The sequence below is a fragment of the Aythya ferina genome (assembly GCF_964211825.1).
Source record: "Aythya ferina genome assembly, chromosome: 1".
In the NCBI taxonomy this organism is placed as follows: domain Eukaryota; kingdom Metazoa; phylum Chordata; class Aves; order Anseriformes; family Anatidae; genus Aythya; species Aythya ferina.
Genome location: NC_140296.1, coordinates 17,117,978 through 17,262,156, shown reverse-complemented (window position 1 = coordinate 17,262,156; position 144,179 = coordinate 17,117,978). Strand labels below are relative to the sequence as shown.

General features: G+C 41.6%; 3 protein-coding genes across 21 annotated transcripts; 2 read left to right on the top strand and 1 right to left on the bottom strand.

The window, feature by feature from the left end:
- The first annotated feature begins 5,883 nt into the window (after positions 1 to 5,883).
- On the top strand, positions 5,884 to 8,889 carry SLN (sarcolipin). 5 transcript variants are annotated; one of them, XR_014694712.1, is made up of 3 exons: positions 5,884 to 6,282; positions 6,844 to 7,021; positions 8,244 to 8,889. XR_014694712.1 is itself a non-coding variant. In XM_084525045.1 (2 exons), the coding sequence occupies exon 2, from the start codon at positions 8,350 to 8,352 to the stop codon at positions 8,443 to 8,445; it is 96 nt and encodes a 31-aa protein (XP_084381171.1). In that variant the 5' UTR covers positions 5,986 to 6,282; positions 8,244 to 8,349; the 3' UTR covers positions 8,446 to 8,889. The 5 variants fall into 5 exon arrangements, 3 of the variants coding, with proteins under 3 accessions (XP_084381171.1, XP_084381169.1, XP_084381170.1); XR_014694713.1 differs by having other exon boundaries at positions 5,946 to 6,282; positions 6,844 to 6,977; XM_084525045.1 differs by lacking the exon at positions 6,844 to 7,021 and having other exon boundaries at positions 5,986 to 6,282.
- Positions 8,890 to 28,811: 19,922 nt separating this feature from the next.
- On the bottom strand, positions 28,812 to 71,786 carry ELMOD1 (ELMO domain containing 1). 7 transcript variants are annotated; one of them, XM_084507048.1, is made up of 12 exons: positions 71,679 to 71,786; positions 54,453 to 54,547; positions 45,640 to 45,785; positions 45,465 to 45,493; positions 44,142 to 44,239; positions 40,541 to 40,670; positions 37,808 to 37,941; positions 36,502 to 36,570; positions 36,192 to 36,215; positions 33,634 to 33,684; positions 32,277 to 32,410; positions 28,812 to 30,165 (listed from the first exon to the last, which is right to left on the bottom strand). In XM_084507048.1, the coding sequence occupies exons 2-12, from the start codon at positions 54,467 to 54,469 to the stop codon at positions 29,993 to 29,995; spliced, it is 1,005 nt and encodes a 334-aa protein (XP_084363174.1). In that variant the 5' UTR covers positions 54,470 to 54,547; positions 71,679 to 71,786; the 3' UTR covers positions 28,812 to 29,992. The 7 variants fall into 7 exon arrangements, with proteins under 7 accessions (XP_084363174.1, XP_084363175.1, XP_084363173.1 ...); XM_084507049.1 differs by lacking the exon at positions 71,679 to 71,786 and adding an exon at positions 69,478 to 69,689; XM_084507047.1 differs by lacking the exon at positions 71,679 to 71,786 and adding an exon at positions 69,139 to 69,293.
- A 66-nt stretch (positions 71,787 to 71,852) lies between these two features.
- Positions 71,853 to 129,777, top strand: ALKBH8 (alkB homolog 8, tRNA methyltransferase). 9 transcript variants are annotated; one of them, XM_084507045.1, is made up of 12 exons: positions 71,853 to 71,914; positions 85,120 to 85,200; positions 90,368 to 90,608; positions 91,706 to 91,837; positions 92,676 to 92,771; positions 94,232 to 94,336; positions 96,552 to 96,622; positions 114,359 to 114,465; positions 118,196 to 118,350; positions 119,185 to 119,450; positions 127,888 to 128,037; positions 129,103 to 129,777. In XM_084507045.1, the coding sequence occupies exons 2-12, from the start codon at positions 85,129 to 85,131 to the stop codon at positions 129,670 to 129,672; spliced, it is 1,965 nt and encodes a 654-aa protein (XP_084363171.1). In that variant the 5' UTR covers positions 71,853 to 71,914; positions 85,120 to 85,128; the 3' UTR covers positions 129,673 to 129,777. The 9 variants fall into 9 exon arrangements, with proteins under 9 accessions (XP_084363171.1, XP_084363167.1, XP_084363170.1 ...); XM_084507041.1 differs by having other exon boundaries at positions 85,120 to 85,263; XM_084507044.1 differs by lacking the exon at positions 71,853 to 71,914 and adding an exon at positions 80,705 to 80,822.
- The last annotated feature ends 14,402 nt before the right edge of the window (positions 129,778 to 144,179 follow it).

Here is a 144,179-nt window from a genome sequence, read left to right as displayed (position 1 = left end):
CAGCTCGAGCTGAGAGCTTTTCACATAGCAGTAGTGCTGATATGGTTGTTCACAGAGATAAACAATATATTTCTATGCAGTGCCAGGACATAGTTTATTAAAGACTCACTTCTTTTCATGTAAGAGAACTAAATCAAGCTGTGGGCACACAGACACCTCACTCTGGGGTAGGGTGAAGGGAGAACCTGCTGGACATCGGCAGTACCTCATATCCTACTCAGAAATAAGCTCACAGTAACCTGCCCTGCTGTCACTGAGATAAGCACCCTGCCTGTGCTTATACAGCACAGCCTCCCTTTCTGCCTTGTGTCCATTCCTGTGCCAGGGTGGCTGGACCTGTTGCTGGAGACTTTCACTACTTTAATACCAACAGAGGCATCAGTCAGTCTTGATATAAGAGCACTGTAAAGTTTCACTCAAAGTATTCCCTTAATGTGATACCATAAGCAAACATGAGTTATAGGGAAGTACTTCTTTACTTTATCAGTGTATCAGTGTATCATACTCGTCCCAAGGAAGCATCCTGGTGTAAAGTTCTCATGCAAGGCCCACTGACAAGAGTAGACAGATGTCCATTAACCTCAAAGAGCTTTTCGTGAAGACCAAAAGATGTTGGCTACCAGCTCCAAAAGATGTTTGTGAAACCCTACGATGTGTTAGGTTAGCAGGTCAGGAAAGGCTGACATTAAGGGTGTCTTCACACTGCTTGCCACTAGCAATACTATAGACCTCCCAGACTGAACGCTATACGCTGTGCAGCTGGGAAGACCTGCTGATTTTCTTAGTCTGAGACTGCAGTAACCACTCCGGTCTTCTCTCTGCCAGGCATGTGAAGTTTGTTCAAGCCTCAAAGTCTGCGTACAGAAAGCTGCTCTTCTCTGCCTGTGCCTCTGACCCTGCTGCACCGAAGATTTTCCTTCACCACCTGTGAGCAGAAATCAGTTCAGAAAACAAAACTGATTATATTTTCACACATTCTCCTTCCAGTACAGATTCTGATATCAATGCCTCTCATGCATTCATCTGCTACATTTCAGGTTGTTTTTCCTCAGAACAAATGCCGACTAGATTATTTTTCTGCTCCCCTAGTGCTCTGTATTTGTGGGTGGAAGTCTGCCAGTTCAAACATACAACCTGGAGATTGCATCCATTGCAGTAAGAAACTTTTACTGAACTGGCAGTTACCAGAACCATTCTGCCCCTGAAGATGTTGCTGGTGTGGGGCCTGCAGCCACAGGGATTGATCCTGCACCTGCCTGTTGGGGCTTCAGCTCCAGCCAGCAGCATGTTTTAAGCTCTAACACTGTGGAGGAGAGTGGCCACGGTAACCTACTTCGCTGTGACCTTGACCCTGGTTGCTGGAATTAGCTTTGCAGAAAGTTAAGCTCAAAAGCCTCTCCATAGCTTCAGCCAATGCTGGCTGGGCAAGGGAGTGCAGTGAGAGCATGTCCCAGAGCACAGTCCTGAATCCCCTGAAAGCTTTCAGTTACCTTCCAGGAGAAATTCATTATCTGCAAGGTCTGATGCTTAGCATCACAGGAGAAGTTGCCTTTCAACATTTTTCTTTAAAACCTAGTGAAAAACAAAGGCTGTGTCCTACAACATGGCTCTATTCTGAGCAAGTGTGAGTGTATTCAAGCTGAGAGGTAAAATACAACCATTTTGGCTAAGCTTTCTACAGCATTTCCACATTATTTCACCTCTGATATTCACTAAATGTTATTCACTGTCCTGATTGTCCTAGAGGTGACTAGGTCATTGCTATTGCAGGTGAACTGGAGTTTTCATCACTCTTGGCCTGACATTTAAAGCAGCTTGAAGACAGCAAGCTATAACAGACTAAAACTGAGGCCTCCCACTCTTTCATCCTTCTTGCCTTACCTTTCTTTGGTGTTGCCTTAGAAGCAATTTTAAGTCGTCCTCTTTCCCCATTGTGTTCAGGGCTGCCTGTGACTTTCTGTGGGTCCAAACCACCGACCTGGTCTCACTGTGTTACCGTGTGGGTTTGTAACTTGGCTCATAGTACTGCAGCTTCTATCCAGTTGGAAATGTTGGATTGAAATAACAAAGGAATGTTTTCTGTCTCATGGCTTATTGTGAAAAGAAGTCTAGAAATAATAAAGCTCAAAATGAAAACATTAAACTTAATGAAATATAATAACAAGTCTAAAAATAAATAAAATCTGACAGAGAACAAGAGACTGTGATCTGGCAGCAATTATAAATGTGTATGTGAAGTGACCCACACTTTGGCTATTTCAATCTTCTCTAAAACATTTTGCCTTGTTATCTTGGACTTCTCAGTTCATATTCTTCCCACGTAACTGTGGAGATATAACAGCTAAATACCTTGCACGCCACTGTAAATATCTATATTATGTGAAATGAATTGCCAATTGGAGTACTGTTTCTCCCCGCTGACTGCAGTGTGATATTTCAACTTAGAAGCGGTTAATCCCACTCACCAGACACCAAAAAATTGTGATGATTCCCTGTTGTGTTCCCATTGAGGTTCGGCCTTGCTAACTAGCCTGCATGAAGCAAAGCTCAACATGAATGAATGACTGTGAGAGAGAGTGTTGTGATCATTAAAATGTGAAAGTTCTATGGACATTTTCAGTGATTTCCAGAAGGACAAGATTGGTGAGCTGCAAACATCAACAATATGGAGCACTTACTCTCACCATGCCCAAAACATAAATTCTGATGGTCTCACAGGGCTGACATCTCATCCTGGAGACACTGTCCGGATGGACTTATATTTTTCATCAGTGAAGTTCCCTAGGAACTGAATGACCTGCAGTGGCAGTTAGCTCTCTGCATCCTGCTCACAGGGCTGTGCAGTCTTTTGCCCATCTGCCTGTAGGGAGAAAAGAAATGCATCCAGATTTCTACCTCCCATATGTGCCTGTGACTGAGATGGATGCAAAGGTAGTTGGTAATCCTTTTGTGACTGGGTACTCCAGACATCTAATGATTTCCCCTTTCTTTCTGCTGATCTGATGTTCCTGCCCAATTTAGGATCTGTTTTATGCTTCAGCAATCTGAAAAAGGCACACTGGTGATAATGTACATGTCACACAGACACAGTAATGTCTGTCAGACTCTCCTCATCTGCGGGATAGGCAACTCTAGATATGAATAATATGTGGGATCTCAGGACAGGAACATGGTGTGCCATTGGCTTTGGAGGATGTAAAGTCTTACTCCTTGCATTGAGGAAGGAGCTCAACAATGTCAATGCATTCAATTTTTAGACCTCTGCCTTTTAGCTAGGTTCATGCTTCCTGTTCTCCCAAAGCTCCCTTCAGAGGTAGTCAGTGCTATCTGTGGAATTCAGGGATGCTCACCCTATGGCAGACTTCTACAGAACGCAGACAGCCTGCACCTACATAGTGTGTGTTTTTCCTTCACTGACTCTATTAAGGGAGCCTCTGGTGACCACTTCTGCAGGAGTCTCTGCTGTGGGTCCTGCACCTGCCCAGCACTGTGGCAGGACGCTGTGGTGGGTGTTGTGAATTCAGCCAGGACCCTAAAAGTGAGATGTGGCAATATCCAGACTCCTTCGTATGTCTTCTGCCCAGTAGCTTTTTGCATTGGTGGTGCCCAGTTAGAAGTACTGTAAATCAGCAGATTTAAGATATGTATGTGGGCTATCTGCTGACCAGACTTAAGTGATGCGTATTCTCAGGTCCCATGAAAGTTACATAAATAACATGATAGTTATGTATGAAATACATGCTGTGATTACAAGTGCAGTATGCTGCTGCAAACTCAGTTTCATACAGAGTCAGATATCAGTGTTTTGAGTGGGTCTTCTAAGAAAATGCTCATGATTACAAGAAAGAGTAGGTGCCAATTTAAAAGTGAACTGATTATTAGTAGATTTAATATATACACATGTTGCATGTAGTGAAAAAGGTAATGATGAGAACCAAAATGAACACAATCTGCTCTGATTATATAAGAATGGTTTTGAAAGATTATGTGCTACTTGATTAGTGGGCTAGGAAGAACTTGAGATAGTCACAGCAACTTTAAATATAGACCAGAGCCTTAAGTTTGAGTATGTGAGGCATGAAGAGGGAGCTTTGGCACAGGGCATGTGAAAGTTGAGAACCAGATCTGTCAGAAAAAGAAGGAAAATAAAAGTGACAAGAAAAATATTTAGCACGGTATCTAAACCTCTAGGGTAGCATTTAAAGTAAAGCCATTTAATTCGTTCTCTCTCTTTTTTTTTTTTTTTTTTTTTTTTTTTTTTTTTTTCCCTGCTTTCTGCTTTCCTTATCAGTATTACATAACTTTACTAAATAAAACATCCTTTTAAAGATATGACCATTAAAGCTTTTGGGCTCTTTGTTTGTAAATAGCAAGGTTATGGATTTGGGGATGGTTCAGAAGAGTCAGCCTCTGGCAACTACAGAGTCTAATCCACAGCGTATTGGAGTCAGATGTTCCAGGCACTGGCTGGGTTTACAGACAACATCCAGGCAGGCCCCACAGCTCAGGTGTGTTTATTGGTAACCCTTATTCAGTGTCATGCTTTTTTCTCACAAGTCTTTGCGAAATACATATGTATGCGTGTATATCTGTATGTATATAGGAGCATTCTGTCTGATGGCTTCAAAAGTATGTGTAACATACTAGTCTGGCTCTTCTAAAGCTGCTAGGGACTAGCTTTGTCCATCAGAAAGTATTTCCTAGCTAGTAGGGTCTCAGTTTTAGCAAATGAGCTGCCTCCAAGTTGCTGATAGGTTGAAGAAAGTTAATTTCTCAGCTATATGGAATATTTGAGCTTGCCATTTCATTTTTGCAATGTTAGAAATATTGAGGATGTTGTGTAGAGAAACTTGACTATGAACAAGTTCTCTGGTCTAGGACTATTCACCCAATGAACTATCACAGCAGCAGGGACAGGCCCTCGTATTGAAGGGACACCCTTCACACAGTATGAGCAGTGAGGGAGCTATAAACCCAACCCTGTCTGTAGAGCCAGTCTGGAAGTCCTAATAAGCCAAATCCTAAACATTTGAAGATATTCAGTCAAAGACATTATCTGAAGATATTCAGGCAAAGACCGTTTTATATTTGCTTTGCTACATTTCATATCTAGCTATTGTGGATGAAGTCTGAGATGAAGGGAGTGCTGGGAGAACATGCGGAGACCAGATGTTCCTGCTTACTTTGGGCATTTTGAACCTGGATTTCCCAAATCCCATCCCACAGGACACCAGCAAAATGAGGAAATCAAATTTGCTCAAGCCTTCCCTAAGAAATCAGGATGTGGTGGCTCAGCCCAGCCCAGCACATATCACTATAGGGCCTTGCAAACCTACATAGAAATCTAAGACCTGAACAAAGAATGGGTTAAGCTCCTTCCTCTGCATATTTTAGCATAGGACTCCCACTCAGCGTGTTGGCTTTTACAGCCCTGCTGCTTGGATGTCTAAGAGGGCAGTAGAAAGGCAGCCAAGCCAACAAGAGGGAAGGTTTCCATGGTACTTGTCCACCTCCTGCCTCCAGTGATCATGTGGAGATGCTATTTAGGGAGCTCACCCAGCAAACACCAAGCCACCCTCCCCTCCACTCCCCCCAGCCACCCACAACTATTTGTTTTGGTTTATTTTTCTTGGGATTGGTTTCCAGCCAGCCAGGCTCCCTCACTGGGGCATCACGGTGACGTGCAAGGTGCAAGGGGATGGGTGAACCCAGGCAATGGGACCCTCCCAGCCAGCCTTGATACTCCCATGCGTAAACACACAAAAGGCATCAGAATCAGGAGATAATCTCCATACTGTATACCGGGGGGGGGGGGGGGGGGCTTGGCAATGAGGATGAGGGCCAACTTTGAGGCTAGCTTTACACACTTTGACTTGACCGGGATCCTCCTGCCCAGCCAGCAGCAGAAGCTGACCCCTCTCTGGAGGTACTCGTGTTATTTATCTGAGAGAAAGGCTCCGAGCACTCGGCCCAGGGAGACCTGTGGCAGCACAAGGCTGCACTCTGCTCCTGACTCAGTCTAGCCCACCCTGGTGAGATACCCTGTCATCTGTATTGGTTTAAAGGGAACAAATTGCCATTTCCTTTTGTTTGCATCTACTACAAGCTCTAGCGGTGCCGTGGGCAAAGATAAGGTTATGTGGGGATTCCAGCTATCTGGGCTGCAAAGTGGTGTGCCTTCTGGGAAGAAATGCTGCAGGGCAGCAGAAATACTTCTCTGTCTGCTCCAGAATCTGGAGCATTAATACCAGCATGGGAAATGGATGAGGGAGGAGCATGCAGGTGAGTGCGGATTCTAAAGCAAAGGACATTGTTATTCAAACTTCCTTGTACCAAACTTTTCTATTCAGCAAATGCTCATGGATTTCCTTACACTGCATTTAAATGCAAAGCATGTTTTGTCCTTCTTCACCTTATTTTAAAAGTGTATGCATATGAGAAGCTGTTGGACGATAAGGATAGTATGCAGTTGTAAGCAGGAGAGCAGCATCCGTACAGTACGTAAGAAGTTAACTGTGTGGGCAATTGGAAATGATCTTTAGAGAAGCTGAAATCAACACACAGGTTTCTGCGAGTGGATCCTTCTTTCCTTCTCTTTTCCCCACGTTGGGTGTGAAGACACCAACGGGCCCCAAGAATCACCCTGTAAAGTCGCATTGCCTCCGAAGGGTTGCCCATAGCCCTGCTCTCTCCAGGAGAACTAACGCGAGTAAATCAGCCCGTGGACCCCAGAGCAGAAAAAGCCTTAACCAAGTCCTGCAGCCCAGCTTAGCCCTTTCAAAATATTTTGGGGGTGATGTCAGCACCTTGGTTGCCAATGCACTTGTTGCTCTCCTCCCTCAGACTACTTTAGTTCCCACAGAGGGACGGGGCATCCAGACCGAGTTGGAGATAGGCAGAAGCTGAGAGGAAAATTATATCTGCAGTGACCCAAAGCCCCAGAGGCAGAACCGCTGGGCTCCATTTACCTTCTTAAGGTAAAAAACAACAACAACAACAACAACCTTGGCTTACTTATTAGGTCAGATTTTTCTCTTTCCCAAGGACACGGGAGGCTGGCAAAACAGCCTGGGAATGGAGGAATTTTGTTAACTGCATGCACTAGGCTTTTAATATTTAATCTGCAAACTAAAGCAGTTTCTATTTAAACCCTCTGTCTTCACTCTGGTATGGTCCCAAGGCTTCTCTTGTTTGCTCTGTAGATGTTACAGCCCAGTCTAGCTTCTCTTCTAAGATTTTGGTTGTGTGGCTGAAATTCTTGGTTTGTCTAGAGATTATGTCTCATTTGTTTAAAGGTTTTTATTTTATTTACCTGGCGTAACGATGGGATTAGTGTATGTCATTCCTGATGAAGTATTCTAATTTCTCTGAATGAACTTCAAGAACATACAAAAATCAAAACTTGCTGTGATGAAGTAATTGAAAAGAATAACCAACAAAAGAGTTTTTGAATATGACTTTGACTGGGATTTTTGGAAGTAGGATTTCTGGAAGTAAGAGACAGGATTTCTGGAAGTAAAATACCTATAACAGCTTGAAAGTGCAGGAAATTCAGAAGATGCTTGCAAAAATCCTATTTCATCCATAGGATTTACTTATAAAATCTAAGAAGTTCTTTAGAAATGAGAACATTTAACCTTAGGTTCTCCTTGTACTTTTAGTGATACTGTAAATAATTCATTGCTTTTTCTTCTAACTTTTACAGAAGAGGCTAAAATTCATTTTTCTCAAGCTGTAGTATTTCTGTGCAAAATTTTATTTACAGCAAAGATTACTTGAGAAATGTTGGAAAAGTGACTGGGGTAAAAATCCTAGAGATTTATTACCCTTTCTTTATAGGAGAACAGTTTCAATTATTTTCTTAAAAAAAATAAAATATGCAAACAAATATAGGAATTTAGAGAATGTTAAACAGTACTATATTTATAGTGTATATCAGTTCAAATAATAAATGGGGTTTTGGCATTATTCATTACAAAATGCACAAAGCAGAGTGACTTTCCAGGGGCTGCTCACCCCTGTGAGATGTGTTTTGGGGTAGCACTGAGAGACTTTCTTGTCGAATGCTGGAAATCAAAGAAGGTGATAAGCTTCTCGAGATAGCTTGTACTTCATAGCATTCACAGTGCTTACTAACTTCTAGGCACAGGAACATTTATTCATACCAATATATACAGCTCTGCTGAGCTTCCTGCCTTCATACATCTGTTCTTCACATATATACATGTTTTTTTCCTTAAAAGAGCCTGTGACCTGAAGGCTGAGCTCAAGGACACTCCCAGATAAGTCCCCGAAGGCTTCCCTTTGCTCTGCCTGCTGACCTCTGCCCACCCCTGAACATCCCTGAAAATGGAGAGATCCACACAAGAACTTTTCCTCAACTTCATGATCGTCCTCATTACTGTGTTGCTCATGTGGCTCCTGGTGAAGTCTTATCAGGAGTAAAAGACAATCAGAAACTCTCAGGGCTGGTCTAAGCCTGTGTCTGCAGACACCAGTGACACCCACCACACACCTCTGTGATCAGCTTTTGGTCAGTTTGGGATGCCGTGAATATTTTTTTACTCTCTCATCTCTGTTGCCTGTGCTAATGTTTGTAATGGGTCTATGATGGTGTAATTATTTTATTCTGCAGTGATCCAACTGTAAAATGCACGATCCTTAGGAAATGTCCTATGTGGCTCTCCCCCAGTGGCCATGTGAATGCTGTACCCCTCTGCCCACGGTGCTGGCTTCTTTGGCGTCAGGGTAGGGTATAAACCTGCAGCATGCAATGGATCCGTCTGTGTTAGCCGGTATAAAAGGCACAGGCTTGCTTAGCAGACAGGAATGTGAAACTTCTGTTTTCGCTTGCTCTTGTTTCACTTAAATAAAGAACATGTAAACCCATTATTTTGTAGCTTTCCTGGTCTGACAGCTGTTCACTGGAAAACCTGATAGGTGCAGCATGGTACATCACGAGGTCTGGCAGTTCGCTTGTTCCTCCCACCCAGATTTTTATTTGTACTTTATCAAAAATGTCTGTAGAGTAACAGTGCCAGTGCTGCAGGTTAACTGACGTTTAGCCACATGAATGAGCTGATTCCAGCTGTTCCAGCAACTTTTATGTCCAGAGTGACTTACACAACCTATGCTGTGGATGTCAACTTCAAAGAGACTCTCTGTCTCATGGGGACATTTTCAGATAATTGCATTTTCTGAAGCTGGGTTTTGGATGGGGATTCCCAGGGTCCTATTTTTGGCCAAGCTATGCTTGGAGCCGTGCCTGTGGAGAGGAGCTGATGCCGCGGTGCTGCTGCAAGGGAGTGGCGGTCCCTGGGGGCCACCGCGCCATGCCAGGCATGGGGGCACAGCCTGCCTGCTGCCTGCCTGCCGAGCTGTTGGCGCCTGCTAAAAAATCTGCAGCCAGCTTGAAGAGCCCAATGTCCTGCAGTCCCTGCGAAATCAGTGGTTAAAATCGGTGGCTAAAATCAGTTGTAAACAGCTAAAGTCATTGACTGAAATCAGTGGTTAAGCTCCCCTTATGCAATCCCCCTTGTTGTTTTAATGGCTTCAGAGACTGAGCTTCTTCTACAAGCAGATGCTTCTTCACCTTCTGACCAGCTGGTCAAAAGAGGTGATTCTTCACTTTATTTACTGTTTGTGTGGCCTCACCTTGAACACTGTGTGCAGTTCTGGGCCCCACAACAACAAAAAAAACCTGTTTATTCTATTCTATTCTATTCTATTCTATTCTATTCTATTCTATTCTATTCTATTCTATTCTATTCTATTCTATTCTATTCTATTCTATTCTATTCTATTCTATTCTATTCTATTCTTCTACTCTACTCTACTCTACTCTACTCTACTCTACTCTACTCTACTCTACTCTACTCTACTCTACTCTACTCTACTCTACTCTACTCTACTCTACTCTACTCTACCCTACCCTACCCTACTCTATTCTGTTCTACCCTACTCTATTCTTTCTACTCATTGCTGGTGCAATGAGAAAAATCAACCCTTGTTTCCTCCTGGCTGTGGCTATGGTTTAACAAACCTCCTTCCAACATTTCTTGGGATGACAAATTTTCTGTGAGAAAACTGAGACATTGAAATGAATTCACAGCCTGTCTCTGTGACCCACCTTGCACCAGATCCTGCTATAATTTCTCTAATTTACACGGTCTGCTTGTGTGCATAGGCTTGGTTGTGGCACGCAGCAGTGGCTGGCGAAGGACATGGAAAAATCTATTTTTAAATATGGTGAATACTTGATAATTCAATATCAAAGACTCTCATCTTTCACAGGCTGTGACTCCTTACTTCAGCTGAATGCTGCATCTTCAGCCAGCATTATCAGACCTTCCTTGAGGTTTAAAAATAGATCTTCAGGTTCTCCCATGCGTCACAGCTTTCAATAGGGGCCTCACCACTGCGCCCATGTCCCACCTGGAGGACTGAGGCTTTTTAGCCAGTACATGGTCATTTGCCAAGGAGAGTGATGTTGTGAGCACATTTGGGCTCATCACAGACTAGCAATGAAGAAATTGAAGTGTTTGGTTCCCTGGCTGAAACAACAGTGGCTGGGACAGTCACAGCTCAGGGTGAACCTGGCCATTTTCAGGTAGGAAGAAAGTCCTTGAGAGTTTGGGGCAGTCACAACTTTTAGTCATCAGTCTCTACCTTTAACAAGAATAAAGTTAAACACTCCAAACCACATGTTGGAAAGGCGAATACTAGTCCAACTATTTCTGTTTTCAGGCATTTCTAGTTTTAAAGCAAATTTTCAATGAGAAAAGGTCATTTCCCTACATTAAGTTCTGTCATTGGCCTAAAACTGAAGAAAATGTAAATTCGATCATCAGTAACAGAGCTGGATGCCCTGATGTTACGGCACTGTGCTGGTCCCTAGGCACATGAGACCAGGGCAAATTCCCCAGTTTGAGGGACCCTAATGTGGGTGCTTGGTGTGCCACTGGAGTCTCAAACTCCCTCCATTATCTTCCTGCTTGCCAAAGATGCCTGAGAGGAGAGAGGTGGCTCTGTGTCCCCCTGGTTTCTGTTACCAGCTCTTTGCAGCCTAAGGGAGATTGAGAACACTGGGGCACTTCTGGACTAATGCTGATTTGCCTTTAGTTTGTTGGTGTAATTATTTCAGGCAAAACACATACTTAAATTATACTTAGGAGTTGCTCTCTGAGCAGCCTATTCCAGTGCTCATCCACCCCAACTGTAAAAAAGTGTTCTCTTAAGCCCAGATGTAGTATCTCCAGTGTTCCAGTTTGTGCCCACTGCCTCTTTTCCTGCCACTGGGCACCACCAAAGAGAGCCTGACTCTGTCCCCTTTACACACCCCTTCAGGTATTTATAGATGTTGATAGGATCCCCCTGACCCGTCTCGTTTACAGGCTGAACAGTCCCAGCTCTCTCAGCCTCTCCTTGTATGACAGATGCTCTGAGCCTGAATCACCTTCTTGGCCCTTAGCTGGACTCTCTCCAGTACATCCAGGTCTCTCTTGTACTGGGGAGCCCAGCACCGGGCACAGCACTCCAGATGAGTCTCACCAGATCTGAGCAGAGGGAAGGATCACCTCTCTGGGACCTGCTGGCAGTGCCCTTCCTGATGCAGCCTAGGAGGCTGCAGGCCTTCTGCTGCAAGGGCTCAGTGCTGGCTCATGGTCAGCCTGGTGCCCACCAGAACAGTAAGGACCTTCTCTGCAGGACTGAGTGGCCTCAGCTTGTCCTCACATGTGGGGTTGTTCCCCTTCAGGACGTGGCATTTCCCTGGGTTGAACTACATGAGGTTCCTGCCCGCCAGTTTCTCCAACCAGCCCAGACCTCTCTGAATGACAGCACACCCGTCTGGCGTGCCAGCCACTCCTCCCCTTCTGTATCATTACTTTACATCTTTATGTACATAAATTCTTTACATACATACATTTGCATACTATAAATCATTTTAATGAACCCATAACTATTTTAAGCCGCAGACTTCCTTCCCTTCTTTACAGTCAATCACACGGTATGAATGATGTACCATGAAAAGTACTTATTATGCAAGCATAATAAGTATGCATGCTTGCATAATATGCATGCTCTTGGAGTTTATATCTATATTATATATATAAATACACGTAAATGTTTGACATGCTCTAAGATTTATGTACTGTGTATAGGACATGAACACAGCACAGTAGTTCCTCCTGGGGAGGACTGTGAAGGCAACACTATACTCAACCTGCTTCCTCTCCCACCCCACCTACTTTGAAAGAGGGCACTCTCTCTGCCACCTCAGAAACTTCCAAATTCAGGCAAAACTGTGCCTGCTCATGAACTTGAACTGACCTGAATACGGCACTTTTTTATTGTGGTATTTAAGTACACACAAATTAGCCTCGCCCAGAACCAGAAGTTCAGTAGTGGCATTTCCATTCACTTTACTGGGCTTTGGACCAGACCTTAGCTCTCTAATTTTAGATGTTCAGACTTCAGAAGTCTGGCTATGAGCCTGGTAATTCAGAATTGCTAAGCTCTCAGCACTTCACTCCACAGCAACTAGAGGCACGGGATGTTCAATGTGCTCTTGGGAAAAATCAGACCACCAGTTTGGGTGCCTGGATAACAACTTGGGAACCAAATGTTGGGCACCAAGATGTTAAACTTTGGCCAGGTATTTAAAAATTGTTCGATAGGGTTTACCAAAATGCTTCTGTCAAAAGTGATTTTAGCCAAAACAGGTTCCTCTGTGTTGTTTACAAGACTGTTTTTCTCAAGGAAAATTAAATTCCAGCAAAAACATATCAAAAATCCAGCAAATGCTCCCCAGATTCTTCTCAGCCAGATTGCCTGTTGTTCTCTATCCTTAGTGAAAGTAGTTAGACATTTAGCCCACATGCATTCAAATTTTGTGGTTCCAAGACAGTAATGACTCCAGAGTACATCACAGTCTATCCTCTGCTGCCCTACAAGTTGTAATTATGAATTTCAAAGTCCTCCTTGTAAGACTTACTCCAACCTAGTTGTAAGGACTGCTAGTTTCAACCAATGCCGTGCTTGAAAACCAGCTGTGTCCATATCGCATTGGCTGTAGGCTGTGCAGCTTGTGCCCCTTTTCTCCTCTGTTGCCCAGGCTCCGGGTCAGGCAATGTCTGTCCTGGGTGAATTGACCAGCAACTCTCACGGTGCACCACCTCTGAGTCACAGGGCAGGAGACTGAAGAGAAAGTCTCCTTTCTCTTCATCTTCATCTTCAAGTGATGCTGAGGAACAATACTTGCTTCTAAATTGTTTGACTACAAACCATTGTTTTCTTGCTGACATGTTTTAGTTTGCAAACACTCACTCAAAAGTGAATTACCCATGGAAAAAAATGCACACTGTGTAAAATCTACATGTGTGTGTTCAGCAGATGAAATAAAAAGAAGGGAAAGAGAAAGAAAAGCAAAACCAAGATTCTCATCTGTGTCAAGACAGCATTCCTCTGCATGCATATAATTTTCCTCTGGACCAAACCAAGAAAAAGTTGAGCATATATAACTTCCTTGCTACATTGCAAGTCCAGCACTGTTCTATTTATACAACCGCATTTGGCAGTGTCCCAGAGGCAATAGGGGCTCTTGCAATTCAAGAAGCACTTTGCACAGTAATTATCTATATTTTACTGGTGCAAGAAGCTAGGAAGGATCAAGAAGACTGACAGCTGCTGACACTTTGGGATTCCATTGCGGGGGCTCCTAAATCATTCTTCACTTCCACAGCTGAGCTGGCTTGCCCCTTGGGCTTAGAGCTTGCCCACAGATCAGCCTCTCACAGGTCAGGGCTGGAAATGCCTTTGGCATCCTTCCCTGCCATATACAGCTGGTGCTCGAGCCAATCAACTCTGACCTCTTAGCTTAACAGTTCAGCTGTCAGCTTCTAAAGAGAGATGACAGCATTTTCAAGCAGGCTCCATTATGCTTATCAGCTAATGCTAATCTCTGCTTGCGCTCGCTGGGCTGTTTGGTGAGAGAGGGTAAGGAAGCATCAGTTCAAGCAGAATGAATGGCGCTGGTCAGTTTGTGCCTGTGTGCTTTCTGTACTGCACCAGCACTTGCCAGCCCTTCACTGCTACGGGTGGATGAGGGTGATGAGTAATAATAATTCAGCTTTGGCAGCCGTTAGCTAAATGAACACATATGCTTCCTTTTACTGCAGCCTGCACTGAAGGGTCCTGAAGGATGTTTACTCAGTGCAGAGATGAGACTTTGTGGAATTATAGAATCTTTTTGGTTGGAAAAGACCCTTAAGATCACCAAGATCAGCCATCACCCAACATTACCAAGTCCACCACTAACCATTACCATGTCCCTAACCACCACATCCACACATCTCTTGAATACCTCTCAGGATAGGGACTCCACCTTCCCCAGGCAGCCGGTTCCAATGTCTGAACACACTTTCTGTGAAGAAATTTTCTCCTAAGACCCAATCTAAACCTCCCCTGGTGCTACTTAAGTCCATTCATCTATTGGCTTTTTATACATCCCCTTTTGTGTCCCCAGAAGAGAAACCAGAGCTGCATTTCTCTTTCAAATGGCTGTTTAACTTGTCTTCCACTTCTCCCTGCTTGGGAGCCAGGCAGTGGCTTTTATCTTTTGTCCTTATGGCAGTGGTACATGCTCAACAGCACTATTACACCCCTCAACTTCTCTGTCCATGGCTTACAAAGTCCTCGAATGTGTGTGATTGAGATGACATGAAGGTCAAGTTGGTTGGTCAGGATGTTCACACAGACTCAGATATCTAATGGTGCTCTCACTTTCTTAGAAGGGACTTAATTTCTCTCAAAGATGTGCACTGGAAGAAGGGCTCCTGGAGAGGATCCTGCCTAGTGCTTATTGAAATCTGCACTTTCCTACATGCACTTGGCACAGCTCTGCTCTTGCACATTGCTGTGACAGACTGGCCTAGATGCACGCAGCAAAGCATCTAGTGGGAATGACCTAATTCTTTAATTAGGACTATGGAACATGCTGAGCAATAAATAATCTGGAATGGATTTCACATGTACCTCTTTTCCCTGCAGTGTTTGACCATTCTGCTCTTCAGCTTCTTGTCCACTGAAATCTGTTGGCATATCTGAAAGCAGAGGACATCATTTTTTAAATACCTGCAACACAGTTTCGCATGTGACTGCTGGTTTCACTAGGGTCGTTTTGCTGGCCATTTTCCCAGAGGATTTTGGTGGAGCTGAACCTGTTTACATCAGACAGGGACCAGCCCATTTGTGTTTTTCCAGTTCTGATCTGCTCTCTTGCCCAAAGAAGCTGTGGATGCCCCATTCCTGAAGCGCTGAAGGCCAGGTTGTATGGGACTTTGAGCAACCTGGTCTGGTGGAAGGTGTCCCTGCCAATGGCAGGGGGCTTGGAACTAAATTATATCCAAGGTCCCTTCCAACCCAAGCCATTCATTGATTCTCTGCAAAAGTCTGTTTTAGCATCACCTAGAAGGGATATATCAGACTTAGTTTTAGTTCTTCCACTCAGAATCACAGAATCACAGAATCACAGAATTTCTAGGTTGGAAGAGACCTCAAGATCATCGAGTCCAACCTCTGACCTAACGCTAGCAGTCCCCACTAAACCATATCCCTAAGCTCTACATCTAAACGTCTTTTGAAGACTTCCAGCTCTACATCTAAACGTCTTTTGAAGACTTCCAGGGATGGTGACTCCACCACTTCCCTGGGCAGCCTGTTCCAATGCCTCACAACCCTTTCAGTAAAGAAGTTCTTCCTAACATCTAACCTAAAACTCCCCTGGCTCAACTTAAGCCCATTCCCCCTCGTCCTGTCACCAGGCACGTGGGAGAACAGGCCAAGCCCCACCTCTCTACAGCCTCCCTTGAGGTACCCATAGAGAGCAATAAGGTCACCCCTGAGCCTCCTCTTCTCCAGGCTGAACAAGCCCAGCTCCCTCAGCCGCTCCTCGTAGGACTTGTTCTCCAGGCCCCTCACCAGCTTCGTCGCCCTTCTCTGCACCCGCTCAAGTACCTCGATGTCCTTCTTGTAGCGAGGGGCCCAAAACTGAACACAGTACTCAAATGCATGTTTGAACAGAAGAATTTTGCTATATGAAATCTTATATCCTAAATTTATTAAACTATATTAACAAATGTAATGAACATAAAAATTGGAAACAATAATCCAAGAGAGTGTCTTATATATAAATGTGAGATAATAGGTTCTAAAAAGTATTAGCCTATGAACAGAATAAGTAATAACAAATATTATTATTTTTTTCAGTAATGAATTAAATTCTATAGTCCTAGTAGGACTTTAAATCTAGCTCAGTTTTTTTGATTTTTTTTTTTTTTTATGGTATAAATATAAGTGAGCTCAGAAGCTAATAAGCACTGGAAGCACGAAGTCTTAGGTTTTTCTCTTCATCTTAGGATTCTTCCCTACTTAACCTTACCTCTGGGTATGTCAGCTGTATTTTCAGTTATGGACCAGCATAAAGATTAAACTGAAACTATGCAATGAGGTTTAGTCAGCTCTATGTCATGATGAAGCTAAATAAATTCTCTCATGAGAACAGTAAGCAGGAACCTGTCACACATGCTCCCTTTTACTGCTGTGGTTGTGAATTTTGGCTCTTTCTTTGTTGAGGCTGTACTCACCTAAGTACAGAAAATACTGAAGAATCCCCTACTGGCTTGGGGAAAGCTTGTCTGCATAAAAAGCCAGCCCCAAAGATACACTGCTCATATTCTGGAAGCAAAGTCATGTCACACTGTGTCCTCTGATGAAGAACAGGATGGACATCAATGAATTTCTGGTGGGAAACACAGCAAACAGCCATTTCAACAAATGAAGGACTATTTAACAAAAAACGTTTCTATAAATACATCAACACAAAAAGGAGGACTAAGGAGAATCTCCATCCTTTACTGGATGCGGGGGGAAACTTAGTTACAAGAGATGAGGAAAAGGCGGAGGTGCTCAATGCCTTCTTTGCCTCAGACTTTAGCGGCAATACCGGATGTTCTCTGGATACCCAGTACCCTGAGCTGGTGGAAGGGGATGGGGAGCAGGATGTGGCCCTCATTATCCATGAAGAACTGGTTGGTGACCTACTACGGCACTTAGATGTGCACAAGTCGATGGGGCCAGATGGGATCCACCCAAGGGTACTGAGGGAACTGGCAGAGGAGCTGGCCAAGCCACTGTCCATCATTTATCAACAGTCCTGGCTATCGGGGGAGGTCCCAATCGACTGGCGGCTAGCAAACGTGACGCCCATCTACAAGAAGGGCCGGAGGGCAGACCCAGGAAACTACAGGCCTGTCAGTTTGACCTCAGTGCCAGGAAAGCTCATGGAGCAGATCCTCCTGAGAGTCATCATGCAGCACTTGAAGGGGAAGCAGGCGATCAGGCCCAGTCAGCATGGCTTTATGAAAGGCAGGTCATGCCTGACGAACCTGATCTCCTTCTATGACAGAGTGACGCGCTGGGTGGATGAGGGAAAGGCTGTGGATGTGGTCTACCTTGACTTCAGCAAGGCTTTTGACACCGTCTCCCACAGCATTCTCCTCAAGAAACTGGCTGCTCTTGGCTTGGACTGGCGCACGCTTCGTTGGGTTAGAAACTGGCTGGATAGCCGGGCCCAAAGAGTCGTGGTGAATGGAGCCAAGTCCAGTTGGAGGCCAGTCACTAGTGGCGTCCCCCAGGGCTCGGTGCTGGGGCCGGTCCTCTTTAATATCTTCATCGATGATCTGGACGAGGGCATCGAGTGCACCCTCAGTAAGTTCGCAGATGACACCAAGTTAGGTGCGTGTGTCGATCTGCTTGAGGGTAGGAAAGCTCTGCAGGAGGATCTGGATAGGTTGGACCGATGGGCTGAGGTCAACTGCATGAAGTTTAACAAGGCCAAGTGCCGGGTCCTGCACCTGGGGCGCAATAACCCCAAGCAGAGCTACAGGCTGGGAGAGGAATGGTTGGAGAGCTGCCAGGCAGAGAAGGACCTGGGAGTGATGGTGGACAGTCGGCTGAATATGAGCCAGCAGTGTGCTCAGGTGGCCAAGAAGGCCAACGGCATCCTGGCTTGTATTAGGAACAGCGTGACCAGCAGGGCTAGGGAGGTGATCGTCCCCCTGTACTCAGCTCTGGTGAGGCCGCACCTCGAGTACTGTGTTCAGTTTTGGGCCCCTCGCTACAAGAAGGACATCGAGGTGCTTGAGCGGGTGCAGAGAAGGGCGACGAAGCTGGTGAGGGGCCTGGAGAACAAGTCCTACGAGGAGCGGCTGAGGGAGCTGGGCTTGTTCAGCCTGGAGAAGAGGAGGCTCAGGGGTGACCTTATCGCTCTTTACAGATACCTTAAAGGAGGCTGTAGAGAGGTGGGGGTTGGCCTGTTCTCCCACGTGCCTGGTGACAGGACGAGGGGGAATGGGCTTAAGTTGAGCCAGGGGAGTTTTAGGTTAGATGTTAGGAAGAACTTCTTTACAGAAAGGGTTGTGAGGCATTGGAACAGGCTGCCCAGGGAAGTGGTGGAGTCACCATCCCTGGAAGTCTTCAAAAGACGCTTAGATGTACAGCTTAGGGATATGGTTTAGTGGAGGGCTGTTAGCGTTAGGTTGGAGGTTGGACTCGATGACCTTGAGGTCTCTTCCAACCTAGAAATTCTGTGATTCTGTGATTTAGCCAGTATCAGATCAAGCCAAAAGGTAAACACACTTTTGCTTCTTTTTTTTTTTTTTTTTCTGGAAATATTACCAATTACAAAATGAAGTTGGGTAGACTGGAACATCTGGATTAAAATTGGACCCAGCCTGTAAGAGACATGGTAACCAGAAGGCAACCAGTCAGACACTGTAATAACACAAATAACAGAGGGACAAAGATGATGTCAGTAAGGAAGTGGCAGCGTACATTAAAGAAAGATTTTGGTAAATAAACTAACTGTCCCCAAAAATAATATAGTACTCCACTCTAGTCTAACATTTCTAATCTAAACAGAAAAAGTGCAATTATTCCTGTGTTCTCAACCAGAATATGGCATGCTAAAGGAGACCAGCAGGGCTGTAATGCAGAAAGAGCAGAGGTCATGGAGATCTTTGGTGGGGAGGCATCATATTGGGCTCTGAGTCAAGCTACATTTTTAAACAACATAAATTGTTGTTTCTTGGGCAGTCATGACCAGCACATGGGACCAGGATCAAAATGTTACTTTTGAACAATGACGGTTTGAGAGTGACCAAAGTCCATGAGTAAAACATCCTTATGGGAATGGGAAGGCAAAAAACAAAGAGTCAACAAAGCACAGGAAGGAATTACAAAGAAAATACTGCTGTTCAAAACACAGAAACTGCATCAAGATTGGAAAGACTGAAAAGAAGAGAGGGAAATTAAATACAAAATCATAAGGAGGGCAAGAAATAGATGTTGAGAAATAATAGGCCAGGTGCATTAAAAGCTAATATTGAAAGATATCAGGAAGAGAAAACCTGCCACAGAGACTGCAGGGTCTGCAGAGGATAGATGTAGAATGATAGTGCTCAGAGAATATAGGTTTAATATAGGAAAGGTATATTAATTATCTGCAGTAGTTCTCACTGTGGAAGGGCTTGGGGGGGGGTTGCACACTATAACTTTTATCTGAAGGTGATGAGTTGGAGAAGTGGTCTCAACCAAAGGGCCAAAAATCAATAGAATAAGCAGTCATATATCACAAAGACCAGATGATGTTCATCTGTGATTTTCAAGAAACTCAGATATGAAATTGCCTGCCTAGTCACTGTGGAGTGTAATTTATTGCTCATGTCAGACTGGTAGCAGAGGAAGAAAAGGTGGCAGATGAGATATCAGTTTTTAAGAGGACTATAGAGGATGGGTGGGGAGTTACAGAATGGGAAGTTTCATTTCCTTGTTGGAAAACAAAACTAAATAAAACAAAACAAGCAAACAAAAACACAGAAAAACAAAGAAACTAGCAAAACAAAACAAAACAAAACAAAACAATCAAACAAAACAAATAGAACCCACAAACACAGAAAATGTATAGCATTTGTAGGTATATAAGTGAAAAAAAATCAGAAAGGCTTCTGTAAGGGAACATCATTCTTTCTGTATCTCTTAAACTCTGAAAGAGTCAGTGAACATGTCAGAAAAAGAGAAATGATCAATACATACATTAAAAACAAAAACAAAAACACAAAACTAAACTGTCATGGAGTAGAAAGGAAAGTTCTCCCTTTAACTGGTTGGAAGACAGAAAGAAGGTAGCAATGAAGAGTGAAATTGCATAATGGAAGGAGGTCCATAAGGGAATGCATTGTTTAACATGCTTACAAGTAAAGCAGATGAACAAGAAGATTGAAAAATTTGCTGTTGGCATAAATGTCATGTAGTGTTGTCTCAATACCAAATGACGAGTAACAAAATGGTAGATGACGTTCCAGATTGACAAACGTGAAGTAGGCCACCCAAGGAGAAAATCTCTTCAACACACAGATTTATGAGCATGGCAGATACTGGCACACAAGAAGGATCTAGGAATCATTGCAAAGAGCTCCCTGAACACATCAGCTCCATGCTCAGTGTTGGAAATACTGCAGAGAGGGGCAATAATAATGATAAAAAAACACTGTGACAACTTCAGTGAGAACAAATTAGGTAGACTAGGTCTCCTTAACCTGGGGGGGGAAAATGACTGAAAAAAAAAGGATGGTAGCAGTAACAAGTAAGGCCATATGGACCAGCTGTTTCTCAGTCCATCACATAAACAGCAAAAGAAATAGGGACATATAAAATGAAGAAAGGCATTTCTATGAGCAAAATTGAACTGTAAAACTTGTAAGTACAAGATGTTCTGAAAGAAAACAGTACAAATACATTTTAAAATGTTTAGACAAATCTGTGGAAGAAAAAAACCCACACAACTATAAAGAGCTATTAAATATAAGGATAGACTTACTGGCTCCACAAAAAGGTTAAGCCACAGATTGCTAACACTGAGAAGGTGTGCTGAAGAGATGCTGAAGAGTTATTTCTCCTGGTTTACCCATCATCAGAGATGGATGGGAGCTTCTCATTGCAGCAGGGTGAGGACTAGAAGCCAGAGGCCTTCTCACCACCCCAGCCACAGAGCAGGCCAGACTTGGGGCAGCCCCAGCACAGGGCACCAGGAACCTCACTGGGGACAGGGCCACACTACAAAGAGGAAATTGTTAAGAGGTACAACAGCCTTCAAATATGTACAACATAGCATCAAAGAAGAAAACGATGAACTCTTTTCCATGCACAAAAAAAATGATGGGCTTGAATGTTAGCAAAGGAGATTTCCAAGCAGTTTTCTTGAAGATTAACTGACAGAGGGTATAGTTGAGTACTGTGCTACACTGTTGAGAAATGTGGGGCTACCAATACCAAAAGGCACTATCAGAGGTTTTTAAGAATGTGTTGGCCAAACATCCACCTGAAATAGTTAGAGCTGTCCAAGCTTGGAAAGAGACACCATCTCTCACAGAGCTTCCACTAAAACACATAACAAAAGCTACTCTTCTTGAAGTGCTTGGAAGGTCACAGTTCCCCAGCCTGTCTCAGGAGGGTATTTTACAATGGGGATGAATGTTTGTAGAGTGTTGCTGCAATTTACCTATGTGAACTAAAAATGAGTGTGTGAATAGGCCAATGCACTTTTTAAAGTGGAATTTGGAAAGTGTTTATGTGACTAGAACAGCATTTCCCAGCATGGAAAATTCTTGCCCCAGGGAAGACAAGTGCTACAGAAGTTTTATTTCCTCCAGCCTGATGCAGCCTCTTCAGGCCTCAGTGTGTGGGAGTCTTTCTCCACGGTGAAGACAACATGGAAAATTGAATGCAAATCTCCCCAAACCATTCCAACCCCCTTAAGGGGCACAGTCCTGGCATGACTGCCAGAGTCTGATTTCCACCAGAAAACTCAAGTGTAAATAATTTGATGAATGGTGTTTTCTTGGAGGGAGTTAAGAAACACCCCAAATTCTTTTGTCCCAGCAGTCAACCATCAGGAAGGGGCTGCAACAAAGGTGTAGATGATGGGATGAGGGGTGGCAGGCAGTCGGGGTCCCGTAGGGTCCCGTAGGGTCCCGCAGCCTCAGCAGCACAGGGCGCTGATACCCGGCACTGTCCAGGGTGCTGAAAGGCGCAGACTGGGGATGTGGATTGGAGACATAGGTAGGAGAAATGTCCCCTCTGCTTGGGGATCCAACTTTTACACCAAGGCACTGCTTAATGGTCAGGTCCCAAGTGTTGCGGAATGGTGATGTAATAGCCTTACACAAGACAATGTCTTCTATGATGTATATATTGTCTATTGTCCAACATAAACTTCAGCTGTGGCAGAGAATTAGATGCTAGAGTAGATGTGTCAAGATAGAATCATAGAATCATTAAGGTTGGAAAAGACCTTCAAGATCATCTGGTCCAACCATCCCCCTACCACCAATGTCACCCACTAAACCACATCCCTAAGCACCACATCCAGACTTTCCTTAAACACTCCCAGTGACGGTGACTCCACCACCTCGTGTTCCAATCCTGAATGCTCTTTCTGAGAAGAAAGGTCTCCTAATTTCCAACCTAAACCTCCCTGGTGTAACTTGAGGCCGTTCCCTCTAGTCCTAGTAAAGATCCTAGCCAAAAGTTTTACTCACCAACCATAAATCACTGCATTCGTCTCTCAAAGAAAGTCCTACTTGGTTGCTGTTGTTTTGAGAAGGCTTTCTCATGAAAGCAAAGAAGGAGAAATTGGGAATTCAGTTCTCTCCCAGCTTCTAATGTAATTTAATCCTGGCTTATTTTCCATTGCAACTCATTTTTCCCCAAAGTGATAAGTAGGTGTTGTTTGTCCACCTATTGGGATTCAGTTAAACTGAATGCCTTCTGATGTGCAAAATATTGCTTGCCCTGGCAGGAACAAGGTTATTGGTAATCAGTCATACAACACCATCTTGCTGAAATACATTCATATTATGTGGGCTTGTTAACAAAAATTTACTCACTCTAAAACACAGAAATGTTTTCTACACGTCATTTAATATGAAGAAAATCAATTTATTACAGCTACTTTGATCCTAGGAGCAGTGAGCTGTGGTACGCTGGAATTAACCCCTGGCAGAATAGAAGTTCCACTGCCTATGCAGGTAATTCATCACTCCTGGTTTCCAGCTGCCTGTGGGTATTACAGGCTCCCTCCCCCCACTTTTTTTTTTTTTTTTTTTTTTTTTTTTTTTTTTTTTTTTAAGGCAGGGACATGGTCTTGTAAAAATTTCTGCTATGTGCTTATCAACCTCTCAGAATTTTAGGTATTTGATATTACTGTTAAATTATTGATTACAGTTTCAATAGCATCACAGATAACCTAACCAAAATGGCATGGGCTGCATTGCCTCCCACTGTGCTCTACCCCAAAGGCAAATCTCTCTCTGGGAGGAAGGGAGCCTCTAACTCCCATCATTCAAATGTCTAAGAGCTGTCATTGCTATACCTGAAAAATAATGGAATAGAACTCTGCATAGAAGTTAATTACCATTATGTATGAGACTCATAGGCAATGAGACATCCATAATAAATTTAAGAGAATCACAAAAGATACTGCTGATAGACAGTGATGTTTAATTTGCATTTATAGGTGCAAATTAAGAATATAGAATAAAACATTGAAGTGCCAGCATCTCTCTCTATTATTTGCTGTTCAGACAGCTCTAAAATGACTTGAACTGCTGCAGGTTCCCAAGTGCCTCTCTACAGCTTTTGGATCTCTACTGGAATTAGAAAGGAGTTTAGTGCTCCAACAGCACTGACATTTCTACGTGATAACAGAGTCACTGCCTGGTTTTTCGAATAGTCTCCCAGGATACGAATACTTAGTTTAGCTTTTAACACAAAGGCATTCACACCACTGATCAAGGGAGATGTTTTGACCCACTCAGTAGATAGCTGATGTTCACAGCTCCCTTAGATCTCTCTCTTCATCCAGAAAATAAGGGTAGAGCATCATGTTGGGAGTATAGCTTTGCTGGGGCTCAGGGTCCCCTACTCTTTGCTTGCTGGATTTACCTCTTCTGGCCAGATTTGGAGCCAACCTAAATCTGTGCAACTTCACAGCAGGCAGACATGACTTACACTGAGGCCTGTCTCAGGCATAAAGTAAAATTAAAATAAATAAAATAAAATAAAATAAAATAAAATAAAATAAAATAAAATAAAATAAAATAAAATAAAATAAAATAAAATAAATCTATTCTGTGAGCCAGAAGAAGCTGATTCTCCTCGGAGAGAACTTGGTGGGAGTCCGAATGTGCTTTAGGGGCAGAACAACCCTGTGAACCAAACTAGCAGCTCAGCTAGAGAAGCTCTGCTTTCCCAGTGCAGCCACATGCTTGTACCCCTTCCCATAGCCCTCATGAAAAGGGCAAGACAGTTGGAGGCAGCAGCCTTGAGATGGCCAAGCTAAGAGCAGCCCTCCTGCCTCTGGTGTCACGGTGGCACCCTGCAGGCTGGGGCAGGGCAGGATGTGAGGAGGGGTCTTGCCAGATTGGCTGATGTCTCCTCAGACGTCTACTCCTGTAGTTCTTTTTCTGCTTTTTGGCCACAGAGTTAGTGACACCCACATCCACCACAAAAACGTCTTTCTGCCAAAAGTGTGCAAGAAAGGGTGAAAGGAAGAGAGGCTGGAGGGGCAGTGGAGGTAGAGACATTAAAACCCGAAGCAAAGTGTAAGTCCCTTGGCTTCAGTTTAAACTAGTAAACCCATGTGAATAGAAAACTGGGGGAAAGCAAAGGGGCAGATGATGACTTGGTCAGATGGCTTGGTTCTTGTCAAGAGGATGCCTCGGTTGGACAAGGGCAGGTGACAAAGGTTAAGGAGCTGAGCTGATTTACTGCTGTTGAGGGCTTTTGTAATGATTTTATAGGATGTACTCACTACTGATTGGCCTGTGGTGAGATGGGAACTGCACAACCACTTTGATGATTGGACTGAAATGAATCTGCTCAGAACAGAGCACATCACCAGGGAAAAGATAGAGCAGAGCACTCAGCTGCCAAATGCCTTTGACACAAATCACCACAGCTGTTTTCTCAAATTTGGTCTGGCCTTAGTTTCTGAGACAGTCCTCTCCTGCCTCCCACCTTCCTGGGCATACTGCCTCAAGTCCAGTGGAGGATTCTTTCTTTCCATGGGACTCTTCATGGGGCTTTGCCAATGGCCTTTTTTTTTTTTCTTTTTTTCTTTTTTTTTTTTTTTTTCTTTTTCTCCTGTTTTTTCTCCCGTTTCAACATTTTCTCCTTGGTTAATATCATTTGCTCTGGCAATGAGTCACAGAGCTGTCTCTACGCCAGACTTTAATCCTGATGTCCATATTACAGTTCCAAGTTGTTCACAATTTCCTACCTCCCTCCCCTTCTTAAGCTTGGTGTGATGACAAAGCTCCTTCCTGCTGTGGAGAACATTACCGTCTTTTCTTTAGACCATGACCAAGGGCTCCAACTTTGCCTCTTATCCCTTTTCTTTACATCTGGGCTATATCTACATCTTGTTAATGCTTCCTGACTGGCTTCTCTAGAGAAGCACAGCCTTTCCTATCTATCCCCAGAAGTGAAACTTGCCCCCAAATTGTCCTTGTCTTCTCAGGCTCTGGAACTGGCAGTGTTGCCATGCTCAGTCCCATTCAGGATACTGGCAGGCAGCCCATGCAGATCTCTCTGTGTCAACCAGACCAGCCCCATGTTAATCAGACCTGTCTCCATATGAACCCCTCCTTCAACACACATTTCAGATTGCGTTTTCTGTCAGTGACCTCCCCAGCCAGGCTGTCCTCAATTCCAGCATGTTACAGGAGTGGGCTCTGTTGTCCATTGCTTGTTTTTCACAGTCATCTCCATGTCCCTTTCTAGTTGCCCTTGCAATTGAGAAAAAGAGGCCATATATATAGAGCAAGCTTCCTCGTGTCCCATTCTCCAGCTCTGCTTCGCTGAGCTCCCAGCTGTAGGTGTTAACCCCAAGCTCCCCTGTCTTGCTCACTTCCCTTGTTTCATACTGTAAGCATTTTGGGGCACAGACCACCTTTAGTTACATGGTTTTACAGTTCTTCAATACAACAGAGCTTAAGAGGCTCTGAGAGGTCTAAGAATATGGCCACACAGATAAATCCTCTGCCATTCTCTATAGTTCTTTATGATCTAAGCTGCTCTACCCAGTTCTTGCTCGGAGCTTTAAAGCTAAATCTCTTTTTCTAATTATAGCTCCATATAGGGAAGAACAGTTTCCTTTACTAGAATAAGTAACGACCTGATTTCTATGCATGCTGCTCACAGGGGAACGCACAAAGCCAGTCCTACTATATTTCTACATGATCATGTAGGAAGACTCCTGTCTAATCTTTGGCAAGTCTTATAGGAAGCCTGCACTGCTACAAACCAAGGAAAACAATGAATAATTCATTTTCTTATCTGTTTCAGGATTGTTTTCTGCACAACATCTATTTTAATAATTTATGTGATTTTTAGCTGCACCATGCTGTAGATGCAAGTGCATAGAGGCGATACATTTTGTTTTTCGCAGCATAGCCTGGAGGATTCATTAGTGCAAAACTCCAGGTCGTATTGGACTAAAATCCAGGGAAGGACTAAGAGGTGAAAGTCAGGTCCATTAGCAAGCTACAAAGACAATAGGACAGTTCTCTGAAAATCAAAGATTATCACCATCATTCTCAGAGACCTCTTCTTATGATGCCAAGGTGGTCATATGTTGACAATGTCAAGGTCATCAAGAGCCAACTGTAGGACAGAAGGAAATACAGAGTTCCCAGATGTCCCAACAGTGTTTGCCAAACACCTGAAGTTAGCATTTATAAAACTGCATGTGATTACTGTTACAGCCTGTAACTGACTCTGACCTCAGCCAGATCTGTCCAAGTGCAAAGCTGCAGACCAAGGTTTCCTCTAGAGCTCACACAGGAACGACTCTGATTTCCAAGACCCCAATGGATAACCCTGAAATGCTGACTGCACTCATGGATGGATCAAAACCACAGGGCACATTATGACAGAAATGCACAAGTTAACAAATGAGATGTTAAAGCTAACTCTAGCTCACGAAGGGCAGGATCAAGAAGGAACCTATAATACAACTGCAAAAAGGAAAGCTGCACTTTGCTACCGCTGGTTCCTTTGTTGAGTAGCAGCAGACCCGGGCTCATTAACCCGAGCATCAGCACTCTGTTCACACACCTCCTGCTCCACCTAAGAGCACTTCTTTCAGCTGCTGACATGAAACATGCTGACACTCTCTGCTTGCAGCAAAGTGCTTCAGCCAGCACTGCCGTGCAGAGCACCCAGCACAGACCACAAAGCAGGTACAGGTGTTTATAAAGATTGTTCTTCTTTTAATGAGGACAGTGAACTAATGCTCTTTACCCTCTACACCACAGGAAATTTTCCAGTCCAGCTTCCGTGCTGCTGCAGGAGACAGCCAGGAGAAACATTTCTCGAAGCCTCACTGCATGAATAACTGCATGAATACAAGGAACTTTCTCTACTGCTATAAACGTGCGTAGAAATACACCAGCTGCCTAAAAGCTACTCTGCTCTTAATTAAAGCAAAACCTGTGCCCTGCAGGGAGTATAAACACTAAGTCTACTTTACTGAAACAACTTTTTACACTTTTTTTGCCTCTTTTATTTTCTCCTCTCTAGAGAAAGCAGCAACCAGTTCCTCACAGGTCACAATTTGGAGATATATTGGTGGTAGAATAAGTTATGATTTTATTTATTTATTTCTAAAAGAACAGTGTTCAGCTTTTTTTTTTTTTTTTTTTTTTTTTATGCTTCAGCCTGGGGCACAGTCACCAAGAACACTCTTTGCCCCAGATTTGACAAGAGCCTTGAGAGCAAGGATGTCACAGGCCACAGCTAAAGCACAAGTGGGCAGTAAAATAAGCTCCACAGGGGAGCAAGCAAGAGCTCTACAGGAGAAAGAACTTCACACATAGCTTCATTAAATCCATCTCCCTGCAAGACAGGAAGAAAAAAATCACCCAAAGCAGCTAGATTATAGTGGCACAGTCTGACATGGAGCCAGATGACATTTGCTGATTTTATTTGAAGTTGACACCCTGGGAAAAGGCATAACAACTGAGAAGATCACACCAGTAAAAAGGTAGCAGGGGCCTTCATGCCAGCTCCATGAACTTCCACGCAGAAGATTAAAAATAAACCATTGCAGACTAATGTGTTGCAGAAAGAATTTAAGTCACAGAGATGGGGAAGGAAAGGTGAGAGGGTAAGATTCAAAACAATGAAAACTGTTGTTAGAAAATGTTATTAGCATCAGGAGCGATACCCAAACCTCCCGTTTTATGTATTACTACCATGTATTATTTACAAGCTAAACATACATGCTTTTTTATTCGTTATATTTTCATACAAAATATGCCATAGTTAATCTCTCCAACTCTATTTCTTAAGTCATTGAAGAAGACTAGTTATTGCAACAGCCCTAGAGTTCAGTTCTCAAAGAACACAACTTTTTAGCCCTGCAGAAAAAAAAAAAAGATCCCCATCTCCCATTTGAGCTAAGAAGTTTCCCAAGAAGTATAAACATTCCCCATTGCTTTATTTATTTAGTAAGCAATGCTCAAAGCTATAACCAGAAACACTAGAGTGAACACGACCCAGGTAAATTTAAACCACTCTTCAGACTCAGGAAATACCACAAAGCCATCACACCCCCTTTGAACTGATCTATTAAGAGTTGCTTACATCTGTATTACTGCCTATCTCCAAAATAAGACACGTAGTGCTTGAGATTAGAATGACATATAATTTATTCATATAACTCACAAGTAGTTGGACACTACTCAAAGTTTTTATCTCCATATGCAAGTGATTTACACAAACATAATACTAAAATTGCTTGCTTAGAAGGTAAAAAATACCATGGGTATGAAATGCCATGGTAGATGCTGTTCAATATACTACACATTCTTTGTGTCAGACACTTTCACTCATTCATGTTTTTAGAAAAAATGTGGTTTGCCATTTTTATTTTTTATTTTTTTTAAAGTAGTCTAGGAAACTTAGGTGGCTTTGCACTAAACCTTCTAGTCAATTACTTCTCCTAGTTCTTATGAACTGAATTGACAACCAAAGCTACAGTTTGAGTAGTTCAAAAAAAATATATATATATTCATTTCTGCTCCCCTGAATTCACCAAGCATGGTGTGATCAAATCACATTGCCTTCCAACATGTGACACAGAATAGTAACCCCGGTACAGCCAAAGGAACATGCAGGAATTTATGCTTCAGCATGGTGGTGTTGGTGCCGACAACCAGTAGCTGCGAGTGTGTTTGCACTTCACTAGGAATGTATTAGTATCATCAAATCATTTGGTATTCATGTAGCTGTGGAGTCTGATTGTAATTCTGCATAAATCTCTTACTGAAACTTGTATCTCATAAGCCTCATTAATTCTGCATTAAGCATATATGGCTGTGTGGAGAAAATTGGACTTTAATGTTTTTGTCTGCATCAGATTAAGTTACACACATTATCTTCTAGATGAGGTCCAAACATATATTTTGCTTGAAATGCCAATAGTTACCTTAAAACATACCAAGAAGTTAAAAAGCTTTCACAATACAAGATCCAGCTACTTATTCCACATATACAAAAACACAGCTAGAGAAATACATTTCAATTGTTCAATGCTGAAATATGAGGAAAGTCTAAAAAAATAGAAAAAACTCTGATACCTGGACATCTATTCAGAATGTAACACTGCATAATGCCGCAATATGAGCACCCATTTAAAATGAGAAATCCCCTAAGAAGCATAAGGGGATCTAGTACTTGTGACAAAAATAGATGAATACTGCACCAAAAACATGCATACAATCGCCATGGTCTTTCAGTATGCTAGTGATGGTCTAAACAGTGACCTAACACAAGAGTGAGACAGTGTTCCCAAATAAAATCAAGTGAGTAACTACATATTGATTAAACTTTCTGATGCAGCAAAATGAGGGCACAAAGCCATCTCAGGGTTCTGGAGCTGTTTCAAGATTCGCTTGTGAAATTTCTCTCTGACACGGTTGAACTCCATTATATCCAGTGGGTCCTCTTCAACCCAGAATTTGTGGAATTCATGCATTAAGTAGCCTACAAAAAGAATAATAAAAAACAGATAAGAAATACAGTAAAGATTACAAAATTAAAAAAAAATACACAATTAATAACTATGATGCACACAAAGAATTCTGGGCACTGAGGTCTGAGGCTTCATGAACCTATGGCAGGGATAAGATTAAACCCACCTGCAAGACACCTGCTCCAACACTATGTATGACATAGCTTATGAAACTAAAACATCTGGAAGTGCTTGCTGCCATAGCATTGGCATTACACATGCTGGACATTTAACAAAACAACTGAAGATTCATTTCTGGAAAAACATCTCATACTTATGTTTCCTTGATTTGGGAATATTTCCCCCTAAAAGAATTTTAGGGAAACTTTTTAGAAGTCTCACTCAGGGGCAAATTCAAGGCTTGATGAACACTGGCAGAACTTCTTCCAATGATTTCAAGAAATCACTAAGCATCCTGACATATGGATGATGAGCTATTCATGTATCATTTAACATGGCCAAATAACATTAACTAAAACATTAAACTAATGAGTAGGAGAAAATACTACTGATGATATTCCACTGGCCTTTTGTTTATATTGAAGTTCTGCCTCACTGATTTTTCCTCAATAGAAACAGTGCTTAAGTGCTTACTCTCCACTAAAAAACGCATATGGCTAAGTAACTAACAGTTACAGCTTCCTCATACGGTTTTACTTGTATGTGCATGACCCTGCAGGAAGGGTTATTTAACATTTATGCCCATGGTCCTGGAAAGACAAGCAAGGTGACACTAGCTTTGTTAAGATATCCTTGCCTCAGGAAAAAGCTTGGTGACAAAATTGTGTTTAACACACAAGCTTTTACTGAGGCCTTTACCCTCTTAAATTTTGTGCCACCCTTGGGCTTGAAGAGGAGCCACCACCAAGAAAAAGCTTACAGACAGTACTATCCAGTGAACTGGACACAACCTCTTGATCCCAGCATCCACAGCAGACAAGCCACTGAGGATGCATAACCTTTCATCCCAATACAGCAAAATTTGCAAGTTATCTGTGCTTTCAAGAAGCAATGGCATTTGTTGTAAAAGGGGCTTAATTGCTTTTATTCATTTATTTCATTATATCCTAATCTGAAACAAAAACCACACATAACTCTAACTTAAATTTCACTATTTGCAAAATCACATTTTTTTCCTTTCAACATTAAGTTGATAAACTTTATTCAAAAGGTATCTTAAGCACATCTTCAAATCTTAGCAGATATTTAGGTACTTATCTGTCCTTTATTTATCAGGCTGACCACTGACAAAGACAGTGTAACAGCTAAATTGCTGAAGTTTCTACCAGCCAGTGTATTTAGGGCAGCAACCCAGAAGCCATCACAAGAAGGGACTTCCCGCTGCAGTATGGAATCTGCCCATATAAGGTTTTGGGTGAATGAGTCTTGAATAGCAACCTCAAATGCCTGCATTTTTTTTAAACAGAAGATGTGCAGGTCACGAATATTCGCTATTTATACAGTCAATCAATAAAGAGTATTAAAACAGCAAAACAAAAAGGTCTGCTACCTAAATAGCCAACTTGAGAAGGTTTTGTTTTGTTTTTAATTAATAGGGAAAACAGTGCATCTTGACTTCTTGTTATCAGTTCCTTGCCTACATTTTGAAAAACATTAGAAATGTAGCACCTGGTGCAGTGCCCTTCTGGCAAGGATGCACAGTAGGTCTGTGCTGTAGAAGGGATGCTCAATTACAGGGGAAAGGGCTGGGAAAAAAAATTAATTCCAGCAGGACAAGTCTACTGAAGGGTGCAGTGAGGCACTTGAATGTAGATATCTTAATACAGATGGATTTATGGGGAAAATACCTTTAGTTTCTTATTATTTAAAAGCAGTTTAAGCAGGTAGGAAGGCATTAGTTCAGTCACTTTGTTTTGTTTTACTCCCTGGTTTGATGGTGACATGCATCACAACTCAGAAGTGGATCCAAGTACTCTAAAGTCAGGACAGTAAGACCAGCACAACACTGTTTGTGCAGTGTCAGACAATTTACAGTACTCTTATCTGCAAGGGCAGGAAAAAAAAAGCAGGAGTACAAAAGTAGGAGTACAAACTAGGTAGGTATCCCCCCCCCATCACTTACAGAAGGTCTGCTGAAAGTGGGTGAGTGTTGGTGCCTCTGGAGCAACATTGTAGAAGTGGGTCTTCAGAGCTCCACTCACGAGCAGGTTATATGCAAGGTCTGTTATGTTAATACCCACAATAGCAAAAGAGTAGCTGGAAGAAAGAGAAACATTTCTTGAGAGCTTGTCTTCTTTCCACAGGCTATAAGAAACTGTCACTGACATTGCAGATTAGGTCATACTGAGGTGTATTGATTCTCCCTCTTGTGAGCTTCCAAGTGTGATGGAAAACTACAAAAACATTTGTCCTATCTGCTTTCTACTCTCTAATGGCAGTGTTTCCCTAGTGAAACACATGGTCGAAGTGAAAACAGGAGTTTCGTCACCGTGCCAGTGTTCTCAGTGGAGCAGCACAGATTCATTCCTATAAAATGAAAACAAGCCCCGGAGTCCCTGGACTCACTTCTGATACAGGGTAAGCACTCCACACGGTGGCTGTGCCTGCAAGGTGACCTGACACTTGCTATTTTAACCCATCTGCCCAACTGGAATTCAGTATGCACAGTTAGGAAAATAAAGGTTTATGCAATTGATCCTATGATGATATTCATATGGCTAAGAAGCCTGTGAAAGAGATTTAGCTGAATCACCTCCAATTTCTTCCCAACAGAGAACTAGATACACAAGCAAAATCCTAAATCAGGGCATGGTAGGAACAGAAAAAAGGGTATCTAACCTATGAACCAACACCCTGTCCTGCTAAGACAAATGAGCAAGGAAAGTATATTTAGGCACAGCAGAACTCAGAAATTAGAAGTTCTTTCTTAATTTGTAGACCTGTTGCATAAAAAGCTCAAGATTTCTGGCAATGACAATTTCCCAAGAAAACACAGTAAAGCAAACTTGTTTAGTTTTTGAATATTTCTTGAGGAAAAGAGTCCTTAACATAAGGCTTAACAGCAGGTTTCACAGAACAATGAAGTCCTGGCATTAAAATACTGCATTACAGATTCTCAGTTACTCTCAGTTATACTTTCTTGAAAGCAGATCAGAAACTGCCTCTGACAGAGAGACAGGTGAGACTTGATCATATTATGCTTTAAGAAGAATTAAACAGATATTTATAACTGCACTATTCATAGCATGCACAAAAAAAACCAACAAACTTATTTGCTACAAGATTCCACCCCCCTACTCCCAATTTTTACTTCAAAGTAGGTTTATCCTGTAATCTTTGATCAAAATGAAGATATGGTTAAGATAATGCATGTTAGCATGTACACTGAAAAAATTCTTAAAGAAGTAACCAAGCAATACCCTGCTCCCTTCAAATATGCAGCATCAGTGTTAACTGTTGTGTTCCTGGCTAAAACTTACCCAATTGCCTTATCAAACTTTTTCTTCTCCCATTCAGCTTTGCTGAACTGGCTGGAAAAAAAATAAAATCCAGATATTAACATGAATTGCTAGTTCCAAGATCTCCCTCCAATTTCTTTGTTATTACAACATTAAACACACACAGACTATGTGTTTTACTTCTGTTGATAGGGCTAATCCTCTTTAACTCTGCTTCTGAGTGAATCGATTCGTATAGGGAGACCGGACATAGCTAGAAATAGATGCTTGATTTATGGCATCACTAGTAAACTTGGTAATGATGACAAAAGCCTACATCACTGCTCTCAGTAAAAGCCAGTTATTTTCTATATTGGCCATAAAAATAATCCACCTCAATTAATTTTGAGCTGAAAAAAAAAAAAACAAAAACAGTATACCAAATTTCTTTCAACAAATGGATGATGATTTTAGCTTTCATGTTCTCAAAGATGTGCATGACATTCATCACTGGAGATGCAATCCACTTGAGGAGGCAAACATGAGCTTTCTATCGCAGGAGTATTTTTCATGTCCCACCAAAATAGAAGTCATTCAACAGCCAAAATTAAGGAATTTTTTGTTGTTTAGCACAATAATGCAAATGTTTTCAAGAATACAGAAGATCCCCTCCCATAAAACAGTCCTGGAGAGGGAAGAATTAATTTAAATTTGTTGTTCAACATTAAAAAAAGAAAGCTGCATGGTGCAGCAGCTGATATTCCACTAGCCAGGTTTTACCTGTATCTACTCAGAGTAAATTTAGAAGAAATCATTGCCTGCATTTATCACCAGCTACAAGCAAGCAAGGGACTGACCCTCACCAGTGGGCTAAGGCTTAGAGTCTGGTGGGAGTTTTGTCTTTATAAGGCAGCTCTGAGATTGCAGGCTTTAGATCCCAAATTATACATGTAGGCAGTTGTGTGCAAGTGTCCTTCTTGGACTATACTTGAATTACAGTAAGCTTATATTATAGTAAGAACCATGCCCTGAACTCCGGGCAAGTAAAATATTTAAGAATTGTTGCCTTTAAGTATTAAAGATGCTGAGAGGTTCACACCCATCCTGACCTGTTACCAGGTGATGCATGTTGGAACAAAATTTTGCATCTTACATGGCTTGGTGTACAGGATTACACCAGTCTATGCTTATTCTCTAAAAATTTTGTCATTTTTGTAGGTTGTGGCATAACATCTATAAAAAAAACCCCAAGCAAGTGTTGAATAATAAAAGGTGGCACACTTAGGATGTGGACAAGCAATGCAGTTCAACAAAAATAGAAACTACATTGATCATTATCACATCAGAAACCAGCACTGCTGCTAAGCAACCACACCAGGAAAACACCACAGGCACCACGAGCAGCATCTATCTTCTAACGAATGCTCTTTCAAGGGGTAAAAATTGCACATGCTCACACAGAACTGCAAGATGGTCCTTGGAAATCTCACATAGGAGTGGAGAACACTGATGGGATTCTCAGCCCTGACAGCAAATATTCAGCACCTGTGTAGTATTGTTTTATTTCCCATGTAAATCTTGTGTTCAGTTAAACAAAAATCTTGGCTATTTTCTATAATGCTTTTTAAGCATTGTGAAAACTCCTATTCATCAGGGCGCATTAATTAGAAGCATCCATTAGCAGCGCAATACATAAAGAGAAGACCAAACCTGGAGGGGGGAGCTTGCAGTGAGAAAATAAATGTGAAAATATAAAAGGAAATGCCAGACAAACTAAATTTGAGGATTTAAGTCAAAGACCAACGTCTATTGCACTTCCATTCCCCTCAACCCTCCAAGCACTTTTTGTCACAGAATTACCATTGGTAACTCAACCACAAAACGCAGGGGATATCAAAAGCTATACAGGATTCAGATGTAAACACCCTACTATGGAGGTATTTAGCACTACTGGCAGAAGAAGAGAGGAAAAAAAAAAAAAAAAAGTATTTTGAGACAACTGACAACCGTGGAACTGGCTAAGAGGCACCCATTCCCCCAGCAATTATGGAATAAGTCTTCTCACAAATTGTTGTTCACAATACCAGCTTTTTGGCACCTGAAAGTACCAGAAAGCAGGACATTGGACTAGCCAGATTAGACCAGTCATTAGTCAAGGTAGCCAAAGTATGTGAATAGTAAATAAAGTGGATTTTCAGCTGTGCTAATAAACTCTTGGCATAGAGTGCTTTTGATTATAAAGTCAGTCACAGCTGCTGTGACCATATTTGCACAGCTGAAACACCTCCCCAAAAGTTACCCCAAATCTGTTGGATTTGTTGGTTAAATTTTATTACTAAATAGCTCTTAAAAAAAATAGTGTCTTGGCTACAACAAGCAAGGTTGATTTTATTCTTTATATATATTAGCATAGTCAGATGTACCCAGCCTTGAACCATTAGCCAAAGTTGGAATTAACTCTGCAGTGTTTAGAGAAAGGAATGGGAATCTCTGTGTTGCATTAAAGCTGTTCAGTTCATAACACACTAAATTGCAGCATGGTTTGATTATTTACACGTAGATTCTTACAAAACTAAGAGGAAAAAAAAAGAAAAAAATACCTTAGTTCCTTCTTAGAGACTTCCCTTCATTATGAAAAGACAAAAGAATTAAAACAAAGGTAAATAAAAACATAAAATCAATTGAAATCAGAAATTAAGCGAAAACATTTAATGCTAAGTTTCACTATTTCTAGTATTCAGTATACAAGTTTTCCTCTTGAATTTGATCAGTTTTCAAGATCAGCACTTGAAAACAGATAGCACGTGGCAATACTCACATGTCCAACAAAAGGAAAACACAGCCCCCTTCCCAGAACAACAGCCAGTACAGTACTCTCTCAGATTATTCTTTTCTAGGCTAAAGCATTACCTGTATTTAGGCTGAAGAGAATCAGAAAGAACTTGCTGGGCTACCTCAGTGTCCCATTCGGCAAAATACCTGAAGAGAGATGTTTCAGTTAAATTGTTAAACTTTGCCTTTTTGTTTAAGTCATAAGCTGTCCATACATGCCAGTGCCAGACCCTTTAAATATCACTACATGCACTACGCAGAATTAGTAACTTTAACATGTTAAATTAATTCAACTACCACTCAGACCCCCAAAGAGAAAGATAAAAGCAGCCTGAAATGACAAGTGCAATCCCATAAGCTGCTAGTGAGTGTGGGTTATCAGACTCACCTTTGTGTCCATCCTACAGAAGATCTATTGCTTATTACTAGTGTGTGTTGACTGCAGAACTCAAGATAAAGCAGATCAGGCTCTTTGATCTGGCAGATTCACTAAGCAAGATAGAAGTCAACACAGCAGACTGAAATACGTGGTAGGGAGTCACATACAGTGGAAGTTCAAATCAGGCTCTAGAGTCCAGATCCTTCATTGGTCTTGGCTAGAGAATGACAGTAATTTTTTAAATTTTTTATTTATTTATTTTATTTTTTTTTAATAGTGTCCCTCAACATAGAAAAACAGAAAATATTTATTCCCTTGACCTGCCATACCAGGGAGAGGTTATTCTTAGCAAAATAAATCTTGCGTCTGTTATCTGCAGCAGATACAAGGGCTGGAGGAAATAACAGGGACCAATCAATTCTTAAATTGCTAGCCCCAGATGACACCAAACACCTGGCCTGCATGAGGCAGAGGGAATATTTATGTAAACCTCACTGCTTAATATTGGGTATAGAAAAAATTTAAAAAGCAGTCCAGCTATAGAAGTTTGCCATCAGTGGCCAGACTTCAAGTATTTTACTTAAGAATTCAGTATAAAAGTTCCAAATCAAGAAAGATGAGCAGTGACATAACCCTCCCACCTACTCACTTCCAGGGCATTTTGTTTAAAGAGATCCTCCAGATATTGGTGAAAATATATTTTACAGTTTCTCTCCTGTGGGAAGAGTGTTAACTTACTGTGTTAGAGGGAGGGGGAAAAAAAAGACTTAACGAGCAGTATAACCTTGTTCAATGAGAAATACTAAAAGAAAAGGGAGACCCTCCAGAAGAGAGGCCCCCCCCTCAAAAAAAAAAAAAAAGAAAGAAAAGTTCTTTCAGTTTTTGATATGGAGTCCCTAATGCTTTTCAAAGTTATTCCTACAGACTTGCTAAAAAACCTGCATATAATGCTGCTTTTCACAACTGCAGATGCACATAAATACATCTCTAAAGGAGCATACTTACACCAAGTTATATAATCCCAGCAGACCCATCCCTCTGAAGTCTGTTTTAGGATCATCACCTTGGAAACCAATTTCACACCACTGCTTCGAAATCCGAGCTTTCAGTGGTGAATTGGGCTTCAAGCATTTCCACAACTAGGAAGATCACAGGTAGAATATAATTAAGCCTCAACACATTGGCATGACTTTCTTCTCTTTAAAGCAAGGTAAATTCTTGTGTAACTGATCTGTATTGCTATTCCAGCAACCAGAGCAGCAAAACAAATGAAATTCCTGGGGGTGAGGAAGGTTGCAGGGGGAAGCCTAAACACTCAAGTTTTGCAGCCATTTCAGCCCTAGAAGGTCCTTCTGACTTTATCTGCAAGCACAGCAACATCTCACACAAGGACTTATTTTGGTTGTGCTTTGTGTATCAAACTAGAGCCTGCCTCCATAAGCACTGAGATAGGAACGGGCTGGAAGTTGGTTGTAAATCACTGGCAGAGAGGCAGGCAATCAGCCCTCAGGTCCCTAAGGCTCTGCAGCAATCTTTTCTCCAGCATCTTTTGCAAGTCTCCAGAAGGGTAATAAATAGAGGGTGCTGGCTTGGCTACCACAGAGCTAAAAAGCAAATTAGAGAACATCAAAAGAAGAAAAGACATACAAGAACAGCACTTTCCACCTTCGTATTTAACTAAGGGGTGAATCATTCATTGATTTCACATTAAAAATAAATAAATAAAAAGGAGAAAGTGATTTAACAAGCTAGATCCTCAGCTAGAATAAATCTACTTAGCTGCACTGGGCCAGTGACTTAGTGCCTAAATATGTTGCTAGGCACCTAAAAGCAGCCTAAATTGACACCCAACAAACACATACCTTTCTGCACATCTTATGTGCCATATTGCAAACCGATGCTTTCCAGAGTGTATTGAGAAATCAGGTGTTACCAATAAGCTGGTGAACAGGGCCTCGGGACACTTAGATAAAAGATAAAGCCTACCCAATGGAAAGAGCAGTATGCACATTTCTCAAGTAATCCACACAGCAGTTGTATTAATTTTAGCAATTCAGACTGCATTTAAAGTTCAGTACCTTTGGAAAGTTAAAACTTTCAATGATTTCACTTTGTTGTGACTGCATAAAGCATCATGCAGTGTTTAAATCATATTTAGTGTCTTCCCTGTTCATCCATTGACACTAAACATAGTATTATTTATTAGTTCAATCACATTATGTTAATCTTCCTCTCATTCATAAATTGCCCTCCTGGTAAACATGAATAAATGATAGGCATTAGGAACTTGAATTACCCATTGCAGAGATCACTTCACAAAATACCTAGAAGCAAAGAAAATCTACTGGCTTATTCTTCCCCAGTGTGGACTGGAAGCTGAATTAAACCACTGAACATCTTTCTATTTGACATGACAATTAATTTACAGCAGGCTTTTCACTTTTGCAAGTGCTATTGCACAGGTTACACTGAAGACAGATGGAGACACTGATACTTCTTTCAGCATTAGGAATTTTACAATGTAAGCTGAACTGTTTAGCTTCCCTTCTGACAAATGCTCAGGTTTTACTCTGCTTTTGTCTTTAAATGTTACGTGACTACACATCACAGCGACAATTTTCAGGAGCAACTAAGAACCAGGTCCCCAAATGCCCCAAATGCCAGGTGGAAAAAAAAAGAGCCAGCTCCTCAGTGCTCCTTACCCATGATCACCTCACACCCTACTTCTTGCACGCTGGGCAGTGCAGGTGCACAATGTGTTTAGGAATATTTTCCTGGAGCAGGGGCAGAGTCAAAGGAACTGCTTGAAGTTTTCAGTACTTAAACTTGCTTTATTTAAAAACAGTAAAAACAGATTTCAGTACTTTTATTTAAGAACAAAACCTGATTTTATGACCTCTGACAGTTATGTAAAAAAACGTTTTTTCTGTACAAGTTAATGTATTCACTATTCTTGCAATTTCTCTGAAGCATCTTGCACTAGTTATGATCAGAAGTAGGATCAGAAGAATAAGAAGAAATACTGGGACTTGTTATTCGACTATATTCCATCCTCTTTATTCTCTCCTCAGTTTCTTTCCAATATAAACAAGCTCTCTAGCTCTCTCCCTGAAGCTTACAGCTTCAAGTCCTTCTTTCTCAAAAAAACCCTTATCTGGTGCTGTGCCAGGCTTTCCTTAAAGCATGAAGTAAAACCCAATTGGTATGGTTTTCATTGTTGTTCACATATTACCTAAAGAATGGTCTAATTTTCTTTTCATTTGAAAACACTTTTGTTAAATGTAAATGTGCACATTATTTCCCACCCTGCCATCGTACACTGTGAAAGCTAGTGGCTTATCAATGGGATATATGAACAACGTCTTCAAAAAACACAAGAAACTGAGGAGAAAAAAGTTTATTCTCATTATGGGAACTTGAGGAAAGGTGAACTGAAGCAGGACATGCTGCTGTTTTATCCAGAGCTCAGCACTGAGCTGTTGCCTGCAGTAAGAGCTGTATATCCAGCACCTAGACACAATTCAGCCAAGTGACACGTGTTCATCAACAGGGAACAGGCTGCTTGCCTGCCAGGTGTTACATCCAGACTAGATGAGCATGCTGTACGGTCTGATCTCAAAGCAGGTACATGATGGAGGGAGGTGATATTATCTCCTGATGTTTTAAGAGGTTTACAAACTAGCCCTTTGGAGCTGGCATGAATAAAGGACACCTTATCAGTGTCTCTTAAGCACCTACCTTCAGGAGCATTTCCTCATGTTGCGGGTTCTCTGAATCGTACGGCTCTCGGCGCAGCTTTTCAACCTCTACAACCAGATTCCTGTACCCAACGATCTGCAGCAGGCAGGCCTGAAGAGATACTCCCAGCCTGGGAGTGGGAGAAAAAAAAATATAATCCAACTAAGTCATTTGCAACCAAGCCACAGCACTACAGCATACGTACCTGTTTAATTCACGAGTAATGTTACATCAATGAATTAATAATCCAGTATTTTATTTACTGCCAAAGACTTTCCAGGAGATTAGTATTATATTAAATGAGGCCTTGTGAAAATTATAGTCTTATTTAGTGCCCTACTTTGATCAAAAAAATATGGATTTTTAAACTTGAAATGGTGAATTTCTACGTAGGGAAGTCTCATAAGTATACACAGCAGCTTTCAAAGCCTATTACAATCACATCACTGAATCTTCACCCCCATTCAAATGGCAGCTTCCCAAACAATGCCCTGAGACCAGAGAAGTGAACTTAAAAAGGAAAGGAGAAAACTCCGCAAAAAGCTAAAAACATGCATTTTATTTCCATGCCGCCTTAGCCTGCATAAAGAATATTAAAAAAAAAAAAAAGAAGTAACAGTTCAAAGATCTGCCTCTAGGTAGACTTGTTTTTTGTTGGACTCATGTTAAGAATCACAATAACGGCTCTTCTCATTATTATGCAGATCAACCTGATGCATCCTTATAAAAAGGCCGAACTTGGCTTTGAAGACTTTAAATTACAATTTGTTCAGTTTTAGTGTTTTTTTTTCCTAATAAAATACAAGTTATAAGCATGTCAGTTTTATATTACATTTGAACATTCACATGTATATGAACATGTATAGGAATATGGCATCAATTTTTTCTTTTTTATATATTTTAAATAAAGGCTAAAATGATCCAAATGCCTCGTATAAATTTGGAGAACACAGATCTATATCCTCACTGCTCGTTGGAACACAGGCTGTGCTGATATCAAGCTGCACAGATTCCTTATTTGCCCTATTTGGTACTCTGAAATACTTTGTTTATTCCATAACACTGTTAAATTTTCCTTAGCAGAAGAATTTTGACTGCTTATCTTCTGAGATTAATCTCCAGAATAAGAGAGATGTCATCATTAGGCCATTTCTCTTGCCAGAACTGCGTGCTATTTCTGTCTGTAACCCTTTTTGAATAACCTAAACAGCATTTCCCCCCTTTGGTGTTTAGTTTTTGCATGCTTCACTTGCTATACCCTACAGTTTTATCGAAAGGCTGCATTTCAAAGGAAGCTGAGAAGCCTGACAGAATTGCCGTAGTGCATCACTAAGCCATGGCCATCATGTTTTTAACTACTCAACCTCATGGTAGTTCAGAGAAAAACATCATAAGCAGTGGAAAAGCAGAGCAATTTTATATATTAAAATGTTGTGTTTAAGTTCCAAGCTGAACACTATATACTAAGCAAGCAGTATTTGAACTTGCTATTTAAAGCCAGTCAAGTACTCAGTGCAACGCTGTTCATGGAGGAAAGGGAATTTCTTCATGGAGGAAGAATTTCTTTGTTTTGTTCATGAGCTCTCCTCCTTCCCCAGCAGCACTGAGCAGAGGATGCAGATGAACTGCTGATGCCTCACACCACCTCCTGTTGTCCCTGTGCTGGCAGTGGTGGTTCTCAGAGTGCAGGAGCAGCCTGCTCACACCCCCACCCCACGTGGAGCCTCAAACTAGGAGCATTTCACAGGCTGCTCCTGTAGTTGGTGCAAATTGCATGGGTCACCACCTGGTTATTCAACCTACTCGCTCCCACCACCAGATACACACTTAGCTTAAATGCGCTGACAGAGGGAAACTACTCTGGGCCTCCTTTCCTTCAGATCACGGCAGCCCATTGCTGTCAAGAACAGCTCGGAGCAAACTTGCCTGGGATGCTAGCTCAGCTCTGCAAAGATGCTACATGAACAAAACTGACTGCACACAGATTTGTGCAAACACATAGCATGACACGTCCTCACGTCCTTTCCCCAAGGAGATTTTAAGTCTGTGCTATGCAAGGGAAGGCCAGAGCTTCCCAACAAGACAGCTTGGATGCAGGTTTTTTGATGTTTGAGAGCAGGCAAACCAATGGATTTTCCTTAATCCTGCCTAGAGAAATAGCTGACCTGCTTTTGCTGAAGTTTCTCCAGAAGAGTTTTGTATAAAGTAAGTGCCTCACATGTAAAGATGCAGTCCAGATGACTGCAATTTAGTAGAACTATAAAAAATGTAAAGGAAGGAGCAATTTAGTGGCAGGGTTTGTTTCCATGCATGCAGGACTACCTTGCACATCCCAGGCTCACATTCCTCACTGTTTTGAAGAGATCAGAGAACTAAGAGGGGAAGATGCCATGGAAGCAGGCATGGGAATGAAAGACTCAGTCCTGTAAAAACACTGAGCACATAATTTCTTGTCCAAAAAAAAAAAAAAAAATTAAGCATTTGTTCTGTGCTTGGCATATGAACAACACCTGGATTAAATGAAAAATATTAAGTTTTGCTTTCTTATACAAGGACCAGAGCACTCAAATGTAACCTAGTTCAGGGGCAAGATTCAAGCAAGCACCATTCATCTGTATCTCTGCTCTCCCTCTCTTGAAAGACAGCTTTTACTCAGAGGCCAAAGGCAAAGCCACAGAAAGATCTGATGATCTCTGGTGCCACACAATATTATTTTAATGAATTTCCTGTTTCTTCTTGGCATTGTTCCACCCTGTTACCCAAGTGTCCAATATTGACAAGTGAGTACTTCAATTAGCCCAGCTGCTAATGCTGCGGTTACTAATGCCCACAGGTCAGGCTCTGAGCTATGCACATTCTGCATTTTTTTCTGGTATGTCACCCTCACTAATTTTTCATTGTCGATTTTTTCCCCCCCCTCTGAATTTCAGCTATCAGTGTCCTGTGCAACACTGAGTATCTAAGCTGTGGAACCCTCCTCCTTTGCCCGCTGAAACACAATTTTTACACCAATAACAGAAGCGTTACTACATGCTCTTGAAATACGTGCTTTTGAATTTAGTCATTTGTTGTTAACTTCTTACCACTAAAATCTTGTAGCATTAAAAAAAAAAAAAAATCATCTGTGTTGTGTTGGTAAACCTTGTGTTTTAATAACTCAAAGCACTTTTAAGACAGAAGCAATATACTGGTTTGCCAGTTACGAGAGACCAATTTCTTCCCTGCCCAAAAGGCTACCTACAGCCTTGCTAAGAAGCCATCACTGTCACTTCCACGACCACCTGCCTTGGCAGTATTTTATCCCAGGGCAAGTGATCCCCGTAAATCAATACATCAACAATGCACTAAGCATGATTCAGGAAGCAGCTAGACAAAGAAACTCAGGACTTTCAGGACTTGCCTGTTACAGTCCCTACAAAAGATCGTTCATTTTTCCATCAGCTTTTTGACAGCAAAGCTTAAGCTGTAGTTTCACACTGAGAAACAAAATTCATCTTCAGATTGTGTACCAAAATAGCTATGAAAAAAGTTGTCCATGGACTTGGGTACTGAAAAGAAATCAATAATTCCCCATTTATTTATAAGGAAGTCATGAACTTACTGTGGATTTATATCTGGGTTAATCTTTTTCAGCTCCATGATGTCATCTATAGTTTTTTCAATAGCATCAGGGTGAACACTTACTGAAGTTTGCAGACGCTAAAAAGAGGTTTTAAAAACACGCGTTAATTCTTATGGAAACTATTGTTCAATGGAGGGTAACAGTAGTAAATTTAATACCTAAAATCTTCTAGCTTAGCAGCCCAGAATAGCCAACTCCATATGCACACCTTTCCAATGTACTCAACCCTAATGACTAGCTTCAGAGCACAATCCCCATGTGAAAACTTGAGCTGCTTCCCCATGCCTTTGGAGCCAGTTATGTCCGCAACAGCTATTAGCAAAGAAGATCTGCATTGTGGCTTTCAGTTGAGAAGCAGCTCCAAGCCACCCACTTCATTAATGGGATTGCTACCCTTCATTTTGACACCCCCCTCTCCCAACATATTGCAGTAACACAAATACATTTTTCCTTCCTCTTGCACATCATCGCCTTGAAGATACCTACAAAAGTTCAATATCAAAAAAAGTCACCATGCCTTCCAAAAAATTAAGGAAGAGTTTTCTGGTACTCTGTCTTAAAATTACATAAATTTATACTGCATCTAAACAATTTTCTTATATAAGGATCTGCCTTTCTTATTGTGCTAAAAGTACATTTGGAAGTGCCAGGCCAAACTATAAACTATGTGACACCATTCTCATTAGTGTTGAGGTAAGCTTTTCAACAGCACTAGTTCTCATACCAAGGAGAAATGAATGGTTGAGTAATCTTAATGCATACACAAATGCTTTTTTCAGATGAGTGAGAAGCATTTATATTAGTACAACCAGTGCTATGGCGAAAGAATGAATTGAAAGTCTTGTCCATTAGTGTATTTAACAAGAAAGCAGAGATCTAAGTTGTCTTTGCAATCTAAGTAACTCTGACTTCAACCTCTTTTTATCCTTGCTTTAAAGGCAAAGAAACAAAAACTTGTGAAGTCTGTAAGTGACTGACTGCAGATTACAGAAGTTTTGGATAGGATGAGAAATCCACCTAAGAAACCCTAAATCACAAAACATCACCCTTGTTTCTTCCTTGGTTTGTTGCTCCCTTGATTCCCCCAGTGCTAGTACCACATTGAGCTGCTGGGGGAGCACAGGACACTCCCCCCAGCTTTGGGAAGCCACTTGCTGTGATGGTCACAGCATCTCCTCGGTAGGAGATGCTTTTAACGTGAGACCATATCAGATTCTAAAGTGATTTTGTGGGGTGAGTAAACAGCTGACTGAACAAACTACTGGATACAACAGGAAAGTTCAACTGAGATCTTTCACTCACCTTACTTTTTGAACCTTTCAGTGATGCCTCTGTAAGAGAACAGCATTTGAAAGCAGAGCGTCAGACAATTTTAAATTAATCCAATATAAATTTAGCTTATTATTCCTTAAAGTCATACTATTTTTAGCACATGCAGAAACGTACAAAGGCATGCAAAACTAATTTCTTCAGTTACCTATTTTCATAGTTCTGGCAGCTCCAGGCTTTGTATTGTAACAGATCCTTTGCAACTCACATCGCCCTGTTAGTTTCCTCACCACAAATTTCAGGCAGCGCCACAAGAACTTGCAGTAGAAGTACAGGCATACCTGGATAAACATCCTGTTCAAAAAAAAAAAAAAAAAAAAAAAGAAAGAAAGCCTGATAATAAGACTTGAGCAGATTTTGTTTAGACAAAGATACCACCCAAATAGAAGGTACTTCCTCACCCCAAATTCTCATTGCATAATGGCAGCTTTAAAGCAAAAGCAGCAGTCACAATACAAACATTTATCCTAATAAATTTTAAAGGACCAGAGACTTCCTGAAGTTCCTCCTGGCCTGAATTATTCTGTCATCTTATGATGTTTATTTTTCAGGCTTTCATGAGAAACGGTTTATTTTAAAAGTTTTTTGGGTTTTGTTTTTAAAGCATTGCAGCTGTTACCTAAGCCCACACACCACGTGCTACCACAATTATATAACACACCCCAAAAACAGGTTTCATGGGCTACATCTCATTTGGAGAAAGTTTCACTTTCTCATTTCTGTGGTTATGAATGCCCAGCCCCTGCCACAATACCCAGCTGGAAGCACCAAGACATGAGACAGGGCACAAATAGCCCAGTGCCCTAGGGGTCAGAAGCACATCTCAGAAAAGGCAAATTGCAAAGACTTGACAATGGAAACATTGGCATCTGGACATGGTTCTGGGCAAGCTGCTCTAGGTGGTCCCATGCCCTGCTTCAGAAGGGCAAGACGGCCTCCAGAGGTCCCTTTCAACCTTAATAACTCTGTGGTTATACTCCACAATTATATTCTAGGAAAACATCAATACAGTTTTAATAAGCTAGCTTGCTGTTGAATGGTCAGAAATAATTAGATCCATTACATTGTCAGCTGTGCATGCGTAGACATTAGTAGCCTATTATCTCTTCTACATACTGTTGACACTTTCAAAGGAAAGTCAGTTGTTAAAAGGCTCCATAATACCCTTTTCAGTTGAGTTTGTTGCTTATTCTGAAATACTAAATTCTAGATACTCAAATCAGTATAGCTTTATTAAGAGCTATACTTTATTAAGAGCTCCACCACTTCACAACACATCCAGAAGGGTATGTCGCAAAAGGACATTCAAGAGAAGGAAGATAAGTTCACTCATGTTAATGTCCACACAGGAGTTTAATCTGCTTTACGTTCACTTTAGCTTAATCCCCTTTGCAGGGATTAAGCTAAAGAAAAATAAAGCCATTTTATGCCTAAATGAAGGGCATCCACACAAGTCTTTAACGTGCTTTAAAAACATCCACTTTATCTTCACACTTTTAGTTAATTCACTTAACATTCCTGAATGCCTGTGTGTAGGCAACCCCCTTGTCTTTATGCAACATGGAGCCTCTGTTGTATATACAAAGTGAAACCTAAAGAATAAGCAATGAACTCCACATGGGAATCAAGCTTTAGGCCAGCAAAAAAGTTTCAGTTGCTGACCTTGAAATAAGTGGGTCCTCCTACCCCAAGATGGGCTGCTCACTGTTATAAGAATTTTGTATGTGCTTCACAGTGTCATTTCAGTATTAAAGAACAAAACCAGTTATCAGAAGGTAAATCCATCAGCAGCCAAACAGAAGTATAAGCCTTTTAAAGAGCAAGTCTCATTTAGAGCCAGCTAAAGCCTTCAACTGCAATATTTAACAGTGGCTTAGAAACAAAGCCACAGGCTAACACTGGGTGTTTCATTTTTTTTTTTGATGTCAACCATCACAGAGTTGACTAACACCCTTTCCTCCCCTATCAAGGATCAGCACACAATGCATACACAGCCAGCCCTCAGCCTCCTCAGCACACCCCAGCTCTGTACTCAGGCTGAAGGTCCAGAGAAACAGGTTCAAGAGGGTTAACATCAGACTGAAAGGTGGAATGTAGTAAAACAAAGTTCTGGGCTTTCATCTCACATTTGTAGTGGAAATTGCACTCACTTTATTTTTGGCCTGTTTTGCTTCCAAGGGTTAGGTCTCTATTTGAACAATCCATTACCCAGAGATATCATTTATATGGAAAGAAAGGAAGAAAGACTCACTTAACTTCATATAACAGCCCATATGGAAAAAAAAAAAAAACCTTCTAATGAACGAGAGACCCACAGAAAAGGGCAACTCCTGTAAGAAAGTTCATGCCTACACTTAATTACCTCTAGTGCTGAAACATCACAACTCATTTCACTACTAACAACCTTCTTTCTTACCATGGTGTGGATGTGGATGAATTCCCAGTAGAAAAAAAGAAATAAAATGTTTTATGTGTATCTGAATTAATTTTTGGGTTATATGTGCTGCTTTAAGGTTCAAGGACAGATTAGTAAATCAAAGCAAAAATTCCACATGGGATGAGCTGTTATCTTCCAGGGTTACAAAATCACATCCACAACTGTAATTTTGCTTTGGCGGTGTTTTGCACAAAGAATAACCAAGTAAAAATGCATCTAATAAAGAACGTCACTACACCACACAAACACTACACGTGATTCACTAAAATATACTTAGCAGCTGTAACTAAGAAAGCAGACAAACACTAGTTTTGACTAGTACACTAGTTTCGACTAGTTAACTTAGAAAGCTTGCCTTTGAGGATACCTTCAATTTTCTACTACTCATCCATCTCAAGCTTACAACAGCTGAAATCTTCCGTTTATAACACAAACAGCATAAAAAGGAACACAAGTTTCTTTTCAATGGGTTGTTCTTTACAAAAAGGCACTCTTGCTTGCAGAAATCCTGTAACAAAAGCACACTCAAATAAAAAAAAAAAAAAGATAAGTTTTATTTTAGCTGCTAAGCACTTCAGCTCACTTCAGCAAAGCAGAGACACTGGCAGCTACAAACAAAACACAGCCTGCCATTACCAAGAGCCCTCACAGAAGCCTTGCAATGAGCCACGTGTCTGACTGCTACAGTGGCCTCGACTTGTTTGTTTTAGAGTCTGATTCCAAGCCTTCTCTCCACTGAATCTCAGCATTTTTGGCTTTTTTCCCTGCTTGGCCTTGAAGGCTGTCTTGGCATAGAAAACAGCGTGCCTCACTATAAGTCTGTGTTTACAGTTCTTAAAAGTGATAACTCTGTTCCTGAGGTGAGCTTCAAGAGCAGGAGTATTACAGAAAGGAAGGTGTTCTGAGGAGACTGATACTCTACTCTTCCCAGTCCTGATGCGAGCCCCTTCTCCTCCTCCAGTACTACATGCTACTGTACCCATCTGCAGATTGTGTTTATACATGCGAAGGGCTTCAGAAGAGTTCATATGAACATTCTCTCAGGTAAAACAAGAAAACTGTGCATAACCAGATGCTAATGCACACAGGCCTAACCAACAGGCAATTCCCTTGCTACAACCATACTACACATTTGTACTTATCATTAGGGCTCCAAGACGAAACAAAAATGCAATTGAAAGTGAGCATGCGTTTCCTTGCATGACTAGAAGAGACTTGTGAAATGCTATCTGATATTTAAAGCTACTACCACAGTCTAAACTGGAAGTATGCCTAATGTAACATTCAGTATTCCACTGGCACGTCAGGAAGTCAGAGTTCCTGCACAGGATTCTTGAAACTGATGAAAACTGAAGGTACTCAATCCCTTTACTGATGTTCTGAAATTACCAGTGATTTCATAGCTAGTAACAAACAAATGCCTTGAGTAAAATGAAAGTTAATACTGGCCATCTAGTTAGAATGATTGGACTTAAAGCTAGATAAATACTACAAAAAACAAACAAAGAGCTAAAGATAAAAGTCAGTAGGTTCACTTACACACCATTTTCTTTCCTGTGCCCTGTTTTAGGTCCTATGGATGGGAAAAGCATTTCTGCAACTATTTTTCCAGAAGGACATACTCAGCTCAACGAGGAAAGAGTTGCACATCTATATTTCCTTACTGAGTATTCTGATAACATCTTTAGAAGTTGATGACACAGAAGTTAACCATGGATGGACAAGATGACCAAATAGGTGAGTTAGCAAATGATACCACATTGTGAAGATTTAACTAACTTGACCATCTTTAGCTTATTTGTGCACTGTAAGCTGTGTACACAAGCTCAACCAAGAAGTAACTACCAATATAATTTTTGCCATACACAAGTGTGCTATTAACTCTGTTAAAACAAGAGATTTTTATTCTGTGCTTTTTCAGACTTGACAACTGAAACCCATTTTAGCTCTCCATTTAGAGATGAAAGCAAGTCACCATGGCAACTTAAGAAAACATAAGAGTAGTTTTTAACAGCAGCTTTCCACGCTCTTCTCTTGCTTCCTACTGACTTGGGTTTTATTTCATCTGATGTGACTCCAGTCAAACAGAACTTATGCTTAAAGTCTGCTAGTGCTTACAGACTGTTTTGCAGTAGATCAAGAAGAGGTGTAAGGTTTCTAGGATTTATTGAAAAAATCTGCCTGCTACAGCTGGTTCTCCAGCTTGCTATTATTTCAGATTTTTAAGAGAAGTTACAAGCTAAGTGGAATTGTCACCAACAGACTCCTCAAAAACCTTTTTACAAAAAAAAAAAAAAAAAAAAAAGAGGCACCAAAGGATTAAACATTTCACTGAGAAACAGCTCTTTTATTTCATAAGTAATACTTCAAACTTTAGGAATAATTCAGAGGAGAACAAGCTGAGAAAGAAAAGAAACCTACAACAGCCGCTTTCTTTTAGACATAGCCTTAGATTAGAGGTATAAATATTGGAGTCCTGTAGATTACTGGCCAAAGACACTCTCTTAGATATGGAGTTATTCCAGTTACTGTACTGCCTGGTCCAAACAAGTTGTTCTTTCCCCTGGATAGCAACAGCTGATGAAAACAGGTAGATGAAGAGGCAGAGTAACGTTAGACTCATATCTTCGGTACAGCTGAAAGTGACACTTGTAGAAAATATCTTGATGTCAGAGTAGCTACCACTACTAGTATAAGCACATCCCCTTTCTTAGCTATTCTGATGTGCAATACAGCCTGGGGCAGGTGGGAATGCATGAAGTAATTTGGACCAAGGGAGAATGCATAAGCAACTGATTCAATTTATGACTTATTTTGAATTCTTGCATTTTAATTGTTCAAGTGCCTTAGGATTTAAGTTTATTAAAAGCAGTCTTATTACATGGCACCAGAGCACACATTTTTCTCACATCTTTTTTATTATGGCCTTATTCAATGTCGGAATTTGATTATAAGCTACATTTCTAAGCTTCTTTTACACTGGCAATTTCACTTTCCAGCTAGAGCAGAGATAGTGACTGTCAGTGAAGATCAGTAACTTCAGGGTGAAGCCATTATGCATTAAGACTACCTTAGAAAGGATATCTAAAAAAAAAAAAAAAAAAAGCACAAAAAGGAAAAACAACAGAACCTGTATAACCAAAGACCCCACGCAAACAAAACCAAAAATCCCTCAGAACTAAACTACCCGATCCACACCTCAAGTAAATATATGTATCAAAGTAGTAAAACATCATGCTATCATTTTTTAAAAGGGATGTTGCATACTTGTCTATTGTGTTAAATATCAGTAGGAAAGGATTCATCAACTTCATGTAAAATACATTTTGCTTATGTAAACAACATGAAGCAAACTTCTTACTGCTTTCCTTTAAATAGGAGGCTGTACAGGTGTAACTTGTACAAAACTAAACAATTGCATTTGTGGAAGAGAGGTCAGCATCTTTTTACATGCCCATTGCCTTTCATGTGAGGTCCCTAAAGCTCCATATATTTGTGGATCCTACTCAGGAAAGTGATGTTTCCCCTCTGCTCAGCCCTGGTGGTATGCATCTGGAGCATTGTGCCCACAGCTGCACTAGGCAGTACAAGGACAGAGAAGGGCTGTGAAGGTTATTAAGGGCCTAGATTGTCTGGTCTACAAGGAAAGGCTGAGAGCTGGGGGCTTAGGGGAATCTTATCTACATGTATAAATACCTCATGGGGTAGTAAAGTAGGTGGAGCTACGCAACTCTGGGCAACCTGCTGTAAGTGACCAATTTGAGCACAGGAGTTGAACTTGACAATTTGTCTTCCAGCCTCACTAACCACAGAACTATGCAACAGTTAAACAGAACATCCTAAATAGTAATAATAGTTTTGGGGAAAACAAACAAAAAGGACCCCAACAATTCACTGATGGTAAATACAAAACAGACTACGTAAAAAGAGAGACAGGAGATTTTAACCTAGTTATGAAAAGCACATCCATCATATAACAGATGAATAGTAGCCACAGTAAAATCACTGACATTACACTGATTCCTCACTTTCTATATTCACATCTGCACTGTTCCTTGTTAGGTCTCTATCTACAGCCAGAAGCTGCTGCAAGGAAGCTACTGTCACTATTCTGAGAGAGCAGTGCAGATTGTCTTCACTTTACAGATGAAAGCTCCTCTTTTCACCTATTTACTGGCAGTTTCTATGTTGCGGTCAACAAGATGACTTGCAGTTTATGAAGACTTAAATGAACTCATTGGTTTTAGACACAGATAATCTATCCACACAGCGTGGTGTGGAATTGTGCAAATATATTTGAGCTAGTTCACATGCTGGAAGTTGTTGTGGTACCAATCCAGTGTTCTGCCCCTTCGCTGTTCCTTTTCTGTTCTATCTTTAAAATAGAGGAAATAGCCCTATAGTAAATTGAAAATAAAGGAAAGTATTTTCATACCACAGAATCTGCACTTATGCAGCAAGATTTTGTCAGAACTTCTTATTCTTTATTTCAGTCCCAGGTTACACGTACTCCTTCAGAACTATCAGTGGGACAGTTTATTTCATCTGTGCAGTCTCTATTCCTCTAAGGAGGAACTCCCCACAACTTTTCAAACTCCTCTCTTGATCATCATTCCTGATTTTTTACCCTGTCCTATTGTTTTAGGGTACCATATTGGTATTTAAACTTACAGGAACACCATCCAAGTAGGAACACAGGTAAGATGAAAATTTCATAAACTATAGGTACCATCAGCACCAACTAGTCCAATTCCTGCTCCATGTTGCGTACCAAAGGAAAGCTCTTTCCTACTGAGCAGTCCTCACCAGCAGTACACTGCACTCAGCATGGCATTTGATCTTCAAAAACAGTTTACGACAATTTTAAGCAAATTCCTGGTCTGCTACTATTGGTAATGGACAAACACCAGGGTACACAATATATGTTAGCTTGTTAATTTTCCACCTGATTTCCAAGCTGGAAGGCTGAACATCTTTGTCTTGTACATAAATTTGAATCTGCTTAATCTGTTATCACAAACCTGCAACCACAAAAACCACATTCAGAGTTGACTGTTGCCATTAAGCACTCTTCTTGGAGAATGACCATAGCTCATTCATAAAAATATAAGAACAGTAAGAAATAACTAAGAAGCTTGAGAAATACTCCTAGCAGTCCCATGTCAAAAGGATTAATCTGAAATAAGAAAAATCCATATTCTTCTAAGTAAACAGAATAGAGGCTTCATATTTCATGGGTTTTCCTGTTTGAGGAGCTGTCTTCTATCACATGCTCCCCCTCACCTTGCCTTCTGCTTCACATTCAGAACACTGGACTTCATTATGAAAATCCTCTACTGTACCATTTCAGTAAGTTGCTTTTCTCTACCTTTGTTTTCAGCACCACCTGGACTTATCCTGTAAGCTTTTAGGATAAATTTTAGAAATATCGTGGAAAGAAGTAGGAGTTGGTTTCTTCAGGAGCACCACAGGAACCTAAATACCCAGAACAGCACGAGTTCTGCATAGGAGCTGCAGGGGCCAATCCTCTCACCACCCTGATAAGGTCAGGAGAAATCACATTAATACTTAGCCTAATAGCTCATTAATTCTTAGCTGTTTTTTGGGAGTGTTAGCAAATAAATAATTACTTTACACTTTTCACCTGTGCATGTTCTGCTTACAAAGTCTTTTTGCAGCTGGCTCAAAGATACCTGAAAAAAAACAATCCAAGCACCCCACAGAAATGCCTGGAGCAAGGCTGGCATGGCAATAGTCATTACAAATGATCAGCCTAGAGGTAATGATGCTGATACCCATAGCATAAAAATATTCTTTACTATAAACAGTCTAAAAAGAGAGAAAAATAGTGGCAGATGCTCTATACAGAAGCATATGTTTCAGTCCTCTTGAAAAGGTTTCTTCCAACCAGACAGAATATGATTGCTTTGGCTTAAAGACAAGTTAAGCACTTGAAAAGTATTAATTTATAAGAGTGTTCAACTCTCTTGGTTGACTACAGAACAAAGATGACATGAGCTTTCACAGTGGAAGTTAGCGTTTGCAAGCAAGTCACACACAGTAGCAGGTACTCGTTAGACATTTCTCCTAAAATGGAGCACAATCAGCTTCAAAAATACTTGTATTTCTTCAGCAAGCATCTCCCTTCTCTGCTTTCACAAGCTGCACTTCAAAAATCCATATAGCCAAGAACAAGGGGGGTGGAAAAAAAAATTAACATTTTTCAAGCACTGTTCTTGCCACTGTTTCTCCTCTTTTCCTCTGACACATTGAGTACTAGAGATCCACAACTGATATGGTGCAATCCAAACGCACGTGACACTTCCCACATTCTTTGTTTTTATGAAGAACTGAAGAGGAAAAGCTTGAATTTAACAGCTTTAGAGAAATCTAGGTGAACAGAAAGCAATTTGGTATAAATTAGTTATCAGTTGTATGGAAAGTGTAGAGCTAAAACACTAGACTGGCAGCAGGGAAGTAATTACAATCATTTAATACTTTTGAAAAACATACGGGACAGTTACCTCAGGAAGTGTTTCATGATGGCGGTTTTGCTTGAGTTACAGGAGCCGTAATCAATTGATCACTGATAGCCTCTTCTTTGCAGGTGATACCAGTGCTGTAAAAATAGAATTGAGATGCAATTACTAACAGAGAAAAAGAAGTGGCACTTATACTTTCTACATGGCTCTTGAAACAACACCTTTCCCACATATTTCCATAGGTATTTAAGAAATCTTATGTCAACAAATATAAAAACCATAATTTAACACTCTTCAGCCTGGACATATACCAGACTATCCATGTCTCTTTTCTGAGAAGTAAAATATTTGAATAAGAGCACAAAGTAAGAACATTTAGATATTTCATCAAGCTTTTTCAAACACTTGTGTACTTCAAACATGCGAGGCTTACAGCAGCTTCCAAGTGGCAGTTTCAAGAGATACTCAGCTCTCCCAGCTGTTTGCAAGCTCTTTGCTCTACAGAACTTGCAACAGCACTTGGAGACATTGGGTAAAAGCAGCTTGTAAGCAAAGAGCCACTGTTGGGTCCCGATTTAGTTCGTAGAATCATCTAGTTTGGAAAAGACCTTCAAGATCAAGTCCAGCCACCAAACTGACTGTCGTGGATCCGCTCGAGTGGGCAGCTGAGCTCCACCACAGCCGCTCTCTCACTCCCCCTCCTCAAAGAGGAACGGGGAGAAAACATGTGAAAAGGGGCTCAAGGGTTGAGATAAGGACGAGAAAATCATGCAATAATTATTGTAACGGGCAAAACAGACTCGGCATAAGGAGATAGTAAGATTTATTGCCTACAACTAACAAGCGAGAGAAGTGAGAAAACAAAGGAAAAGAAAAAAAACAAAAGCACCTTCCCCCCCATCCACCCTCTTCCACCTCCTCCCCCCGAGCGGCGCAGGGGAACGGGGAATGGGGGTTATGGTCAGTCTACAGCACTTCTTCTCTGCCGCTCCTTCTCAGTCACTCTTGTCCCCTGTGCTGTGGGGTCCCACCCACGGGATGCAGTCCTTGATGAACTGATCCGGCGTGGGCTTCCCACAGGCAGCAGCTCTTCCAGAACTGCTCCAGATATGGGTCCGTACCACGGGGTCCATCCCTCAGGAGAAAACTGCTCCAACCTGGCTCCCCTACGGGCAGCAGCTCCTGCCGGGTCACCTGCTCCTGCGTGGGCTCCTCTCCACGGGCTACAGGTCCGGCCCGGAAACGGCTGCATCTGGGGTCTTCCACAGGCGGCAGCCTCCGTCGGTGCAGGGCCACCTGCTCCATCGTGGTCTCCTCCACGGGCTGCAGCGTGGAACCCTGCTCCACCGTGGTACTCCATGGGCTGCAGGGGGACATCCTGCTTCACCATGGTCCTCACCACAGGCTGCAGGGGACTTCTGCTCCGGCGCCTGGAGCACCTCTCCCCCTCCCTCTACACTGACCTTGGCACCTGCAAGGCTGTTCCTCACTCCCGGCTGCTGTCTGGCGCAGCGTTTTTTCCCTGTCTTAAATATGCTCTCACAGAGGCGCAAACAACATCGCTTATTGGCTTGGGTCTGGAAAACAATGGGGCTCTTCCCAAACATGGGGCAGCTTCTAGATCTTTCTCACAGAAACCACCCCTATAGCCCCCTGCTACCAAAACGTAAACCCACTACACTGACCTACCTAACATATTCAACATACAGTATGTTAAGTGATCAGCTTCCCTGGTGTCAAGTTTTATGAAGAAGTGATACATATGATGTCTTAAAATAGATTTATTTGACCAGGCTGACCATCCATTCAGAGATCTGGTGTCCTACAGTTAATTTTCATTACTATTACATCTCTGTTCAAGTGGAGAAGAAGAGTTCAGGTCAAAAAAAAAAAAAACAAACGCCAACCAACTTTTAAGTGTAACCCTGCCCATGTTCCACATCCTCTCCCCCCATCACCTCTTTACTGTCGGTTTCCCAAAAGCAGCATTCACATACGAGCAATAAGTAAGAGATTCATACTTCTCAGATTAGTGTTCTTCATATCCTGCAAGAGTCAACACAACATCCTTTTTTTCCTGCCAGAAAACAGCATTGTTCCACACTGTTGGGACAGCTTAATCTAAGATTTACAGGGAACAAGATAACACTTTCGAGTTCTGCACCAGTACAAACCACACACACAGGCTTGAAAGCTGCACTGTTAAGAAATTATTTAAGACCTCATTCTTCATTAACACTGCATGCAGCCTGCTGAAAAGTACCAGAAGGCCTTCAAAATCTGGCCTCTTTTGTCATATAATGGGAAGCTTTAAGTCCAGAAAACCTCAAATTATTTTTTTTCCCCAGGATCCAACAGCACTGAGGAGATAAAAATGTTTTCACCCTACCCTGTTCTTATTTTCTTTCCAATATGCAACTTGCAAGTTTTACATTATGCTGTTGCATGTTGACAGGAACAGAAGCAGCATTTAAGTTGAGAAAAATACAGCTATCTTGTTGGATTACATCACATACCATTTACTAAAAATATATAATCCCTGGACTGTAAAAGCTTCATTCATTTATATTGTTTTTGACTGGCTGAATCATGTTGCTGTCCCCTGAATACAGCTGTAATTGGTGCTGGCTGCAGTGACACCTTCTTGCAAGGGCAGAGAGAGAGGCTAACATCAAACCCTGATTCGTTAATGAACACGGTAGGCAGGCTCTGAATGCTTCCCTCTGCAGCTTTTGATAGGCCTTTGATGACAGCGAGCACAGGCGGCATGGGAGACAGGCAAAAACTGGAGGGGATGTAACCTACCCCCCTTCTCCAGTCTAATAATTTGCTGTTTAAAAGGTAGTCTGTGAAAGACTCTCACAGCTGAGTCTCAGCTTTTTAGTATCAACTCGAACAAAGGCAGCTTCACCATGATGTTTGACCCAGGAGGGCAGCAGTGTAAGGAAGACGCCAGAAGTGCCAGGAGCTGTCAGATCAACCCCTCCTAAAAGGGTGCACTGGCCTCCACCTCAGAGGGCTGCTCCTTCTTGATTCTGATCAAGGTCCTCGCTGGAAATACATCAGGAGTAAAAAGGCAGCAAAGGGAAGAGATGTCACACTTGCCTGCACTCCAGGATTGTCTCATCAAAGCATGGCTTGATAGGAACTGCAAAGCAGCCTCTCTTCATGTAGAGTTACTAACTACAGCCAACTGTAAGTTAGTACAGGGACAGAAATCAATGCCCGATCACAGGGCAGGAGTTTTCGGTCATTTTCAAACACGTAGGACTCGAGGTCAGCATTCCCCACTCCTGCATGCCTCCATAAGTGATCCGATGGTGGAATTCAGCAAAGACTATGTGTGTAGAAAATGTTTATGCTAAGCAAATTACTGCCACAATTCACAGCCAAGTAAGTTCAATTATTCATAAGCCTGTAGAGCCACAACACCTAGTTTCTACAAATGGCTTTTCCTCACAAAATGTAATAAGTTCTTTTCAGCTGGGGCGGAAAAAAAGGAAACAAAACTCCAAACAAAATAAATGAGTACTCTAATTTACTTCCAAAGTTGTTACAACATCTGAGCGAGCAAGAAAAGCAGGTATATCTTTGGACTATGTTTATACCACTTTACAGCAGTTTGTCCCAAAAGGAGAAGTATCTGTGGTCAGGGAGAAGAAACTGACTCTTACACAATTTACCCTTAATTGCAAAGTTTACAACACTTGCAGATTTGGGGAGACCCAAAGATCAGTTTCTCAAGACCCAAACTCCCACGGAAATACCACTTTTTGCCAGGAAGCACCAGATTCACAGCTGAATGCAAAGAGCCAGCAGGCCCCCAGTAGGGAGCACTTCCAAGCGTGTTGGTCACAGCACCCACCCATCGCTCCAGGAGCCTGTGATGACACTCTCACATGGTGAGACTCAAACCATGAGCTTGCTCCCACATTTCCCTCCCACAACACTTAAGTACCCCATTCACTGTAAATGAAGTGGTTTCAACCAGTTTATCTTAAACCACACAGGAGTTTACCCTCCTTAAGCTAGCTGCAAATTTTTTTCACTGAGATGCAGTACTATTACACAAAACAGCAGAATTATTTTGAGTTCTGTATCAAAATATAAATTCCTTAAACAAGTATTAACTATTTGCACTCGTGAGGCTGTTTATGGCCTTCTAAGTAGCAGAGCAAAACAAGCATCCATCTGAAAGGTTATCAGTTGCTGTAGGCTCAAAGAAGTCAAGAGAAAGACTTAAAAGTCACATCCTTCTCTAGAGCTGAGGGCTTGCTTTTTCCATCTCCAAGAAAGCTGCAGATGCAGTTGAGGAAAAGATGTCTTATTTAACGTAAATCACCATATTTAGAGTAAGATATAATACTAGGTAGTTATCTTCACAGTATTTATTTTGCAAGCTAATGACTCACCTGGCATATTGCAAACATTTTTAGAAGGTTTATATCCTAATTATAAAGAAGGAATAGCTGTGCTGAGGAGACAAATCATCAGAACCATTAAGATGAGCAGGCTGAACACAGGACTTCGTTAATGTGGATGATTAGATTACAATTCATCCAAACTTTCCTCCTCAAACAAAAAAAGAAGACATGTTTGAAGTAGAAGGCAGTAATTGTACAGTCATCTTAAGTTCAGGAGAAAAAAGAAGACCTTATTTTTAGGTTTAGTTGCCGTTTTAAAGGAGGTTCTTCTAAATTGAATAGCAGCAAGCACCATGACATTGACTTTGGATGGCAACTTCTGTTTCCAGTAGCATTTCAGGTTGTCACCTTCCTCTCATTGACCCCAGTGGCCTACACACATGCAAGCGATAACCCTCTAAGTCTTATGTCATGGGAAGTGTTTTCTTGTTGTATATTTTTTGGAGATGGAGGTGTTAATGTTTCTCTATCCTGAACACCAATGTGCAATAGGTTGAACTAGAAAGGGGACGAGGATCTATGTCACTAAGTGTCCCAGGAGGTCCTACAGATAGGGACAGCAAGCTGGCCAAGAGCCAGCAGTACACAAAGTAAGCCAACAGCACCCTGGGCTGCTGCTAGGCAGGAGAGAAGCCAGAGGAGCTGGGCTTGTTCAGTCTGTAGTAGAGATGGCTTTGGGGGACCTAACAGCAGCTCCCAGTGACTGCTACAAGGTCAGAGGAGACAGAGACTGCCTCTTTACAGCTGCATAGGGCAGGAGGGCAAGAAATAATAATGCACATAAACTGAAAGAGAAGGTTCAGCCTGGATATAAAGGCAGAACACACACACAAGAACTATCAGGAAGAGTAACAGGCAGCCCAGGCAGGTTGTGCAGGCTCCATCCTTGGTGGTTTTCATGCTGGACAAACCCTTGAGCAGCCTGGGCTGACCTCAGAGCTGAGTCTGCTGTGAGCAAAAGATTGGATCCTGACCTCCTGAGCTCCCTTCCAGCCTTTGATTTTCTGTTTTCCCCCAATCATTCTTATGGGGAGATCTCAGACATCCTGAGTTATGTCTATTGCATAGAGTACCCAGACAGAGTAACATCAGGGTGCCCAAGGTCTTGCTATTTTTTTAGTTTAAGAGCTACCAACTTCTCACTAGGAATCACATATAATTGGCAGTATTTCCCATGAAATGTACCTAACAGCACTTCCCAATTTGCATTACTACCTGAAGGCGGAATAAAATTCACTTAAAGTTATTTAGCAACCCAGTAAAAACATAGGATCTTTGACAGTCTTAATTGCAGTATACTCATTTATAGGTCTTTACATGTTACAGCACCTAGATCTCTACAAATCAAAAGACATCCTTGGAAACTGATCCATTGCTGAAACGTCTCTTGGGAACAGGTCACCTCAAACTAAAGTTTTATGGAGTCCAAAAGTGTTGACTCAGAAGTGGCTTTGCTCTATGTTAACAGATGCAGCCACTGGCAGGACCCACCTCAAAGACCAAGAGCTGATACCTGTTGTGTGAGCTCAGTTTCCCAGCTCAGTACAGAAGGGAATTTTCATTTCTATGTGCTCAAGACAAAGCTGTATTCAACTTCAAGTAGAAAGAAGCCTTGGAACAAAGTGTCACACTTGATTGATGAAGCTAATGAGCAAGGCTTGACTTCAGTCACACTGTCACAGGTAATAAGATTTTCTCTCCTAATCTCCATCACACATTGACATTTTGTGTTTCTGTATTTCACTAGGAGAGTGAAGGAAAGGATAGACGTGTAGACAAACTTCACTGAATTTTAGTCCTGCCTAAAATATTCTTTGACTATGAGCGCATAAAACGCTTGACCAATACTAAGAAAGAGCCCTCAGTAAAAGCTTCAAATAATATCAGGATTGGGGAGGCAGGGGAGAACATGAAGTCTCCCCCCAAACTGCAGAGCTTTTAAAGTCTCTGGTTGTACAGTCTTACCAACACTTCACATCTGTCCATTACTGCCTCTTTAAAGTGGTAAATAGCCTCAGAGATGTGTGACAGAAACAAGGAAGCTTCAAGAGGATCTCACAGTACCTGTAAGAGTAAAGAGGGGACTGCCTCTGGAGTCAAGAAAACTCACTTGCCAAACCTCATATTGCAAGTTACCTCTAACAGCATCCAGTTAAGTCTACCCACTGCAATTCCTCAGCAGATAACAATCACCTGGCAACTACTAAGTAGATAAGCCACTTTTTGCCACAGATAGCATCAGACCAAAGCTCAACATCATAGAAGTCTCTCACCAATTCTTTGTTGATCTTTGCCATTGAAAATAAAAAGACTATTGTTCCATACCTGACTTTTTAAAGAGGAAAAAAAATGTCCAAGAAACTCAATAACAGAGGCACACTTACTTTTACTAATTTCTATCAGCTCTGCTGTATCACAGTGTTCAATGATGTTGAGGAAAAATATATTAGATTGCTTCAGGTCACCAGTGAAGAATTCACTGGGCACATTCTATTTCTAATGTGAAATTAAAGTCAGAGAGGAAGCTTTCTGAATCCCAGATTACAGTAAACTTCCAGAAATGCAGCCAGATGCTTACATATTGTAATTCATTTAAGTGTCATCTTCGTCTTCAGTGTTTCTATCCTTAACAAGCTTGTTTTCCCCTTTAAGTATTTTATCCAGAAGAAGACTGAGTAAATAACATCAGCTAAAAAAAAAATAAGTCTCATGCTTGAAAATTGAAAACAGCCTTTAATCTATGGCAAAGTGTTTATTTTTGCTCCATGCATTATAAAAATACATTATTTCTAGCCATTTCTCATGAACTTTCACTTGACCCCTGACGAGTTCACCCAGGAGAACAGCAGCAGCATCTGGGTGGCTCAGGTCTGCCTACATGGCTTTCTGTGTGATGTTTCTGGCCTACTTGCTCTGTTTCCATACATACTCTACAACAGCTTGTACCACAAGGAAGTCTGTTCTAAATAAAACATCACACTTTGTAGCAACATTCCGTCAAGCGTAGAATAAATCCTACAAGACTAGATACATAAAATCAAGAAGAGGCAGCCTGGTTAGGTCCCAGACTCTTTAGTGCAGAAGCTCCATGGAAGGAAAAAAAAGGCAAAACCACCACCAAAAAACACCCCAACACACACAAAGTGACTACTTTCAGTGAATTGACACCCTTTTGCATTTCCTTCATGGTTTCCACCTCACTGCCTAGATTAGCAGAGGGTATAGATAAAGGGGAAAGATGAAGCATGGGCTTGCTACCAAGATTAACTGAAGTTCAGATTTGCTTTAGAGCCCCACCAATTCCCAATACACAGTAGCTTATGTGGAAGAAACATCCTATTAATGGGTCACACACACATCTGCAACATTGATAGAATTGCACCAGAGATGTCTACTCTGTTCTTTCCCCTACCTTTCCAACATATGTCGTATCTATTTGGGCTAGGTAGAATAAATCCAGCTATCAGATAATGCAACCTCACAGCAAGCACCAGCCTGAAAGCATGTAGGACCATGGACTTTCATATTTGTTTGGTTAGCTGACAAAAAGACAAAAACAAGGGCAGCAGAGGTGTCAGGGCAAAGGCCAGACAGTGCTTGCAGGCTACAGGAAAGCAAAGCAATTTATTTACCATGGAATTGGTAAGGGTCAGACAACTCATTCTGATTTAACAGAAAATTGTTCTATGTGGTACCCCACTCTCCTGTCACTGCATCGAGATGACTTTGACATGCCAGTGACAACTTTTTCATGGAGTTGTCCAAGGCAGACATGCAAGAGTAAAGCATATCAGAGCTTATGTATGTCCTCCTATGATTTTATAGGCCCACTGTTCCCTAAAACAAGGCTCAAGAATAACCACTTCCCCTTAAGCAAGTCGGTAGATAATGCCATGAAGTAGCATATTTGTGAAGCAGTGAGCACCCTATGGTAAGGGTTATGCTCCAACTGTTAGCTGCCTGAGGTCATGCAATCTGCAGATGGACCACAATAAATGAGCAGCATACTATTTAATCTGTAGTCGAGATGACTAAAAATCCCACTGCACTTTTTTCTCCTCCAAATTTCATAGCCTACTATTTTATCACCTGTGTGCCGCTCAGTGAGATGTTCTGCATCCCCAGGGGCAGAAAACCAGGACAGTTCCAAGTACACGACCTTGCTAGATGCTCTGGGTCTTCTGAGCTGCAAGCACTTAAGTTTTGCAGGGTAGATTGCTCTGGTTTTATTAATGTCTGGGGTGAGGAGAAGTGGAATAAAGAATCTATTTGCTCAAGGAAACCAGAAAGTTTTGTTAAGTTGTTGCTCTAAATACTGCAAACCCCATGCTTTGACTGCAGCCAAAAGCCCTTCTTTAGGGAAAAAAGAAAACAACAATAACTACAGCAACCCTTCTGTAGGGGGGATGAAAACTGAAAACCAAACAGTAACATGGTCAAAACTCAGGGGCACCTTCTCAAGTCTGTCATTCAGACAGGCCTACGTACCAGCAGTTACCAGTCGACTCTTCAGCTTGCAAGACTAACAATCCTTGTTAATGGAAAGTAAAATTTGGAAATGTAATGGTGAACACTAGAACTGACTGTATTTAGATTCATTTCACCCTCTGTATCTTAAGCTAAACCCAGGCAGCACCAAAATCAAACTTCGCTTCTGTCAGAGGTGGAAAAAAGCTAGGATGGGGTTCGGTGACAAGTACTTCCACAGCGAGGAGGGTAACAGTAACAAAGACATCCCACTAACATGACTAAGGAAAAGGTGATAAAATCTGCAAGAGGTAGAGACAGGAAGAATAGTTTGAAAGTTCATACAGTTATACCAGCTGGTAGGCAAGACAGATGAGACACTTTCATACAAGGCTCAAAAAGAATTTTTCTGTGGTAATTGTGGAAGATGTTCTTACTCAAGAAGTAGGAAGATGGTCAGCAGCAAGGAGAGTGAGATACCATGGTGCCCTCCTTCCTCTGCCTCCTCCTGCTCTGTTCTGACAGGCTTTGCTTTATTTTAGGTGCTTACTCTCAGGTAGATAAGGATCCTGGTAAGGATCAGATGGCAGAAGACTGGAAAATGGTGAGAAGACAGCGTGGGAAGGAGAAAAAGAGCAAACATGAAGACCATTGGAAACTGGTCCTGAAACACTACTACTAAGGGGGAAGAAGAACAAAGCAAAGCCAGGAAGAATACAAACTAGGACAGGATGATTGACACCACTGCCATAATGCACTCATTCTTAACACAATCCAAAACCGAGAGCCTTCTTCCTTCAACATCTCTTTCTACTTAGATTAATAGCAGGGCACAAACATTTTATAGTTCTACCCTTTACTACAAAAGCAAAGCAATAGTTAAAAAATAGTTTTATTTTGTTTCTTTAAAAAGAAGTTTCCAAAACATTTGCAGCAGATACATTATAATAATTCAGGAATATAAACTGGTAACATATCTGAGATTGTAGACTATATGATACAGCACAATGAGCATACCCAAATTTCCTCCAGGTTCTTGACAATTGAATGATGACCACAATTTCACTTCTTGTGCTTCAAAACTACTCCCAAATTGCTTGGTTTGTATATGTTATTAGCTGGACGCTTGAGATGCATGAGAACAAGAGAACTCCTTGCTCATGTTGTGCCACTCAACTTACCCCTCAGAATCCCAAACTATCACAACAATATGATAAATGAGAGGGAGGGGAAGGCAAAGTCACTCTAGCTAAAACAGTCCAGAGTATCAAAACTTGTACTGTAGATGGTAAGGACAAGCAAGGTTCAAAGAAGAACATGACTACCTCAGATTCTTGGAAACTTCATAGTGGTGCCCCTCCAAATAGTTTGGGTAGACTGTATTGCCTCTTCTTAATTTGCACCCAGGGTATGCACCTCACTCCTCTCCCTTCCGCAAGTGGTACAGCAAGAACTCCTCTTTCCCTCCTTCAGTCCATCTGTTCTCCTCAGGCTGCCTTAACACTGACAGCATGAAGGCCTAGCAAGCCCAAATTTAGCAAACCCCACATCGATCTTCATGTTTCACAGAGGCACAACCTGTTTGATGGCACACATCCAAGCCAATGTTGATATGGATGTGGCTTTGTGAAGGCAAAGTGGGAAAGGGAATAAAAGACTTGCTCTTATAACTGCCTGCCAGAGCTGTGAAAAAGGACTACAATTTCCATGACCACAGGATTTCATTGTACTAAAGTGCCTATTCCTGTCACCTACCTGTCCACCTGATAGTTGCACAATCATCAGTACATCAAACAAACTGTTGCTACACCACGGACAAGTCTCAATACATGAAGAATTCTGATTTTTTTAGTTTTATTTTTAAAAATTTATATAGTACTCCTAAAAATCAGTGGCAAAACCTCTGTTAGTAATCAGTACAATCTGGAAATGGCCACAGGAGCCCATGCTCAATGATGACCCCAGTAGCACCACAGTTTTGGGGCCCTATGAAACTTACCAGTTCTCTTTCGGCAGACTCAGACACAGGCACACAGTGTAGCAGATGGAATACACTAAGGAATAACACCTCTACTTGTGAAATTGATACCCAGTTGTACACAGCCTGTTTCTGTAAAGAATGCTTATTTAGGGCTTTCTTTCTTATGCACCTTCAGAAGATATCAGTTAACCGTGAGTGGATTAGCAGCATGGCACAAAGAGGTGGAGACAGGTTCTTGTATGACTGATTTTCTTGGGTTTGGTCCTAACACAGTCTCTCTGCCTCAGCATCCTTCTCCAGGAAGGAAGATGCATACTTACCACACAAGCTACAGCTAGATCACACCAACAGAAGTGGCTCTGCCAAGGAAAAAATTGGTGCCAAGCATTTGAAACTGAAACTACATAGCAGGAAGGGGGGGGGGGGAAGTGTTTTTTTTTTTTTTTTTTTTTTTTAAATAAAAAAACACCTGATGCAGATGCTGGACAAGCTCCAGCTCAGTCCCTGGGACTGGATGCCTAGTGACAGGCAGGATGCAGTAGGAAAACTCCCAAACAGGTTCTCTCATTTATTTTCAGCTGCTCCTAGGCTAGTCTACAACGTGAGCTGAAGAACAAAAAGCAGGGACAACGGGGACATTTGCTTCAAAAAACACTGTGAGCTAAAACATTAGTGTACACGTATCTATTAAGATTAAAAATGCCTGTGAAGTAATTCTGGGTGCAACGACATTAGAGGGGGATGCTCATAGATACACAGCTTCCTATGGCCACAGCGCTCACAACTGTACCTCCCAAAGCTGCTTTCACAAATCACAACTGCACCTGCTCAATCTGCAAATTGTTTTCAATTCCACTCTTTTCACCTCCTGTATTTCCCCTATTCTCTAGCCTCCCCTGCACATCTGTGACAGAAGCTGGCCAAAACATAACAAGGCACTCAGTCCAGGGATCTGCAGACAGATTAGTACATGAAAACACCAAGCCCAGCCACTTGGTTACAGGCAGGTACTAGCTTCCAGCACTTATCCTGGATATATCTTCTTGAAGGGCCTCTCAGCCAGAACAGAAAGCTGAGAAGCGCTTGCTCACATCTTGTTGGAAGCAAGGGACAGAGCACTCCAGGATGAACTGCCAGAAGTGTTTTAAGCTTACAAAGCTGGTGTGGGGCTCTTAATTGGTTTTGTGCTGAAGTGGATGAGAACTGCTCACTCAATTACAGCTGAGAGGTACTTTCAGGAAACCAACATACTTTGTGGAGTCTCAGTAATTGAACGGGGATGCTCCTGGAGCAGGACTCCTGGTTTCATTTCATCGGGAGAGTTCAGTTCTCTCCTAGTGAGCCTGCTCTGAGACCTGAACCAGCTCATGGCAACTGGAGAAGGTCTCCAAAGGATGTACCAAACATTCAAGCTGGCTGCGAGCCACTTCGCTGGTGTTAGCATACCCATAATTTGTTTCAAGGCAAGCAGGTTAGTTTACCACTCAGCTGCTTGACTTCACTGTGAGAAGGGATGCTCACACAGTCCCACATGCAGTTGAGATGTGACTCAGGAAGCTGCTCCTGCAGCCCCTGCCGTCATGCTTCTCTTTCCACAGCCTGGCAGGAACAAGCAGCTTTTCCAGCTTGAGCTCAGGCGCTGCCACGCGTCTCCCAGCTCAGACTTGGCACACGGTGAGGTGCAGCACAACTCAGCACTCGAGCTCACGGTATGTGGATGCTGGGGATGCTAAGCCTGAACCACAGCCTCAGTGCTGCGCTGCTGTGACCAGTCCCTGCATCTCTCCTCATTAGTTTCATTTTTCATTCTGTTTTTCCTCAATTTATCCTCCTTTCCTGATTGGATTTTCATAGTCTGGCTTCCTTCCAGGTGTTTCAGCAAACCATACCTTCTTTAAAGGACTGAGACCTCTTCTTGCCTCCTTCCCAAAGCCTGAATTCAAGAAGAGTAACATATTTCATGCATTCTTTTGGCCTACATCACAGAGCAGAAGATTTCTAAGAAATGTCAAATAAAACAAGCCTTCCAATCAGAGACAAGCAGATGTTCATTAAAAAAAAAAAAAAGATTCATGAGCCAGAGGACATTAAATCCAACAAGATTTGATCTCCAGGCAACCCCAGCTTGTTCTCCTTGCAATTTTCTGCTAACACTTCAAATGACCCCCTGGGAAAAATAAAGCAGGCCTGGCTCTGTTTACCCCTCATGCCCTGTCTGCACAACTAAACAGATTTTTTTTTCTAACATTGGTTACAGCTGATCACAGCTTAACTGTAAGTACAAATTCTCCAGACAGCATTAAAACACAAGAAGCTTTAAATACAAGCAGCAGCTTGGAGCCATACATACATAAGCATTTGTGCAACAGCATTTCCTCTGCTTCCATCCTTGTAGAGCTACACTCCTGCAAGCAACAGCAAGAGTCCTTTGTGCAGGGAAGAAGACATAAAATAATGCAACACAGCCCTGAAGTTTCCCAACATAAGTATAGCTTAGCTCAAGGGACTGTAATTCCAGGGCAAGAGCGACAAAGGTCTGCAATCAGAGGAGAAATTATTGGGTTCAGAATTGTCTATGTAGTCAATGCGATGTTGTCCCATGGCTAATAAAGCCCTGTCTCAAGAGCTGAGCAGGCAACAGATTTGTGGGCATTTGAGTTATACGCTTAGCCCTAGCAGGTTTTCATAGCAGAATGTGATTTACTGTGCATCGGTGAACCAGCAGGAGTGTTAACAAGTGTGCTGTTAGCTCGTTTCCCATTGTTTAGTGCTTTCCTGGAAGTATTTTCTGCTGGCTTTCTGTAAACAGTGATACACACAGTATCTGACGCTGTCACATGATTTCACTCCTGAAAAGTCATAGGCTTCCTGTCTCTGAGCATCTATTAGGCTCGCTGATAATCTATTGTTGCAGGAATGTGGTTTGCACTCGTTTCAGCTCAAAGACTGCTGGAAATATGCAAGTTATGAGAATTGAACAAGTCAAAAGATATTTCTAGATGCAACTCCACCTGTTCCGTTTAGAAATGCAATGGTATATGTATAAAGAAAAAAAAAGGCAGGCTCTTCTAAATACCAGTAAGTCTCTCTTGGATTTGCGTCCTGCTAAAAATGTCAAATAGATTTAAGTATAAATACATACTAAATTACTGCACATAACAAGTCTTTGGCTGTTCTCATCTATGGAGACGAGATGTTCTTACCAGAGGTACACTCATCTGTCTCTGCTGTTCCAGGCTCCAGCGGCACAAAATAATGTTCTTTAACAACACCTAACTACAGGTTTGGGAGGGAAGGCAAACAGCGAGCGGGCTGCAGCGCAGGGGGATGATGCAGGATTTAGGGGAGAGATGCCATTTCTTCTCTTTTACTTCATTTCGGGATAAATTAGGCTAGCTGTGGGCGGGGACTGGGGGGAGATGAATGAAGCCCTGGGTTTACTAAAGCATGCAAGCCGCGGCAGAAATTTCTTTCCAACAGTTGCTAAAATGGCTCCTTTGTTCCAAACGCCTTTGTCACGGAGCCGGCTCGCTGCGCTGCCCCCCGGACCGGCACCGGGGCCACCTGGGCGCCCCCCGGGCTGGCCCCTTCGGGCTCCTCGGGGGCGAGCGGAGCAGGGAGGGGAGGGCGGGCACGGCGCGGGGGGCGACGAGCATCAGCCCTGGAGTTACTCGGGAGCCACTGCAACTTCAGCCCGTGATAGCCAGCGGAAAAAAAAAAAAAGAAAAAAAACACAAACCCACCCGGGCCAGGTGCCGCCGCCGGGGCAGCCGAAGCCCCCCCGGTGCTCCCCGCCGAGGGGGTCCCGCGGGGTAAGGGGCATGGGGAGCAGCCCCCCGGTGCCGAGCTAACTCACCGCTCCGTTACAGCCCCATGGCGCAGCGCAGCCGCCGGCCCGGGCCCCGCTCCGCTCCTGCGGCGCCCGGCGAAGGTGAGGAGGAGGAGGAGGAGGAGGAGGAGGAGGAGGAAGGCGGTGCCGCCTACCGGAGGGCGAGGAGCAGCGCCCAGCCGCAGCCTCCGGGCCCGCCCCGCGGGGAGGGGACGGCGGGCGAGGGGCTGGGGGGCTCCGTCCCTTCAAGGGCAGAGCCCCTCGCCTCCCCCCGGGCACGCTGTGTAAATAGGGTTGCTTCTAAACAGGCTGGCCCGGAATTAATTAATTAATTCATGACCCGGACAGTCAGTCCCGAGGAAATACCTGTGTCTGTCTGCCTGTCACTGGGGGTCACAGGCGTGCAGCCCGAGGTAGCCCCAGCAGCGCTTCAGGTTGCCCCGTGCTGTAAACGCGACCGGGCTGCCCGTCCCCCCTGCCACAGGAGGCTTTCTTTGAAGCCGTGAGCCCGCTGTCAGGCCACGTTCGCATCCCTGCCTGGTCCAATAGTGTCTTAGTTTGGGGATGTCCTTTGAAATAGAGGTTAATTAGCATTTTCAAAGTGTTTTCCGTGCCTGACCTGAAAATAGCGCTCTGCGTGCCTGTTAAAGGAACATAGTTTAATTTCTTCCAAGTCTCCTTTTCCAGTCACTTCAGTCCTGCTATCACAATGCTTTGTACCTTAAAGATCATCCAACTCCAGCTAATTATCAACTGTTACAAAGAAGCATGGTGAAAACACTAAGGCCACTAAGTTACACATTTAAGGATGGCTAGGAAATGCTGTCCATGTCTTCCAACCAAAGGTGAAACAAACTGCTTCTTAACTCTCCTCTGCTGGAGCTACATTGGCTCTTCCACTTCATGACACCAGTGTGCCTCATGCCCCTGGCTGGCAGCTGCAGGGCTGGTGTGAAGGCAGGGACAGCCCTCAGCATCCTCCATTTAGCTGCGCTGCCTGTTAGCAGCCAAGGCCCAGCACCCAGAGAAGCCCCACCAAGTGATGGGTATCAGGCAGCCTTCCTGCTGCATCTCTCATTTGAGCCATGTCTTGCACAGCCAAGGAAGGTTTCAAGCCTATTTCCATGTGTGAACGCAAACAGAAAACTAATTCCTTTTCCCGTCTCCTGCATTACAGTGGTGTTCCTATTAACTATATCCCAATGAGTTGTTTTGACACTAGACCCTAGATAGCAGAAGCCACTTTCAGGGGCTTCAGTAGCAGAGTTCAAAGATGCTTCCCAAAATTGGTTTACAAACTAAGCTTCGAGAGACAATTCACTCATAATCCTGCAAGATGCATCATGAACATTGAAAGACATATTCACAGCATAGAAGCAGCCCCTTTTCCCAGATGCCATGCTCTTGCCCACAAACACGAAGGCATTTAAAACATAAGCTGGAAAGGATCAATGATTGTAGCCCCTTCCTCTTGCAGCAGACTTAAGAGATTAAATCACTGGACATGGAGTTTCTAAAGGGCCTCCTGCCCATTCACAGGTCATAGCACCTGGTATAAGGTAGTCATACAATGCCATTTAGGACCAGATGAGATTACTGACAAGCCCCTGTTATCCAGCTGTAGTTCGATGTATCCATTCCCTCAGCATCTTAGGATGGAAGCTACCTGTGCTTACACCTCTTATGTTGAACATCATTGTTCTCATGGCAAGTTAAAGCTAAACAATATTTTAAAGCTATCAGGGGCATGGATTAAAAAGCTCCTAGCTCTTATGATTATAAACAGAGAACTTCCTACTATGCTGTACTTTCCATCTAACAGCATAGTTATATTTAGTTTATGGCAAATGAAAGAAACTGTGCATTACAGCAGAAATACTTTCCTTCACTACTTCTAAATGCAGCCTAGAAAAAAAAAAGGGTAGAAAAAAAAAAAGGGGGTAGAGGACTCCACTAGTTGAGCAATGTCACACTTTCTCAGCAATAGCTCATGCAGCCTGCTGTATGCAATAAAAACAAAACAAAGCAGCAAGGGCACCTGCATGATTAATTTAGTATTGGAAAGAAGGTGACAGAAGTGGTCAAAGAAAAAAAAAAAAAAAGAGAGAGAGATAACGACCTAGCTCAGATATTGGTGAAAAATCAAAAGCTCAAGTCCCTCATTATTTTGGTTGGAAATTCTTGTTGTTGTTGTACCATTCACTGATAAGGACAAGATTGATAAAGAGCATGCATGCCATGCCCTTGTGAAGAACCTGCTGTGTTTTGACACCACACAGTGCTTTTCCCAGAAGTGCCACCCAAGCATTATTAAATGCACCATAAGGAGCTACTCTTCAGCTAATGCTTTCATAGTATTATTTCATTTTGACAAATAAGATTTTTCACGCTTTGGTAACACAGTGGCTAAATGCCCAAGCTGTATTTATATATATATATATATTTTTACTTAAAACAGATAGGAGAAAGAATGTATTTTACCTAATGCTAGAATAGTCATAAAAATAGTAAGGAAAGATAAGAAAGGAATAAAAACAACCACTTACTTACATAAAGGACTTTCTTACCTCAGTTGTAAAAGCCAGTAGCCTAGACTATCATTCTATTTAGATTTTGCTCAGAATAAAACATGCTACTCTCAGCATAAGTTAAGACCTTTTCAGGCTACTTTTAATCCTCCTCAGCTGCCCCAGCCTGCAGGGGACCCTTTTGTCAGCTGGGAGGTGTTGGGGTGTGATGAACCACACCTTCATCTTTAGTCCTGTTGCTAGCACTTTGCCTGGAACCTGTGGATCAGCTGAAAGTTTGTATTTTTTATTTCTTAGCGCTTGATCTTCTGGCTCTACTGAGACGGGTGTGATTTAAGAGCCTATAATATATTAGGCAATTGGTGACAGTGCTGTGCGTTTAAAAGAAAATTGCTGTAATGGAAGCATACTGCTAAGTAGAATGATACTCATGATATCAAAGGAACAATAGTGGATTAAGTACTGCAGGACCAACTGCTGTGTGGTTTTTATTACTTTGAGCTGATCAAACTTTTTTGCTTGTGGGGAAAAGCTCTGTATTAAAAAGGCTGTTTTCTCCTGGTGTTCTTGCCTACTGGAAGACAAGAAGGGTGATTTCAGCTAAAATAGCTATTTGCTGTCACTCTGTATGAAAATACATCACACCTCGTGTCATTTGGAACCCTGGGCTTTGCATGAAACTGCTGAATGTGGGCTTTAGAGCCCCATGAGAAATGACCAAATGCTGGTCTGTGGTGAACTGGAGGCTTTCCAAAGTCGCAAATAGATGACAAAGGAATGCTGTAATTAGCAAGTCTGATGCTAGCGCTTCTGTCAAGATGTTGAGGGAAGAATCAAGCTCAGATTACCCAGGGTATAGGATGGCATCACGCAAACTGTGTCTTCTGGGAGGTGTCATATGGTTCAGGTGACCAGGACACTCATGTAAAAATACAGACAGGAGGACAACATTCATCTGAGCACAGCTTACCACAGTTTTCTGCACATGCGCATTTGGGTGTAAGCTCCCTGCCAAATAAAAAGTACAGTAAGGGGGTGGAATCTGAAGTTTGGGAGGCTGCTAGTGGGAGCAGAAATCGCAAGAGAGGTTGTGAAAAGTGCCAATAGTAAATTGTTTTCTGTACCACGTATGCAGGACAGGTGCTCCCAGTACAGTTCTTCCTCCTATATCATTATAGCCAGAAACTTTTGTACATCTGCCTGAAGCTTTATGGTTTTCTTTTAATAAATAAAATGAAATATAAGAGGAAAAGGGGAAACAGGCCCCTAGGGGATTCATACAAATCAGAAACAGAACTAAATATCTCCAAATTTGCTTATAAGTAAGAATTATAGCACTTTTGGAGCCTTTCATCTTAGGATACTCATGTGCTAATTGGGCTAGCATCTCTCTTGTATGTCTGATACTGCACAACATATCTACAAACCTTTTGATCTTATTCTGCATAATCATGGCATATCCTTGCTGGGATTTACTGGGTGAGGTCTGGGGTTTGTAGTTCATTCCTCCCCTCTCCAAACAGTGCCCAGGTAATGGCCATGATCCCAAATTATGTGATGCAGTAAGGGATTCCCCTCTTTGGTCTGCATGGAAATTCAAGTACGTGCTGAATCCATTCCTGGGACAGTGTCCTGTGCAACTGACAGATGTATGGGGACTTTCCTGCAGATATCCTCCCCCAAAATGCATTCCTACAAGTGAGCTGCAGAAAACTATAGAAATATGTTGTAAAGAACTAACCTGCTGTGGTGAAGAGAATAGTAGGATGACAAAATATGTTTTCAATCCTTACCATCTATAGTTTTGTTTGCTTAAGAAATCTGGTTCCCCAAATTAAGAACTATTTTCTTACTGTGTGTTAAATCATTGCAATATTTGAAATTTGTGTCAATGTTCTGCTTTGAAATATTGACCATCTGGCAGCTCTTTGTGCCTAGCTCAGGACAATCATCAAACACAGGAATGTCCTGAGATGGTGTATTGCATGGCTCTTCTGCATTGATATTATTGCAACCACAGCACTTTACACACAACCTTCACAATCATTTCTTAAACCTCTCTCCTAGATATGTTGTTTATTTACAGTGCTATACTTCATTTCTCTTGTATTCTTTCACAAAAGATGCTGTAAAGTTTAACATGGGAGACAATAGCAAAAGCATGTAGATGATGGTAAGAAGAGAGATGAAGTGTGTCAGGTTTACTCATATGGCCTTTAGAGAGATGACAGCTAAGTGAGGCAGGCAGTATGCTCATTTAGCTTACCCGTCTCTTGAAGCAAAGAATTCTACCAGAAAGGGCTTTGTCTTCGTATGAATTAAGAGCATTTAATGTCATTATGTTTTAACTTAAATCAGTGTTTGATATTTTCACATAGAAATAGTAAGAAAGAAAAAAAAAGACAAGAATTTCAATTATTATATGCTAAAAGTGCTTGCATTTTTATCCTAATAAAAGTGAACAATCTTGAATACGCTGATTAGCATCAGACTGTGTCCTAATCTTCTTCATTAAGATCCGTACCAACCATATTATACATGTTTGAATAAGAAAGAACTGTAGTTATAATAAAGAATTTCTTTGAAAACAAATTTTGATCAAGGGAAAAGAAGAGACACGAACGTTCTTTATCTATTCTTCTTTTCCTGTATCCTCTGCAGTTAAGCAGATCTATACTCTGAATGCACATGCTGCATTTCTTTCAAGGATTAAAAGGTGTTACACAAGCAATGATTCATAAAGATTCACAACCCTTGGTGAGTTGGGTAAATATTTATTCAAATGTCATATAGACTGACAAACTGAGTCACAGAGAAGTGATGTTTGACAAAAAATCCACTAATTTTGGATGAATCAATTTTTTTGTCCTATCCAGTTGAAACGCTTGCAACTTCCATTTTTTTTCACATGTGTTGAACATGTTTATGGACCCAGAGAAGTCAATGAAGGCTGGATTACAAGAGTAAGCAAGTGGAGTGACCCAAATAACTGTTCATGATTCAGAATTTTAACTTAAAATCCTTTGCTTATGGTTGCACAGCTATTCTTCCAGATAAAGCAAATCTATTGCATGAGCAAGAGCTAATGAGACCTTCTGAGATGATGCCTGGAAGGGGCTGAAAGTATAGAGTCGCAGCCCATGGAACAGATTGCAGTATTTTCTTCAGTCCTGTTGAAGAACTGAGGATTTGACTTAGGGAATTGCAAAAAACTTGAGAAATCTTAATATTATTTAGTTATGTGTAAACAACACTATGCATTTAAAAATTAGCTTTGCAGATTGTGTCTGGACTGCAAGCACTGTGTCCTTAAAAATGCATTGACTGCTGAAATAGGCGTATTCACTGCCTGATATTCTGTGATTGTCTTTATCTTACATTTATACCCTGAAGGATAACCGTAAGAATAGTGGTCTCCAGGTATGCAAGAAAGCAGACTGCCTACCTAGTATAGATATATATCAGGGAGGATCCCTGTGTAGAGTTGTTTTCTGAGCACCTACTAAATCCTAATTGCTTGTGACAGAACTGGGTTTTGCCAGGTTAGTGTAAGATTTTGACTGTAGGGCTAGAAGAGAATAATACAATTCAACTAGTAATTCCAGAAAATAATGCTTCCTGTCTCATTATAGGGAACAGGTGTAAAGAGCAAGAAGAGAATGTAAAGTATGTGCAGGCTTTGAAGAAGAGACGATCATTTTCAGCCTTTGTGCTTTGAATCTAACATGACTTTCAAGGCTAAACTAAAAGATGTGTTGGTGTGTTCAATAATTTGGAGGGAGATTGATATTTTGTATGTTTCTTTCAGTAAATTATTCTTATTATTATTATTCATATTATATATATTATTCATATTATTCTTCTACACATTCTGACACCCTAGAAATTATACTAGACTAGCACAAGATAATCTTCCCCAGACTTTGCCTGAATTGCAAAGAAAAAGTCATCTGGGCAATGAAAGCAGCACTCCTTGTTCAGCAGAGCCAACAGAGGACTCCGTTATTTTTTTTGGAGAAGTGGTTCTGAAAGTGATTTATGGATGTAATCATCTCCAAGCCTAAAGTAGATGGTCCATGGACATGTCATGTAGTACTGCAATTGTATTTTCAAATTAAAATATGATGATAAAGGTGTGTAGTGCCTGATGAGAAACTGGTAGTGGCTCATTGCTTCAAAGTGCACAAGGACTGCTGTTCTGGAGCATTGGGAATGCCAGTAGTATTCTTACAGCAGAGGAGTCAAGGCTCTGGAAATGTTTAAAATTCTAAGTCTCCAAGATTGCTTATGGTCAGAGAAAACTCAGAAGATTAAAACTGAGGGCAAAATAATTGCCTACAGTGTGTGATTTGCTTAGTATCAGTGCATGTAGGATTTCAGAGGCAGGGTACCATTCGCTGAGAGGTTTTATGTAAGCAGAAAAAGCTGGCAGGAGACAGCATATCAGGAGCTGCACTGGGAGCTTTTAGTTGATCTTCATGGATATTATGCTTTCCACTAATTGTGTCTAGGGAATTTACATCTCTTAGAATCTTCCTTAAATCAAATGAGGAAACCCTCTGTCAACATTTGTGTGCATATGTCAGGAACCTTGCAAGAGCTGGAGCTCTGTACTGGCAGTATTGATACTGAAAGGTCTTTAGACCTGTGGCATGCACATTGGAATTACAGTTGTTTCTGTCTTATGCCTTAAAGTTTAGAAGAATTTTCTGAGGTCTTTCCAGGAGAGGATCAAATATTTACTGTTCATTGAAGTCTCCAGAATTGTGCTCCCTGTTCTAGTGACATATCAATGATGATCCAGCAATGCAGGCACACCTTTGTAGTGTATCACAATCACTCAGGTTGGAAAAGACCTCCAAGATCATCTAGTCCAACCTATAATCTAGTACTGACAAGTCCACCACTAAACCATGCTACTAAGTTCTACATCTACATGTTTCTTGAAGACCTCCAGGAATGGGGACTCAGTATCTGGCTATGGAAGTTAAAATTTTCTCCCTGCCAAGTCTGATAACACATTTACATTGCATTAATGCAATCTCAATGTGTAGCAGAAGTGCTTGGTTTAGTTAACCTCTGCCCAATCCTAAACATTCATTGAGCTTTTACGTTCCCTGGCTGATGAGGTCTGTAGCTGTTCCAACGCAGCGCTGAGATCTGCCTGCTCAGAAACTCAGAGAAAGTTGCATCACTGTGTCAAAGAAACTTGCTGCACAGGAGGATGGTACCTCACAATGATGGAATTGAACATACCAATAATTTTGTGTTTATGACACAAATCATACAATGTTATTATGAGATTTATGCTATGTAATGTATTTCTAAAAGTTCTGATACCCTGAGTCTAAAGATTTCAGGAAAAAATCAGCTTATATTAAAGGAAAGGGAAAACAAGTATTCAAGCACATATTATTTAATGTTCTGATTCTATTGAGAATAACATATTTTTGTTTGCTAGTATTTGAAAATCAAGATAAATCCTGCCTTCACTGTAATAACTGGCACAACCCCCATTGATTTTACCAGGGCCTAGATTTCTCCCTGTCTCTGTTCTTGGTCTTATGCAATCGCTAAAAGATTCTGAAAGTTATTTGGGGGTTGCTTTTCTTTGTTTAGAAAGAAATATGCAATCTAGCATTGAACAGCACAAATACAGAATCAAAATGACATGCAGCACAGAGCCAGCCTTGCTATCTTCCTGAAAAATATAAGCCTTTGGCATTGCAGAGGTTTGTTATGGAGAATTTTACTATTGTAAGCGGCAGCAGTAGCACATTTTGAATTTAGGTCAACAGACATTTGTCAAAGTCCCTCACTATTACATGAATGCTATCCTAAAACAATCCATCTGTGTCTCATCACTTACTATGGTACTCCTTTACAGTACCATACAGTACCCACTCTCGGGTGATTTTGAGCTAAGAGGTTTCTTATTTCTGTAACAAAATGTTATTCTGGAACATATCCTATTTGTCATGATTCTTAAACTGCAGCTTCTTAAATCAAGAGATTTGATACAACAAATCCTGCTACCTTCCTGTGACATTCTTTTAATTGGCTTTGAAAATGATGGAAATCCATTGTGATCACATTAGGCTAAAGCATGGCTTGGATTGCAGCAGTATCAAAGGGAGTGAGATTGTCTTTCCATAACCTGTGTTTTGTTGAAGGAAACAGAAGTGTTCTTATCTGTTTGCTTACTATCATATGAAGTGGATGGGGAATTAGAGAGAATAGGCAAATATGTCAAAGGTGAAACAGCTAACAGCATAGTGAATATTGTAATTTGCTCCTGGAATAAATCATAAGCATTTTATTCCTCACCTACAAGTAAGCAGGTACATTCTGCTTCAGAAGATGTTTCCTGATTATCAGTTATAAAAAATAAAATAAAATGAGACAAAGCCAAGTCTTTCTAACAGAGATTTTTTCGTTTAAGAAAAATATGAAATTAATTTGTTAATTAATTCCAAACTAGAATATGTAGTGAATTTTCAAAGCAAAATATTATTCTAAAACTGGATTTTTTTAAAAGAAAAAATGAGATTTCTCCCAAAGTGCTTTTTATCAGTGATTATATTAACATGAAATGCAAATGTGTTTGAATCCCTTCTTCTGTAAGCTATTTTGTGGGTTAGTCAGTGATGATATTGTTAACCATATGGAGATGTATTTTTACTTGTGGTCAATAAGCACGGTGTTATCTGTGGGAGGAATCTGTGCCCATGTTAGCTGGCATTAGAAGGGACTGCACAGCACTTCAGGGCTTAAATTGTAAAGGAAATGGTGGTTCTGATTTGACCAAAATAAGCTTATATTAAGAAAAAAACAAACAAGCAAAACAACAACAACAACAAAAAAACCACATGGCCATTTCTTAACTGTATTACTTTTAACTGGTGGAATTTTCTTATGTGCAAATGCTGTTTATAGAAGTTATATTGATATGCAAATTGATACATTTACAATGGAAAAACTGAAAGATTATTCCAATATGCATGCCGAATTCTTCACTACTGTTAATCATAAGGGGATATTTCAAGAAAAAAATTACACTATATGTCTCTTCTCCCCCAGAAAGCAATCCTGAAGAGAATGAAGCTGAATAAACCCAAACGATGGCTGGAGAACATAGGATTAGGCAGCTGCCAGAATCTCTTGGTTTGTGCTCTGAAATGTAACATCCCACTAAGTCTATGTTCTATTTCTTACCTACCAGCAGTGAGTCCCAGTGGAATAAAATACACATAGACAGCCAAGTACAAGAACTGAGAGCCCACACAGTCAGGGCTTTGAATTGGAATGTGGGCACTTGAGAGAAACAACCTTTGGGCAGGTATTTTCCACTTGTCAGTACAAATGGTAATGAAGTACAAACTGAATTCATTAAAATCATCCTTTCAGTGGTTTTTGGGTTGCATAGTTTCCAGGGCTGAGAGCCTCACAGAATATCCTTATAGAGACAGCAGCTGCTGGCACTGCGTGGTTGTTCTTTCCTCTGTTCATTCTGGCTTATAAAAAGACCAGACAATGCTAATATTTAGTGTCTGCAAGGGTTAACAAGCTCCCCACCATACTCTCATTAGGTAGACGTTTCATATCCATGCTGTATGTGTGAGAAAACTTAAGCATAAGATTTTTGCTATCACAATATCTTGTGAGGGTACACGTGGCCTGTGTGGGTCAAAGATGGAGAGTGATGTAGGGCCACGGACTGTGGTGGAAGGAAAGAAGTGTGGTGCCCTTTCTGACCAAATACTGTCTTCATGGGCTAGCAGATGTGCCCCATCAGCTTCATATCCTCGGTGTGCTTGTACTATGGGATAGCTTTGTCTGCAGCACAGGTCATGGTATATACCCCAAGCAAAACATACCTTTTTTCCTGGGTAAGCACAGCCCTACCGAACTATATGGGGAGAGTTTTTCTGAGTGTGGATCTGGGACAAAGTCATGGAGCTGGCTTCTGACTGCAGGTCTACAAGGCTCATTGGCTGCCTTGCATACCACCCACCTGGGAATCCCACATCAAATTGATCTTGAAAAAGGTTAAATACCCACAGAGGAGGTTGAGAGAGAGAAAAGAAACCAGCCTGGTAGTTAAATAGAGAAAAAAAAAATATGCAGTTTTTAGATAATAAGCTATAGTGAGAATAGAATGCTAATAGAAAAAAAAGTAGGTAATGCTGAACTTCAGTGTTTTGGAGAAAAAAGGGGAAAGAGGTCATATTGTGGTGGTGGTGTAGCATGAGGCTAGATTAGTTGATGATGGCAGAGAAAAATGAAGGGAACAGAAAATTTAGGCATTTTCTCTCTGACTCGGGATGACTTTAAGGCACAGTGAGCTGTGCAGATACTTCCTTCAGCAAGGCACAGGTTGCTCAGCAGTGCAGATTTACTGAGCAGGCTTAGTGGGTTTACTCATGAGCAGAGAAGTGGTGTGGGGAAATACAAACATTGGCTTAGTCTACATGTGGCCTTAGCTTTACTGGGGTGTTTTTGCTTTCCTCTGCCTCCAGCGCAGAGCTTGCTAAAGGTCATTTGATCAGCGCTGTCTGCAGCGGTGGCCTCTGTGGGCACTGACATTACAGTTCTGGGTGATAGCTCTGTGCCAGGTTTTGGGGTTCCAGCTGTGGGTAGGGTATGCTGGATGGGTCTGCTCTGGTTTTTGTGTGTAACACTGTGTTTTGTGAAACAGAGTCCAGCATGAGGCCGAATGCTGCTGCTCCACTGGGGATGAGGGTTCAAATGTTGCTGTGCTTCTGCTGCCGTTTCAGAGTTAGAATTCATACACAGGAAGGAATTTATACACTGGAAGGAGAATGACGACGATCTTGTGCACTTCAGTGACGAAAAAGAACCGTGAATCTTTGACAGGAGACAGAAGGAGAGGGCCACGGCCACTCCCCTCCCTCCGCACACCGCCCAGCCTCCTGGTCCCCGACCACCGTGACACAGCCTTAGCCCACGCCAGCGCTCGGGAAAACCCATCAGGGAGCCCCGAGCACCACCGTTTAAGGGTTTCTTTTTTCACCCAGCAGTGTTTTTGCCCAGGGAAGGGCTCCCTCAGGCTTCGCCAGCCGGCGGGCACCCGTCCTGCTGGGCGGGCTCAGGGCGGGGCGCCGCCATGTCGGCGGGCGGAGCGGCGGGGCTGCCTGCCCCAAGATGGCGGCCGCCAGCCAGGTACCGCGCGGCGCCGGCTGGGGGAGAGGGGTGCAGCTCCCCAACGGAAAGGGGGGGCGGAAAAGCGTGCGCAGATCCTTGTTGTCATTACTTTTACTATTTTAAAAAATAGCTACTATTTTACTATTTTTCACACGTCCCCAGAGCCTGCAGATTTGAGGGAAATGGGTGGGAGGTTTAGGTGCTGGCTTTCAGTGGTGAAAAAGCGGTGGGGATACCGACGGGGATGCGCTGGCGCTTTCAGGTGTTTAGGGGCGATGCTGGAACATCCAGGTTTCCCCATGAATTGAATTTCATTTCCCCGTTCTTGAATTTTATTTCTTCCACGAGTTTTGATGTGTGTATATACGCAGTGTCTGCCTACATTCGTGTTTCGGTTTCCGGGGAACAAACCCGACCCCAAACCACTAATAAGCTGCCGAACTTGATAAGTGGGCGCAGCGCTCCCCCCGCTGGCAGCAGCCGCTCAGCTCCGCACACAGCAGCGGCCCCCGGGTGGCTGCTAAACTTTAAATTAACCCCAGTTGTAATGTCAGACCGGTTACTGATGCTGTAACCTGAGCTAGAATTGCGGGGGAGGTTGTTTCGGTGTATTTGCTCCATGCTTTTTTGTTTTTCTACCCTTATAGTCATGTTGGGCTTTGTAAAGTGGGTCTGAGAAGCCACCAAATACAGGTATATACTTGCATACAATTACATACAACTGAGCATGGTTCCTTAAGTCTGGAATTATGTCAGACTGTGGGGTTTTCTGGCTGCAGAACTGACTTCATGTAACTGACAAGGCAGAGAATTCAGGCTCAGTTCAGACACAGATGGAGAGAGTGTTGTGCTGTCCCATTGAAGGCAGGTGGTGCTGTCTGAGATGTCTTCAGGGGTTGGAGACATCTGGGTGATGTTGACAAGCATTACACAGCATCTGGGGAAAGTCTGCAGCTTTTTGAGCAACAGCTGTGAGGCCAGGCAGCATGGGTTGGGGCTTCTCCACCAGCTCTTTTGTTTAGGCTTCTGAGTTGTACCTTGCTTGGCCCTTGTATTGCTTAGTTCAGAGGTAGTGAAAGGATATAAAGTTGTCTTTCAGCTACGGTTTCTGTGCTAGCTTGTTAGGTATTGAGCCGTGACTTATTAGCTTTTGCTTGGAGGATGTGGGAATTTGTAAGGACCTTTTGTCTGAGGCCTGACTAAACTCAGAGTGGCTTTCCCCTGGGATTGGATGGAGTCGCACAGTGTACGGAAGTGTAGATACTTTGTAAGAGGCCTGATCTGTTCAATTCCACATCCTTTTTTTCCATCTGGGTCTCTTATATAGAGGCTTCCCAGTAGTAATCTGTGTGGTCTGGGCAAAGTAGCTACATGCTTTTCCTTCTCAACCGGATTTGCATGGTTCCACAAAGTAAACCACCCTATGTTGTTGCTGTTTCTGTAACCCTATCCCATCAAATAAAAGATGTCTCTATTATACTTTTAAAGTAACTTGAGGCTGCTTATCCCCACTGCCGAGAAGATGAGAACCTGCACATAGGCAGTCAGTGAAGTTACTGGCCTCCTTTCACCCAAGTGTGGCAAGGAAGGCTAGCAGGCCAAGCCATTTGGACCAAATATGTCAATTGGGCATCCTGTTCAGGGATGAGCTTGCTGAACAAGCCTGCAAATTGGATGAATCCTGGTAAGGGTGTTTGCTAACAAATTCAAAATGAAGAACAATCTTTTAGAAGGATTGGTGTATATATATAACCAGCTGAGATTTTCAGCCTCTACTCTTTATGTTTCTGAAATCATAGGAAATTATGATTTCAGTAGTCTCCTTTTTCAGAAACTGTTCCCTGTTGCAGCTTATCACTAGGAATATTTTCATACGCTATTTGTACATTGCATGTTAGCATAGTTATGCTTGATTTAGCTCTGAGTAGGAAACTCTAAGAACTGGCAAAAGTCTCGTGGTGGTAGGATGGATCATGGTGCTTATTAATTGATTAGTTTCTTTGTCATGCTCAGGAGTATGTTTAAATTTTATGTGGTCAGGATCTCTGTAAAAATTCAGTAATTCTATTTGGCCAGGAAGTCAGGGTTCAGACTGTTATGGCCATGCACGTACCATCTCAGAGTTGATAGTGGGAATGTGACACGGTTTCAGGATAGAACTGTTAGAGCCTGCTATGCCAGTAACCTTCTAGGTTTGACAGAAATTGTTGTTAATTTCTTTGCGTGCTGTTTTAATTTATTCGAGACTGCTGTAAAATTGGGTTTGGAAGTGGAAGAAGAAAGGTAGGAGAAAACCAACAAAAGGTGAGGAGAGGCAAAAGACTGAATCTTCAGCAGTGTTTATTCTGCTCCTTTTTGGAATCTGTTATTACCTGCTGCTGCTCTCATCATTCTGATTCCCTTTAAAGAATATTTCTTTCAGTGCAGGCAATAGTTGTGCGTTTTGATGATGGTAATGCTGCAGCGGTCACAAGGAATATATACTTACATATCCTATGAGGCTCTTTAATATTTTTGTAACAATTTTACTAGCATATTTGCATTTGTTTGAAAGAAAACAGTTGCTAAGACTCAAAACAAAGTTACGTCAACTACTAGTGTGAAACTCTTTTTGACCTTTACCATTTTCCTGTAGCTCACTGTGATATTATCATGATTGTGTCTACAATTTAGATATCATGAACCAGGTATGAAGTCTAGCAAGCCAGAAGATATTCAAGTGGATGACAGACTGTGAAAGCAGCTGACACATTTAAATAAGTAAATATAACTGTGGATGATGTAACTTTTTTTTCTTCAAACAGACAAAAAACTCCACAATGTTTTTTTGAGGTGAAGTGAAAATGAGGTGGAAAGTTTGTTATCAGTTCTACAGTAATAAAAGAGTGAGAAAGGACACAGCTGCAGTTTGATTGTCCAACTCTGTATAGTTAGGAGGATTTTGGGGAAAGAAGATAAGAAATTCCTAAAACATGGGTAAGAAATAATGCTATAGAGAAAGAGAAGGAAAAAAAAAAAAAAGGCAAAATCTAGCCACGTCAGTGTCTTAAGGGAGGTCTGGACTGTTCCTCTGGGTTTAAAGGAAGTTTGAAGAAAGAAAGAAAAAGAAGCTAGGCTCAGGGGGGTGTAGGAAGCTGCTGTGTGATCTAAGTGATAGAACAGAAGTGGCAAAAGATGCAACAAAACCTGGAGAAGGCCAGTGAAGCAAGGTGGGGACTGGGCTCTTCTCCCAAGCACCAAGTGACAACACGAGGGGAAATGACCTTGAGTTGTGCTGGTGTGTGTGTTAGGTTGGATATTGGGAGAAATTTCTTTATTGAAAGGGTTATGTGGCATTGGAATAGACTTTCCAAGGAAGCGGTCGAGTCACCATTGCTGGAGGTTTTCAAGAAACATGTAGATGTACAACTTGATCTAGTGGTGGACTTGTCAGTACTAGCTTAAAGGTTGGACTAGATGATCTTGGAGGTCTTTTCCAACCTGAAAGATTCTATGATTGTATTCTATGAAGAGGTTATGTTTCAGAAGCTTGCTGGCAGGTAGATGGTAAGTTGCCAATAAGTTAATTGTATTAATTGATGTACACAGTTTTCTGTTTTTTCTCATGACAAGTGTGTGATTTACTTAAGGTTTGGTCTTTGAAGGTGTGCTAAATGAGGTATGGAGCATCCTGATGGCTAGTCCTTGAGCATCAATGTGTGCAAAAAAAAGCGATTTTTGCCATTCACTTGGAAGTGTCAATTATGAAAAAGGAGGCTAAACAAGAACAGTACATCTCCAGCTTAAGCATTCTGTGAGGCACTGACTAACTTAGAAGCTAAGATTGTACAGATCTCATGGCAGTTCCACATATGCAAGAAGAAAGAAATCAATTGAAAGTATTCTGTGAAAACAGGAGGGGTGGGCAGCATAAAAACTGCGATTGAATGTAGTGATACTGTGAATAAGGAGGTGAAGGGGAAGATAAAAACTGGAAAATGAAATCGAATACCACGGCAATCTTTATAAAGATTTCCTTTACATTCTTTTAATAAAGGAGTTAATCAGCAAAACTTATAAAATGGGGAAAATTGACCTATTGACTGAGGAATAGCGTAGTTTGCCGACTCAGTTTTGTCAGCCCCCAGTAGTTTGTAAAGTCTGAAATTATCTTTTGTTGAAGATATTAAACAGCACTGGTCCCAAGACAAACCCCATTGGTGTCCTAAAAATGACTTACAGGACAGGGAGGTTTGCTGTATCTCTCTACAACAGACCGATGCATTTCATTTTTTAGGCAAGACACTTAGTATATGTTGCTACTTTTGCTTCCCAGATCACCAACATGGAAGTTGACAGAACTGGTGAAGATCATTTGAAAGTCCGCAAAATGAAGAAGAAGATAATGAGGAAACAGGTCAGAGCTCAGCATACGTTGATGAGACATGAGGGCATTGAGTGTGTCTCCCATGCCACACAGGTGATTGACAGTTCTGATTTTGATGGTATGAGAAAATGCTGTTTATATGTGTTCCATCTTCGCATACGCTTTGTCTAAAATGCAGTTCTCCCCAAAAAAAGCACTTCCTGAGATTAAAGGTTTTCTCTCCCTCTTGAGTTCAAAGCAGAAGTGTACTTCATCAGTTTAATGTCTGCAGAGAGGCTTTGAAAATCGTTAGGTAAGGTTGTTTTTTTTTTTTTTGTATCTGAAACAGTAGCTCCTTGAATTGGGGAGGAGAAGACAGCAGCAAGAGAAATGTTACCTTTTTGAAGGAGATGTGCTTTTCTACTCTTTTCTCTATGATTTCTTTTCTTCTCTGGCTTTTAGCTTTTGTATCTTTTTCTTCTATACTTCTCCATCAAGTATAATTTGTCTCATCTGTTAACTCCGTGGTGAAAAAAAAATAGCATGTCTGTCTTAGAAATCTTTTCCACATTGTTTTCTTCACCTAAATTGATTTAGGCTGTGGCACTGTGGGAGTTGAACTGTTTGACTGACTTCCAGTTGTTAAAAAGAGAACTTTCTCTTCACATGCACAAAAGGGGACATGGGGCAGTTCTGCTTCTTTCTTATGACAGTCAATGAACTTTACCATAAGATGCTTTATTTCCTATCCTACCAGCAAACTGCCCATCTGTTTGATCTTTTACTTTTTTTTTTTTTTTTTTTTGCTATAGTAGAGAGTTTCAGGAGATCAGAAGTGGACCAGGCAAATACTGGTGTAGCAGAAGATAAGTGTTGGGAACTTTCAGGTAGAAAGAAGAAATTAAAGAGGGTCTTACTTCCCTCTGTCAGTTGTGGGAAGCTGCTAACTTGGCTTGGAACGTATTGTAGAGCTATACCACTTACTCTAGCTTTGTTCATCTTGATCCTAAAACTTCTTCCCATTCAGATACAGAAATGTATGTATATTTATATATATGCATACAATATATACATTCATATATAAAATGTCCACTGAGTTTGTTTAGTCCATGACTTTGGGCCCCACCTGTCACAACAATCTTTCAGGACAGAAGAGATGGTGTGTGCTGTTGGATTGTTGCATGCTGAAGCCAATTCTGATTCCATCACTGCCGTGCTTGTTGAGTTCTATCAACATTTGTGATTATCTGGGTGACTCTTACTGTGTTACCATGAGTAGTATGACATACAGCAATCACAGTAGTGATGACAGACAGTATTATATAGTAATTAACATCATGCAGCCCAAATCATGGGCTGTTCTTACCCAACATTAAATCCCCTTGAGGTACACATTGGATTTCCCCATTCTTCACTATTACCCACCAAGTGCACAGAGATCTTTGAGCAAAAGCAATCCCACGGATGGGTTTGCCTTTGCCTGAGGCAGGCATAGCCCAGACTGTCTTCCCTAGCGTGTCTTTTACGTGCACTACAGGGACTTTATCCTCTTGTACACTACGTAACAGGTTTGGTTGGGCAGGTCCATCTTAGTTGGCAGATGCTCTAGTGCTGACTAACCAGGTGGCCTTTGCCAAATGTGTATTCCAAAGTCTGAATGTCCCAGCACCCATTGCTTTCAGTGGAGTCTTTAACAGTGCATTATGTCACTCGATTTTCCCAGAGGCTGGTGTATAAGAGGAGGTATGATACACTCACTCAAAACCATGCTCTTTGGCCCAGGTATCTATGAGGTTGTTTCAGAAATAAGTCTCGTTGTCTGATTCAGTTCTTCCTGGGGTGCTACCATCCATGAGTCAGTATAGAGATGGAGCTCTGGCCACTTTTCCTGTTCAGCAGTATTTAAAGCCAGCTGGATGGCCTTTACTTCTGCAAATTGGCTCGATTCACCTTCTCCTTCAGCAGTTTCTGCAACTTGCCTTGTAGGAATCTATAGAGCAGCCTTCCACCTCCAGTGCTTCCCCACGATATGTCAGGACTTACCAGTGAACAAGGCATATTGCTTCTCATTTGCTGATAGCTTATGATGCAGTGGGGCTTCTTCAGCATGTGTCATCTCCTCCTCTGGTGATAATCCAAAATCTTTGCCTTCTGGCCAGTCCATGATCACTTCCCAGATCCCTGGGTGACTGGGGTTTCCTATTCGATCCCATTGTGTGATCAGTGTAATTCACTCACTCCACATAGTGTCAGCTGCATGATGCGTAGAAGGCACCGTTCCTTTGAACATCCAGCTGACCCCAACAGGCCAAAGGGATGTCCCAAGCCATATGACACCATGTTGAGCAACTAATGGGGTGGCTGGCAGGGATTGAGGGGGACTGCTGCTTGGGGAGGAGCTGGGCATTGCTCAGCAGGTGGCGAGGAACTGAGTTGTGTATCTCCTGCTTTGCACAATTTATTACCATTATCGTTATTTCTTTCATTTTCTGTGCTATTAAATGGTCTTTATCGCAGCCCACAAGCATTTACTTTCTTTTCCCCCTCAATTCTCTCCCCCATCCCACTGGCAGGGAGTGTGTGAGTGAGTGTGGTGCTGAGCTGCCTGCTGTGTTAAACCACAACAAACTTGTGCAGAGAGTACAGAAAATGCTTGCAGGCTTTGTGTAATAAGAGTGATTTTACTGAAATTGCCCAGTCATGAGAATGTGAACAATCTCTGTACATGCTGCTGTGGTGTAGTGAAGGTCTTTGTCTGCTTTGTCTGCTTACAGCCAGTGAGAGCACTGGTTTGAGTCTCCTCATTTCCTTTGCACACATGGGCCTCCCCTTTAGTAACGTTCCAGAAAATAATAATTAGTGATACGGTCACCTTTGAAAAATGTCATCGGTATGGACAGCCTGATGTGTTGCTAACGGCAGGTGTTAACAGAGCCACTACAAAAGGCATAATCACAGCAGTATCTCAGGCGTGCTCACTGATTTAAAAAAAAAAAAATCTTTCTTGTTAATAATCTTTCTGTTCAGTTTTAAACATAATTTTATGTCTTTTAGGGAAGTGCAACACTACAATTTGAAACTATTGAATGCTTTGCCAGCTGCTTGCAGAAAAGGTCATAGAGCATTTATAGCATTTAAGGAAAAGATTGTGTGAAAGCTTTCTGGAAAGGTATTGCATCGAGTCAATCTGAGTAAATTGTTGCTAGTTGTTTGGAGTTACAGGGCTCAGTCAAAACTTCAAGACTGCATCCTTATTTGTCCTTAGAAAGGGATTTAAACTTCCATGATTAGACTGAACATCCAGTTACAGCAAATAGCACTCTAGATGTCAAAAAAAACTTAAATCTTTTTAAAAAGATTGTGGATTTGCGAAGTACATGTGTGTGTATATATATATACACACATATATATATGTATATATATTTATAACAGTCCTTTTTAAAGTTCTATATTATTGTTTCTTCTAATATTTAGCAAACCAGCAGTAGTATTACGAACTGCATACTCATTGAGAATTTTGTACATAAATCACAGTGAAGACCTAGAGTAAAGCAGTTAATTGTTTGCAAAGCACATGCAGGACAAGGAGGTGATCTGAGATAGCCAACGTGGCTTCCCCAAGGGTAAATCATGCCTGACCAATCTGGTGGTGTTTTGTGATCATAAAATCACAGAATATCCTGAGTTGGAAGGGACCCATAAGGATCATCAAGTCCAACTCCTGGCACCGCACAGGTCTACCCAGAAGTTTAGACCATGTGACGAAGTGCACAGTCCAATTGCTTTTCAAATTCAGACAGGCTTGGTGCAGTGACTACGTCCCTAGGGAGCCTGTTCCAGTGTGCAACCACCACTCCATCCCATGATGGAGTGACTGTGTCAGTTGACAAGGGAAGACTGAACGATGTCATACCTGGACTTTTGTAAGTCCTTGGACACTGTCCCATGTAACGTCCTGGTCTCCAAATTGGAGAGAGATGGATTTGATGGGTGGAGCATTCAGTGGATAAGGAGTTGACTTGAAGGTTGCACCCAGAGAGTGGTGGTCAATGGCTCTATGTCCAGGAGGAGGCCAGTGACAAGTGGTGTCCCTCAGGGGTCTATTCTGGTACCGGTGCTGTTTAATATCTTTATTACATGGACAATGGGATAAAGTGCACCCTCAGCAAGTTTGCAGATGCCACCAGGCCGAGTGGTGCAGTTGAAGTAAGGGATGCCATCCAAAGGGACCTGGACAAGCTAAAGATATGGGTCCATGTGAAACTAACGAGGTTCAACAAGTCCAAGTGTAAGGTGTTGCACCTGGGTCGGGGCAATTCCAGACATGAGTACAGACTAATGATAGGACAAGGGGTATAGTTTTAAATTATCAGAGGGGAGATTTATCTTAGAGGTTAGGAGGAAGTTCTTCCCTTGAAGGGTGGTGAGGCCCTGGCACAGGCTGCCTGGAGAAGCTGTGGATGCCCCATCCCTGGAGGTGCTCAAGGCCAGGCTGGATGGGGCTTTGGGCAACCTGGTGTGGTGGGAGGTGTCCCTGCCCATGGCAGGGAGGGTTGGAACTAGATGATTTTTAAGGTCCCTTCAAACCCATACTATTCTGATGGTGCTCAAAGTAATCTGTGTTAATTAGAATGGGCCATAAATCCTTTTTGCTTAGAAAAGAAAGAAAGTGGGAATTCTCAGAAAAGAGTGGTGGAGCAGAATTTAATGGTCTGATTATAGAGGCTGCCTTTTTTTTGTGAACCTGGTGTATGGTGTGATTGGGAATATCAGTCACTCTATACTTAGAAAGATTCTTTGGCAAAGAAGAGAAAACTTTCATAAAAACAACAAAGAATCATAGTCTTTGAAGGATTTTTTTCTTGTTTGTTTTTGTTAGCAGTAACTGGGCTCTAGAAAAATTTTATTTTGGAAAACTCCAAAATGATTTTGCAGGTGTCACTTTTTGCATACAGAACACTTCTTACATATGCCAGTTTGAAGCTTAAGTGGTCTTATAATAGCATTTGCAAGCATTTCTACTAGAATTTATGCTAAGACGGGTTGCCGTAGCCTCATATACCTACCAAATTAAAATACAAGTTTTTTGTGTGGAATATGTTAAAAAGTAATCATGGGATTGCTTCGTTTTTCTTGAGAGCTGATTTTTTAGTATTAGATTTAGATCAATCAGCAGTAATCAATAACTTTAAATTTTCTTTTATTTCTCTTCACGTAGAGCCTAGTTATTGCCAATGCCGGCCTAGGTAATGGGATGAGTAGACAACAACTTCTCAAGACAGTAGAAGAATACGGATTGGTGGAAGCACTTCTAATGCCACCAAATAAACCATATTCCTTTGTGAAATATGGGTCAACGGAAGAAGCCAAGAAAGCCTTTGATGCCCTCAATGGAAAAGAATTAATGCTGGGAGACTCCGACCAAAATGTTGTACTGTATTGTAATTTTGTGGAAAAAGGTATTATTTTTGTGCTTATCTATAAACTTGCACACTTCTCTTTGCTTTAACTTCTTAGACAGTAAATATAGATAAAAGCACACAGTATGTTAAGTAGAGAAAGAGAATGAAAGCCAGAATCTAAGATTCAGCACAGAAAATAACTTTTTGTCTGTGTTCCATGATAGGATACTTGAATTTGAACTCTTTTACTTGGAGGCATGAGGAGAAGGGTGGCCTCTTAAGTAGTTTCAAGACCATTCATTGCTGCATTTGAAGGTTTTGTGAATAAGGAGCTAAATTGGTACCCAGGGGATCTCTGAGTACTTCATTGGACTTCTTGTGTGGTGACAGTCTTGTGATCTCTATCTTAGCTCCAAGACTGAACATAGGCAGAATAAAATTTCTGCTTTTTTTCCTTCTTCTCAAACTTTTTTTTATGGCTGCCTATAAGCTATTTCATACAAGATTGGTTCCTCTGTCTATGAGTTCTTATAGTGTCTAGTGAAAAGACTTCTGGGTTTGTATATTCTGCCAGTGAAAAGCTTTTAAAATAAGGACATCAAATTGAAGGCCTGTATACCACAGGCATTTTCTGTTTTTCTAGGTTTTGTGTTATGGCTGTCTGTATTTGGTTACAAATTGATTCCCTAGACATCAAATATCAAAAACTAATAGAAAATAAGAAATCACGTTTTTTCCTGTTAGTGGTAGGTGGAATATTAGAATTACAGTGGCACTCTGCTTTTGAGCTATAAGTAGAGGTAAATCAAAATTGTAGAAAACTAAAATGCTGGTAGAATCCTGAAATGATTGGATTTTTTTTTTTATCATTATTTTGACAGGAAAATCACAGGTGGTTTTGCGTTTGGGTAGTGTGGAGTCCTACGCAGGAACATCTAAAAAGTGCTTTTTGTGATGCAAAACTTGGGCCTTACCCTGTTTCCCTGTGTCAAAAATGAATTACTCATTCACTAAATTAGATACTCCATTGTATCATTACAGCAAATATTCCTACAGCTATAATATATTCCCATACATAGCAATAATCCTCTAGGGAATACCTGGTTTTATTTTCCCTACAGAGTGACAATATTCTCTTTTTCCGTACACCCTAGTTTTCTGGAAGAATGCTGTTCCTACAAACTTGCCTCCAGGCCTCACAGTCATTGAAAAGGTGGTTTCTCCAGAAGAAGAAAGGAGAATGTTGGAAAGTATTGACTGGATAGGAGATGAAGATGCTCAAAATGGTGGGTAAAACCGAAGAAATTCATACCTCCTATGATTTTATGCTGTTATTTCCTCCAGTTTCAGTTTATAAGAAAGTCTGCATGTTGATAAATGTATTGTTTGAAATCATTGTGTATTTGCTTTTGGTATTTTAGAAATTGGGTCTTATATTACAAGTCATGAACTACTTGGGCGAAGTGGTCTGAATTGGTATCTTAATACAGATTTACTTGAATAAGATTGTAGTTGTTTTTGGATGTGGCAATCTTTTCTAAAAAAAAAAAAACCTTATGTCCTACTTAAAAATCTTGCTTCTTTTAAATCAGAAATAAGTTAGTGAAACACGCTTTCTGGATGCTTCTGTGCTTTCATACGAGTTCTGTGGAATCAAGTCTCTTAAAAAACGAATGTCTTGGAATTCACTTCAAGATTTTGATTTTTTTTTTTTTTTCCCCTTGGAACAACACAAATGGCTATATTGACCTTAGTTAACATATAACTTGGTGAAAGTGGAGGATCTTGCTGTATCCCTGGGTTATCAGTCAAATGCTACGCCAGAGGTCAAAGCAAGAATAAAGACGCATTAGGAGTCCAGAAAATTGGTACTCTCTACTTCCTGCATGTACAAAAGCAGGGCCAATTTGACTTGAAACAACAGTGAATGCCTGATGCAGTTACAAAAGGTAACAAGGCAGAAGAATTATGTGCCATGAATAACAAGGGTTGCATAGATTGTTTTAACTGTTAATTAAAGAATGTTTAGGTTTAACAGAGGTCAAATGGAACAGGGAAACGTAGCAATTTGCCTCTACTCTTTTATGCAGTCTAATGTTACTTTAAACTTGTGTCTTTTCACAGCCCAGAAGACTTTAAAGCATAGAAAAGTAAAACATTTTGGATATGAGTTTCGCTATGATAACAACAACGTTGATAAAGACAAACCTTTACCTGGAGGTAAGAACTTCCCTATAAAATAATAATTTGCACTGATATTTGAACCATTATATAAAGTTTTTAATCCTCACTAAGGTATAGATTTGAGATTGTAATAAAAGGAGAATCTTCACTGTATCTTAAGCACACACTGAACCGCGCTTTTGTGAATGGGATCCATTCCAGACTGCTATGAGCATTTGAAGCTTGTTTTCCAGACACTTGTGGCCAGGAGTTACTGCCCTTTGTTGAGGTCAAATCAAATAAGGCTTTGGGGATTATAATTGTCTTTTCTTTAACTGTTATTTTATTTTCCTTTTGTTCCATAAAATAATTTTGTGTTTAAAATCGCATATTAATTTGGGGTTGCAGTGTGTATTGCAACATATATTTATCTTGACGTGCTTGAAGCTCCAAAATTTTCCTTTGGACTGAAAGCAAGCTTGAAAAGGTTTGACTAACTCTCTTATTTGGAGTTGATAGCTGTGAAGTCAGAGCAAATCAAGTGAGTCATCTTATAGTCTTAGATTTAAAAATAGTAAAATAGGGAGGTTAAACTCCTATGAAACCTGAAGGTGTTTAAGGTCATGCATGGGTACTGTGGTGGATGTAGCTTTCAACAGATGGATTCTGGTTACTTTTGGTTCTAGCAGTGAAACTGTATATAATCATAAAAGCATTGATATTTGAGTATTTTCTAGTCTTATAGCTAGTGCTCTTTACGTGTGAGCAGAGAATAAATGGAAATACTTCACTGGGGGAAGACAAAAAATAAAAATCAATAGGTTTGTGAAAGGGCTGCTATTAACATGTTTGTGGGTGTTATATCCAACAGAATAGAAATGATGTCCTCTAATAAAATAGCACACTAAAGATTAGTTGAAGGACTCTTGTTCCTGTTTCAAAAACAGATTGACTTCAGCAGATTTATGTGGTGATATTTAATTCAGTAACAGACTTCTAGGGGGTATTTTTTTTTTTGTTTAGTGAGCTTTCTGCAGAATTTCTGACTTTCTGCATAATATAGTTCTTGTCTGCAGCTTCCTTATTGCAGTGGTTGGTGGAAATTTTGCCCTTGATTTGATATGCTTTTATTCATATAGTGGAAGACTGGTTAGTGTTAGGTCAGAGGTTGGACTAGGTGATCTTGGAGGTCTCTTCCAACCTAGACGATTCCGTGACTATATGCAGGGTTAACACAGTTTGCATGTGTTAGGAGTGGACCTGGCCTGCCTCTAAATGTGATCTTGGAGGAACGGCCTTTCTAATTGTGAGGTGTTACATACACATGGTACTTGCAGATCTGACCAACAATTCTGATGTGTCTTTTAGAACAAATTGATAGTGATTATTATTAAAGATGGCCTTACATATCTGTGAAGCTGTATCTGTGTATTTTGCCCAGTTATTATATTTAATCTAAATGGAAAGGATAAAAATGTAAAAAGCTGTCTTGCTTAAAGTTTTCTTTCTGTAAATAGGTCTTCCTGAAATTTGTAGCTTGTTCTTGGAGAAGTGCTTGAAGCAGGGATATATCAAACATAAACCTGATCAACTGACTGTAAATCAGTATGAACCTGGACAAGGTAATTTTTTTTTTATCTTTCAAAAATGTTGAACTTTTAATTGAAATTCAGAAGAGAGTAGCATTTAATGGGATAGGATTTAAGCATTTACTTAATGTATTTACTTTGTGACCTGAGATGTTTGATATCAAACCTAATGTCTTCATACTGGTTTCTGAACCCAGGAGCTTGTGTTCAGAAGTACAGTTTTTGATAACACTTACAGAAGTTAATGGTGTTCCAGAATGCAAGACCATAACATGGAAACTAAACAAAAAAGGATACAGGAATAAGCAGTTGTATTTGCTTTTGCAATTGTGTACTTCTTCATTGCTTCCCCAAGCTTTACTTTCTCCCTGATGTGCATAGTCTCCAGAAAACAGCTCTTGCTGCTACTACATGGTATAGTGTTAGTAGGCTCTTAAGTATGCTGCAAGAAGTGTTCTCTTATCTGGGGAATAAGAAATTACTCAATTTCTGTAATCTTTCCCAGACTGGAGAGAAATTTGCTTCTCATCACACCTCTAGGGAATAAATCATGTGCTGTGCTTTTTGCTAAGGTCAGTCATCAAGGCTAACTATCTGGCATCCTCTAGAGTGGATATCTAATTTGTCCTTAGGAATGAAGGACAACAGCTTTTCTTTCAGAATCAATGTCTGACAGCTAATTTAGTGTGTGCCAAACAGGAGTCTGAGAAGCTGATTGCATTTGTTTATGTATCTGCCGATCTGTTAAATTGTTACAGTCATGTACTCCTGGCAGGGACCTCAGGAGATTAGCAGGGATTGTAGATTTCTATCAAGAACAGAAGCAGTTTTTAAAAAACAAACCAAGATAAAGCAATACCCTTTCTGGAGTGCAAATTGTTAGGATATAAATGAACATAGAGTGCAGCCAGATTAATGCCTTTAGTACCTGTGTTATGAGCCAGATTCTGTCACTGGACACTAAACTTGAGATTTTTAAAAAGTGAATGATGACTAAGCTGTATCTAAACTGTAGGGGTCACGTTGAAGATACATTAAATGAATTCATTTTTGAAAGCACTTTTTTCATTCAGGATCTTAATAATGTTTTAAGTTTTGGATTTATACTTGAAAGTAACCACCCACGCTTGAATGCTTAGGTGACTGTTTCTTACTATGTGCTGCGTAGGTGGAGCGTAAACGGCAGGAAGGTCAGCGTGGTCTTGGTTGAATTGTTTGGGTGATGCAGAACTGTCCTCTTGTTGCACAGTGAATTATGCTGCCTTTAGTGGGCATCTGAAAGAAGAGTTTCAGTGCTTCATACAGAAGAAAATTTATGAACAAACACAAGCAGATATGTGTCCTTGCTTTTCAAGTCTGGCTGATTTTCTATTAGACTAAATGTTGGCCTCCATAAAACAAGAGTATTGCTTTCACTGAAATGAATGAAATTCAGGTTATTTATATCTGGAGGTAAAATCTGGTGTAGAATGATGTTTTGTAGAGCTGACTGACAGTGTTAGGAAAAAATGTTTTCAACTAAGAAATTTGATTGTGTTAAAATATGTGGCATGGGCTGCAGGGAATGGCAGTTTCTTTAATAGAAAGAAAGAAATCGCTGTCCTTTTGGAAATTCTCAGATACATGTGGTTACTCATACACACCCCAGAAAGAATTACTACCTAGGGGTTAGCCCAGCAGCGGTGTGTAGATTTTTCTTGAGAACTCCAAAGCGGAGGGGCAGGGTTTGACCTTGACAGTATCTGTTTGTAGTAGTAGGTCCTAATTCTGAAGCTGAAACCCTTTGCGCCTTCATTTGCTTAGCAACACAAGGGGTATTTGGGGTGATTCCTTCCTGGGGAAGAGTTTGAGGGAGAAATGCATGATCATAGACGAGCTAAGGCCCAAAGACGCCCAGCATAATGTAACTGTTAGTTTTAAGCCAAGAGGAGAGCATAATGATCTCAGGTGCTTGCTGCAGCAAGGTGACCAGTAGGAGTCTTCAGTGGGTGAGTGAGGCCTTTGGGTGCTCTGAACTGTCTTCTAGGTATTTCCATTGATTATAGAGAACACTTAGGTTAGCTGTGTGGTTAATATCTAATCTGGGCATGTAAATCCGATGGGCTGATCCTGTCCTGAATTGTTTTGGAAGGCTCCTTTATAAATTTTGTTTGTTCAGCCCATTCGAAGAGGACATCCATGTAAATAGAGTTTGCTTGAAGAGATACCCCTCTGTTATTATAACAACTTTTTTTCCTTTTGTGCGCAGGAATTCCTCCTCATATTGATACACATTCTGCTTTTGAGGATGAAATAATCTCTCTCAGTTTAGGAGCTGAGGTAAACTTATCTCTGTATATATTTTGATGATGCTTTACTGAGAAGTTTCATTTTTATATTGTTTAATACAATTTAATTTGTTTTTGCATAATGTCTATTCACACTCATCTGAGTTCAATCTCAAGCATGCAAGGTAATGTGATATGCCAATTAAATAAGCAACTGCAATGAGATGTTGTCACTGGATGATTTGCCAGTGATATCCTGTTTTTAAATCTTAGCATCCAGTGCTGCATTGACCTTCCTTCATTTTGTATTCATCTTAGGGAGTATATACCCTGTTTATGTTTCTACTTCCATTTTTTCCTGTGCCATCCCCTGTTCCCTCTGGTCTGCAATATTTATATTCAGTGTGTTTACAGTAAGGTAATGTAAATGGGCAGACCTGTAGAGGGTCTGGTCAAAGTCTGAACCCTACTCAGCTAGTCATGATGCATGCAGAGGTAGGCCCTGATCTCAAGAGCTTCCAACATGTGCAGGTGGTGCAGGCAAAGAGTAGGAAGGGAAGTGTAAGAACAGTGAAGTGGAAAGAAGCTATACGATGTCCCAGTAGTAGGGCTGAGAACAGTCTGTATCATCTAATCCTCTAGTTAGTGGCCATACTTCTACTCTATTGAAATTCATGTGCTGCACCTGTGCCACCCTGTTTCACAAATTTAGTGGTACCTACTCTACCTTAAGCACTACTGCAGCGAGTCTTTTCTAGTTGGCCATTGCACCTTCTTATGTTTTCCTGAGGGTGTTCATATTCTAGACATAGCTGCATGGCCTATTTCCATTAAGACCTTGTGTTTTTTGTTACAGGGAAGGTATATATTGCTGTGTGTTCCCATGGCACTGGATAACTAGAAGTTTAACAGTGTTAAGAACAAAAGGTCATTGCAGTGGGTATTAGAGGTTTGATTTTGTTGTTAGTGTTTTTTGTTGCTGTTTTGATTTTTTTTTTTTTTTTCTCTGTTGAAAAGCTGCAAACCCTGTGTGAGGACAATCTGATCTGCTGCTTTGTTCTGGCAGTGGTGTGTAGAGGACACAGATGTGTGCATATATATGTGTGCATATAGAGTTAGATGTACCTGCATACCAATAGACAGTGTCCTTCTGTTATGAAACAGCAACTTTGATTGTTTCTCTTGGTTTGTCTTACTCTTTAGGCAGAGGGAGGACCATGGCTATTATGAGCACTGACATTCTTTGCATCTTTAATCTGGGTTCTTGCACCGACTTTTAAAAAAACGTTCAAGAAAAAAAAATGGATGTGTTACTTCTGGGACTAGGGGTGAGTCTGAGGAAGAGTAACCTTCCCAATATTGTGTGTGGCAGTGGCACTTCTGTGTTCTTGATGCCCTGAAAGGGAAGTGTCAGTGTCAGCGTTGTCCTCTCAGACAGGTTATGGATGCATTTGTTAATCTAAGCCATGAAAACATTAAGAAAAGCATCAGATTAGAGTAGGAAAGTCTAAAATTAGGTGTGATGGTGTTGCAAACAGTGTCAGTAGTCTTCACTCATTTTGTTTTGGTGTGGCAGTGTGGCCACACTTCTTGTGGCAGTGTGTTCTGATCTGTGCAATGGCAGTGGTATCTTTTAACAGTGTCAGCACCTCCATGCTAGATAGTACCTGAGAACATCCATTTCTTCATGCAATTTCTCTAGAGAAAGAGCTGTAATTGATCTTCTGTGCAATTTATCAATCCTAAGTTTAATTTTCTAATACATGCTGAGTATGTAGAGCAGCACAGCAGCAATAGATAGATGACCCTGCCTTACATCTAATCCTATGTTGACCTTGTGAGTGAAAACGTTACTTTAGTTTTCTTTATAAAACCTATATTGGTGCTGCTGTAATTTCACATCCTTTTCTGCCTCACTCTGCAGCCCCAGGCTTTCTTACCTTTTTCATTTCAATTAAAAGGCTGACTCTCACTTGGATGCTCTCTTACTTCATCAATAAGGCACCATAGGCAGTGCATTTCCAGATGATTATATTACAACGTAGCTTTGTGATGGTCTCAAACAGATGGCCAAAAGCAGAGTGATTTTAATCACCTGAGAAATACAAACCTTTCTGTGAAGAGGACTGCCTGGAGGATTATGGTGCTGTTAAAAATTGGAATGTATATAATTCAATCAGGGAAACAGCTAGACTTTGGCCGCTTATAGATATTTCAGACACAGACATTGGGAGCTAACAGACTGTGTCCAAGTTTCAGTGCCTTTTCCTAATGGGCTATCAATGAACTTTTCAGATTCAGTCAATCAAAGCACGCATGCAGTAAAACAAGCCAGTGGCACAGAAAATGCTGCTTTATTTGATGCCTTTGCTTTCTGGTACTTTTATAACTTTTTATTTCTTTAATACATTTTTGTGTACTTACTGCAACTGCTGTTTACATTTTAAAATCAGATAAAAATGTAATACGTGAGTTGTTTCAGGAGTTTCTCAAAGCCTGCAACTCTATTCCCATCACAATTCATAAAATGTATACGCTCTGATAATAAGTAATTGGAGTAGCATTTACGTCAGCAAATCCTGACTCTTGTGTTTTCTCTGTTCCTCTCCTTGTAGTGTGACTTTATGGTTTTTTTCACTGGAATAAGTTAGGCTGCAACCTACTGGAAAAAAAAAAAACAAAACATAAAGCCTTATGTCTAGTCTTTTCTGTGTTCTTCTCCAAAGGAAATGCACACGTTTAAATAGGGAGTGTCATAAAGAAAAAATCTTGCAGCCCAACTAGTTGTGTAACCTTTTTCTGAAGTTGGCTAACCAAACACTTCAGAAGAAAAAAAAAAAAGAAATCAGAAAGCCTCATAATTCTTGTGTTAAGTCATGAAAGAACTTTTCTCCCATTGTTTGTATGCTTGTCCTTCAAGGATCTGAGTTAGGCAGCTTCTAGTAACTAGTAATTGAAATAAATGCCTTGGCATATGAAAAGGGAGTTTGAGGCAGACCAGTGGACTAAACATGAGTGCCTTCCTAGCCTACTGCCTTAGTAATCAGCAGCATAGGTTTACAGACTTCATGTGGTATCTTCACAGAATTGTTTAGGTTAGAAGGGGCCCTCCTGAGTTTTAGTCCAAGCCCTGCTCAAGCTAGGTCAGCTAAAGCAGGTTGTCAGACTGCATTTAGCCTGTCTCTGCAGATAGAGGCTCCAAAACTGTCCCTGAGCATCCTGTGTTTGACCTCTGAGTTAAAAATAAATAAATAAATTAAAAAAAAAATTAAAAAAACACTTTATTATTATTTTTTTTATGTTCACATGGAATTTCATGGGTTTTAGTTTGTGCCCATTCTCTCTTGTCTTGCCCATGGGCACTACTGAGAAGAGTTGGGTTCCCTCTTCTTCATTCCCTCCCATCAGGTATTTATACACATAGATAAGATCTCCCCTGAAGCTTCTCCAAGCTGAACAGTCCTTGCTCTTTCAGCTTTTCACATGAAAGATGCTCCTTCATCATCTTTGCGGCCCTGTGCTGGATTTGTTCAGTAAGTCTCTGCGTTTCTCATATGGGGGAGCCCAGTTTGTTCCCAGTACTGGAAACAGTACTCCGAATGCATCCTCACCACTGCTGAGCAGAGAAGAAGGATCACCTCCCTTGAACTCCTGGCAGTGACCTTCCTTATACAACCCAGGAGGCTGTTGGCCTTTTTGGCCACAAGAGTGCATTGCTGGCTCACGGTCAAGTTCATCAGGACCCCAATATCCTTTTTGGCTGAGCTGCTTTCTAGCTGACCAGTTTCCAAAATGTGATGGTGCCTGGGCTTATTTCTGACCAGGTGCAAGACTTGGCCCTTCCCTTTGTTGGGCTTTATGAGGTTCCTGTCTGTCCCATTCGCTCTCTATAGGTACCTCAAGGGAGGCTGTAGCGAGGTGGGGGTTGGTCTGTTCTCCCACGTGCCTGGTGACAGGACGAGGGGGAATGGGCTTAAGTTGAGCCAGGGGAGTTTTAGGTTAGATGTTAGGAAGAACTTCTTCACTGAAAGGGTTGTGAGGCATTGGAACAGGCTGCCCAGGGAAGTGGTGGAGTCACCATCCCTGGAGGTCTTCAAAAGACGTTTAGATGTAGAGCTTAGGGATATGGTTTAGTGGGAATTGTTAGCATTAGGTCAGAGGTTGGACTTGATGATCTTGAGGTCTCTTCCAACCTAGAAATTCTGTGATTCTGTGATTCTCTAGCCTAAGTCCTCCTTATAGTCCTCCTGAGTGGCCCACCCTAATAAAAAAAGAACACTGGAACAGGCTGCCCAGGGAAGTGGTGGAGTCACCATCCCTGGAAGTCTTCAAAAGACGTTTAGATGTAAAGCTTAGGGATATGGTTTAGTGGAGGACTGTTAGCGTTAGGTTGGAGGTTGGACTCGATGACCTTGAGGTCTCTTCCAACCTAGGAAATTCTGTGATTCTGTGATTCTGTGAAGTCCTTCTGAATGGCAGCACTGGTGTATTGGTCAGTCTGCCAGTTTTGTATTGTCTGGAAACTTGCTGGGGGGCACAGTCCCATCGTCCAGGTCATTAATGAAGACGTTAAACAGTGCTAGCCCCAGTATTGACCCCTAGAGGACACCACCACTGACATGTCTCCTACTTCCCTTAGTGCCACTGCCACCGTCAGTGCTACCTTGCAGTCTGAAACACTACTGAAATCAGTTTTTTCCTCTGCAGAATGAGTTTATCCAGCAAGAAAGCACTTTGTACTATTCTGTTAGGGGAATCATTGTAAGTCTGATTTGTTTCTGCAAAATTCATTTATGTTGAAGAAGGAATAGTTGTTGGCATTAGAATGTACTTTTAAAAATACGAACAATCTGGAGAAGGGGGTGATTCTTCACAACACTGCGTTTGTAGTATAGCAGATAACCTCCAGCAATCCAAGTTATTAAACTTCCATGAAATGAGGCAGAAATGGAGGTGTGAGATTCTCATTCCCATCTTAGTCGCATGGAACAACTTGGTCTATCAAGAGGCGCAGTGAAACCAAGGGGCTCAATTTTGTTCTAGTTGCTGCAGTATGTTGTGCTTTATGGAGTTTACAAGGCATTAAATGATTTGAAGGAGAAAATGTCACTATTACTTTGGGCTTCTGTCTATCTTATACAAACCACTATACAGTTTGAAGGCAAAGCAGTGAGATGTGATGTGTCTTGTCCCACAGTATTCCAGAAAAGGTGAGAGTGTCAGGACAGGGTAATCACTTCTTGGGTTTTGATCTATTTCTTTGGCATCTCCTGGGGAACTGCAGAATGAAGTGAGACTTCCAGAATGTTCTATGGGCTTCTAATGACATTTTATAAACTATCACGTTCACCCTTTTTTATATGAGCTGATTTCCAAAAAATATTAATAAATGTCAGTTTTGATGTTAGGATATTGGATATAGTTTTCTTCAATTCAGAAGTTGCCACAGTGGGTAAAGAAAGGTAGTTGGGTAAAATCAGTCTGAAGTGATTTTATTAAGTTTAATGGTAAACCATATATCCTTGTGTCTTTGAATCTGAAGAGAGTGCTACAAAGCAGGGAATAGTCCTTTCTGGTAAGAATTTTCTATATTGATTTGATTTGGGTGTTATTTTCAGTGCTTCCATTTGGTGTCTCTAAAGGTACGTAACTTCACAATATTTCATCTTAGGAGCCTGGCCAAGTTTGCAGCTGCCTTGAAAAAATCCTAGTCAAAACCCATGTCAAATTTCCCTTTGAAGGCTTGCAACAGGAGCTCGATCAATATTGAGATCTCTGTTTTTCTGTCTTTCCTAATTTGCCATTTAACATGCTGTTATGTAAACCCTGATTCATCGGAGTTTTAGAAATACAGAGGTAATGTTTCTGTGAAAGTGCCACTGTGAGAGCCTCAAACTCAGAAAGGAATTTTCCCTTCCTGGCTGCAGATCTCACCCCCAGTCAATAGCAGGTGATAACACTGCACTCCCTCTTCCTATCAGCCCTGCCTCATTCTCTTGGAGGCCGCAGGGGACTACCCCCATGCCAGAGGGTGAAGCCAGTTGTAGTCTTCCTGAGGGGTGTCTTATGTTGGCACTGTGCTCTAATTTTGGTGTTCTGTTCTTTTTTTCCCTAATATCTGTCCCTGATATGAAAATCACAGGCTTGTCATTCTCTTTTCCTTAGCTTTTGCTTTTGCCCCTTGAGTGCCTTACTCTACTTCCAGTCCCTGTGCCTTGTCCCAGCAGAAAACTGACATCACCAAGGAGAACTGCTCTGATGCCCTGCTGAGGCTCCTAACTTCTGTGAAAGGGAAGCCTCAGGGTTTCGAGGCAGACATATGGCTCAAGGTTAAACAGTGAGGCTGAGGGCGTGGATCATCCCTGTCTTCTGTTTGACTTCTGTTCATCTGAACACACATCCATCATGCCCTAGCCTGCAGATATTAAGGGCCTTGATCTGTAAAGAAAAGTCATGACTCTCTTAAGCCTTGAAAACAGAGTGATATTACAAAGAAGTACTCCACTAGATCTTTTGAAATATGAATGACCAGTGGTAGTCATAGAACTGATAGAATGAGGTGCCCTGCTATTACTCTTCTCCCAGGCTGGGAATTGACCATTTATTCCTGCACTTTTACTTCTTATTTGTTAATCTATTTCTAATCTGTCTTGGTGAACAAACACAAATCTGTAGCTGTTGTAGCAGCAGCCGCTGGTCTGTAATAAGCTGCTTGACAGATCTTATCAGAAGCCTTTCAAAAGCCTAGACTGTATCCAGCCATTGACAGTTGGTACCTGTTTCAGTTCTTGCAGGAGCTCTAACAAGGTAGGCAGGTACTGGATGGTACTGTGTTAACTGTGTGGTCTCAGTCATATTTTGCTTATTTTGGTTAGTAGCTGATTCAGTTTTAGGGGAAGGCACAAAACATCTTAACTCATTTAAGGAATTACTCTGATAGAGGCTCTAAGACAAAGCTTTAACTCTGTCCATGCTAGCAGCATAATTGTAGTGGGTGAAAATGTAATAGTAGCAATCCATGTTTAAAAATGAGATTGGGTTGGCAGGACCAAAACGTCTCTTGGCCTGAATGGAAGACATTCATTTGAATTGCTAAGATCTAATGCTGAGTTCAGAGGTTTGCTCAAATGATTGTGGTGGTATTTGTGAAGCTCAGTAGTGTGTTTTTCAGATCTGTAAGACAGGTTTCTTGAGCTATAACCTACTGTCATGGATTTCATCTGCTTCTGAAGAAGAGCAGTTTGCATCAGTTTCTGTATCATTTAGTTGGAAACCCAAAGGGGGTTGCATTTTTAATTATTTATCAGTTAGCAGTTTTTACCATTTAAAGTAGTTTCTCATTTTTAAAAACTACTGAAGAATTTCTCCATGCGAAATTTGTCCTGAGCACCACAAGTTAAATGCATCAGGCTTCATAATGGCTTGATGCTCTTCATGCTTACTCTCTATAAATGTCCTGTGTGTCTCTTTCTGCCCACGTCATTCCACAGCATACTGTTATTTGAACTTGGATCCCAACAAAGTGAACAAGACCCACTGAAATCAAGGGAGAGCTTCCTGATGTAAATGAATAGAGAATTGAACCCTCCAAGACAAGCAACAATGCCTACAGCCCTTCATGGGAATTTTTATAGTAGTCTTACTGTGTTTTCAGGGAAAGATGAATATTCAGTAAATGAACTGTTCTGAGTTTTTATTTCTGTGCTGGATATTGCCTTACCTTTTTCATACAGGATCCTGTTCACAGATACCAAGGTGTCTTACTGACATTTCCACCTGATCAGTTATTTTGATCTTTGCAAGGGTCATGAAAGCCCGCTTTCATGTACATTTTTCAGAGGGAGTCTGTGCTGCAATACTTAATCACCTCCTTCCACTCTCCTGTAGCATTGGTTGTTTATAAGGTCTTCTCATTGTAGAAGCTGCATGACAGTAATTTGCTGTGAAATGAGACAGAGCATGGAGATCTTACCGTCCCCACTACCTCCTTGGCTACATCAGAGGAACAAAATCAAAGCTAAACTATGAGAGAACCCGTATTTTAAAGTTTTGTATGTAGTTTTCTGCTCTTCCATCTTGGTGAGACATTCCAACTTCCATGTGTCTCTTTTGTATGAGTTGTTCCTGTGGTGAGTCCCAGACATCTGGCATTTACTACTGGTGGGCCCAGTACTGGGCCAATAGCTCTGGAAAGCTTTATCTCTCATCTTCACTTTATCAGATTCATGGACTCATATTGCATAGATTTGTAGAATAGCCGAGGTTGGCAGGGACCTCTGGAGGTCATCTGGACCAACTCTCCCTTCACAAGCAGGGTCACCTACAGCAGGTTGCTTGGGACTGTGTCCAGCCTGGTTTTGAGAATTGCCACAGATAAGATACAAGTCATACCAGCCTCCCTTCCTTTCCCTGAAAGAAAGAAACGTGTCGTCTGACTTGCATTTCTGTAAAGCTGTTCCCCACGCTGCAAGACCTGATTGCTCTTAAATTGGCTAAAATCCTGTGTCAGCCCTGAGGAAGAGCAGACCACAGTTAGATTGCTGTAGGAATATGCAGAGTGTGCTGTGACTTGAGGTCTCTCTCCTGGCTCTGCTAGGGTGGGAAGTTGTCTTACTGTATTCTCTGTAGCAGTTTTGTGTTTCTTGCATGTGGTCCATTATTTTGGCTGCTGAGAGAGGAAGGCAGAGCTGCAGCTCCTCCTGGTTCCTATCACTTTGCTTCCTTCCACCCAGTTGGTTGCTCTTTAGAATCCTGCATTTTCTTTGAGTCCCTAGTGTTGAGAAGGGGATGTGGGAAGAATGTTCTTGTCCTGCCCTCCTCTGGGCAGTTACATCAACTTGTGTCCACTGCTGGAATGAGAGACAAAAGAAACTGCAGTTAGGATGATATAATTTAAAAATGAAATTCACTTGGTATTGCATGGAAGAATATGTAGATATGCTGTGAAAAATATGGCATGGTTCCATTTAGCAGGATTTTGTTTTGATTGTAAGAAACTGTGAGGAAAACACATTTCTAAAATGTTTGTAGTCTGCAATAGGGTTTAAGATTATCTGACTGCAGTCCTAGCTGTTAAATAATGAAGGAGAACTAGGTAATCACTTTATCAACTTGGTTTTGTTTTAATGCCACATGTTATCTCCAAACTTATTTGCTTTTTTTGTAGTGTGCTTATTTCATATGCTGAGGCAGCGTTATTTCATTTCCAGTTCTCAGTTGTCTGCTGATGCTTTGCTATGACACACAAATACATAGGTTGAATTTTTCAGTGGAATCAAAGAGACCCTCTAGAAACTGTCTCGCAATTCCATAGATTGTGTTAGAAACTTCTAATTGGTTTTCATATCATATAAAGTACAAAGTTAGCTAAAACTCTTGAAAAAATGGATTAGATTATAACTCGATATTGTTGTTTATAAACTAAAGTCTGTTTTTTTTTCTCTTGCTCCACTTCATTTCTCCCATGTACCCTTCACTATGATACATGAACTACTCTTCTGTGGTGGGTTGGATTAACCGTATGAAGTTACTATTAATTCCTGTGAAAAATGTAATCATGTAATAGAAGAAAACTAATACAATTAGTATGTTTACAGCTTAATTTATTTTTAAGCCAAGTTTTAGGTTGTCATTCTTTAAATACTATTCTGCTATATTTGCCTTTAGAAGCCTCTGTTTGAGTAGAATTACTCATTTCTTTTTTTTTTTTTTTTTTTTTAAGAATTTTTAATCTCTGCAAGAGATTTATCAGTGGAAGTTATTCTTATTCCTCACATTATTTTTAGAAGATTGGTACTTGGTGCATGAAATGAAATCCTGGTGTCTGCCACAAATTAACAGCAAACAGACTGAGCTCTAGGGCATTAAAAAGTCGTTATCTTTAGCTGTTGCATTTCAGCAGCAGTTCAGCTCTGGAACTCAATAGAGAAATCTAATTTCATTAGGTGGTGATGTCATCGCTATTGTTGCAGGAGCCTATTTTAAGACTGTGGCAAGTTTCATGTAGAAATGACAAACAGTAATAACAATCACAAGTAGTCTATAAGCAAAGAAACAAGCTTCACTTGTTAAGCTCCTGCTGTGGTATATTGTCACTCCTGGACTTAGATAATACCAGTAAGTACAGCAAATGGGGTTTGAACTCTGCCTGCCTTTATACTCTGTGAGCATCTTGTATACTGCACCAATTTTGTTTCTGTTTTTCTTTTCATCTGTGTTTAGTGTTTTAATAGTTTCTCCACAGAGCTCTTATCCAGTGGAGTTGACTCTGGAAATTTTGAGTGAGGAACTAGCAATTTAGAGAGGTTAAAAGTGTGCTGGAACCAAAGCTATCAATCCTGTGATACTGATACTACACTTGACAGATAGATTCTGTGTGGGGGCAGAGAGAGCTGTGCTCTTAGAGGAGCAGAAAGTGGACAGGCAGCCTGTTGGGAAAGGGCAGGTGAAGCTCTGGTCTGTTTGCTAGGGCTGCAGGAGAGTGTTGCAGGGAACCTAGGTTGATGGTGCAGCTGAAGGCAGGGACAACTGCATGTTTCAGAGTTCCTTGTGCAGCGTTCCTCCTCCTCCTCCTCTCTTAGAGCTTACACCTCTCTGCAGTACATGTGCATGGAAGCCATCAATTGTAAATTCATGGCCAGATGCTGATGCTGTGGTAGAGCCCTTGTGCATAACTTCCAGCTGCAGTATGTGAAGACACTCATTGAGCAAGTGAAGCAGTTTGAGGGTATGAGAGAAGAAATATATGGTATTTGTGAGGAAAATCAGCAGCATTAGAACAACACCTATCCAAACATCAAAGTATGTTTATTTCTCTTCGTTTTACCTACTTGAAAATAATATGTATATTTCAGATGTGTGGTACATTCATAGTAGAATTATAGAATAGAATCATAGAATGGTTTGGATTAGAAGGGACCTTTAAAGATCACCTAATTCCAACCCCCTGCCATGGGCAGGGACACCTCCCATCAGCCCAGGCTGCCCAAAGCCCCATCCAGCCTGGCCTTGAACACCTCCAGGGATGGGGCATCCACAGCTTCCCTGGGCAACCTGTGGCAGGGCCTCACCACCCTCTGAGTGAAGAATTTCCTCCTTAGAGCTAGTTGAAATCTACTTTTTTTTCTAGTTCAAACCTGTTACTTCTCTTTTGTGAGGTATGATGCAAGAATTAGTTTGAAAAAACAGGATTTGGATGTCTTGTGTTCTGTCAGTTCTTTGTTATTGTTGTGGTCTCTGGGACTGTCGTTAGATGGAGTCATGAGAGTGGCTAGCTTTGCTTCAGTCTCAGGCTGAGCAGATTCATCCTTTCATCCTGCTGAATTACAGATGCTCAGCACCGGGCTGTTTACGTACTACTTCCTCAGTGTGTAGGGGGCAAGTTCATAGTGATGATAGCGCAGGAAGAAGTTTTAATTCAGGCAGGACTGTTTTAAACAGACTTGAGGCATCTGGTGAATCTATACTGTTAAGTGCTGTGTTTAATAGTGTCATCAATGGTATTGAGTCCAGGATTAAGACACTTAAAATGTTATGTTTGCAAGAATGGGTGTACATGTGCACTTCATGCCTGAGCTCCACTGATACCAATGGGGATTGAGTCAGGCCAGCCTGGGGAGTGATTCAGGTTATGCTAATGTAGGCACCTAGTACCTGCTTTCACAGCTTCCAGTGCCCTAACAGGACCTTAATGTAAGCATTAAGAGTTTATGGACAAATGTAGTTGTCTTCATCTTGAGCTGAATCCTACCCTACTGCTTGGAGTTACCTTGGCTTCCTGTACCACAGCGTTACAAGCAGAAAGCTGAGACCTGCAGAGGAGAGTAGGATTTGATGAACAACCCTGGTGTTTGTGGTGAGTGAGGGAAGATGATCTTCCACTGTACTGGATGATGAACATGCAGCGTGTTTTATCCATGCCATGAAGTATCCTGAACCTGGAAGGACTTGGAGTGTTATGTCAGCTAGGAGGGCTGTGCTACACTAGTAAGTGGTGTGAGTATCACCCCAGTTGTAAGCATTTCAGGTCCTCTTTTCTGGAAATGAGTCTCATTACTGTAAGGGTTTCCTATCCCACATTTAGTAGTATTTTTTACTCAGCCAAGGACTGGTTTGTCCTGTATTGATTATTATTGATGATATGTGGAGGCACTGTTCACAGTCCTTCACGCTGATTCTGCTCCAGAAAGCTTGCTGTTAAAGATTATAATTGTCAATGACAGGATGATAAATGTACAGGTAGGGTGGCATGGGAACAAGGTTAGGGATGAAGAGTTCTGCACATGTATTTGTAACCTCAGGAACACGGAAATAGCTGATTTACAACGTGTTTCCACATATGTTTATAAATGACCATTGATTTTTAAAAGGTGATATACTCTTTTTGAGCCCTGAAATCCTTTCTTTTCTACTGAGATCCTGAAAATCTCTTTTGAGATCTTACAAGTTTTTATCACATGTAGGAAAAAAAGTGGATACACCAGAGCAGCGTGTGCACAGATGTGCATGCTAGAACTCTGTAAATGTCATCACACTTGCATAATAAAGTTGTGCTTATTACAGAACATCTGTGTCTGTGTTGAAAAGACTTGTTCAGTGGTTTCTTGGTGGTCATTTGGTATAGCATTAAATGTGTAAATAGAGGGAGTATTTGCTTTCAGGACGTGGAGTAATACATTAAGTACAAGTCTGAGGAGATGTATTTGAAGGTACAGAACTGATTCCTTGGGTTGTCTTGGCTCTAAATCGTGAGCAGATTGAGCCCTCTGGAAACCACTAGGATTAGGATTTTGCCTTTTTATTATAGTCTTCTTGTGCTCTTTCATTGAACTGTAGTCCCAGTACAGAGCTAACAGTACAAATTACACAGTATCAGGAAAAGAAGATGAGAGATTTGGTGCATGTGGGGCATGCTCTGCTCTGGTGTAGGTGGATGCAGCTCCCAGTATGTCAGTGTAGGACTGCCCATGGATGTAAGGGAAGACATACGACTGAAAGGATGGAAAATAGTGCAGAGAAGGCTAAGTCAATAGAAGAAATGAAATGGAGACTAACAGCATTAGCCTCCTGCTTTCTGTGTCCTAAAATAATTTAAGCTAAGACCTAGGGAGGCCATTTATTAAAGATTTAAAATGGCATGTTTGAAAAATTGAATAAACTGGATGTTGAGAACTTGACGAACACTCTGTCTCAGGATTCACAGGAGGACGTTGAGGTCATATGCTGGGGTTGAGTAGGTATTTTTCAGAAAGGACGATGTTATAACTGTAGTGGAAGAGAGAGGGAAGCAGTAGTAATGCAACTGATCCATTGTACTGTAGGTAAACATTCAGCCTGAGCTGGGAGAAGTACTGCTATCTTGTTCCATGGATACAATCTCCTTGTGGTTATCAGGACAGTTAACAGCAAGGTGAGACCTCAGAAGGAAAAGAACGCAGTACTCTGTTTTTTGAAATAATTGAGGTCTAGGAAATGAATGCTTAAAAACTAAGAGGAATAAATAATACAAGAATAAATCTAAATACTATATATAATGTATATGGATATAAATAATATAATAATAGGATGATAGAGGAATAAATAATGCATTGCATGGGTCAAAGATTGAATACAGTTTTTAAAGAAAGAGAACCTGGAAGTATATTAAATATCTGATTAGTGTCACTGTAGTGTCTAGATAGATAAGCAAGCTTAGCATGAGCTGGTATGGTTTAGCTTGAATCTGATCTGGGTGAGGCCTGGTGCATGTGTTAGAGACTTTTGAGGTAGGCAGTAGTGAAGTAATATTTCATCATCGTGATCATTGCACTCATTTTCTGGAGCATGGCTAGAGACCATGATAGTGGATATAAATAACAGGTTACATAAAATAAAATTCTTATGAGATAGGTTGGGAAAGGTAATCCTACTCTCTGCCCCTAAATATTCAGAATATTCCTAAATTCCAAATTTTGTAAGTTCGTATGGGTTTTGCAGTCAATGAAAGATGCTGAAAGTTATTGATTGATTCCCTGAGTCCCACATAGGCCAACAGGCTCTCATCTCTGCACTGTGTTGTTCAAGCTCTGTGTGTGGGCTTTAAACCTCTCTGCTGTCTTTGAAGTAGAAATTCTTTTTCATCTGTTTTACACGCGGGAAACTGCTGTGTAGGCTAATAATGTGTGTTTTCTCTCTGAAAATTCAGTAAATAATGTCAGAGAATGGAAAAATATTCCATGTTGCACTTCTTTGAGTTTTAGAGTATGTTTCATCTAAGGTAGTCTATTAACATCAAATACAAATTGCATCGGAGACGAAGCTTAGAAAAAACCTGTTGTTCCCCACTGTAGCAGTGAAATTCTTATTGACATTGTCCTTACGGTCCCCTTGCTCTACTTCTGTTTTGCCTTTGGATCAGTACTTATTTGATAGCCCAGTCGTTCACCTCCTTTCCCCTGCACTTTTGGGAGGTACATTACTGCAGCACTGAAAGGTAGCACAGACTTCTCGTTCCCTGAGGAGTTAAGAAAAACATACTTTCTTCCCTTTTACTTTCATGCTGGATTCTTTTCTCTTTTTTTGTGTGTGTTTGTTTAGCTGTATTTTATACCAGAGGAACAATGTTTGTGATGTGGGTGTTGTTTTGCTTTGATGTTTAGCCATCCTTGAAAGCTGTTTACTGCTTCATGTGCTCCCTCGTCATGAACACTCTTAAATAACCTGGCATCATGACAAGATATTTAAATCCACGAGTAGGTATTATTAGCTGTTTGTGTTTCTTTCAAGTTTTTGGTGTATATATAGAGAGACACTTCTTCCACACTACAAAGAAAGAAGGTAGAAGTTGTGTAAGATCAAAGCATCCACTCTCTTTATTTTTGAATGTAATCCCTGGGTGATGCACCATGGGCTAGCAGGAAATTTGATCTTTATTGACTCAGCCACCTAAGAGAAAGAAGTAAATAGGTTAAAAAGAAAAAAAAAAAAAAAGAAATTGGAAATAGCTCCCGTGGAGCAAAGCTGTCATGAAGCGGATTGATTCAGCAGTGACAGAGTTACTTTATTGACTGTGAGTCCTTAGTAAATTAAAAAGCGGGCTGAATGCGTTAATCTTTTGTGTGTGTGTGTGTGTGACAGTGACAACTGAGAATGCTCTGTCAGGATAAAGACACATATAGGAGTGTGGGGATGTTATCTGCTTCAGTCAGTAATAGGCTTTTCAGAGATAAGAACGGGGTTCTTCAAAACCCTTCTGGGTTAAATGCTCTCTACTGTACAATAGACAAAGACCAGAAGTACTTTGGCTTGGTTTTTAAGCCTTCAGGTGCAGGTATTATAGATGAAGGCATAAAACATTAACGCAGAAATTGCACTAATTTTTCTTCAAATGTTCACAGTGGGTTCCTTAAATTTGATTCTCTTTCTGAACTGCAGTGTCTAATTTGTTAAGAGAAAATTGCAGAATTTCCGTATTCTTCAGCTAAGGGTATCTGTCTGCTTCATAAACAGAAATCAATTTTGAATTTGGATTTTTGACTCTTCCCATTACAGCTAATTACTTAATGTCATTGCTCATTTGCAAATAAATTAATCCTTTATTTATATTTTGCCCCAAATCATCATTGCTTGACATAAGGGTGAAATACATTTAGAAGGGGAACAGCCACACACTGTGAGATAATAACACAGAAACTTTTCCTACACAGGAGAGTAGGGAGCAGGGCCAGAGCTGGGATCCTTTGCTGGTGAGGATTAGATTTGCCAGATGCTTCATACAGCCTGAAATGTAAATCCCCACATGAAAATGTGAAAGGGGCCAAGGTCCTCTTACAGGTCCTGGAGAGAGATGGGAACTGGAAGTGTAGGAGACCCTACAGAACGGGCAAGCACTAGCTCTTGGAGAAAATGTAACTCTTGAATGTCATCTGCAAGAACTGGGCTTTGTTGCTACTACCAGATAGCGGGACAGAGGGGTAACTAAGCCTCCAAAGAAAGAATCTGGACAGTGTCTCTTTTTCAGTTTATTCTGCTACGCTCCTGAAGAACCCAGTCTCATGCTCCTTACACCTGTCCCTGAGCTGCAGCTGGACAGAGAAGCAAAAGAGGCTGAGGTGTCCTCTCATCCCTTTAATCCAACCACTTCTCTCTTCACTTCTTCTCATGCCTTTCCCCTACTTGCTGTTCTTGATCAGTCATCCTCTGGTTTCTTTACCTTACCAGAGTGCTACTTTTCACAGAGGCATGTGCCTAGCCATGCTTTGTGTGGCGCAGCCACCCTGTTAGATCTGTGAAGCTTCTTTACCTGGAAGAAATTGCAATGTGCAAGGGAAGGAGTATATTAGAAAGTGGCTGCCGTTCATTTTTTTGTGTAGCTGTTGAAATGTTTCATAGTAATTAATCAGAGCTCACAGGTAGGCTGTATTCCTGCTTTTCCGTGTTTCCTTTACCCTTTCTGTCCCACTGTTCGTCATGCTGATTTCTTTTCTCAAATTTTATGTAGTTCATCAGGAGCAGAAGCTGGTGCTCTATGTAGGTGGTATTAAAGCATAAATATTTTTTTCCCTAAAAATGTAAATGGCATTGTAGTTTGCTCCAGTGTGCACAACAATAAATAGCAATAGTTGCAAGTGGTAATTTATAGTGTTTAAAACAGTCTTGTTTTATTGTCTGTCTTTTTTTTTTTTTTTTGTGCTGAATGACTAATCATTGCACCATTGTTTTCTTTTGATTAATGCATCTGTATGCAGAAGCAAAACTGCTTAATTTGTTTCAATCTGGTGTAACGTAGTAAGTCTGCTTTTAAATTGCATCCTTAGTAGGTTACAAATCAGGTGGCACCACTTTTCATGGTGTTTGTTCTCAGTGTAGTTAGAACCATGACTTGAATGATTTTTGACCACTGTTTTTTTTATCGTTAAGTCTTAATCATTTGGCATGCTTAAAGGACCTGTTCCTTGTTCTTCACAGCAGGATTTTCTCTCATTTGGGAAGTTTTGTAAAGCTGAAAGCATTACCTCAGTATATTGCCATGGGTAGAAGCCAGGTGGCACGTAAGAAAAGGCTGCTCTGGTAGTTGGCATCTTAGTCAGGATCTTGGGAGACTCCTTGTCCTTTTTGTGCTGCAGAGCTCTAAGAACGTGGACAGGTTGGAAATGATTTGTCTGCCCTAATACTTGTTCTTTAAATGTTATGTATCTACCCTGAGTTAATTGTCTCAGCTCAATCTGCTGAGAATAAATGGGCATTTCTAGAGGGCTTGGGGTCATCCCACATCACTTAGCTGCATTTTAGACTATGATGAATTTCCCTGCGGAGATACTTGTCTCTCTCTGCATAAACCTTACAAAAAGGCAGTAGCTGACTGCCTTATCCAAGTTACACATCTGGGCTAGCAAATGACCCCTCTCCTTAGGCAGCTGCCTTTAGTTGTAAGGTAATCATCTCTTCCTACATCACAGGTATGTATAAAGATTAAACAGAGCTCCCATGATCTTGCAAATGAAGTTGTTATTGTGAAAATAAACTATTTATTTTAGTATCTCAATTGTATTATATATAAGATAATGTGTATAAAAAATTTTGTGACAGCCTTAGATTTCTGAACACACTGCTGAAAGGAAGAGATCTGAAGGATGCAGGATAGAAACCTAGAGGCTTTTGTTCCTCTAGGACATATGTAGCTGTTTTGTGGCAATATTCTGATTAACACAATGAGGAGACAAACATAGCTTGAGACTTGGAAATGCCTGGCATGTCTGTGATGCTCTGTAAGTCGTACTCATTGCTGGTGGTCGTTTTTGTTTCTTTTTAGATTGTGATGGATTTCAAACACCCTGATGGCCACACAGTGGCAGTTTTGCTGCCCCGATGCAGTTTATTGGTGATGTCTGGAGAATCCAGATACCTGTGGACACATGGGTATGTGTAAGAGCCCTTGCATGCTGATAATAGGAGGAGAAAGTATATTATTCATTTGCTTTGATAATGTATTAAATGTTATTATTCATTTGCTTTGATAATGTATTAAATAATGTATTATCTGTATCTAAAATGACTCTGTATTTAAAATTACTCTGAAAGAAACCAAGAGGTTTTAAGATAACTATACACATTCTCTCCTCTGTCTAGATGCTGCTCAGGTTAAATTGAAGAAAAAAAAAAAGGGAATTTTAGGAAGCTAGTTGTCAGTCCACAAGGTCACAAAGGGAAGTCCTCCTGGGCTCTTTCCCATTGATTTAGGACCACTTTAACTACTGATAAGGCTGCAGTATAGTGAACATGTTTGGGATCTTAGGAAAAGAGATTTCTTTAAAGGTGTCTTGAGGCTTTGCTTATTGTAGAGTTTCAATAAGATTTTTAAATCGTGCACCACTGGGAAATACTTACACTAGGAGCACTGAAATTGACAAAGAAAGCTAAAAACTTGGTGAGGATTGAGAGTGACAGTAGTGTACTTCAGAGGAATAATGTGTAAACCCTTGTATTGGACAAAAATGCCCATGATAAATGTTTCTTCCTTTGTTTGACCCAAGCAGTCACTGGTTACAGCAGTGAATTGGAGAGACTAATTACATTGTGTAAATTAAACATCAAATCCTTTTATTGGCAGACTTTCTGCCTTTTAATTTTACTGGTTAATTTGTATTATGAAGAAGGGTGAATATGAACTCCCCAACGATGCTTACATTGTTCATTTTTATAGAGCACTTACACTACCTGTATATTCCCTCATTAAATTAAATAATTGTAAAAAGAAGCTGGCACTCCTGACATGCATTATTATAGAATCATAGAATCACAGAGTCATTAAGGTTGGAGAAGCCCTCCAAGATCACCTGGTCCAACTGTCCCCCTACCACCAATGTCACCCACTGAACCATGTCCCCAAGCACCACGTCCAACCTTGCCTTGAACACTCCCAGGGACGGTGACTCCACCACCTCCCTGGGCAACCCATCCCAATGCCTGACTGCTCTTTCCTAGAAGGAACGTCTCCTCATTTCCAACCTGAAAGAAGTCCAGGGCAATGAAGTCCAGCATTATAGACTTCTTACTCTGTTCTGTCAAATACTGTCAGTCTTTTTTGGAAGGGTTGTCTACAAATCTGAGAACATAGTTGCTTCCATGTCAGTGATGTTGCTGGCCTGGGGACCAGGAGGTGGCCCAGGGGAGCTGGCAGGGCGTCTCCAGCCCTGGGACTTTCTACCCATATATTCCCATTGCTGGTGCTTGTCTGCCTTCCTTAAAAATAGTTTTTCTGTACGATAAATATTTTTAAAAGCAGTAGTGGGTCAAGATGCTCAACTGAGGTAGATGGGTAATGGAATCTCTTTATTTCAGAATGGGTAACGCTTTTTATGTTTTTCTTTTATCTTTTTTCTTTTTTTTTTTTTTTTCTGATGTTGCAACAATAGGTACTTCAGATATTTCTCTCAACTTCACCTGGTGCACTTTGTTACTTAATGGGCATCATCTGAAACCAAGGAGAACAGAGATAATAGGGTGGGCTTGCACAGTTTGCCAGTAAAGAGCAAGTTTTCCTTCATGCCAGTGAAATATGCCGTTGCAATTAATGAGATGAATAATCCAGCAAACAAGTGTAGTTAATTCACTTGCATACATAACATCAACATGTATTTAAGATCGTTTGTGATGCCTTTTATCTATTCCCCAGAAATCAAATTAGAGAGCAAAAGGTTCATTTTTGGAATCATTCTGGAAATGTATTCACTTTGTTTGTTTGGGAGCCAAGAGAACTAGAGATTTTATTTTAATTAACCCTGTTAACAAAAGGTGCACAGGAAAAGGATTTTTACAGCATTTTATTGTTGACATTGAGAATATTGTTATCAGTCCAGCCTTTATCTAGCATTCTTTCTTGTAGCATGGACAAAAGGAGAAAGCATGTAGATTGGAACCACAGAGCCCAGAAAAAGAAGACTTATATCTGAAAATATTCACAGCATTCACAGCTTATTGCTGCAGATTCAAAAATACTTTATGTAAAGAGAAAATCAAATAGCAAATCTGCAAACTTGGGATTTGAAGTTCTGCTGTCAAGGGAATCTTGGCCATCATTAGCTGGTTATTTCATCATAGTTGTAATAACTGCCATGGACAAGGCAGTTTTCTTATTAGATCCCATGCTTCCCATGGCTGTCTCTGGGAGATTTCTGCTAGGTCTGCCCTGTGTTGTCTTTGTGCAAGATCTTCATGGACCATCAGTGATTTCCAGACAGAAAGGACCTGTGCTCTTTCTCTTTGATGGGACTAATGATTGGCTTCCCTGCGGTAGGAAAGGTGACATACAACAAAGTACTGTCCCGCTGATCAGGCTGCCTTCTTGGCATTCACATCATTCTGCTGCTTGGTTAAGCACAGGCACTGATCAGCAGTTTCGTGTGACCTGCAAAAAAGTTCCAGTAGCAATAAGAGTTGAGACTGTTCTGCTTTATTGAAAAATATCAGAGACTTTTCCCCTTGCTTCTAGTTCAGCTTATGAGGGTTAAACTCAGCTAACCAATATGGAAGTCAGTTTTATACTGAGAGTTTTTCCTTCTGGGAATCAAGGACTTTGAAGTCAGCAGCTCTGAAGAGGCTTCACTGAGGCCAATTCCTTAGAGATGATCTTTTTTTTTTTTTCCTTGGGAAAATTTCTGCATTTGTCTCCTTGATGACTAAGTTCAGGAAAGGGAAATGTATCAGTGACAGTAGCAGCTTTGAAGTACCAAGCTATTTCCCTAAAGAGTTTTGATTTTCTTCAAAGAATATCTACTTTATCCCATGTGCAAGTGATAGGAAGCCACATGTGGGTGCAGCTGTATCTCTTATCTCATGTTGTGTTTCCCATTTTACTTTCTCATTTTCCTCGTCAATTTTAAGAGATCTACTGTAGAGCTATTCAAAATTCTACATTGTGGTGCTTTTTGCGATGTAAATCTCTTCATAAAATTGTTTGAAACTTTTTTCACCTCCAAAAAATGTTCCAAGTTGCTTTCATTTTATGAATTTTATGCTTCCAAAAATGTTTTTGTTTTCCATTAAGATCTGTGTCAAAGCCAGAAGTAGCTTACGAAGCTCTGTTCTCAGTTCACTTGATTGACAGATTTTGGTTAAGAAAGATGAACAGCAGAGCTGCACCCTTCAGGCATTTTTGCAGATCTCTGAAGTGCTAGTCTTTGCATCTTCTGCAGTCAATAAATGGAAAAGCAATTCTGTTGCAAAGCAGGCTTTGTTAAAAGGCTCATTTGTAACAAGAACCTTCAATCTGCCAGTTTAGAGCTGGTCAATACTATTCTAAGTCCATAGCCTCCATTTTTTCTAGTGTATTTTATCTTTAATGAATATATTTCAGATAAAGGCCTAAAAAATAATCGAACTTGTGGAGGGAAAAGAAGTAAGGAAAGGGAAATATAGTTCCTTTCAATTAAATAACACTTTAATTAACATCATTAGTTTACCTGTCAGCACTTCTTTTTTTGTTCTCTGAAATTGAATAAGCTGAAAATAGAAGCAGCAGTACATTAAATGGCATGTTGTAATCACACTTGTCAGAGCATTTAAGAATTGCCTTGTTATAAAGATGGATTGCTTATTTTTTTCTGATGCAAATTGAATTATTAGTTGATTTTGTGTTACTTTGTTTTAGGATTACACCCAGAAAATATGATATCATTCAAGCTTCTGAGCTGGGACAGAAAGTTGGAACGATCACTGCTGATGTTGGAGATTTAACACTAAATCAAAGGAAAACAAGGACATCGTTTACATTCAGGAAAGTGAGGAGAAGCCCTTGCAACTGCAGTAAGTGTCTTGAGGTGATCTCCCAGTCAAAACTGTTATTTGCATATCATCAATATGTAAGCACATTTCTTGAGCAAATTGGTTTATGCCTTTAGATAATTTTGGCAGTCCTGGGAGTTGTTCTTAAACACTACGGGGTTAGCCATGCAGTATGGTTTGAATTAGTTGTATCTGTGTGGTTGCTGGAGTTTCAGTATACAGGAAGGTATTTGTCTAACACTGGAGTCAGATGATTAATACAGAATTTTGTGTTTTTCTGGGACCTTAAGTGCTGGAAGAATGTAATATAACAGAAGTAGCTACTATTCTTCAGTTCTGGGTATTTGAAGTGGACTGTAGTTTTGTGGAAATAAGTACATTAGAGTGGGAAAAGCAGTCAGATCTGCAATGATGGAACCATGTAAGTGCCTTAGGGCAGTACAGATAATAATTGTTTGATTGCTCAGTTGTTATGTGGAACCTGAAGTCCAGTTGTGCCCTCAGAACAGCATTTCATGGGAATTTCAGAGGCAGAATTGCAATGGCATGGTCTCTGATGCTAGGGGCACTGTCTCAGTTTTGAAAACACAAACCTTGTTAATAGAGTAGGATGAGTGATCACTGTAGGCAGCCTCTGGTACACATGGGCAGGTTGCTTGCTGTAAAATCATCAAACGGTGCTGCAGTTTGACCTGTGTTTCAGTTCTTAAAAGGTAAAGGAAGGAATGAAACACTTGTTGCAATTTAATATTTCACTTTTATTTTTGTTTTGTTTTGCTAAGTAAGTTTAATTAATATGAAATGACTTTGTTTAAAAAAAGATGTTCTTGTTTGCATATCTGTTGGTACATCTAGTTTACCCATCTGTCTGTGACAGCCAGAAAGAACAGCAAAGACAGGTACAACCATTGTTTCCCCACAATGAGATGGAAGCCTCGGAGCTGGAGCAGGAATATGTCCACAAGGTGTATGAAGAGATTGCCACACACTTCAGCAGTACCAGGCATAGCCCGTGGCCCCAAATTGTGGAGTTTCTCAGGTCACTACCAGAAGGGTCAGTAGTCGCTGATGTTGGTTGTGGAAATGGGAAATATCTGGGCATCAACAAGGATCTGTACATGGTAAGTAGTAGCCAAAGTCATTTGTTTTCATTAGTACTAGCATTTATTCTGTTGTGCAGTTGTACTATGTTGGAGCTTCAACTGCAGGAGGAGTGCCAAGAACAGAAAGCTGTTGCCTGATCCAAGATCAATTACCAATTGTGTTAGGCTTCCTGATCCATTTGCGATGTGTGTTAACCTTTCAAAAAAATTTTTGCTTTGCAAGTCAGAATATGTTAAGAAAAAAAAATTGTGATGGGTGCAGTTGATTGAAAATTTGTAATGCATGTTATTGTTTTTTTGTTATTGTTATTAAGTAAGATTATTAAAGGGAAAATAGTTGGGCAATTTGAATTCTTCCAAGAAGTGGCTGATATGTGGGAAATGCAGTGTACAGGTTGCTGAGGTCTCCATGGACATTCCTTGTTTTAATACATCTTCAGTTCCCTTTGGCCTGATGGCATGGCTCATTTGTGAATGATACCATGGTTGGCCTTCCCACTTGAATCTGTGCATAGTCCCGGTAAATATACCAACATAAAATGCGTGCGGGAGTTTCAACTTCAGCACATGTTTCTATAATTTCTCTCTCACTCTTTTCCTCACTTTTCAGTCGTCCTGATGTCATTGTTCCTGTGTTCTCATCACCTTCCCTCTCGCACAGTCTGTGCTTAGCTCAGTTTTACTTCTCTCCCTTCCTATTGTGGGATCATGAAGCACATACAAATATGGACCAACAGACTGTTTTACTGCAAATGTTTCAAAGACTTTCGTGCAGGGTCAAACTTTTTGTTGTTCCTTTTACCCAAAACAAAACTTTGAGAGGTGCACATTAAGCTGTCCCCTGTTCCAGAACTGATTCTTTCATGAAACACTTAAAAATCCATCAGGCTTGAAAGATTCTATGCAAGGCAAAACATTCATTATCAATAATAAAAGTCAGACTTGTTTGTCTGTTGCAAAAGAGAAACGAGAGTTTCTGTACTGCTATTTATATTCAGCTATAAGACATAAGTTGTTATTTACAGCCCTGTCTGTATTTGTAATGCATTTATTTTCATTACAGCTCTTATAAGATAGAGGAAAAAAAAAAAAAAGCAACTGATTTATAAGTAGGCATGTTTGTGCCTGACTGCAGTAGCCTGAAAATAATTATTAATGTTCAATACATTTCAGTCTTCTGCTCCCAACTAATCGCTTTCCTGTAAGAAAAATCAGCAAACCTAACTAGAGGGGAAAAAGGTTTTCCAGGGCTTCATGTAAGTCACCTGGTGCTAGAATGAATTTGGGAAATTGCTGCTGTATAGGTTTCTGGTAGGCTTTTAAAGTGAAGTCTCGGTGAGGTTCGGAAATTCCCAGGACCAGGCTGTGTTCTGGAGCCCACAGTTAACCAACGGAGGGAAAGAAGGATCATGCCTCTGCTGGCAGTCAGCTGAATGCCAGCCCTGCCCTTCTGTTCCCTTGGGTATTAACTCATCTCCTACATGCCTGCAGAAGTCCCGAAAGTGGAAAGTGAGAGTGAAAGAGAGGAAAGTTTTAAAGCAGTTGAGACAGTTGAAAATAAGCATCTGGAGATGGTTTCCTCCAGCTGGCCACTTACCATGGGTTAGGCATGGATCTGAGGCTGAGGGGGTGCTTCATGCTTTATATACCAGGTGCATTGTTGGGCTAACAGGACGGTCTCTAGATACAGGGCACCCATTTCCTCCCTCGTTTACTCCTTGTAGCTCGTGAGCATAAAGTCAAGGCGGAAACTTACTCATCTGCATCCTTCCTTCACAGGATTGCTGTGCCTCTTGGTAAGTTTTTATGCACAGTGCATTGGAGCTCTGAGTCTAGTTGGGAAAGAAGAAAAACAGTACAGTCATGCAGCTTGGAAATGTTTTTCTCAGAAATACTGAAAATTAGGCAGAGGGACCTGAGGCAAGCACTTTCTGAGGTAAAGTGATGTACTTGAAAGGTTACTGTACATTTTTAGACAGGATGCTTCCAAGTAGCAGCTCTAACGGTGGGTCACAGCTAAGGTATCTCTCTTGATGTTTTAATCTTCAGGCAGTGCCTGAAAATGTCTTTGCCGTGGCCTGAGCAGTTGAATTTGCTTCAGTTTCTTTGGATGATTACATACAGCCTTACCTACCCGGGTATCATTGTGTTACAACGAAATGTGTGCGAGTCCAGCTATGCTCAGTGAAAATGACAGCACTGCAACAGCTGCATTGTTCTGACACAGTCAAGGAACAGCAAATTCGTGACAAGCACAAGTTCAGGTTAAGAATGTTTGAGAGAGAGAATCTGTGTCTGATGTAGTTAGGGCAGAGACTGGAGAAAATCTGACTTCTAGTTTCAGATTACTTTTGTTTCTCTGTCTCCCCCAGCTATGTTTATATTGGAAGGAATGCAAATAGAGATGTCTACAGGTTTTTTGTTTGTTTTCCTACCTAACCTCATTTGGGGGGATTGATTACTTTAACACTATATATGTAAGCATTTTCAAGCTTAATTTTCATATGTATAAGCAGCACTTTTATTTTTATGGAACACAGTATTTCAGCCTTTCCTGTTCCCCCATCACCACAAGGGTTTCCTTCCAGAGCCTGTTGACATCATTGCAGTGTATCTCATCCATTTTGATGAGCTGTAGCTCTGTCTCCCAGTGTCCAAGCAGGTGTGGTGATGTGTAAATCACCACAGAAATGTGCAGCATCCCTGTGGGGCTAGAGTGTGAGTGGAAGCCATTGAAGCCTTTCAGTTTTGTGGTTTACACTTGCAGTTGAACTGATGAACTGGTGGGAAATCCAGTAATAACTGACTGTGCATTGGGTAGCTGTTTTTCTTATATAAAAAGAAATGACTCAACTTGCCAGAATACTGATGCTAGGAAGAAAAACGATGAGAACACAGGAGCCCAAAGGGTTCGTTTTAATACAGATTTCTGCACTGCATGTCATTCAAAGGTACTCAGTAATGTTGTCTGTATTTCACGTGACCTTGTAAGTCACCCCATGGCAGTGAGATGCGTATCTTTTCTTTTTTTCTTTATTTTTCCACCCCGTGTTATTGTCCCAAGCTGTTACCAGCTGGAACTGTATGTAAGTCTGATTTTGTGAGGGTGTGGGGAGGAGGGACTATGAAGATCAGCTGCATTAATGTTGTGTACTGGTGAGTGGTTTTTAGTTGCAATGGATCCATGCTGCTTGAGGACAGATTTCTATCTGAAGGACTTAGCAGTGAGTAAAAAATGGAAGGACAAAACTATCTGGCAAAGGTATACGTGGAGCCAGGTCACTCTGTATTTCAGTGATTGCAGGGTGAGGCAGAGGAACCTTTCCTGCCCTTTTCTCTCACCGAATTAGGAGTCATTGAAGTGATGGGAGTTCTGGGCTCAAAAGGAACTGGACAAGAGCAAGACAAAACCAGAATGAGCACTGACTTGCTCAACTTGGCTCTGTTGCTGTGTAATTGAGGAATGAGCTTCCCGGTTTAGTCCCAGCAGTTTCCATAGGCACCCTGACTGCATGCGATGGAAAAACAAAGCACTGCGTGAAGAGAACGCTGAAGGCCTGGCAGACCAACTGGAGCAAGGAGATTTGTCTTCCTTGCCATGTCTGCGCTGGTGTTTCTTCTTCCTGTGTGTGTGCATGTGTGCTGGAATGTAATTTGGTTCCTTGAGGCTCTGACGCTATTAGTTATAGCTGAGGTGTTCCTCCGGGGAGCCACATAATTGCATTTGGTAGTTGCATTTCAGAATTAGATGTGGTTTTCTTCATCAGTTTCTAATGTGCTGAATCAATCAGGTTCCCAGATACTTAAATGAGCTAATTCAACCAGGTAGAGTTAGTAATAATGAGATAACATAGAAAGAAAATATATAATGGTGGGCACCACTGACCTGTCTTTACCTATCTTTATTTAAGCCTGTAAGATTTACCTTTTGCAGATTTGCAGTACCGTTACAAAGCAAGCTATTTATTTAGTGTCTTATGGCCCCTAATGATCAATTCCAAACAACTGCATTAACAAGATTTTATAAAATTTAGTTTAACAACTCCTAGCTGAAATGGGGTAGGTGAAGTTGCCTGAGAACCTGAAGGATTGGGATGGGATTTCTGCCTGTCTTATCCCTTTCCGAGGAACCCAGTGCAGAGCTGCTGGAAACTCAGACAAATCACAGGTTTTACATGTCTTTCTCCCTTCCCTTCTCCCCATCTTTTATCTTAGTCTTTTTTGATGCTTCTTTAATTTGTCTAAAGGTTTGATAATACACATTTCCTGGCTTAAAACAGGAGTTGGATGTAGATGGTTTTATCCAGATAAAATGAAAATCAGTGGCAGATATACCTGTTTAAAAAAAAAAAAAAGTGTACCATGAGCCTCAACAAATAGGTGTCAGTGGCCACTCTGACTCTGGAGCTCCTGTGATCACAAAAACAGACAAACAAACAAAAAACAGTGAAGAAGTTTGTACGTGCCTGACAAAAAGGCAGGGATGTAGGGAATGGCTGCCTGGAGTAAAATTGATGAATCCTGAGAAGCAGACATCCTCTGGGGGAACACTGAGAGGAGCAGAGCAGCTTGCTTGGAGGTGGACTGGCTAAGAGCTGGGTTCAGCTGAACAGTCGGCCATGCTGTTGGGGATACATGTAAGAAATTGCATGGCTGAAGCAAGCAGTTTGATCTGGAAAACTTTGAGAAAAGTGTAAGAAATATTAGAGAAGACTCAAAGATAACGAGAAATAGGGAACCTTAAAATGTATACAGCTTGGTTCATCAAGGAATATGCTAGATAAAGATTTTCTTCTTTTTGGACACCGAGCTAATAGCACTTTCTCTACCTTTCTACGTGGTTCTAGGAGAGCTTAGCAAGGACAGTATCCTGTGCTAAACTTCAACATCAGAAATACAAACTGGCGAAAATTAAAGCATTCCAGTTTCATTTTAAGATTTTTTAAATGATTTGTGTTTAACTGGAGAAAGAAAAAAAAAAAAACAAAACTATTTTGAATCAAAACATTTCTTTGGACTATTTTCTGTAAATGAAGCTTCATCACATCAAAGCTTCCACTTGCTTCAGAACTAGAAATCTGTTAGTAACAGGACTGGAAGAAGCTTAGTTTGAGGTCTCTGTCTCTTACTGTAAATGTTTTCTTATGGGATGTCCGTCTTGTTTTGGAAAATGCCCCATATGTTAAAAATCATAGATAGAGCCAGTTTCTACCTAGCTGGTAGAAACTGCTGAAGTTAGCTGCTTTTTGCTAGGTTAGTGTTTTCTAAGAGACTGAAACCAACAGATACTGGTTTTGAATGAATGCGTGTCTTGTAAGCTACAAAATACAGAAATGTGGTAATTGGAAGTCTTGTTAAAATATCATGGGGAGGTTATTGAATAAGGGTGCTAAATTTGGTTAGCTCCAGCACCAGGCAGGTTTGTGGTGAATCCCATGTTCAGCATTTATGCATATATATTCATATATATGCATATGCATATATATTCATATATATTCAGAGCTACAGGCTGGGATCAGAGCTACAGGCTGGGAGAGGAATGGTTGGAAAGCTGCCAGGCAGAGAAGGACCTGGGAGTGATGGTGGATAGTCGGCTGAATATGAGCCAGCAGTGTGCTCAGGTGGCCAAGAAGGCCAACGGCATCCTGGCTTGTATCAGGAACAGCGTGACCAGCAGGGCTAGGGAGGTGATCGTCCCCCTGTACTCAGCTCTGGTGAGGCCGCACCTCGAGTACTGTGTTCAGTTTTGGGCCCCTCGCTACAAGAAGGACATCGAGGTGCTTGAGCGGGTGCAGAGAAGGGCGACGAAGCTGGTGAGGGGCCTGGAGAACAAGTCCTACGAGGAGCGACTGAGGGAGCTGGGCTTGTTCAGCCTGGAGAAGAGGAGGCTCAGGGGTGACCTTATCGCTCTCTATAGGTACCTCAAGGGAGGCTGTAGCGAGGTGGGGGTTGGCCTGTTCTCCCACGTGCCTGGTGACAGGACGAGGGGGAATGGGTTTAAGTTGAGCCAGGGGAGTTTTAGGTTAGATGTTAGGAAGAACTTCTTCACTGAAAGGGTTGTGAGGCATTGGAACAGGCTGCCCAGGGAAGTGGTGGAGTCACCATCCCTGGAAGTCTTCAAAAGACGTTTAGATGTAGAGCTTAGGGATATGGTTTAGTGGAGGGCTGTTAGCGTTAGGTCAGAGGTTGGACTCGATGACCTTGAGGTCTCTTCCAACCTAGAAAATTCTGTGATTCTGTGATATGTAGCACCTATTATAAGGTAAGCATTAAAACCAGTTTAAAGGTAAGCCTAATATACCTGTTTCAGAGCAGCTATGCATCCAAATTGATCCATTTCAAGGCTTCCATTTTCCTTGCAAAATGGAATCTTTTTGCTTGGATGTAGATCCACTTTAACCAGTATGACATTACAAGGAAGCCTGACTTCGTAATTATTTGATGTAATTTAGATGCAAATGAGGACTTCACATTCTGGCAGTCGTGCCTTTGTTCTTGTTCTCAGTTCACTGAATTTCATCAACATACAACGTAGTCCTTTTCAAGGTCATTTTAGGAGGGGAGGATCGAACTTCACTCTCCAGCCTGTTTTTACTGTGGTAGTGTAGTGCCCGAGCAATTCTTTCTGGGAAAGCCTGTGGAAGTTGCAAATGCTCTTCCTTCTTTTTTGGTTTGCATCAAATTGGACCCTTTGAGCTTTATTAAGTACCCCATGCTAATGTCTTAATTGCAAAAGTAGTTGAAGGCACTGGTAATGAGGTGTGGAATCACCAGCATGCAGGTTGTCAGCTAAGCCTGCCTCTTGATGAGAGTAATTTAAAGATACTTCAGTTGGTTTCCAGCATGAAATGGTGGGGATTTATGTGTACTTCCAAGTAGACAAGAGTTCCCTCTTTTATTCACTTTATGCTTCAGTAAATTCTGAGAAGAGGCCAAGAAATAAATGGGAAGGAAGCAATACTTGGATTGATCTTGATCTTTTCAGGTCCGTTCAGAGCTAATTGGCAGGATGATATGTACATAGCCATAGTGCTGGCTTTCTGGAAAATGATCCTGGGTAGTCAGACTGGCATTTCCACAACAGTTTCATTTACTTTGGACCAAAAGTCAGGGGCATCAGTAGACAGAAGCTCACTTGTAAGCTTTCAGGAAATCTGACTGGGACAGAATCATGTTTTTCCTCAAAGTTGTGATGGTAGGTGGAAAGCTAAAATAAACTGAACTGATAAAATGAGAAGTTATGTCGGAAAATAGATTTATCATTGCAAATAGACTAATCATTGCAAAAGAGATTTTGAATTTTAGCAATGCTGTTGTCTCTACTGGGTTGATTAACCAGAGCAGTTTGCTATTCTTCTTGCATCAAGGACAGTTTAGTATTCTTTTTGCATCAAACAAAATAAACACTGTCAGAATTACTTATATAGGAACCTGAATCTGTGCTCTGGTATTTGCTTGCTGCTAATCATTGAAAATCAAAATAAACGTAATATTCTGATGCAGGCTGAGTTTGATATATATGGCTTGGTAGTGGGGCTTTGGTTTGAGTAGTGAATGTTTGTGGCTGACATGCAAACGAGTGGTACATGCCTCACGCTGTCTCCTCTTACAGAAGAGTGTTGACTAGTTTGGATTTATTATTTTTATGCAAATGTAAAAAAAAAAAAAAAATTCTAGACGCTTTTTCCTACTATCTTTGACTTAAACACTGGGTAAGATTCAAAGGGCAAAAGAAACATTTAATGACGTGTTCTGAAATGCTTCCTGGGGATCATTTTGTTTGGACTGTACAGGGACATTGAAAATTTTGTTGTGCTGAATAGGAAAGCTTAATCTTTTGTGCATTTTGGTGCTGAGGTTGAAAAGGACTGTACCTGAACACTTTCTTACACTGAAATGACAAAACCTGGATGATTAATGAAGCTGTGTGACATGCCTTAGAGATGCCACCGAAGTCGACACTTTGGTGTTTATACTTGTAGATTCAGCATTTGTGAGTTCAGAATTCGGCTGCTTAAAATGTCATCGGATTACAAGTAGCAATTGAAAGGAGACAACGATACCGAGGTTAGGTTGGGTCATCTCTTCCTTTACTATTTTCTGGCTCCTATGCTATTTTTGTGACCAGTTTTGAGAAATGTTAGGCTGAAAGCTGTTCTGTCGTATGCTGGTTCAAAATCAAGGTGCTATAATGAGCTGTCTAATAGCCCATCTGTTATCTTTCAGTTTTAAGTAAACACTTTTTTTCTTTCTTTTTTGTCCGTACCCAGGAATCATATTTGCTGCTTATTTGGCACTTTTCTCATGCTCACTTGCTTTTTTGTTTTGAACTAAAATGTGTTACCTTGCTAGGAGACTGTGATGACTCCATTAGTGTAAGCATCGAGTGAAAATCATTTTCCAGTCTTGTAATTGTCCTCTTAGGAAAAGCTTAATGAAACGCTTTCTGTTACAGATTGGCTGCGATCGCAGCAAAAACCTTGTGGATATTTGTGGAGAAAAAAATTTCCAGGCTTTTGTGGGCGATGCCCTGTCAGTGCCAATGCGAAGTGGTTCCTGTGACGCCTGCATCTCTATCGCCGTCATTCACCATTTCTCAACAGCAGTAAGTCGCCCCCCTGTGCTCCGCTGTACTGCTGTATGGCTGTGCACAGCTACTAATGGTATAAAAATCTGCTGGTTTGGGCTCATGGGAGCACAAGGGAAGAACAAGTGGGGTGAAATTGAAGACTAGCGTTTGCTATTAATTCAAATAAGCTGTTGTCTGAGCAGAGTTAAGCTGTTACAGTGCTGCTGCCTTTGAGACGTTCTCTTTACATTCTCCCTGTCAGGTGCATTTGCTCCTCCTGGCACTTGGATCTCTGGGTGTTTGTGTTTCATTTTGTTCTGCTTAAAATTAATGACTCTGGGGAAGGGGTTTTGCTTTGGGAATCAGCAGATACGTTACTTCCTAGCCCAGATCTTGAACAGATCTCATCGTTTTTCCTATGTGCCTTCATTCTTCATCTACAAAGAACAACAGGGAGACTGGTCATTTGTCTGCCTTCTGTCTGGGTTGTGTAAGCTTCTCCTGTTTAGCCTGGAGAAGAGGAGGCTCAGGGGAGACCTTATAGCTCTCTACAATGATCTTAAAGGAGGTTGTAGTGCGATGGAGGTCAGTTTCTTCTCCTAACCACTAAGTGATAAGACAGAAGGAAGTGGCCACAAATTGCACTAGGGGAAATTTAGGTTGGTTACTAGGAAAAATTTCTGCACGGAAGGGGTTGTGAAGCATTGGAACAAGCTGCCCAGGGAAGTTGTTTAGTCACCATCCATGGAGGTCTTAAAGAAATGTGTAGATGTAGTGCTTAGGGACTTGTTTTAACAGTGGACTTGGCGGTACTAGGTTAAAGGTTGGACCAGATGATCTTAGAGGTCTTTTCCAACCCAAATGATTCTGTGATTCTAAGAGTTATTTACCAGTGCTTGGCCATTAGTGGATTATGGTGCTCTGTACCCACGCATGTCAGGCAGAAATGGACGTTGCCCAAAATGCAGAGTGGAAAAAATTCCTCTGGTCTTCATTGCATCAGGGGGTGAGCAGACGGACGGCAGTAAGCAGGACGTGCTGCCAGGTCTGTTATTATGTCTGTTTATATACTAACTTCCCACTTCTGCTTTTCTGTTGTAGGAAAGGAGGCTGGCAGCTCTCCGTGAACTAGCCCGGCTTCTGAGACCTGGGGGAACAGCACTCATTTATGTCTGGGCAATGGAACAAGAATACAAGAACCAGAAGTCTAAATACCTTAAGGAAAAGCACAGCAATAAAGACAAGGAGGAGGAAATCAGTTCTGGCATGGCCCAGAGACTGCCTGGTGATCAGATGCCTGAGAGCAGCAGCCAAGACTCAGCGTGTACTGACCAGCTCCTCGACAACTCCAAGGACAAAGGCTGTGGTGCAAAGCCAGTGGCGGACTGCAGACTGCCCGTTCACACCAACCGAACCTCCTTTCACTCTCAGGATTTGCTGGTTCCCTGGCACCTGAAAGGTGGCACTAAAAAGAGAGGGGAAAGTGGTGAAACTGTGTTGTTTGCAGCTGGCTCTAAGGAATCGCAAGGACCCAGCCCTGTTTTCCACCGCTATTACCATGTCTTCTGTGAAGGCGAGCTGGAAGCAGCGTGCAGATCCCTGGATGGTGTGAGGGTTCAGAAGAGTTACTATGATCAGGGAAACTGGTGTGTGGTTCTAGAAAAGTTGTAGTCCTTGGTATTTCCTCCATTACCTGTTTTTTTCTGGAAGTACTTTTAATGCAGGCTATACCTATTACCTCTTTTAAAATAACAGAATAAAAGGTTGTTTACTGAATTAGTAACTATCACTGTGTGCCTGTGTTAACTAAATAAGGACCAAATTCAGATATTACCTCCGTGGAGTGTTTATTTCACTTCTGTGAATTACAGGGAAGAGAATGCAATGAGTAAAATACTGGCCATGGAAGTCAGTAAGGCCACGGTTGAGCTTTTAAAGACAAAAGGCCTGGTTCTCCATTCTCTTACGCCAGTTTATGCTGATATTGCTGTAGTGGCCTTGTGGTGTGGTGCCAGCTTAGGTGGCCCTGAAAAATTCAGGAAAAAGATTAAATTAAGGGCAGAAGCAGTGCAAATTTTCTGCAGGGTAGTTTCAACCCATAAATGCTGGTAGCTGGAATGAGTTTTATTTATTGTGCTTCAGAAGAACTGACGCTGAGCTGGCTGACTCACAGTTACGCAGCCGCTGCTGCCGTTGCCTGCAGTGACCAGCGCAGAGTCACAGCAGGATTTATTTAACGCAGCCCTCGTGCTATCAAAGGGGCACGCCACCTGCAGTGACTTTCCAGAATTAAAATATAATGGACTCGCTTTTTCAGCGTGAATGGCTATCGGTGTCTCTGAAACCCAGACCTGCAGGGCTGTACCTTCATTGCCCTTTTCACTGATTCATTGCCTGTGGGTAGCTCTACAGCATAAGCAGGTCAATGCTGCTGTAATTAACGGCATCTAAACCAAGGTGCCCGTAGTGAAGGACGAGGGACAATGCTTTTAACCTGAAACAGAATAGATTTGGATTGGATATCAGGAAGAAACTTTTCACACTGAGGGTGGTGAGGCCCTGGAACAGGTTGTCCAGAGAAGTTGTGGATGCCCCATCCCTGGAAGTGTGGAAAATGGGATTGGCAGGGCTTTGAGTGACCTGACCTAGTGAGCCCCCCGAAGAGCACTTGGAGAAGACGATCTCATTCCTCAGCTGCATGTACTGACCCTGGAGCAGCAGCCTTGTCCTAGCTGATTTCTTTTGTTTGAGCCATGTGGAGGCAAAGAGGCACATCCTTAGCAGGTGAGCCCTCTTGGGCACGCTTAGGAGTTGTTTTCCATATATTCAGTGCATACCACGTAGCTGGTAAGCAAGATCTTCATGTGTGTTTGTGGACTGGATGGTGAATTTCTGCAGGAGAAGCCTTGCTTGCTCCTTGGTAACATCTGTGGTCAGTCTGCTTGTAGGAGTGATGTGAGCAAGTCCTGGTGTCCTCAGGTGAGATGTGCAGGGGGGAAACTGAAGGCTTGCCCTTGCAGGAGCATCAGTCTTTGGGTGTTTCAGCTCGGTGTGTGTCCCAGCAGAGCCACAGAGGGCAAGGGGCTGAGCTCAGCCCCTTGGCCAAGAGGGGAAGTTGCTTAGCCTTGCTTCTGCTCACAGCTGACATGCCATGGGCCAAGGGCAGTGCTGGGAAGACATACAGGAGTGTGCTGTGCTGGTAGTTATTTACATCACAAGTAAAGAGAAACACCGAATACTATATGTTCAAGCTATGAAAACCGAAGGAGTTGTGGCAATTAGCTGTGAAGGACTCTCCCTGCATGCTGCTGGCACTGGGGCATGGCGTAAGCAGGTGCACAGGCACCTCAGTCAGAATGAGAGCACTTTGTGGTGCCTCCGTATTCACCACTGGTGCTGAGTTGGGCATGGGCTTAAACACTATCCTAATCAAGGGCCCTACTGCAGTAAACAAACCCTGAAAGTTGAGCATGGACTTGGTGTAGCCAAGTGATGTTACTGGTTGTGAAAGCAGATTCTCACGTGGAGAGTGCCACCTTGGGAGATGCTGGCTGGCGGGTTAAACTTGCCATGTGTAATTCTTTACCAAAGGGGTTTTCCTGGCATTCCCAGTGCAGTTCTGCATGGGGAGCAGGGTGCTGCTTGGCTGCGAGCTGGAGGCCTGGCCCAGCAGCATGGCAGCTCTTCAAAGACGTGTGAAGAGTTGAAATGACTCTGACATCCTCCAAGGCTTGGAAATGTTCTGAGATTTATATTTGATTATAGCCAGCCAGTCTCTTTAGATGCTCAGAGAGGATGAAAATGCTGAGGGAGGACGACAGGTAGATGTTAACAGAATCTGTTGGGGAGGTTTATTGAGGAGCTCGTTACCCAACAGAATTACGTGCCACCACCGATGCCCTCTGCAGCTCTCGCTCACCCGTTTTCTCCCTGGGAGTGTAATGAGCTGAAGCTCTTTCGGGTCAACAGTTGGATTTAAATGTTACAGGTTTCACAGTGCAGTGGTTTTCATAATAACTGTGATCCGTTTTTTGGCCTTATTTAAATAACAAATGCGCTTAAATGGTTATTCATTTGTGGTCTAGGAGATAAAGGGAAGGCAGAGCTCCACGTGGGTACGACCTGTGCTCTGAATGCCAGTGCGTCTCCTGCTGCAGTCCTCCCCCAGGGCCAGGCAGACGTCCTCGAAGTGCCTCTCAGTGCACCCAGCAGGTGGGGATTCCTCTCTGCCCCAAATACCACCGTTTGTTTCACTCTTGGCACATGCAGGCAAACACCTGGTGTGGGGACCAGAGGTGGCAGCTTGTTCTGGGGGTCGCTGTCCCCCTTGTTCACAGCCTCTGGTGCCAGAGACCCCCAGGGCCACCCCACCCCATCAGACATGGCATTTGTCCATTCATGTCTCGCGCTGTCCTTGGCAAAATAAGTGCTCCAGGGCAGCAGAATATTGGCCTGCTGGAAGCTAAGTGTGCAAATGATGCCATTTGCTGTCTTGGGGACAGACTAGAAAATGAAGCCTGCAGAGAACCAAAGGCATGTCCTGGTGTGGTGGTGCCTGTGACAAAACTCCCCCAGGTCTCAGGGAGGCCAGGTTACTCCTGAAGTGCTCAACTTCAGCTTTGTAGGCAGAGGCTTAGGAGAGCAGATGGCAAGGGGTGGCACACTGAGCTGTGTGGGGACCTCGGCCTCTTCTCGGGAAGCTTGAAGGACTGGCCTCAGCAGAGTGAGCAGAAGATGAATCACACAATCACGGAACTGTAGGGGTTGGAAGGGACTTCAAGCGGTCTTTGGGTCGAACTCCTCTGCCAAAGCAGGTTCCTCAGAGCAGGCTGCCCAGGTAGGCATCCAGATGGGCCGTGAATATCTCCAGAGAAGGAGACTCCACAACCTCCCTAGGCAGCCTGTTCCAATGCTCCGTCACCCTCACCGTGAAGAAGTTCTTTCGCATGAGCTTTCGTACTGCTCCTCATGGCCACATGAATTCAGCAGAGGGGAAGGCAGTGGGAAAGGCGTTTTCCCCATTTTGGAAATTCACTGGTAATTTTGGTATGATGGAAGAATTCTTGGTAGATTCATGTGCCAGTCCTTAATCAAAGCATCAAAACCTACTCAGGAACCTATCTCTGGTGATTCCAAAAGAGCTTTCTAAAAGAATGTTCAGGTCTTTACTGAGCAATGGAAATCTCAAGTGTATTAGTTGCTTTAAAAAACAACCAAACAAACTGGTGCCATACTTCTAGTGAGGTTCCTCGAGATTTTTATTTTTGTGTGTATAATTTCCAAGATGGTTTTAGTGAAATCTAAAATGAAAGGTGCAGTCAGTGAGAAGTTCTACATGTGAACAAAATGCCACTTCCACGCTCAAGAAACTAAATACAGAAACATTAAGCTTTCATTTTAAGTAAATTCTTTGCTTACCAAATGCAAAAATAAAAAGCTGATACAGAAAAATCCCAAGTACAGTCCCTCAGCAAATCATTCTTCAGCCCTTGGACTGGCTGGTTAGCCTGTTTGTTTGTTTTTCCCATTTTATGTGAATCTGGGAGAGGTTTCAATGCACAAAAAGTACAAATTTCCTTTTTTACTGGGAACTGTATTTCAGAAAGCTTCCAAAATGGGATTTGGTTAACTTCTCTGCCTTGCCTTCTGCATAGTTATAGTATGTACAGTCTTGTCCCCTTATTGCTCTCCTTTGCAGTGACGCTAGAAAACACTGGAACAGGGTGCTATGAATAGTTATTCCCTGCCACACAGCCGGCTGACTCACTGCTCCCCTCGTCTGCATCCGTATTTTCTGCTGCCGTGATCTGTACCTTCTTTGCAGCGTGCGCGCTCTCTGTGTAGTGTGAGTGTAGCTGGCTCCTTGTCTGCGGCTGTGTGCGTCAGGTTTGGTTCCATGTTGCACGTTCTTTGCTGGCAAAGGCCCACTGAGGTGTGTCCTCTGATGCACTGCAGGTCCCATCCCTCAGCTGTGCTGAAAACTGCTTGAGAGGGCTGCACAGAGAAAAACTGCGTGAGCTATGTGATCTACAGGAGAAAAGAGACCCGAGGCAGCAGAGATTCCCCACCTGAAGGTTATTCCTGCAGATCTGTGCTGTGGGTCCCCACAGCAGAAGATGCAATTTGTCCCCCTCCCAAGGTTTTGCTTTGCCTGATCTCTCTGGGTTTTGTTGCTGTTGTCCATTTGTTTGTTTTGCAAGCATGATGATGCGTTTATAATAAGCTTTTTCAAAAAGTGACAGATGAATTATGAACCATCAAAGGAATGAAATCCAAACCGATATTGTTGTGTTGGCAAACAACACTCCATTTTCTTGCTTCTAGAAAAGCTACTGCATGACAGGGAATGGTGAAGCCAAATGAGGACGTAGGAAGATGTGCACTTTGGAAGAAGCTGCCAGGTAGTCCCCCTTTAATCCTACAGACATCAGTCTGCTCCTTGCAGACAAAGCAATTAATCTGTACAAGAGATGCAGATATTTAGGTCAGGGTCTTTTCTCCCAATTTATGTACTCAGCGGTTTGAGAGGTACAGGAACAAAATGTCTGGAGCTGAGGGTAATTCATCTTATCTCAGACATGTCACAGGCTTGTTCAGAGGGGCAATATTTTAGTGAAGGTTTGACAAACAGAGTGGTAGTCCAGTGCTGGGGCAGAGAGGATTCAGCTATAGTTTGTGTTGAAAATAAAGGACCTCCTGAGCACATAGCACTATTTATCCTGAATGTACATGATGGGTCCAGAGCACTGCCTTGAGTTACAGGTAGGAGGGATACACAAAGCAGAGCTGCAGCTACTCAGTACAAATGCTTAGGCCTGCAAGGCTGTGATGTGGGAGGTTTTGTCAGTGCAATTTTAGTCATGTTATTTTGGAACCATCCCCGTCCTCCCTGTTTCCTTGTTGCTGGGAATCGAGGTGCAACGTGTGCATCCTAGAAGAACAGCCTGTTATGGGCAAGGTGCCCTTGACCAGCTTGATGTTCGAGTCAGAGGAGGCCAAGTAAAAGGCCTCAGAAAGAACTTCTGGACTCAAGTGGCTGTGAAATAAGGAATTCAGAAGAAAGAGCTTACTGTGTTTCAAAACTGACAGAAGGAAAGGGCATAAGGGCAAGAAAGATGATCCTAGCAATTACAGGCCTGTCAGTCTCACTTCAGTGCTTGGTAAAATAACAGAGAAGACTATTCTGGGAGTTACTGAAAAACAACTAAAGGACAACGCAGTCACTGGTCAGAACCATCATTGGCTCACTAGGGTAAGGTCATGCCTAACAAACTTCATTTCCTTCTACAACAAGATCACCCAGCTAGTTGACCAAAGGAAGCCAGTTGGTGTAATCTTTCTGGATTTCAGTAACACTTTTGATCCTGTCTCCCACAGTATCCCTCAAGACAAATTAACCAGAATCCAGTTAGATAAAAGCACAATAAGATGGGTGAACAGCTGGCTGATGGGTCAGGCCCAGAGGGTTCTGGTAAATGGGGTTACATCAGGCTGGTGACCTGTCACTAGTGGGGTTCCCCAGGGCTCCATTTTAGGACCAGTCCTCTTCAATGCTTTCATAAATGATTTGGATGAAGGACTTTGAGGTTCTTGGAGCAAGTTCGAGGATGATACCAAACTGGGAGGAGCTGTTGACTCCCTCAAGGGTGGGGAGGTCTTTCAGAGAGATCTGGACAAATTAGAGAGCTGGGCAATCACTAACAATATGAAGATTCACAAGAGCAAGGGCTGGATTCTGCACTTGGGAAGGATCAACCCTGGTTATCCATAGAGACTGGGTGACAAGATGCTGGGGAGCAGCCACATAGAAAGGGATCTAGGGGTTTTGATCCCCAAAAGCAGAACGTGAGCCAGCAGTGTGCCCTGGGAGCCAAAAGGGCCAACCATACCCTGGGGTGCACCAGGGCCAGCACTGCTGGCTGGGTGAGGGAAGGGATTGCCTTCTGTGCTCTGCGCTGGTGCAGCCCCACTGCTTCCTGCCCAGGAAAGTGGCTACAGTGAGCCGCCAGACCCTTTCTGCCTGATTTAACTGCAGGAGAGGGAACAAGGCTGGTAATCCCACAGGGATAGGTGTCTTGTATGGCATTAAGTCAGATGACTGTTTCTCTCGAGCATGGGGTCAAGACATCATCTGAAATGAGTCCCTGATATCTCTTTAGAAAGCGTGACTACTTGCCAAGGGCCACTGTGTCTGGGATGCTTCTCTGGGGGTGGCTGGGTGAGGACCTGTTCTTCACAATTCACCTTTCTTCAGGGATGTGTGGTACTTCAGGTTACAGCCTTCAAAAAGATTTCTTGACTCCTATGGGGTATTGAGTTATGTGAGAAGCAGATGGAAAAATACACTTTTTTCTTTTCTTTTCTTTTCTTTTTTTTTTTTTTTAATGAGTCCTTTCACTGCTGTAGAACATTTTCAGAATTTAGGGCAAAGTCCTTGCAAGTGCCCAGATTCTGCTCCAGCAGGAACAGTTAGTGTGGTTTTCTGCTCTGCAGAGATGCATGTGCAATCAGAAGCAGCCTGCTGTGCTAGTCAAACTTATCTCTTTTATTCTGCATTCCTGATCTGACTCTGAATTGTGTTTAGAAATTTGCCCATTATGGTCTGATTTCTTGTTTTACTCCCGAGGCACTTCCAGCATTCCTGTCTCACTGAAGGAAAGCTGCAATAAAAGCTCTTTCCCTCTGTTTCCTCCCTTCTGTCCAGATCTGCTCTGCGATGGCTGATGGCCATCAGTTTCTGCCTCCTCTAAGAACAGACACAGAGGTGCTGCTTTGCATGAAGCCACCAGGACAATGAAAATGCCTGAATATACAAGCAGCTTATAAAAAGGGATCAGCATCTGTGTCGTGTGATGGTCCCCAGACCCTCCCTGCTAATATCAGAACAAAGGAAGAGACAAACGAACCAAACCAAACCAAACAAACCAACACCTCAGCATTTACCTAACATATTTGCAGATTAAGGCAAAAGCAAACTCTCAGTGTGTGTATCATTTCTTTAATTGGAGAGAGAGAACATCTCTGGCAAGTCTTACCAGAGGTGTTTACGTGGCACTGTGTCAAAAGTTGCTGTCACATCTGGCTGCTGCCAGCTGATTTATCTCTGTGCACTGCAGTTGCTCGCTTCAGCGGTGCCCCGGGCTGGGTGAGTCAGTCTGGTACTTGGTTCTCAAGCTCTCTGTGCAGTGCCAGGGAGATTCAAAAACCTAAATGAAATAACTCAGATACATGCATGGGTTTGGGCTTAGGCAAGCGGTTGTAGGTTGTTAAAATTCTGTGGGTTGCTGCTGCTAACTTCTTCCTATTAAGCTCTGCCAGGGAGGATTTTTTTAAAGACATTTTTGAATGGAAACTAGGAGAATAAGGAATGGGTGAAAATGTTGCCAGTTTGACATAGTCTTAGTGTCTGAAACACAGCAGAGGACTGCATTACTGCAACTTGAGGGTGAAAAAGGAGAAAAAGATAACTGTATGCTATACTACTCTTCTCCCCTGCCAAATATCCCCCCTTCTGTCTCTTAAAGGACTATTTTAATCAATTACAAGGTTGCTCTAGAGCTATGCTTTCCAAATGTCAACGGCTTATGGGCCAGAAAAATGAATAATACAAATGAATAACCGATATGTTGCAGGCGATATTGTACTTGGCTCTTCCTCCCTGCCCAACTTGTGGTGCAGTGGCTGTGGGTCTTTGTGCCTGCAAACCTGTCAGAACAACGCTGTGGACAGCGTGCTTTGTCTGTGAAGGCACAGCTAGGGGGAGTCAGTGCTAAATTCATAGAACCACAGAACCATTTAGGTTGTAAAAGACCTCAAAGATCATCAAATCCAACTGGTTATCCTAGCACTGCCAAGTCTATCACTAAACCATGTCCCTAAGCACCAATCTATGTGTCTTTTGCATCCCTCCAGTGATGGTGACTCAACCACTTCCCTGGGCAGCCTGCTCCAATGCCCCACAACCATTTCAGTGAAGAAATTTTTTCCCAATATTCAAATTAAACCTTCACTGGTGCAACTTGAGGCCATTCCCTCTTGTTCTATCACTTGTTGCTTGGGAGAAGAGGCCAACTCCCAGCTCCCCACAATTTCCTTCGAGGTAGTTGTAAAGCGCAGTGAGGTCTCTCCTGAGCTTCCTCTTCTCCAGGCTGAACAACCCCAGCTCCCTCAGCTGCTCCTCATAAGACTTGCTTTCTAGACCCGTCACCAGGTTTGTAGGCTTTCTCTGGACACACTCGAGCACCTCGATGTCCTTCTTGTAGCAAGGGGCCCAAAACTGAACACTGTACTCGAGGTGCGGCCTCACCAGAGCCGAGTACAGGGGGACGATCACTTCCCTAGCCCTGCTGGCCACACTGTTTCTGATACAAGCCAGGAGGCTGTTGGCCTTCTTGGCCACTTAAACACACTATTGGTTCATATTCAGCCAGCTATCAACCAATACCCCCAGGTCCCTTTTCACCAGGCAGCTTTCCAGCCACTCTTCCCCCAGCCTGTAGTGTTGCGTGTGGTTGTTGTGCCCCCAAAACACTTGCAGGACCCAGCATTTGGCCTTGTTGAACCTTGTGCAGTTGGCCTCAGCCCATCAGTCTAGCCTATCCAGATCCTCCTGCAGAGCCTTCCTACCCTTGAGCAGATCAACGCTCATGCCTAACTTGGTGTCATCTGTGAATTTACTGGGGGTCCACTCGATCCCCTCATCCAGATCATTGATAAAGTTACTGAAGAGAACTGGTCCCAGTACTGAGCCCTGGGGACACCAACTGGATGTAACTCTGTTCACCATGGCTCTGGGCCTGGCCACCCAGCCAGTTTTTTAATCCAACAAAATGTACGCCTGTCCAAGCCATGAGCAGTCAGTTTCTCCAGGAGACTGTGGGAGATTATGCTGGTTAGCAGCAGTTTTGGTAATGCAAATGGTGATGCCGATTCCTCCTGACTCCAACATTCCCTGCCATAACTGGTAGGACAGCCAAGGACTCCCCTGTTCTGCTGAACCTCTGAACTTGTTATACAATTTAGTTTTGGGACCTCTCAACACCAGAACAGTTCAAACAAGTTTCAGGGGGAGTCAGGCATGTTACACAGAAAAGGCTACGTCTTTCTGCCTGCCACATGCTGCGGGTTGAGGAGCCGTGTCCTGGTGCTGTCCAGAACATGGACTAAGAGCTTGTTCTCCCCAGGCACCTTTCCTGCTTACTTGGACGCTGAGGTGTAGAGAAATCGTGGTTCTTGTCAAGGAAGGGGGGATTTCCTTCCAGCAGCTGGGCTATGACTGATGATCTGGCAGTATCCTTCTCAGCTCACCCTCCCCATAGATCCATGCACACTGAGCCAGGTGGAAGGCCTGCCCTATATAAAACAGTAAGCCTATAAAGGATGGGTGTTGCTTGATCAGCTGCCTGCAGGGGACACTAAAGAAAGAAAATAAAGATGTTGAAGGGGTCGATGATTGATAGGACCTACAGTAAAATAAAAAAAAAAAAGAAAAAAGAAAAAAGAGAGAGAGAGAAAGAAAGGAAGAGGAACCAAGAGAGAAATTGTTTCCTATGCCATTAGTGAAATTCCAAGTGCTGGGGGAGTACGAAAGAGACATAGGTAGGAGGAATGATGACAAGGAGGGAGAGCTGTGTGGTTAAGTGTAGGCAAGTGTGTTTTAGAGAAGGTAGCTGCAGAGACTCCCTCAAAAATTGACAAGCAATGGAGCCAGTGAGGTGGAAAGATCTAAAACATTATCTTATGTGTAATGGGCACCTTGAATTTATGCTTGAAAAGCTGCAAGTCAGAGACTGGAAAGGAGGAAGGTGTTGGTCAGAGAGTGAAGAGCAATGCTGAACATATGTTACCGGTCTCTTCTTGCCCAGTGCAGTGTAACAACGGGGAGACAGAGAGTGAAAAGGAGATGGGGATGAATGCTCTGAGTCAGAGGCAGAAACGGAACACATGTAGCTGGGAAGGCAGAAGGTAGAAATACCAAAGCAATGCAAATGGCTGATGGAGGGTGTTACAATGTGCCCAAAGGCCAGGCATGGGGTCATAGAAAGAATCATGGACCTCTGGAGCCATGTAGTCCAATGTAGTGCTCAAACCAGACTTAGTTTCAAAGTCAGAGGAAAATGCTCTCAGGGCTTTGTCCAGCTAACTTCAAAAGTTTTCCAAAGACTGAGGTTCCATGACTTCTGAGGACATTTCTCTGCTAACCTGGATGCAGACGAGAGATGCTTTTTGATAGTGCTGATTACCAGTAAGAAACTTTTTCCATTGAGGCCACTGTATTACCAGTTCCTGAAATAATCCATGCAGCTCCGAGGAAGTGCGTTCTATTACATTTCTGTATATCCTAAAGGGTGGCTATTGTTGGGTATTGTGAAAATTACTGGAAAGAAGAAATGATGTTCAATGTAATTCCCTAAATTTAGATGTAAAGGGTTTCAGTCCTCTTCTCTTGGAGGTGTTTACCTCACTCATGTAGCCATGGACCACTTGAGCTCTTCTGAGCTTTTCCTTTTGAGTGAAGAACCATGAAGAGCAATGCTTTTATGCCCTAAACCATACCTGGAACTTGCTTTGGTTCTCATTGAAATAATCTCCCCTCCTTTACTCACTTTTTTTACTTTATTTTCCTGACTTTTAATATTTGTTCCTTTGAGATATAATCTTTCTTCATGCCTTGAGAAATGATGATGTCCTGTACTTATGCCAGGATTAGTCATCTCCTCTTGGCAGAACCATTACAGCATGTGAAACTTTTCCATGTGCTGGACCTTATTGTCCACATAAATACAAATACAGATGTGCTTCATACATGCAAGTGAGATTAAAGTTGACTGAGAGAGTTGACATCTATCACATCTATGTTGATACTGGATATAAAGTAACTAGAGTACATTTCAGTCTTTAGTCAGGAAGTCAGGAAGTTGCTTTAATATATTAAGAGATAAAGAGCAAAGAAATTGTAAGAACAGCTTATAGGAGCTTAGAAACTACAACTTAATAATAACAGAGCATGAGAGTGGAGAGTGGAGACTAATAGTTATCAGTTAAATGGCATGATCCCAACAGGAACAATTAAAGTAAATGTCTATCAGAGATATTAAATACAAGCTAGGAAAAACAGCAATCAGCGTGAGTGATCGCAGGCTGCTAGTGTGCATACAGGATGAAGAAAACTCCCAAAAAACAAAACAGAAAGTCAGCTGTGCAGGTAAATCTCTCCTGAGCAGAGCTTGGGCATGCTCCACATGAAGTAAAAGGTGATGAACACGTTTAGGGAACCGCGTGCCAGAAATTATTGTCATACAGCTGTCACTACATATAGCAAATAGCAAATGTTCTGAATTATGCTAGTATTCCCCTGACAAAGTATGGGAAATACTGGGTGGATGGGGAGCCATCCCAAACACTTTTATAATGAGAGATTTAGAGCAACAATGTTTTCTGTACATAGAGGATTTTCAGATTTGCTGGAATACAGATGACATTTAGTCTCAGAATTTCAGTTCTGTTCATCTGAAGAGTTTCCACTTGCAAAGGGTAAAGATCTGCATAGAAAAACTGAAGAAGATTAATAGTTACTGTCTCCAGTGTGCTTTGTTTTGTGTATTCTTCTTGCTACTACAATTAAGGACTTCTTCATTACCGCTTTGTGTGTATGGTTTTATATAATTTACTGAGGAGAAAAGAAGGAAAGACATTTAATTCATCATTGCAAATTTCTTTTATGTGAGCTAATGCACTTTATATGAAGTGATTATGCTGTCAACAGCAGCATTTGGACCCTAATTTATTATGCAAATAACTTGCCTGGCATTGACTAATACGTGTCCTCCTGGGGCAGAATCAAAATTGCATGGCTTTGTCCAAACTGCTCTGAAAGGCCATACCCGACAGCTCGAGTGGCCAAAAATGAATCATTTTCAGTCTCGTGCCTGCTTCCTCACTAGGTATTTGCTGCAGGGGTGCTTGCTGAATGCAGACAGCCTCTGCCTGAAGGTGCTCTCACCCACAGGTTTCTAGGCTGAGCCCCCTCATCTAACTTTGAAAGACACTGGTGTTGATGCTTACCTCTCAGGTCAACATCTAGACCCTGAATAGTTATCAGAGACAAATGGGGACCTGACGGTGTTATTTATCTGACTGAATTTATTTTGAACATAATGCTCAATATGTCTCCTGTCAGAGGCTGAATCCCATCGGAGTTACAAAACTAAGACTTTTTCTCAGACACGACTTGAAGTAGTGTTGCAGTCTGATCTTGAGTCTCATCACTGACATTCATTTTACCTTTGAGAATGCCAGCTATGTTCTTATTTTGATATCTTCTCCTCCCCTTGCTTCTGTGGTGCTTTTCCTTCCTGAGTCTCCTGCATTTCTAATCACTCTGTGCATGTCCTTGAGTGAGTTTTTTCTTCCTTCCCATCCTTTAGATAGGCTTCATAAGGCTCTGCCCTTGTTCATCTCTTCTTATCATGAAGTCGTGTCACCCACAAATGCAAATGTAATTATCATTGGTATGCAGACAACTTGCAGGTCAAACTCTCCATTCCAGGCTTGTTTCTTTGTGACATTAAAATCATGGTCTCTCCTTTGGATAGTGAGCAAACACAACTCACTGTGGCTAAAATAAAGTTTGTTACCTTCTCTCAGGCTGCACATTTTCATGGCTGGTTTGCTCCAACATTTATTTTCTTTTGGCTTCAGTAATGCAATGTTACCACATTTATATCTGGTTAGATACCTGTATCTGGTGTGCTACTGCAGATCATCTTCCCAGATTCTCATTTTGTCTTGACACACTCCTTGTGTTCTTTCACTGACCCCCTCTTTGTCTCACCCCGGTTTTTCATTGTTTTCATGATCTTCGGGATGTATCACGAACCACAATGTTAAGTGAAAGATAAAGAAGATCTTAAGTCCTGGGAGTGAAGAAAAATAGCCTATGTGATACAAGAGGCCAGCAATACCAACTTTGTGGTTGTAGGTCTGAGTGCACCACGACCACACCATGGGCAGCCCCTCCACACTGTCAGCTTTATGGAAATACATCTAGGAAATATGGACTGGATCAGGCACACATAGACAGCTGTCTGACATGAAACTCATTTCTCCCCCTTGAGCAGGCTGTCTGTGCATCACCATCACAAAACAGCAACCCCAATGACCGCAGTTGATTTTCTTTTGATTTTGCAACAGCAAAGGCAAAAAATGAATTAAATTCACAAGCAAATAAGACGGAGATCTGTGTCATTGAAATATTAGCAAGTAAATTTCTCCAATGCAGAAATACCCTGTATTATCACTGTAGCATGATGGCAAGCTGATCTTTGCTGTAAAACATATATCTATAAAAATAAAGGAGTATCTGTGTTCTATCTCAGCAATCAACAATATAAAATGACATATTTATTCTTAGCTATGTCTTTGTCTTATATTTGTACTGACATTTAAGTTAAAAGGAAAACTCTATTGAGCTGAAGCATAAGGCACTAGAATAAATGAGTGCAAAATACATATTTTTATAAATGATCTTGTGCTTCTTCACATGATGTTTTGTTTTAGAATCTAGATCAAACCTGAAATAGATTCCAAGTCCTAGACAGAATTTAGAAACTGTTAACATTGAAAATAGTCTGCTTCTGAGCCATCCTGTCTCCTCAGCTGGATCATCTTTGATGCCTTCTGCAAAGCAGAAGATGGAGAAGCACATTTCTCATCACACTCCACTGCTCAAACACACATCAATCCCTAATGTCAGACTTCTCATACCCTTGGATGAGTTCAAAATACAAACTTTCAACAGAGGAACTGCTAAAGCATTCATCTCAGGGAGGCAGTCCTTCACAGGATGCTGCAGCTCTCTTCAGCAATCACTCAAGTTGCAATCTGACAATATCTAAATCTCTTAGGATAATTACAGTGAATCCTGTACTCCTGCTATTGAAAGGCAAATCCTGCCTTCAGGTTTCCATTTTCAAAACTCCCCAGCTTTTTGCACTGCTGTATTCTCTTACTTAAAGATGGCAAGGATGATAACCAGGTTGTTCGTTCTCTCTCCTATTCCCGCCCCACTTCTTTCTTCGTTGCTGAATGTGATTTTCACAGTAGTCTTGATACATTCTTTTGTTCTCTCTAAATCTAGCAACACAAATCTGATGGTTTTCTCTTTCCAAATCAATCTT

Coding starts and splice junctions, on each gene's coding strand:
- SLN (XM_084525045.1), top strand. CDS start 8,350: ATGGAGAGATCCACACAAGAACTTTTCCTCAACTTCATGATCGTCCTC.
- ELMOD1 (XM_084507048.1), bottom strand. Junction 36,571..37,807: donor CTGGGATTATATAACTTGGT/GTAAGTATGCTC, acceptor ATCTCTCTTCAG/GTATTTTGCCGAATGGGACA. Junction 32,411..33,633: donor AAGTTTGATAAGGCAATTGG/GTAAGTTTTAGC, acceptor TCTTTCTTCCAG/CTACTCTTTTGCTATTGTGG.
- ALKBH8 (XM_084507038.1), top strand. Junction 85,264..90,367: donor GTGTCTCCCATGCCACACAG/GTGATTGACAGT, acceptor CTCTTCACGTAG/AGCCTAGTTATTGCCAATGC. Junction 119,451..127,887: donor TCAACAAGGATCTGTACATG/GTAAGTAGTAGC, acceptor TTTCTGTTACAG/ATTGGCTGCGATCGCAGCAA.